Source organism: Mya arenaria, chromosome 7, assembly GCF_026914265.1.
Source record: "Mya arenaria isolate MELC-2E11 chromosome 7, ASM2691426v1".
Lineage (NCBI taxonomy): Eukaryota > Metazoa > Mollusca > Bivalvia > Myida > Myidae > Mya > Mya arenaria.
Genome location: NC_069128.1, coordinates 17,329,255 through 17,473,433, shown reverse-complemented (window position 1 = coordinate 17,473,433; position 144,179 = coordinate 17,329,255). Strand labels below are relative to the sequence as shown.

The 144,179-nt window shown below is 35.4% G+C and overlaps 6 protein-coding genes across 7 annotated transcripts; 3 read left to right on the top strand and 3 right to left on the bottom strand.

The window, feature by feature from the left end:
- The first annotated feature begins 5,968 nt into the window (after positions 1-5,968).
- Positions 5,969-7,728, top strand: LOC128240892 (uncharacterized). Of its 2 annotated transcripts, none has more exons than XR_008262334.1 (3): positions 5,969-6,122; positions 6,550-6,672; positions 7,092-7,728. XR_008262334.1 is itself a non-coding variant. In XM_052957880.1 (3 exons), exons 1-3 carry the CDS (start codon positions 6,067-6,069, stop codon positions 7,442-7,444), a joined length of 519 nt encoding a protein of 172 aa, XP_052813840.1. In that variant the 5' UTR covers positions 5,969-6,066; the 3' UTR covers positions 7,445-7,728. The 2 variants fall into 2 exon arrangements, 1 of the variants encoding a protein (XP_052813840.1); XM_052957880.1 differs by having other exon boundaries at positions 5,969-6,109.
- A 413-nt stretch (positions 7,729-8,141) lies between these two features.
- LOC128240974 (uncharacterized) lies at positions 8,142-12,410 on the top strand. Its single transcript, XM_052957962.1, has 2 exons — positions 8,142-8,177; positions 10,959-12,410. Exons 1-2 carry the CDS (start codon positions 8,142-8,144, stop codon positions 12,408-12,410), a joined length of 1,488 nt encoding a protein of 495 aa, XP_052813922.1.
- Positions 12,411-17,615: 5,205 nt separating this feature from the next.
- On the bottom strand, positions 17,616-18,807 carry LOC128240973 (uncharacterized). The gene has a single exon (XM_052957960.1). It carries the CDS (start codon positions 18,805-18,807, stop codon positions 17,806-17,808), a length of 1,002 nt encoding a protein of 333 aa, XP_052813920.1. The 3' UTR covers positions 17,616-17,805.
- A 13,741-nt stretch (positions 18,808-32,548) lies between these two features.
- Positions 32,549-38,656, top strand: LOC128241744 (uncharacterized). Its single transcript, XM_052958807.1, has 5 exons — positions 32,549-33,555; positions 34,056-34,289; positions 36,035-36,251; positions 37,249-37,364; positions 37,596-38,656. The coding sequence occupies exons 1-5, from the start codon at positions 33,069-33,071 to the stop codon at positions 38,384-38,386; spliced, it is 1,845 nt and encodes a 614-aa protein (XP_052814767.1). The 5' UTR covers positions 32,549-33,068; the 3' UTR covers positions 38,387-38,656.
- A 244-nt stretch (positions 38,657-38,900) lies between these two features.
- LOC128240972 (dnaJ homolog subfamily C member 22-like) lies at positions 38,901-43,132 on the bottom strand. The gene is made up of 6 exons (XM_052957959.1): positions 42,997-43,132; positions 42,125-42,262; positions 41,686-41,796; positions 40,691-40,836; positions 39,829-40,008; positions 38,901-39,350 (listed from the first exon to the last, which is right to left on the bottom strand). The coding sequence occupies exons 1-6, from the start codon at positions 43,130-43,132 to the stop codon at positions 38,901-38,903; spliced, it is 1,161 nt and encodes a 386-aa protein (XP_052813919.1).
- Positions 43,133-45,423: 2,291 nt separating this feature from the next.
- Positions 45,424-140,068, bottom strand: LOC128240971 (uncharacterized). The gene is made up of 54 exons (XM_052957958.1): positions 139,985-140,068; positions 139,642-139,754; positions 138,868-139,028; positions 138,133-138,288; positions 137,629-137,710; positions 136,035-136,091; positions 135,050-135,133; positions 134,355-134,407; positions 133,611-133,671; positions 132,922-132,985; positions 132,041-132,129; positions 130,671-130,781; positions 130,266-130,361; positions 129,705-129,779; positions 129,204-129,270; positions 127,252-127,352; positions 126,511-126,576; positions 124,264-124,494; positions 123,723-123,814; positions 115,687-115,834; positions 114,959-115,027; positions 113,267-113,382; positions 103,525-103,579; positions 101,955-101,984; positions 101,663-101,706; positions 100,659-100,924; positions 96,343-96,399; positions 95,605-95,835; positions 95,081-95,181; positions 94,101-94,175; positions 91,309-91,626; positions 90,656-90,803; positions 89,824-89,883; positions 85,625-85,755; positions 84,739-84,920; positions 83,968-84,139; positions 82,491-82,619; positions 80,612-80,728; positions 80,019-80,106; positions 77,302-78,546; positions 75,800-75,845; positions 74,993-75,076; positions 66,630-66,715; positions 65,309-65,377; positions 62,124-62,188; positions 56,747-56,837; positions 55,672-55,740; positions 54,820-55,013; positions 54,048-54,121; positions 53,241-53,393; positions 51,639-51,665; positions 50,579-50,795; positions 49,895-49,951; positions 45,424-47,479 (listed from the first exon to the last, which is right to left on the bottom strand). Exons 1-54 carry the CDS (start codon positions 140,004-140,006, stop codon positions 47,297-47,299), a joined length of 6,978 nt encoding a protein of 2,325 aa, XP_052813918.1. The 5' UTR covers positions 140,007-140,068; the 3' UTR covers positions 45,424-47,296.
- Between the last annotated feature and the right edge of the window lie 4,111 nt (positions 140,069-144,179).

Sequence of the window (144,179 nt, the reverse complement as noted above, 5' to 3'; positions counted from 1 at the left end):
TCATATTGATAACTTACCAAAGTAGCTCGATCACATCATATTCTATAACTTACCAAAGTAGCTCGATCACATCATATTGATAACTTACCAAAGTAGCTCGATCACATCATATTCTATATCTTACCAAAGTAACTCGATCACAATATATTCTATAACTTACCAAAGTAGCTCGATCACATCATATTGATAACTTACCAAAGTAGCTCGATCACATCATATTCTATAACTTACCAAAGTAGCTCGATCACATCATATTGATAACTTACCAAAGTAGCTCGATCACATCATATTCTATAACTTACCAAAGTAGCTCGATCACATCATATTGATAACTTACCAAAGTAGCTCGATCACATCATATTCTATATCTTACCAAAGTAACTCGATCACAATATATTCTATAACTTACCAAAGTAGCTCGATCACATCATATTGATAACTTACCAAAGTAGCTCGATCACATCATATTCTATGACTTACCAAAGTAGCTCGATCACATCATATTCTATATCTTACCAAAGTAGCTCGATCACAACATATTCTATAACTTACCAAAGTAGCTCGATCACAACATATTCTATAACATACCAAAGTAGCTCGATCACAACATATTATATATCTTACCAAAGTAGCTCGATCACATCATATTCTATAACTTATCAAAGTAGCTCGATCACATCATATTCTATAACTTACCAAATTTACTCGATCACATCGTATTGATAACTTACCAAAGTAGCTCGATCACATCATATTCTATATCTTACCAAAGTAGCTCGATCACAACATATTCTATAACTTACCAAAGTAGCTCGATCACAACATGTTCTAAAACATACCAAAGTAGCTCGATCACAACATATTCTATATCTTACCAAAGTAGCTCGATCACATCATATTCTATAACTTATCAAAGTAGCTCGATCACATCATATTCTATAACTTACCAAAGTAACTCGATCACAACATATTCTATAACTTACCAAAGTAGCTCGATCACATCGTATTGATAACTTACCAAAGTAGCTCGATCACATCATATTCTATGACTTACCAAAGTAGCTCGATCACATCATATTCTATATCTTACCAAAGTAGCTCGATCACAACATATTCTATAACTTACCAAAGTAGCTCGATCACAACATATTCTATAACATACCAAAGTAGCTCGATCACAACATATTATATATCTTACCAAAGTAGCTCGATCACATCATATTCTGTAACTTATCAAAGTAGCTCGATCACATCATATTCTATAACTTACCAAAGTAGCTCGATCACATCGTATTGATAACTTACCAAAGTAGCTCGATCACATCATATTCTATATCTTACCAAAGTAGCTCGATCACAACATATTCTATAACTTACCAAAGTAGCTCGATCACAACATGTTCTATAACATACCAAAGTAGCTCGATCACAACATATTCTATATCTTACCAAAGTAGCTCGATCACATCATATTCTATAACTTACCAAAGTAGCTCGATCACATCATATTCTATAACATACCAAAGTAGCTCGATCACAACATATTCTATATCTTACCAAAGTAGCTCGATCACATCATATTCTATACCTTACCAAAAAAGCTCGATCACATCATATTCTATAACTTACCAAAGAAGCTCGATCACATCATATTGATAACTTACCAAAGTAGCTCGATCACATCATATTCTATAACTTACCAAATTTACTCGATCACATCATATTGATAACTTACCAAAGTAGCTCGACATCATATTCTATAACTTACCAAAGTAGCTCGATCACATCATATTGATAACTTACCAAAGTAACTCGATCACATCATATTCTATAACTTACCAAAGTAGCTCGATCACAACATGTTCTAAAACATACCAAAGTAGCTCGATCACAGCGTATTGATACCTTACCAAAAAAGCTCGATCACATCATATTCTATAACTTACCAAAGTAACTCGATCACAGCGTATTGATACCTTACCAAAAAAGCTCGATCACATCATATTCTATAACTTACCAAAGTAACTCGATCACAGCGTATTGATACCTTACCAAAGAAGCTCGATCACATCATATTGATAACTTACCAAAGTAGCTCGATCACATCATATTCTATAACTTACCAAAGTAGCTCGATCACATCGTATTGATAACTTACCAAATTTACTCGATCACATCATATTGACAACTTACCAAAGTAGCTCGATCACATCGTATTGATAACTTAACAAAGTAGCTCGATCACATCATATTCTATAACTTACCAAACTTACTCGATCACATCATATTTTATAACTTACCAAAGTAACTCGATCACAACATATTCTATAACTTACCAAAGTAGCTCGATCACATCATATTTTATAACTTACCAAAGTAGCTCGACCACATCATATTCTATATCTTACCAAAGTAGCTCGATCACAACATATTCTATAACTTACCAAAGTAACTCGATCACATCATATTCTATAACTTACCAAAGTAGCTCGATCACATCATATTCTATAAGTTACCAAACTTACTCGATCACATCATATGTTATAACTCACCAAAGTAACTCGATCACAACATATTCTATAACTTACCAAAGTAGCTCGATCACATCATATTCTATATCTTACCAAAGTAGCTCGATCACAACATATTCTATAACTTACCAAAGTAGCTCGATCACAACATATTCTATAACATACCAAAGTAGCTCGATCACAACATATTCTATATCTTACCAAAGTAGCTCGATCACATCATATTCTATAACTTATCAAAGTAGCTCGATCACATCATATTCTATAACTTACCAAAGTAGCTCGATCACATCATATTCTATAAGTTACCAAACTTACTCGATCACATCATATTCTATAACTTACCAAAGTAGCTCGATCACATCATATTCTATAACTTACCAAAGTAGCTCGATCACATCATATTCTATAACTTATCAAAGTAGCTCGATCACATCATATTCTATAACTTACCAAAGTAGCTCGATCACATCATATTCTATATCTTACCAAAGTAGCTCGATCACAACATATTCTATAACATACCAAAGTAGCTCGATCACAATATATTCTATATCTTACCAAAGTAGCTCGATCACAACATATTCTATAACTTACCAAAGTAGCTCGATCACAACATATTCTATAACATACCAAAGTAGCTCGATCACAATATATTCTATATCTTACCAAAGTAGCTCGATCACATCATATTCTATAACTTATCAAAGTAACTCGATCACATCATATTCTATAACTTACCAAAGTAGCTCGATCACATCATATTGATAACTTACCAAAGTAGCTCGATCACATCATATTCTATAACTTATCAAAGTAGCTTGTTTAGCAGGCGTTCATTCCAATGAAATTACCGTGTAATTAGCATGTCCATAATTGTATCGTGTTCCTGTGTAAAAATTCAAAACAAAAACAAAATGCGAAAAAGCATTATTTTCAATGCGGTCTCACAATCGGGTGACCGGGTTTTATTTATTTTATGGCTTCGTGTTTTTTTTCGGAATAAACTATCAAACTATATTGGAAGCAATTTAAAATACAGTTGAATGCCATTTTTACTTAAGCTTTCAATATATATTTAATGCATTAACTATTCCTAAAAACGATGGCCTTCAACCGAAATGATAATTCAATTCATCAAAACACGACAATCGCTAATATTCGCGATCCAAAATAGTTAATACTCGATCCCTCGGGAGACCTCACATACCCTCAAGTCGTAATAAGGCTTCGTTTTTATTTTACACAAATGCCAATCAATTTAATAGATTTCCTTAAAGCAACTTATCCTGTAATAGATGTATGACTTTCGGGACTTCTGTGTTTGGCTATACGTCCACAATGTTTGCCTCTGCGACGTTTTATTCCCTTTATATCACTGTCACATTTAATTTGTGATGAATTGGGTTGGTCTCGAAGGTTCACTTTCATTGCATATATAATATATGATACGTATTTAATGTATTATGTGTCATGTCTTGACATCGTAAACAAAAATGCCTGGAGACAATGGAACCGTTATAGTGTGTTCCATTTAATCATTCAATGATATCGTGACTAATCAACGTCATGCATTTCAGTGCATGGTTGCATAAAACACTTAAAGGACTAGGTTAATCCTTCTATAGGTGACCCCCCTCCCTAAAAAACAAACAAACAAACAAACAAACAAACAAACAAACGTGTATTGTACACAGCCCCTGTGTATGGATCTTTATCGAATTGCCTAATTGACTTATCAGATATATGATCTGAGAATCATGCTGTGTAGCTTTGGAGGTTTTATTATTGAATTGGCCCTGAGCCAATAAACAAATAAACAGGAAAATGGCCCAAACTGTGACATCAGTGCAATTGGCAGGAGATGCACGGCAGGGGATGGTCATGCCAAACATTCCTTAAACTAGGCCTTTAAATTGTCCTTAATGCTACATGTAAAACAACAGACATTTATGTTGAAAAAAGAAAGCAGCGAAAAACAAGTATGTCAATTTATTCATTCTTTTGCATGAAGTGTGCCCATTTTGAAAATTAAATTCTACGAAATTACAAATTATATTAAGACGCATAATAGATATAAACAAAATATATTAAGGACAAGTTTTGCCTTTTTTATTTTTATTAATGGATGGTCTTTCTTGTGAGAACAGAGAAGAGCTAGGAGCTAAAAGAGTACTATATACGGTTAAGCAGCGTCATCAAACCCCAAATAAGTTATTGTATTCATAATAACAGTTTATACAGCAAACACGACCATCGTTAACCTTCACAATCCACAATAGTTAGCTCTCTATCTCACATGAGACCTTGTTTTACCCTTTGGTGATAATAAATGCTCATTTTAGTATAAAAACAATGCCAATCATTGGAAATGCTTTCTCTAAAGCAACTTTTTTTGTAATAGGTATATGGCTTTCGGGTCTTCTGTGTCTTGCCATCTGTCAACAATTTAGGCCTCTTTGACATTGTTTTGCCTAAATATCACTGTCACATTGAACGTGTGTTGAATCCGGATGGTCTCGAAGGTACGCTTACTTTGAATACATTATATATGATACGTATTTGATATATTATATGTCATGTCTTGATATCGTAGGCAAAGCAGCCTCGGGGCCATGGAACCGTCATATCGTGTCCCGTTTAATCGCGTTCAATTATATATCTCTACCAGGCAAGCTCATTTATTCAGTGGATGTTTGCATTAACACTCTTGTTGAGCACTATACTTGATGATCAGCATAAATGCTTGATAAACAAAAAAAGAATATATAAGTATGTCAATTGATCTATTCTGTTACAATAAATGTGCCCATTTTGAAAATCAAATTGATTGGAATGCATCTGGGACCAATACTAATCTTACTCCCAGAATGCATGACCAATTTTACGTAAAATTATACATGTACAATATGTATATTTTTTATAAGCAATATATGAATGATCAAATTTGCCTTTGTCCTATTTACATTTATGATTGTTTTATCTTATGAGAAGAAAGAAAAGCTAAGACCAAAAAGGTAACATAACTGTTAGCAGCGTCACAAAATCCCAACGTAGTATAATTATATACATTATAACAAATATCCTAGTATATTGGACACGGCCTTCATTAACATTCACAATCCGAAATATTTAGTTCATGATCTATCATGAAACCTTACTTATTATTTGGTGACAATAGATGTTCATTTTTGTTTTACACTGATGCCAATTAATGACTTTCTCCAGTCGACGGCGTGGTAGAGCGCGTTAGTTGTCTGGTACCCAGCGCACTCTGCACAACAACGATAATAAAATGGTAAGGGCAGGTAACCCAGGCTAATGAAATGGCAAGGACAGGTAACCCAGGCTAAGCGCGTTAGTAGAATGCAATCGACATTTACTGCTCTCTGACCTATAGACTGTACCGCGTTTTACGAGTTAAAAGTTCATCAAAACACCGGCTACAAACAAGTTTGCTTCCTGGTTTTTGAAAGGAAGTGAAAAGCTGATATTTTACAACCATTTAAAGGTTAATTGTTTGTATTTACCATAAATGACAGCGCAAGCGATGATCCAGCCCCTACAATACTCTCCAGGTAGAAACTCGCAGTATGTAGATTTTAACATTGTTGTTTTAATTTTGCTGCCTAAACGGCAAAGTTGTATTTTTTGTATTTATGATAGATTTGTTTTAATACTTCAAGATCTAAGTAATGGTCGTCTACGATCAGTTAAGTTAATACAAAGCAGCACGTAGCTAGAGCCAATTTGGGATTACGCAGCTCGATTGACAGACAGCATATTAACCCCTTTACCCCCTACTCCCCTTCCATTTTTATTTCAAATTCAAGGTTATGAGTATGACAAAAACCTCGAACTATCAAAATATCACTACGCAACTGTGATTTGTGTACAGTCACCTACGCTGCTGCAAAGAACAAAGACCCATTGCATTGTTTATTTAATGTAGAGTTTCCTTCAATATATTTCCCTGTACTGAATTACACTTCTAAACTTATTATTATATTTATTTCAGATTCCCGTTTAAGTATAATTCTTCGGAAAAGGCCGAATGCAGGCATCATCAAGTTCAAACCCAACATCACAATTATAACATTCGGGGTTGACGACATCACAGCCCAGGAAGATCGCGAAATAGGTAAAAAAACATCAGTTACTAACTGAGACGCATGGATGTGAAAAGGTGTCTTGCACTTAAATAACGGAAAGTGGAAGACAAACTTATAAGCAAAAAAAGCTTAAACAGAGGTTAGACAGAGTGGGAAATGTATTTAAATGAATGACATTGGATTCAATAAGGACTACCACAGTAACAGCACTATAACAACATGACAAATTAAATATGTTCTCACCATCAGGAAACATATACATGTAGTGTAATTGCATATAATTAGCTGAAAACATTTATAGCATTTTATTGTTGGAGAAATATTAATTTATGATTGTAAATGTGCTGCTAAATATACATAAATATTATAGACCAAGGGTATCTAAGTGTGAAAAATCCTGTGATTGCAAATGTGATTAAATGTGAAGGTTACATTCTTTATTGTAAAGGTGCGAGAGAGAAGATATCTCAAAAGAGTTCAGAGAAAAGGTCTTTGATGGGCGACTGGATGGATACGAAAAGAAGATCAGATGACAAGGACGCCCATCTGTTGAAGAGCCATATCGGCTATCAGAAAAGGAAAAGCATTTTATTGGACAGTATGAGGACCCGAAGTACAAACCTGACTGTATCATCTGTAGTTCTAAGACGTCTCATTGGTGGAAAAGAAAGCAAACAAACTACGATTGTAAGCAATGTAACATCTCAATGTGCTTCATGCCATGCCATGAGCTCTTTGACTCACATAATAACTTACACCAAGCAGCAGCAAGAATTGTGTACAACTTGTAAATATAAGTAGAAAAACAAACATAATTATGTCGAACTATCAAATTGGGAAAAAACATGTATCATACTTTGTGTTGTCAATATTGAAACTGTTGTAAATTAATTTTGTAGTATTTTTAAATGATCATGTCTACATCTAAACTGTATATTGATTAAGATGTTATATATATTGAGCTGACTGATTTTTTTCTATGGGAGAAGTACTGAATTTTTTATTTTCTTGATTGATTTTTTGCCATATTTGAAGGTTGACTTAAATGGTATTAGCAAAAGTTAAGAAATAAAAGTATTGTTTTCCTCCACATTGTTATGCTTTCTATCACTTTTCAAAATTTGAATTAGATATCTAGAAAAATGATAAGGAAAACATGCCAGTCTAAACTAGGTAACCTTTAAATTTTGAGAAAGCATGTAACAAACATGGCACTAGCTGGAATTTTCTGTGACATATTTGGCACCGAATAGGTAAAAGAAACTTTTCTTGTAATACAAGTAGATATACGACTATTGGGATGTCTGCATTTGGCCATCTATCAACAATTTGGCCCCTGTGATGTTTAATTGCCTTCATATCAATGTCCTGTTGAAAATGTGTGGGGTTTGTTTGATCTCTCGAAGGAACACCTACTTTCAATACAATACATGAGAAAGATATATGATGTATTATATGCCAAGCCTAGTGGCATTGTAAACTAAGCAGACTGGAGACCATGGAACTGTTCCATCCCATCAGTTTAATTGCGTTGGTTTGTAGAGCGATAAAACAATGTCATGTACCTATACCCTGTGGGCACGTTTCAATAAAGACCTTAGTGGAATTTTTTTGTGCAATTTATAATCATACAGTCATGATTAATTTCGATATATCGCTATATATGTCAGACAAATATAATATTGAGTATGTATTGTAATTAAACACAATGTTCAGGCAATGAAATAAATAAAGGTGTTGCTATTTAGGACATTTATATAGGTATAAGATTATTCTATATACGATTAAGATCTTGAAATGAAGCGAGCACTTGATTTTTAAGGCTAGACAACACGAATTTATATTTTTCAAGATTTCCCACTATTATGAAAATTTTGTTCTAACATCTACATGACATTGTATGCTTGGTATTTCTTGAGAAACGAAATGCGTTAAAGAATGCAGGGATGATAAAATTCCGGATTAATCCGGAATTCCGGATTTAAGGCCTCACGGATTGATTTTGAAATTAATGTAAATCCGTTGAGTTTTTTCTAGGGGGAAGGGGTACAGGGAGCGAATCGAGCTCATTTCGAACAATATGGGTACGAAAAGTGAGTTTTCCGGAAGTGTAAAGCCGGAAATTACCGAACCTATTTACGTCTTGGCAATCGAGCTATATGATTGGTTAAGGTAGCATCCGGTGATTACGGAAATTACCGATGGGACTAGAAGACAGTATCCGGATGGTCGTATCCGGATATGACAGACGACGAAGACAAGTAAACGGGTATTGGAAAATTGGAAAAAACGACCACCACCAACTTCTAAAAACATCGATTCGTCGATTTAAAGGGTATATTTGCCATTTATTTTTAAGAGAAATTCCCGAAACGTTTCTTTTTAAATTAATGGAAAGTGATCAAACTTGTTGTTGTTGTTTGTCGAATTATGGCGTCGTCGTCGCCTATGGTCTCGATGTACTTTATCGAATATTTTTGCCGATATCAACTTTGTGCTTTATTCTATGTATTCCATTGGATAGTTGCTTAATACACCAGTAATTGGTACATCCAGGATACTTGTACTCTTGTTACAAACTAATAATGAATTTTGCGCATTTAGCATTATTTCGGACATCCCGATTCGGATTGTGTCATAATAATCGTTTTTATTTTACAAATTTTATTTGGCCGATTGAAGTTTACGCTGTAAACCATTTCTTTTTTATTCTCATAATGTTTGAAGCATTGTTCTCAATAAGAAGTGGCTGTTGACCATAAAGGGAGGTTCAAATGAAAATTGGTTTGGTTCAAATTTAAAACAAAAATGAATAAATATTTTGTAGTAGTAATACATACTACATAGAGGCAGTCATTTTATTTTCTATTTGAAACAGTTCAACAAAACCTCTTGAAGACCCAGTTTGAGTGAGATTTAAATTCAATAGTTGTAATTTCCAGGTATGTTGATGGTTACAAAAGTCAGGGATGAACAGACACCTCAGCCAGTGCATCCAGTTGTTCCTGTCAATGACTGACAATTCAATCCAGAGGCCATGATACTTGGATTTATGACTGAACATGCTCCCTGGCACCACAGTAGTATGTCTTACTTGAAGACACTTGCCAAAGATACAAAAGCTCTCAGCGAATTAAGACTTCAAAGGTGTACAGCATCATACAAGATGACTTACGGAGTGGCTAGCCATTTCAATGATGAACATGTGGAGGAGTTAATGGATCTCGGTTTTGTTTCAACTAAGACAAGTCAACAAACACAATGAGAAAACTGTTGCAGCTATTTTTCTGCTATAGAGAAAGAAATAGTGTTGAAACATTTGGCCTCCTTAAAAATCACAAGGGCTGATTCTGAATCAATTTTCATAGAATTTGAAAGCCAGTTTGAGAGACTTGAACTGCCGTGGGACAATCTAGTTTGTGTGCTTCTGGACTCATGTAACACCATGAGGGGAAAGAATCTGGCTTAGGGACCAGAATACATCAAAGTCCACCAAGTCCACAACGGCTACACTGCCAAAGCATTTAAGTCCCGTTTGGATATTACTTGGAATAATATATATATAATAATTAATAACATTATATTCTCATCAAATGTGTAGAAAATGGAATAAATACAGTACTCTTTATATGATACATAAAAATTGAATAATTAACACTTTTACAATAAACATTTGCAAGCATGATTATCGATATGTTGTTCATTATTATAAATCAAACATCCCACAGTGTAGACTGTTCATACACAGGCATTTGATCATAGCCAGTTGAGTTTTATGGGAAGTGGACAACTGAACCAAAATGTCAGGTACACATACAAACACCCCATCTACACGTACACACATCACATCTACACGTACAAACATCACATCTACACATACACACACCACATCTACACGTACAAACACCCCATCTACATATACAAACATCACTTATATACGTACAAGCATCACATCTACACGTACAAACATCACATATACACGTACAAACATCCCATCTACACGTACAAACATCACATATACACGTACAAACATCCCATCTACACGTACACACATCACATATACACGTACAAACATCCCATCTACACGTACAAACACCCCATCTACACGTACAAACATCAAATCTACACGTACAAACATCACATCTACACATACACACACCACATATACACGTACAAACACCCCATCTACATATACAAACCTCACTTATATACGTACAAACATCACATCTACACGTAAACACACCACACCTACACGTACAAACACTCCATCTACATATACAAACATCACTTATATACGTACAAACATCACATCTAGAGGTACAAACACCCCATCTACACGTACACACATCACATCTACACGTACATACACCACATATACACGTACAAACATCAAATCTACACGTACAAACACCCCATCTACACGTACACACATCACATCTACACGAACAAACACCCCGTCTACACGTACAAACATCACATATACACGTACAAACATCACATCTACACGTACACACATCATATCTACACGTACAAACACCACATCTACCCGTACAAACATCACATCTACACGTACACACATCACATCTACACGTACCAACACCCCATCTACACGTACACACATCACATCTACACGTACATACACCACATCTACACGTACACACACCACATCTACACATACTTACACCACATCTACACGTACAAACACCCCATCTACACGTACACACATCACATCTACACGTACAAACACCCCATCTACACGTACAAACATCACATATACACGTACAAACATCACATCTACACGTACAAACATCACATATACACGTACAAACATCACATCTACACGTACAAACATCACATATACACGTACAAACACCCCATCTACACGTACAAACCTCACATCTACACGTACAAACACCCCATCTACACGTACACACATCACATCTACACGTACAAACATCACATCTTCATATACAAACACCCCATCTACACGTACAAACATCACATATACACGTACAAACATCACATCTACACGTACAAACATCACATCTACACGTACAAACACCCCATCTACACGTACACACATCACATCTACACGTACATACACCCCGTCTACACGTACAAACATCACATTTACACGTACAAACATCACATCTACACGTACAAACACCCCATCTACACGTACATACACCACATCTACACGTACAAACACCCCATCTACACGTACAAACATCACATCTACACGTACAAACATCACATCTACACGTACAAACATCACATCTACACGTACAAACACCACATCTACACGTACAAACATCACATCTACACGTACAAACATCACATCTACACGTACATACACCACATCTACACGTACAAACATCACATATACACGTACAAACATCACATCTACACGTACAAACATCACATCTACACGTACAAACACCCCATCTACACGTACACACATCACATATACACGTACATACACCCCGTCTACACGTACAAACATCACATTTACACGTACAAACATCACATCTACACGTACAAACACCCCATCTACACGTACATACACCACATCTACACGTACAAACACCACATCTACACGTACAAACATCACATCTACACGTACAAACATCACATCTACACGTACAGACATCACTTCTATACGTACAAACATCACATCTACACGTACAAACATCACATCTACACGTACAAACACCACAAAGAGACCAAACACGTATCAAAATATCTTCACCGAGAAATGATTGAATGAACGCCTTAGGAAGTCATTGAAACTCGAGTACACACATACAAACACCTCAGACAGACCAAACACGTATCAAAATAGTTTTACCGATACATGATGAGGTAGCTTTTTTGAAAGTTGATAGTATTGTAGCAATGACGAGGCATTTTCCTTCAGTAAACATACTTAACTGTAATGGGTTAAGAATGGGAACAGTATGACACATGCTATATGAGGAATCAGAGTTGTATTAAAGCTGCACTCTCACGGACTTACCGTTTCGACAACTTTTTTTGTCTTGGAATTAGCCAATTTTTGCGTAAATATAAAAAAAAATCAGTGATATAAGACTGCTGACAAAAGATCAGATCGCAGATTTTCAAATTCATATTTACGTTCAAAAATTAGTGATTTAAGGCTAAAAGCGTTACTAAAAGACAAAAAATGCATAAAACATCAGTTTTTATCATTAATATGAAAACCTGCGATCTGATCTTTTGTCAGCAGTCTTAAATCACTGATTTCCATGATTTTTTTTTTGCAAAATTGGCTCGTTCCAAGACAAAATAAAAAAAAAGTTGTCAAAACGTTCAATCTGTGAGAGTGCAGCTTTAAGTGGCATTGTAAAAGGGATAATAACGCAATCACAATGAAGATTTTGCAATGTTTATCAGTCTTCTTAATTGATTTCTGCATAGTATAAATTGTTGGGTTTTTTCAGAACTTCCCTTTTCATACAGTAAGCTTCGCTGCTCGCCAACGGAGATTGCGGTGTAGGAGATTATAAGTATCTTCCAAGGCCGATAGTGTAAGATAGGTTCATTCCGACCCGAGCGTAGGGTGGTTTGCGGAAACGAGGTTTACCGATTTTCCGCAAAACACACTGCGCGAGGGTCGGGATGAACCTTTCTTACACGAGCGGCTATGGTAGATGCTTTTTCACCCACCTCAGTTAAACAAAAATAAGTAAAAACGTATTTTTTTTTGCTGGAACTCTTTTGTGCTTAGTGAAAATAATTGCGTATGGATATGTGATACTTCGTGGTTGTCATAGATATGCGCGCAGTGATTCAGATTATGTTAATAGTCAAATCGGTTTTTAAAGAGTTCTAAGGAGAGTGAAGCATTATTTCTTGAAAGGTGCGTGAAAACTGTTTTATGGTGACATTTGATTGCCACAAGACAAGGTTTCCATGATGCTACAGACGACAGTCTTCAACAAGGGAGATAATTACAATGTGGCGACCATTAAAAAGGAGTTCCATACGGGCATTTTATCTTCACCCGTAGGCAAGATAAGAAATTCTAGCATGGTTAAATTATTGGATCTACTTATCTGAGGTGGTAGAAATATATAGGGAATTTGAATGGCAGCGGAAATAATAGTTTTTAAAGACAAGTTGGTTTGCTTTAAAATATTTTCTTATCAGAAAACAATGCACGGGCCGTTATAATATTGGCCTTGATTATCTTTCAAATTATACTTAAAAAACACTGGGAACTATCAACAACATTCTTCTACAATTGATATACTGTCCATGAAATAAGTCATATGTTTTACATATCAAATAAAGTCGGCGCTGACAATAAACAACAATAAATATCGCTGTTATCAAGGGTTGGTTGGTTTTAATCACAGCAGTTGTCTCGGCTGACTGTCAATGTTTTCACACTGTCACTTATAATGAGTTAACCATGGAAACTACAGGGACAATTTTGGGTAGCCGCCAAGGCATGGAAAATGAGCATTCGGAACTCCTCGGACATTTCCTACGGAAACAACCTCGGATGTATGCCGGTACATCAGTAAAAGTAGTTCGTAAAATTTGTGAATTTTATTATTATTTAAATGTAGTGTTTTGACTTGTATTTGTAGATCTTGATAGGTTATATTGATTGCCAATGAAGAGTATTATTGCAAACATAATTACGATTCCCAAGAGTTAAGTCATTAAGTTTAACTGCTAAATTGAAATAACTACGCGATCTGCTTGCAGCGTAGTTTAAGGTGTACCGATTTCTGACAATGTAAACCGTCCATATATAAAAAGAAGAAATTTATTAACTACAAGCTTACAGCCCATGAGATGCATATAACATAAACATGTACATAATATAAACATGTATAAACATGTACATAATATAAACATTTCAGATAGAACAACTTTCAACATCAATCATAATGTAGAAACAAAATAAAGTTATATAACACATTTGCTTGTAATACTGAAAGAGTTAGTGGAGAAAAGTGTCCACTATCTATACTGGTGCATTCAAAGCCCTTTAATATAGACAAAACAACATAGTTTTCTAATAATAGTTTCATTGTCGCTCGAAATAAGTTCGATGAATTTTTGAATGTTTGGATTGCGCCATAATATCGTCTTAATTCATGGTATAATGGACATGCTTAGAGAAAATGGAATTCATCTTCAAGTGTATTACAAAGTTGGCATTTTCATTTCTTGGTATTATTTGGGGCTTATGCCATCTACCCATTTCTATTTCTAATCTATGTGAAGCTACTCTTAGTCGTGTTAAAGCTGTTCTGAATTTATTGTTTTGTATGGTGTCTAAATATGACTGATAATCACAATTTGCAAATAGTACATATGTTGATGCCCTTGATGATTCTCGTAATTCTTCATTCCATTTTTGCATGAAACAATCTCGAGCCCTTATCTTAAAGGTGTGTATAAACTATTTTGTATTTCCAACCCCTTGGTTAATCCAAAATGCAGTGAATACCATAGATTCTAACATTTTTTTTTTAACTTTAATTGCTCAATTTATTTCCGCTGCGTTGTTTTATATATCAGTAAACATCGAGTTATATGTAAGTTTGATCATTTTTCTTTCACCCGTCATTGATATTTTCAACCCAAAGCGGATGATTGCTGTCAATCTATGGACAAATAAAGGAACTCTACCTAATTCTCCTTATATAAAGTTGTTAGCGTTGAAAGTTTAACGCCTTATAGTGTTTTTAAAAAATGAAGGTGTTTTGTTTTTTTTCAAGTCAATCTGTTTTCGGGAATCCCCATACTTCTGAACCATAATTTAGTATTGGAGTTATTAATTGATTGAATAATGATAAGACGTGGCTTACTTTCAAATTTGTAAATTTTGATTAGCATTTAAAAGCAAGTTTAAATATAGCTTTAAGCGCTTGACCTCCAAGGGTTTCAAAAGTTTTATTAAATGAACCTCCAGTTGAAAAAGTTATTCCAAACTATTTTAACTGATTTACTATTTCTATTTCTTCATTATCATAATAAAATTTCAAATTATTTCGTAATATCCCCCATTTTCGAACCACCATAATCTTTATGGTTTATTTTCAATATTACCAACTAATTTCTATTTCTGACAATAATTTTGTAAAATATTCAAGCCATTTTGTAGGTCTTCCTCTGAACTAGAAAATATCACAATATCATCGGCATACAATAATAGATCGAGTGTGTTAATACTAATTCCTTAAAACCCTTTTAGTAAGAATTCTTCTTCTAAGTCATTTATATATATAGAAAAAAAAAATGGAGACAAACAGTCCCCCTGACGTGTCCCTATTGAGCACCTAAATGTCTCACTTTATTTCATTTTGAAATTGTATGCCTGGTTTTACATTGCAATATAAATACTGTATGATATTTATCATCTTGCCACGTATACCGTATTTAATTTGTTTGTACAATATATTACCTGTTAGTAATCAATCAAATGCTTTGGTAAAGTCAACAAAACATACATACAATGTTTTTGGGGGGGGTTTTAGAATACATTCAATAATATTACTAAAAACACAAGCCGATTTCAGAAAAAAACATGGAATCAATTGTACCCATGTTTTTTTTTGAAATCGACTTGTGACTCTGTGTAAACATAGTAATTTTCTGCCAATGTATTCAATATATTATTAATTATACGGGTAAATAGTTTGCCTAATGTACATTTTTTTTTAATTTAATAATATTTTATTGCATGGGAACACATTTCACAATGACAATATCAATACAAATTTCAACACAATGTTTAGACCGACATTATAAAATCAAACATGCAAAGGGATTGGGCCACGAGTTATGCCAACATCAGTTACGGCCCTCTCCCGTAATGTACTTATAAGAGTTGAGCCCCTATAATTTGCAGGCAGATTTAGATCCCACTTTTAAATAATGGTACAAGATAGCCCTCTGTCCATTGCGAAGGGAAATAACCAAGCTTTAGGACAATGTTAAATAAAGAGTTAGAATATCCAGATAAAAAAGGTTATCCATGTTTAAGAATTTCGTTCAAGACAAGATCAAGTTCACCTGAGCGCCCGCTGGTTAATTGGGAACATGTAGTCTTTATTTTGTAGAAAATGGCCGAACTAAGCATGCCCAATCAGAATACAGGGATTGATATTAAACCGAACAACTCTCTTCACTGGCGCATAATAAGTCTTCATCGGAAACAAAATATCCAAGATGTGACAGAATGGTGGCCGCAAGTTTTTTCCTAAACTCTCTCCGCAGCAGTTTGCTCTCCCTCCGTTGGCACATCCGTTTCAATATTTGCGGCATGGCGCACACAATGATGGCCGTGCCTACGTGCATGATTGTGTGTAAATCCTTAAATTTATCTGTCTTTATTAATAAATCGATTGCCACTGACATCAGGAATAGAATGACCGCTACTTTGAGACAAGTACTTGTTACCTGTATTCTACGAGGCTTGTGCTCTTCTACGATTATTTCAAAAACGCTTTGCCTGATTCCACGCCGCCCTCTCACCTTGCACAGCAAGCCATCCTCCCTGAATCTCCGTGTGCTTTGAACGTGCATTGCGGCTTTTATGGAGTCGTGAAAAAGGCGGTCGTAGCAGAGGGAGAAGTCGTTTATGGCATCCCAGAGGTAATAAAAAATAGTGAAATAGAAAATAAGGTATCCATAGGCAATCTTAGGTACAAGAATCATTGCCGTGTAGGAGAATATGCAAATTCTTGTAAGAAATAAAGTGGTTTCAAGGAAGACCGCGCACAACATATACAGAAAGAAGAGTACTGCTATGAATGTAAAAAGTTTAAGACATAGGGCAAAACTCCGGTATAGCGAGTTTCTTTTAGGCTGAGGTAAAGCAGAACAATAGCTTGTTATAACAAGACGTCCGAAAGATATTATTGGTAGACCGTAAACAATATATGTCAAAGCCAATTCTGCAATACAAATGACTAAGTACAGGGGAAAGAGAATTAGAATGCAACAATTACCATTTCTATTGTAAATTCTTTGCCAGCGATCATGTTGTATAGCAATGGATGTTTTCCAGAAATCGAGATTCAACACCATGAGAACTTGTGAAACTATAAAACGAAACAAAAGCAAGTATCCCATTGATTTTTCTGTGAACCTAAGTGATCCAAAACGTTTGAGGGTTTTCAAATGTTCGCATATGGGAGATAAAGAACCATTGCTGTTGGCCTCAAACCTTTAGCGAGAAACGTCGGTAAAGACTCTGGAATCATAAGCAAGACTGAGGTGACTACAACATAACACGACAGGGCTACAAAAGGACCACCAAGGAAGGGTAGGAAGTTTGTTCTACTCATTTCGTAGCCCGTGATTATTGACCGCAGCCCATATGGAACGCCTAATTTCACGCTCGTCCTAATGAAACTTTGCAAATTTGAGGAATCAATATATGCCTGAAGACCAATTATACTAAGGGTTACAAATGGAAAAGCTACTCTTGTCAATCTACCTAACAGCAGGCATATGAAACGTGTTTTTACCGTTACTGTTGCTCTCTTAAGAAAAGCAAGGGGCATGAATATTGTTTTGAAAAAACTGACATGCTTATACCCCTCTAGTAAATAGATCTCGGTAGTGTGACAGAGTCCGTCCATTCCTAAATCCAGGCACCCGTCGTCGGATTCTTTTAAATTTTGTTCTGTACGGCTTGGTGTTACATATGTCGCACAAGGATCGTCAAATAGTTTGTACGCGACAAACAATAGAAGTATAGGGAAGTAAATAAAAAGAATGATGGCCAACATTATGGGCACAATCCAAGATATAGTGTCATACATGAATTCATTTTCTGGACAGATGACTTTGCGTCTGAGCGTTGTTTTGTTGAATCTGTAGTCGCAGCAAACTTGCTCAATGCCTTCGAATGGACAAACAATGTTCTCACATATAATTTGCATGTACGCTGTAATGTCTCGTTTTCTTGTGTAACAATAGTAGCTTGGTCCGAACTTTAACCCATCCGAAAAATTGCTTATCAGCGCAACAGTTAGCGCATTAATCGCCTTACTAATCGCCAGGTCATCATTTTTATTTCCAACCGTGAGGTTGGAGCAATCGCCGCTGATTCGTTTCAAACCCACCGGTAGCACTTTAGGCTGTCGTAAAACGGATTGATACAGGATACCCATTGACCATATTCCAAACTCGATTGGCCATCTCAGGAACTCCTGGGCTCCGTCCTTACCCCAGAAAGTCCAGATCCAAATTTCCCCGTTTATCACATCCGGGTTGCTCCTAATCTTAATACCAGAACTGTTCGGCTGTCGGAGTCCCATAAACACGTAATTTGCTTCATATTTCCATACACGATAAACAAAATTATTCACAGAATAGTGATCGACTTCCATTACGCATTCCTTATTGTCTGTCAAGTTGTTAAAAGCCAATGCGTTTCGTCTGAACACGCTTTTTTCGTTTTCATCAAAATTAGTATTTGGTTTTATTACTGCAATGTCAGTTGTATTTCTTTTCAATGGCAGCACGTTCTTTGACCAGTCAAAATAGGGTTCATATCCTTTTGTCGAAAATGGCACTAAGGCTAACGTTCTTTCTTGAAATGCTGCCGTTTTATTTCGTCTCTCATCACTTAACTGATGCAGCGTTTGTCCCGTAAACCTCACTAATCCACTGAGAGAATACAAACATATAAGAAACTGTGTTTGCATCTTGTCACACACTCTGACACGATCTGAAAACAGGGAGCAACAGTTTATGATTCATTTGGAACACCTCGGCCATTTTCCATCAAAAACAACCACGGGTGTAAGCAGGTACATCAGTATTAGTTCTTAAAATTTTGAATAATAGTTTTTATTAATTGTAGTGTTTTAACTTAGTATAACTAAGTTTAAATTGTTTGCCAGCAGAGTGTATAATTGCAAAAATAATTGAGATTCCCAAGAATAAAGTCATTATTTTTTAATTTTAACTTGAAATTACTGTGCGATCTACTTGCAGCGTAGAAAAATGTAACGATTGATGATATTCACCAGAGCACTTTTACAAACATTCAAAAATCCATTAAATTGTTTAAGAATATTTCACATAATTTCTCGTAATTATTTTCCATTGCGTCTAAAGTTTATTTAAATATAACCATATGGGCATATTTATATTATAAATCCTAATCTGCACCAATTATCTTCTTCTTTCACTTCCTTATTGGCTTTTCTCATTGTGGAATCGGTAGCTAGGCTAATATATCATACCAACGTATTTGTGTCCTCTTGAACAAATCTTCCTTGTAAATATTATAACACGGGCGATTTTTGTTGGTAGTAAACTAGTTTTGAAGTTATATTGGTTTCATGAAATGTGTATTTGTTGTAAAGGAAACGAAAACCGAAACTGGTTTTTGAAACTATCGAAGCCACTGGCGGACACTGATCCAACACGTGCGTTGAAACATCATTTAGTTTAAACAGGCAACAGCCAATCATCGTTTTAAAGAACTTCATAACTAGTGGCTAAATGCAGTAGCAAAACAAAAGAACCACGAAGCAAAACATTCTAAACAGGTTTCCGAACCACCGAAAAACTTGAAACAAAACCTCAAACTAGTTTGGTATCAACAAAATCGCCCTACTTTGTACAGTATCATAGCAAATTATTTCGATATTGTCGTTAGTCATATGACGGAAAGGATTACATTTCTCTACAACTACTATGAACTATTTGAGTGGTTCAACTTTAACTTATTGAGAATCCTGGCCAACTGTTAACGGCCCCTTCTGTTAAAGGCAAGGTATGTCAGCTTTGTTGAATATTGCACGCAAAACCTTAACCTAGGGGTGACGCCGACGCCGACGCCGACGCTTGGGTAAGTAGTATAGCTCTCCTTATTCTTCGAATAGTCGAGCTAAAAACTGTCATAGCTGTATATGTAATGCATTTTCGATCATTTTTTTTTAAATATACAAAATTAGTAAGCCACATTTTTAAACGATATAGGTGACTTACTGAACAGCATGCAACTCTTAAATACATGTTTATAATTTAAAAGCAATGTTATGCCCTAGCGATAAAAGATTTTAACCCATTTCTTTACAAGGAAAGTTATGTGAATATATGTAGTAATACAGTTAAAGGAAGGATATGCATTGTTTTATCAGTTAATCGTTTTGAATGATATGTTAGGGTATGTGTAAACAACAAATATTTCAACATTAAAACATGTTACTAGTATGTTACCCGAGAAGGAGTACATATTGCATTTTGTTTAATTTCATTCGTCAGATAATTCAATCTGAAGAAACCTAAGCATCAGGTGATATCGAAAGGTAGAGGATCCGGTCCATTTACCGACTACGATGCCTCTTCGCAGCTGATTTTATTTTCAACAAACAGGCGACGGCTGAGAACGGTGCAGACACTTTTGTTCATATTTGCAATGATGATCATTCAACGACACGTGCCAGTGATTCAGTGTATCGAAATGGCAGCTGTTCTTTGCAGATACATGGCTGGAACTGCTTGTTGATACCGATTGATAATTAGTCAACGAATCTTCTTTGATTTGTGTGATGTGTTTCGGCCGAAAGGGAAGTGGTTTATGACTAGCTGTCAATCGATCACCGTTTAAAACAAAATAGTTATTCAAATGTGTTTTTCAGAATCAAACCACTTGCTTGTGAATGATGTCAACAGCTGAAATTGCTGCTCACGCAAAGACTAATTGAAAACAGTGCAGTTGCTGCCGTGATTGAGATCAGACTTAATTTATTTTATTTTTGCCTTAACGCACCATAATGATGAGTGGACACATTTAATATAAACTCAAATATTGGTGTGAACTATGTAAATACTTGAGACTTAACGATACTGTAATGCACAAATATTTTTTTTATATAAATGGTGACTTATTGCAAACTTAACGGTGAATGAACGGAACTCTCTTCGAAACCACTTTACACCCGATCGGCAACCAGTCAAAGATGAAGAGCAGTTCGGTCACCGTCTCAACAGTGATCAGCCATAAACAGAGCGCCATAAGGTTGGCACAAAGACGAAAACGATCGGTGCACGGCGGAGACCAATCTGCAATTAAAATAAGACCGTTTGGATATCTCGGGGAGACCATAACATTATCTGTGTGACCAAATCGGTCGTAAGCAGTCGTTAAAACATGCTCGAAAGACTGGTTGCAACCGATATGGGTGTCCGACCAAATACAACCTTGTTACGATCATGGCGAAACCTGTCAATGACCCTTGAAACCACTTTGCGACTGTCAATTCATGTTTTCTTGTAAAGCGGTCGCAGGGCTGTTGAGAACGGGGATCTTTCACAGTATTCCCATTTTAAAGGTCGCAATATTTCGTAAGATAGTTGCAATCCGAGTACGTGTGTCGTTGTTGCGTTTACAAGTACCTTCAGGCAAACTATCGAAACAGGGCTTGTTTGTTGATAAGTCGGGTCTTACAAATTTCGTATTAATTGCATATGTAAACACTATTTTTGTTTATTCAAACCCTAAATAGTTCTTAAAGTAAATCAAAACCCGTTTTGATAAATGAGCTGAACTTTCTTGCAAAACGACTATTCTTAAATGTTGAATCATATCTATCTTATTTCTGATTAGACAACAAATGTATTACATTCGTGAGGCGGTTTCGTAACACTTATTTTGTCAACAAAAGCTTAAAGCGTCCCAGACAGACAAATTAATGATATAGCTGTCTTTATAATAATAATAATAATAATAATAATAATAATAATAATAATAATAATATGTAATAATAATATGTAATAATAATAATAATAATAGTATGTAATATTAATAATAAAAAAAAATATTAAAAATAATAATAATGGTAATTAAAATAATAGTAGTAACAGTTTTTTTGTTATGATACTGATAGATGTCGTTGCATATATAATGAGTAAATAGTCGATTTTATCAATGATAACACTGTAATTTCTGTTATCTCCTGTTATCTCTTTAGTATCCATTATATATTTTGATCGCTTGTGTATCAGATTATTGAAGTCATATGAATATTATATGTGTTAAAATCGTTTTAAATACAACTAACATGGCTTCCAATTTCGCATCGTCAACAATTCTGAAGGGATCGGATTTGATCCACGATTTTTCTTGCACGTCCTGCAAGGCAGACGACTTCAACAACGAAGCCCAACATTTCTGTGAGGTCTGTAAGAAACACTTTTGTGATAACTGTTTGACCTATCATGCTAAGATTCTACGTGACCACACTGTGTACGGCCGGCAGGATATCGCTAAATGGGACGGAAACTCTGAGACATGCGAGACCCATGCTAAAGATGTGGAAGCGTTTTGTGAAGACCACGAAGAACTGTGCTGTAGCGTCTGTTTGGCCATAAATCACAGGTAAAATGATTCTACAAAATTAGACATGTAAAAATTATCAACAACATGAATCATCATGTCAGAAGTTGTTCTTGAGAATAGAAAATATTAATACTAGTACACTTCAACAGAGGTATTTGAATGTCTAAACAGAATTTTTTTAATAAGTCGAGTTTCAAAACGGACACACACTTTATTTTCAGACCTTGTAAAAAGATTCGTCATATACTTGAAGTTGCACGAGACATTCACGATACACCCGAATACAAACAACTGCCTGACGTCCTTAAAAATGTACATGAAAAGCTTGACTTTCTGAAAAACGATAAAGAAAAAAGCAAAATGAGTGTTCAAAATGACGGCTATAAAATCCGCAAAGAGATCAAGTTACTTCGGGAGGAAATCAACACGTTGCTGGATGACATCGAGAAATCAACGCTTGAAAAATTGGATGCTAAAGTACATGATATAATTACCGAAGTTGATAATGACATTGAAACGTGCATACAAGCTCATAATATGCTTACTGTATTCTATGAGATGATGCAGTCTGAGAAACGGGAGAAATCGTCTTTCATTCAGTACCACCAATGTCAACATAAGATTAAGATAATTGAAGGTACTATTGATGAGATGTGTTATTTAAAGGCAGACAAATATTTAAAATTCGAACCCGACAAAAATTTGAGGAAATTGATTTGCGAGGTGAAAATGTTCGGACAAATAAAAGAAAACAATTACGATATGGTCTATCCATACTTTCCAGATATTATGTACATCAAAGATAAGTCAAAAGAAATACAAGATCCTGCAGGGAAAATGTGACGAAAGTGAATTAACGAATGTCGAATAGCTGATCATTGCCTAACACAACGATAAAATCAAACTTCTGGATACCCAATACCGAAGAACGGCACAACTGACTAATTCAGAAATTCCTTCCAGTGTATGCAACATAACAGACAATATATTAGCCGTTGTCGTAGCTAATCTCGAAGAGGGCAATTGTGACGTACATTTCTATACAGTTACAAATAAGGGAAATATAACTTAAAAGTAAGTTTCCAGTGAGACAAAGTTGCGACTCTATAGTCCACCACCAGGGTCAGCTGAACATAAAATTCAATGGGGGCAGTTTACCTCTGCGCAATAAATGGAGATCTTGTGAAAAATATCACTGTAGACACGTCGTGTTGTTAAAGCTCATGACCAGAATGGCTATAGCAATTGTGAAAACATGTTATATCATACAAACAATAACGCTAACGAGCTTTTATCAATATATTACGGTATATCGGAAACAAGATATCAACGTTCAGTTATCCACAGTTTTCAGTTCATGGAGGTGTGTATGTCAGTGAGTGTGGTCGAGTGTTTGTGTGTGAGCATGACTCTCATACAAGTATGCATGTGGCCAAAGAAGAAGGCGAAAGCCGGCCTTACTTGCCGCGAGGGTAGATGGCGTGTTATACCCTATAGCATAGTTTCAGTTCTCGTACCTCCCCTCTCATTGTAGGACAGTTAGACAAAACTATAATGAAAAGTGATTAATTTATTATATGTGGACATTGTAAAGCATGGAATTCAACAGTTGCGATCATTGTCTTTGAAAACTTCTTGCAAAAGGAATGTAGTTGAAGGTAAAAAGATCGTCAACCGAAGATACAAAAGCTTTTCAATGCAAAACTGCACACCTTACCATCGTATTGTTTTAATTTATTTGGAATTTCGTTAGTTTTCAGTATGACTTGTATTTGTATGGACTATTTCGAGATTACGATATGATTTGGTTCAGGCAATATTATTTATTTATACTGTTACACTTTTGCTGTACCATATGTTTGAATGTCCATACCTGCTACACTAGTTGTAGGATAATGTGTGATATCTTTGACATCATATCCAACATATACAAACAGATGATGAGCATAATGGAACATGTCAATTTGGTTCAAAGTTATTTAAGTAATACCTTTTTCATTAATAAACCATGATAAGGCTTATAATTTTAATTTGTAAAGATTGATAAACAATTAGACAAGTGTGAGGTTACCCACACAAACCTGTTTAGATCCAAGACAACTCGCGTTCCAGTGAACTGGCCATTCACAGGAAGACTCTTTGATGCGTAGGAAGTCTGGTTTTTGTGCGTGTGTGTTTGTGCATTACACATAAGCCTCTTATCTGGTGCATTTTAACAGGTTTATTAAAGTATTGAATTCTAGGCTTGACATTATATATTTCATTCTATAGGTTTCAATTACAAGTTTGTGTGTATGTGTATCATAGCGCAACTAATGTTTTAATTGTATACATATTATATAAATGTACCTCATATCAGATAAACTTCGTGTAGAAAATATAACAAACTGTCGAAACTCTCCTTTCTAAAACACTTCATTTTACGTCATCATGTATTCCATAAATAAAAAAGTAAGCTTATATGAATGATATAACACAATATCCTTTCGGCAACGGCTCTATGCCTAAAACGGATGTTTTCTCCTTTTAAACCTGTAATAAGTAATGTAATTATTGCCTACAACGTCCTAAAACGTATCCTCAAGCCGGGCAATCTTAGCCGCTAACGAATACATATACATTTTAAACGAGCGTCTTTTTGATTTTTTCAAACCCGGAAGCGGAAGTTTGCGTGATTTTCGTAGTTTGCTTTGTATGTTTTACTTTGCTCTTTTAATCGGAATGTAATTTTCACGCTTTGAGTTTAAATAAATAACATAAAAGAGTACTACAGGTTGGTAAACAATTGATCTTTGTCGTAAATATTTTACGTATCTAATGTCAGAAAATACGTTTGTTTCGCTATAAATATCCAAACCTGCGCCGACACAGTACCTGGATTTGAGGTCATCATTAAGTTGGTATAAAATTCACGTAAATATCATAAAAATTCTATAAAAATAATTAAGTACAACTTAGTTATACGATATTATTGCGACCGACAAACTTAAAATGTGTGCATGCAGCAATATGAACGGGAAATAGTGCCGAAACGTTTGATAAAAAGTGCCATGATTCTGAAGACACTTCAAAAATATACAACATTGTACATGTTTATACTCTTTTATGTTAAAAATTGTAAATTAATCGTTCGGATCAAACGTTTGGTACACCGCACTTTTCATTGAATTTCGGGCGGGGCGAAATTTGACCGGGAAATTAGGTTGTGAAGTTTGGTAAAAAGTGCTTTATGAATACGGCCCCCGGCTATTTGATACGTAAAATTGATTTCTATAACTTAATCCATATGAGTTTAAATTATTGTTTTTTTAAATAATCACAAAATCCTCAAACTTCAAATTCTCAAGCGAATATCACAACACTACATTCCCGGGGTGTTTTTTTGTTTTAACAGCTCCAGTCCAACCAAGATAAAATCCTAAGCGTCAAGTAAGACGTCCAGACACGAAGAATTAAACTCCAATAATTAAAGCGACTGATTTCTTGTCGCTATTATGATGGGAGAAGCTTCGCATAAAGGGCTTCTTTGTCTCTTGATAACACCTGACCAAACGGGAGGGACAGACTAGAGTAGAAGGCTTTCAGTAAATAATTTCAATAGTTACAGTGACTGGTCCCTTGTCTTTATTGAAAGAAGGACCTTCCCTTACCTGAGCGTTCCAAAACAAATAGTCTTACTCCTTCCGAGTTATCTTTTACCGCTTAAAAGCCAAAGTACAGAGCACCCAGTGTTCTGAAACTCCAAAGTTAAACGCGCTGACAGGGGCACAAACAACCCTTGTGTTTAAGAAATTAAAAGTCTTCATGGACTGACTTCCAACGCTAACACACAGGATATGCTAGAAAGCCATAACGTGAAAACTAAGCATTATCACTTTATAAGTGAGTGTCACCCTAACGTATCCTTCCAAACTCTTCATTTAAACGCCAACGCAAAGAAGTAACCAGAAAGTCACAAGGTGCTTCTTATCATTACACAGTAAATGGATACTAATAACTAAAGGAGGCAACCTTGACGTGGTTACTTAACACTTATTTTATGAAAGCTAAACTCGTCATAGTGAGTGAAATATATGATATCTGTGTATACATTTTCTGAAAACCACCAAGAGCACATGTTTTGTTTTTTTCAAATATCACTTTTGTGAAACACATAAAACTATTTCTATAAATAATAAACTACTGCTGCTGCTACTAATGTTACGACTGTGACTACTACCACAACCACTACTTCTGGACAATTCTCAATTCTTGGATACATTTCCACTGCAAAATGAGTTCAAATAAGACTTGAAACTTATGTGTGTTGATCATGAGAATCACACAGAATGCATCATGTTCTGATATGAAAAGCCAAAGATGCTAGTACAAAGTATGAAGCATGTTGTATACACATGTGTTCTGTAGTCGGAATTGCAGTAAAAAGACATGACAAATATTCGTCAAGATTGATGGTTATATACAATGTATTTGTTTTTATCGCGAAGGCCAAAACCTATCCGTCGGCGGACACTTAACATAGAAACGATTATGTGTGGTCTTACCTCCTGTTATATCTCTTGTTAAACCTGTATCATACACACTGACCTCATTTGAGTGTTATCAGGTTTAAATGTTTCAGTAGGCAAATCTCAAAACCTAACCATCTTGAAAGTATAACAGATATAACATGCGTTCAAAAAGTCTTTCTGCTTATAAGATTATTGAAGTCAAATGAATATTACACGTGTAAAACTAGTTAACAGACCGTGGTTTTAAATACAATTGACATGGCTTCTAATTTTGCATCGTCAACAATTCTAAAGGGATCGGATTTGATCAACGATTTTTCTTGCACATCCTGCAAGGCAGACGACTGCAACAACGAAGCCCAACATTTCTGTGAGGACTGTAAGAAATACTTTTGTGATAACTGTTTGACCTATCATGCAAAGATTATGCGTGACCACACGGTGTATGGCCGGCAGGATATATCTAAATGGGGCGGAAACTCTGAGACATGCGGGGCCCACGGTAGAGAGGTGGAAGCATTTTGTGAAGACCACCAAGAGCTCTGTTGTAGTAATTGTGTGGATTTCAATCACAGGTAAAAATGGTTCTACAAATTCAGATATGTACAATTTATCAACAACCTGAATCATCATGTCAGAATTTGTTCTTAAGAATAGGACACATCAGTACTAATGCACTTCAAAATGAGTATTTAAATGTCTAAACAGAACTTTTTTTAATTAGTCGAGTTTCAAAACGGACACACACTATATTTTCAGACCTTGTAAGAAGATTCGTCATATACTTGAAGTTGCACGAGACATTCACGATACACCCGAATACAAACAATTGTCTGACGTCCTTAGAAGTGTACAAGAAAAGCTGGACACCCTGAAATACCATAAGGAGAATAGCAAACAAAGTGTTCAAAAAGACGGCTATGAAATCCGAGAAGAGATCAAGTCAATTCGGGGAGAAATCAACACGTTGCTGGATGACATCGAGAGAACAACGATTAAACAATTGGATGCTATAATACATGACATAATTACTGAGCTTGATGCTGATATTAAAACGTGCGGACAAACTCATGATATGCTAACTTTATTCTCTGAGACGATGCAGTCTGAGAAACGGGAGAAATCGTCTTTCATTCAGTACCACAAATGTCAGCATGAGGTTAAAAGAGCGGAAGGTACTATTCATGAGATGTGTTATTCAAAGGCAGACAAACATTTAATATTCGAATCCGACAACAATTTGAGGAAAATGATTAGCGAGGTGAAAATGTTCGGACAAATAAAAGAAAACGAGTACAATATTATCTACCCACACTTTCCAGCTAGTATACACATCAAAGATAAATCAAAAGAAAATACAAGATCCTGCAGGGAAAATGTGACGAAAGTGAATTAACGAATGTCGAATAACTGATCATTACCTTACAAAACGATAACATCAAACTTCTGGATACCCAATACCGGCGAACATGTACAACTGAGTATTTCAGAAATTCCTTTCAGTGTATGCAACATAACAGACAATATATTAGCCGTTGTCGTAGCTAATCTCGAAGAGGGCAATTGTGACGTACATTTCTATACAGTTACAAATAAGGGAAATATAACTTAAAAGTAAGTTTCCAGTGAGACAAAGTTGCGACTCTATAGTCCACCACCAGGGTCAGCTGAACATAAAATTCAATGGGGGCAGTTTACCTCTGCGCAATAAATGGAGATCTTGTTGTGGAGTTTTGTGCTGTTCTTCTATGGGTTTTTTTTTTTTGTGATTTTATGTTTTATATCTCTGGCGTTTACCCAGTGCCATTTAACCGGGTTTTTTGTTTAAAACTTTTGCTACTGAGCTTGTTTCTGTAGCTTTTTGCATAAATCTTGTGAAAAAGATCACTGTACACACGACGTGTTGTTTTAGCTCATGACCCGACTGGCAATAGCAATTGTGAAAACATGCTATATCAAACAAACAATAACGCTAATGAGCATTTATCAATATATTACGATATATCGGAAACAAGATATCAACGTTCAGTTATCCACAGCTATCAGTTCATGGAGGTGTGTATATCAGTGTATGTGTGTGGGCGTGACTCTCATACATGTATGCATGTGGCCAAAGAAGAAGGCGAAAGCTGGCCTTACTTGCCGCGAGGGTAGTTGGCGTGTTATACCCTATAGCATTGTTTAAGCTCTCGTACCTTCCCTCTCATTGTAGGACAGTTAGACAAACGGCCGGAAGGATATCGCTAACTGGGAAGGAAACTCTGAGACATGCGAGACCCATGTTAAAGAAGTGGAAGCGTTTTGTGAAGACCACCAAGAGCTGTGTTGTAGAGACTGTGTGGATATAAATCACAGGTAAAATGTTTCTATAAAATAAGACAAGTACAATTTATCAACCATATAAATCATCATGTCCTAATTTGTTCATGCGATTTGGAAACAGGAGTACTAATGCACTTCAAAAGAAAAAAATGAGTGTCTGGATAGAAAAGTTTGAGTACGTCGAGTTTCAAAACGGACACACACTATATTGTCAGACCTTGTAAGAAGATTCGTTATATACTGGAAGTTGCACGAGGAATTCACGATACACCCGCATACAAACAACTGCCTGATGTCCTTAAAAATGTACACGAAACACTTGACCGCGTGAAACACTATAAGAAGAAACACCAACAGGATGTTCAAGGTGCCGGGAAGGAGATCCGAGAAGAGATCAAGTCACTTCGGGAGGATATCAACACGTTGCTGGATGACATCGAGAAAACAACACTTGAACATTTGGATGCTAACGTAGATGAAATAGTTACCAAGGATGGTGATGACATTAGAAAATGCGAACAAGCTGGTGATACGCTAACTGTTCTTTACGATTTGATGCAGTCTGAGAAAAGGGAAAAATCCTCTTTCATTCAGTACCACAAATTTCAGCATGAGGTTAAAAGAGCGGAGGGTACCATTCATGATATGTGTTTTCTAAAGGTAAATAAACATTTAGCATTTGAACCCGACAACAATCTGAGGAAATTAATTTGCGAAGTAAAAATGTTCGGACAATTTAAAGACAAAGGTGCAATAAAACCAGACCATACTTTCAAACTGATATGTACAGCTAACGTTAGCGTTAAATCAAAAGAAGATACAAGATCCTGCAGGGTAATAGGTATATGTGAATTACCGAGTGGTGAATTACTGATCGCTGACCAACTCAACGAAAAGGTCAAGCTATTGAACACCCAATACCGGCTTATAGCACAATTGAGTATTCTAGCAATGCCTTTTGGTGTATGCAACATAGTAAACAACGAAGTGGCGGTTGTTGTGAATAAGTTCAGAGGGCACAAAAGTGAAGTACATTTCTACACGGTTACAAATGGGAGAATAAAGTTGAAAAGGAAGTTCCCCGTAAGACATGAGTGCGTCTCTATTGCCACAATCAGCGTCAGCTGTATGTAGAATCCAATCGGGCAATTTACCTCTACAAAATGAATGGAAACCTTGTGAAAAAGATATATGAGGACACGTCGGGTCATGTTAACTTTCTAGTATGCAACCAAATGGCTCTAAGCAATGATGGAAGCACGCTTTATCATACGAACTATAACACTAACGAGCTTATGTCAATAGATTTTTTAGGATACAAGATATCAATTTTCAGTGATCCACAATTATCAGTTCCTGAAGGTGTGCATGTAAGTGAGGGTGGTCACGTGTTTGTATGTGGGCGTGACTCCCACACAATTATGCAGGTGGACAAGGAGTGTAGGCAAAAGCTGGCCTTATTGGCCGGGAGGGAGGATGGTGTGTTTCGTCCTCTGTCATTATGTTTCAGCTCTCGTACCTCCTCTCTCCTTGTAGGACAGCTGGGCAACAACTTCATAGTGGTTCTAAAACTCGATTGATTAATTTATTATGTGGACATTGTACCGTCTGGAATTCAATTCAACAATTGTGATGATTGTCCGTGAAACTTTTTGTTAAAGGATAAAAAGATCGTCAATCGGAGATTTGTGTTTTATTACTATTGCTGCACCTTATCGTCACCTTAGTGCAAGAACGCAATATTTGCTTCTATTTCTTTATGCAGTTATTGAGTTATTGCACTAAGGTGACGATATGTTTTTGAATGAACATTCTTAATTAAGGAAGAAAATGTTAATACCTGCTACACTAGATTTTGACCGGGAAATAAAGTCGTTGAATTTGGTTAGATTAGGCCGTGTTTCGGATGATACTAAAAAATATACAATATACTACTTGTATAGATCCTTATGATTATAAAAAAGTAGAAATTATCATTAGGAACGAATTAGTGGTAAACAATTATTAAGTTCGTGCATGCCACGATAAGACTGGGAAATATGGTGTCTTAAAGTTGGGTTAGAACTGCCGTGTTTTTGATTAAGGCCCCAAAAAAGTCTTCGTTTCCACCAACATCTCCAAAAATATGGTAGATAGGTAGGCCCAACCTTTTTTCTATTTTAATTTTAATAACGCGGAATTCTGTACCAAACCGACCTATAGGTGTATATCATTATCATAGAAAATTTTCAATAAAAAATGTCAAATTTTAACATGTTCACTCAAAAAGCGCACCGAATTTTGTAGAGCAATGCTACGCTGTGTGCGCCGTGATTCTTTTTTGTACGCATATCTTAGTAATAAGTAATATTTAAGAAGTCGTCTTTAAATAAACCTGAAGCGAGACCGGTTGTTTACAATTTGAGCCGTGCACGTGACCAATAAATCACGTGGGTTCTCCGCCGTAACCATGGTAAAAATGATGAAATAAAAGCTGTCAGTCAATTTTATTTGTTTAATCAATTCGCTTGATTACTTAAACCGTCGACCTCGTAAGGACAATTATTAAGAACATGCTCTAAATACGTTGCCAAATTAGATCAAATGATATCAGCGAAATCACCTTCATTGTTCCATTCCTTTGGTGAATTGTCACTATAATTGCGCGCATTGATCGTTAATCAATGAAGACATTGTCTATGAATGTTAATGAAATCTGAACATTTCTTAAGGCTTTAAAAATGATCTATCAAATACTTGAAAGAAACTGTCTTTTTTTTAATGAATTAAACTGTTTAAGGTTTTAATTGTTTCATTACATAAAATACATCGGTGGAGAACGGTTCTTAAATGATGTATCAAATACCTGAAAGAAACCGTCTTTTTGTGTATGAATTAAATTGTCTAAGGATATATCGGGACATAACAAGGTATCGTTCAACTTTGGTTACAGTTGGAGATGTAAAATTGAATTAACAATTTCTTTGATGAAACAAACATTATTTACATCTGTGATAAAACAAGCATGTTCTTTGGCTGTGATGAAACAAGCGTATAATCTAACTCTGTGATAAAACAAGCATATTCTTTTACTACTTAATAAAACAAACATTTTTGAGCTATTTGATGAAACAAACATATTCTTTAACTATGTGATGAAACAAACATTTTTGAGCTTTGTGATAAAACAAACATATTCTTTAACTATGTGATGAAACAAACATTTTTTAGCTGGATAAACATCTTATAAGGAATTTAAACGAAAATGACAACCAAACTAATGCGACTCGCATTAAATCGGGTCGAGAAACTAAACACTATAAAACCGCCTGAAAGAATCGCCGACGACGTCGCTAAGTACCTGTCAAAGTACCCGACGAGATGCGTTGAGCACGAGGAAACCGTAAAACGATTCTGCGCCGACCACGACGTCTTAATTTGTGACGTCTGCGGGCTGTCCAATCACAAATCATGCCAAAACGTCATGGGGTTCGACGACGCTTCTAAGGGCATTAGATCCAGCCGTGATGTGACCCTGATTGACAGCTCGCTCAAAACGATGATTAGTCAGTATGAAAAGATGTTTAAGGAGCAAACGGACATTTTAACGAACCTCACTGACCAAGATCGCGAGTTTGTGAAAGCGGTGAAAGCCTTCCGAAGCGAGATAAATGCCATACTGGACCGGCTAGAAAACGCCATATTAGTCAAGAAAGAAAATTATACAACCCAGAGGAGAGATATTGTCAAAGGTAAGATAGATGAGAATACAGTTATTAATACAGAAAATATGCAATAACACATATTAAGCGCTTTGTGCTAGGCCGCGAACAACAGGCGAACCCCGTTGGATCGAACTTGCTTGGCTCGGTTTCTTCGTTGGCTTATACTTGGTGTAAAGGACCGGTTTCCTTCTGCTGAAGGTAAGCATTCCCGCTTGGCTCGAATATTTCTCGAGGCTCAAGATATTTTTGACGGTCCGTTTGATTTCGAGACAAAGGGGTTCGAGTGGAACTTAGACTATACATGTATATTAATAAGCATATACATATACAATGCTGGTAAGACGTTGTTTGACTGTAAGCAGAGATCTTCCACCAGGGATCGAACTCAAAATTGTTTATAGCACAGAGGCAGACATCAAACCAACATACATGTATCCATTATTCTTCATATATGCCAAACGTCGAGTAAAACCAAAAAAAGTATATTATTTTATTTGTGACCTCATTTTAAGTCTATTGATTTACAGAACACAAGCAAAGCTGCAAAACGGCCATGACCTTGCTGGATAACTACAGCAAAGACCTTGACCGCTGTTACCTTGGCAACGATAATGGAGCGCTGTTCGTTGTCATGAAGAAAACACGCTTTGTCATGGATAAGTACGAAGAACAGCGCAAAAAGATATCCAAAGTTCCGAAGAAGGTTCAGTTAACGTTTATTCCAAATACAAGCATTGCGAAGTTCTTCCTTACTCTAAAAGGTAAGTACATATTACTTCACTTAGGCCATAATTAAAATAATGATTGATGTGGCCTGATCGACTCGCTAAAAATGTCCCCTGACTCGATAAGATTTGTCTGGAATAAGCACTATTAGTATGTTGGTACCAAAATAATTGGTTTGATTCGATGCAGTTGAATAACCATTTTATTTTGTACATGCATACTTATAACCCTTTAATAAACTTAGTGTCTGATTTTGTATACTGGCCCAGCCTCTGTTTAAATCTAACGATTCACCTGATTAAAATAAATGACCATTAAAACCCAGGATGTTCCGGTATCATAGCATGGACTGTTTTGCATTATCAACAACATTGTGACAAAGGATGAGAACGTTTATCAAAACGTTCCAAACATTCCTGGTTCAATTCAGAGATAATTCAATTATATTTTATATGTGTACGTGTAGCTCGCAGTTCATAGAAATGAAAAATCTTACCGACATACATGTATACTGTACTAAATAATATGTAAACGAAATCTTCTGTGTTAGAAAGAGGTTAACGGTTAAACTTTAAGCTTTATTTGCATTCAACTGGGACAAATAACATAATCATACGTCCAGCATTCACTAAGCTGACTAACATTAAATATGAAAAGAAACAGGAACAGCGGAAATGATTTTCCTGTTACAAAGAATTACTGATGCCTTGAAAAACACAGATCTCTTACCTCACGAGTAAAAATGGCCCTGAATTAATTCATTATTTCTACAAAGTCGAGTGTTTGCACCATGTACATTGCTTTGTTTTTCAAATAATATGTATTATTAATTCATTATTTCAAGTAAATACACCAAACAAGTAAAATACGACTTACCTTCTGCACGAGGATTGTATGCAAACTTTTTCCGACCGCTTAGGTCAACACTGACTTCTGCTTACTGCCATGTATGCCTTCATTCTGGGATCAGGATTTGTTATTGGTCCAAGTCTAAAAGTTGCACTCTTATTCCCCCATTAAGATTAACCGCGATTAATACAATTGTTTTAATAAAGCAAAACAGATGAATAAATATCGAAAACAATGGTTCTTATGAAGGAAACTGAGTTTTATTTCAAAGAAAGGTGCAGAAATCTAAGTATTTTTACCTTATGAGACGATAGTAGATCACAGTAAATCGTTTAGCATTCAGCAATCATTTAATATATTATTTTGTTTTCAGCTATTAAATACACGGTTACAATTGTGTTATCAGTTATTAATATTTTCCTTAAATGCATTATTAAATAAGTAGTTAAAGATTTATCACTTAATCTTTATGTTTGTTGTACAAGTGCATATATTGATTTTGAATAATAGTGTCACTTTAATTCATTCCGTGTGACCTTTTAATCTTACGCGCGAATATTTCGTGCTTATCAACGCCACCTTGTAAAATGCGTTTAATTTATTTTACTTAAACGTAGAAAATTATACTTCACATCTTTTAATTTGATTATAAACATGTAAAAAAAATAATTAGGATAGGAAATGCCTCAAAATGTTTAATAAACACGGCCCAAGATATTATTGTCCAGTAAATGTAAACAGCCAATACACTTCCATACGATGGTAGTCTTAATATGAGAGAGGAAGGTTTATTTCACATCCAAAAAGTCAAAATAATTGTTTCGATTTGAGAAAAGAAGGCCCGAAAATGAAAACAATTTGGTTAATCAAGACACTGCCCCATTTAAGAAAATAAATCGATATCTTTCATTTTACACCAAACTTTCTTTAGACTTCGGAGATATGAAGGCCGACAACTCTGTAAAGGACATGGTACAGAACATTGAATCTCAGGCCAAACCCCTGGAACGACGGTCCTCCCGGGCGAGCCTACACAGCGGCGGGCTCCCCAACATAGACCGGAAGATGAGCGTCACCAGCCTCCCCACCGACCGCCGCCTCAGTATAACGAATGTGGGAGGAGGTGAAAGAATCAACATTCATTCAAGGTAAGGATATCATAATACTATAGGCGATGTTTAAATTTGGAGCGTTAAAGGGACTGGACACCGGACGGTCCCAAAAGCGGCAAATACAGTATTTCCTTTTTCCTATTTCCGTCACTTTACATGATTGAAATAATGAACGCAACAATCATGTTGACGTCTCGTCTGTGTTTCGCCGTTGAAAAGCGCATAATAGTTTCCCAGTTTAAATTTCGAATTGGAAAAATGCACAAAAACAGCAAAAGATGGATGTGTCGTACGCGATGTGATTCATCAGTAAGTAGGATTCAATGCGTTCTACACAACGATGTCAATTTAAGTTTTGGCAATTGTCTTTTTTTCTTGCAATTGTATCATCTGGTGTCTGGCCCCTTTAACTACTGTTGGTAAATAAACTTGAATCAGTCTCAAAAAGCAGAATTGCAATGTCATTTTGCAACGAAGAGACGTTTAATATGAGCCGCCAAACAGCGGCTTCGAAAACCAGTCTCGTCACTTCAAAGAGTTTCGCTCTTGTGGCTACGGTTTAATTGGTTGAAGTGAGAATAATCCCAACAGTACATGTATCGATGTTCGCGGTGTATAAGCTTGCTTCTTAAGTAGTTAGTTCCATGAAATACGTACAAGTAAATGTCAAATCGCTGATGGCAGCAGTCGGTGTGATGTGTCTAGTCGATACATAGGTTATATATGTTGCACATGTTTTGAAATTTAATTTATGGATTAGAGGCGAAGTCACGATAATTCAAAGTTTAAGCTACTTGAAACGCTGATTCAATTTACAAACATCAGTATGATAGATTACTGTGTAAAAGGTGTAGAGAGAGGCTCGGTTTAATATATGACAAAATGACGTAGCCACCACCGCCTCCCACACAGACCATTTTCACAAACCTATCGGCTCCTCTAACCAAGGGCATAAAATACGCGTTATAAATAAGGTATATAAGTTGAATATAAATCTGATGGAAATTTTACTCTGTGTAATTACTGATTTCAGCACGGGGAGTCGTTCAGAGCGCGGGAAGAGCAGTCTCAACCTCCCCCGTATCGAGTCCTCAATCCAGGCCCTAAACAACGACAACCTGGTCAAGGCCCGTAAGCCAGTCCATGTTGGTAGGTAACAAATTATTTGCATTCTGTGCTCGAGATTTGGTGTTCTTTAGCCCGTCTGCTGTTGTTGTCTTTCTAAGCAAAAAATAAGGTATGGTCATAGCCATGGTTGACCTCGTCGTGCAAATTCGTGCAAATCCTTGGCAGTACTTCGTTTGTTTTGTTTCAATCACTGTAACATAATTTATGTTGTGATTATTTATATACATGTACTTCTTGTTTTCATTGCTTCAGGGGACATATCCGTGTTTCTAGACACCGATACCGACACACCATTTATAACAGGCGTGACGTTTATGCCAGACGATAGTGTAGTTGCAGCAGATGACGCCAATAGAAGCATCAAGGTGTTCACGCATGCGTTTTTCCCTGTTGCCATGACAGCGCTGACGTCACCACCACGTGATGTTGCACCAATTAAACCACAGCTAGTTGCTACAACGATTCCTTCCGAGAAAGCGATACAATTTATCGAACTTGGCGGGAAAGAACTGATACTACGAAAGAAACTGACTCTAGACTTTGAATGTTTTGGAATAACGTGCTATAACCAAGAGTTATACGTCACTTCCGGATTTTCGAACGAACGAGAAATCAGAATAATGTCGCAAAATGGAGAAGTTCGGAAACGCTTTCGACCAGGAATAGTAGACCTAAGATACCCATTGTACATTGAGGTTGATCCTAGATTTAAGACGATTTTCGTGACGGATTACAACCATGGAGTTATCGGACTTGATTTAACCGCGGGGGAATTAAAGTTCAAGTGCAAAGATACGGATGTGCACGGGTATTATAAAGGAGTGACCATGGGCCACAAGGGTGATGTTTTCGTGTGCACGTGGAATTTGCACGGAGTCAGTAAAGTCCATTTAGATGGTCGTGGTCTAGAAACGATTATCCCGATGCCGGGCAAAGAAGGGAGGAAACCTCATTCGATAGCGTTTAGCAAGAAATCAGCACGTCTTATTATCTCCATGTGTGGTGGAAAACGGGCGTGTCTATCTGTGTATAGATATCAGTAAAGAATTAGAACATGAGCCCGGGGAAATTGTATATCATTTATATTCTATTTTGAAATAGTGCTTTCTGAACTATGTATCTGTTTCTTGAAATGATTGATATAACCACATATTTACAGGATAAATAGTATATACTTTACGTATTTGAACTCAGGTATTGCAGGAAATTGATCGTATGTGCATCAGCATAACCTACTTATCATTCAGCTTTATAAACGGTCTTGAATATTATTTACAAATATATAGAAATAAATCAAACACACCATCATGGCAATTCATTCCTTACCCATGTATCAACGACCAATATAAAAGAATGATTATATGATACTCGTATTAGACTTTTCATTGAAATTTATTTAGACTCGACATTTCAATGTGGCCAGACAACAGCACTCAGTTCAATAAATTACTATACATTAATTACAAATTCATTTATAAATAAATATTGAAAGTTAAAACATACAAAATGTTACACATGTCACTATACGCTCTTTATAAAAAGAAGTCATTTAAAACACTAACATGAGTCATTCTCTTTGTCACAATAGCTTTGTTCTTCTAAATTATCAGTTTCCTCCTCTTCTTCATCATTCTCATCATTATGTGTATCATCGTCATCATTATCGGCGTAGTCTCCATGGTAATCATCACCATCGTCATCAAATTCTTCATTATCACCATGGTTATTTCCATCTTCGTCACTAGTTTGTGTGTCTACGTCATCAGAACCTGTGTAAACAGTCCCATCAGCTGGTTCAGACGACGTCCAAGTATTGATACGCTCTCTTTGCTGTTTAGCTTTGTTTAGCATACCACAAGCCTTTTGAATATCAAGAAACTTTTGTTCTGCTTCTTTTTGTACGGTTTCATTTTTCTTAGCAAATCTGTCGGGATGCCATTTGCTTGCCATTTTACGGCAATGCGAGTTTATCTGTTTCTGTGATGGGTATTTGTCGAAGCCTAGCACCTGTAAAACAGAAGGCAATAGTTCATGTTTTAACGTTCGGATCAAAATCAAGGTGTGTGCGTGCGTGCGTTCGTTCGTGCGTGTGTGCGTGTGTGCGTGCGTGCGTGTGTGTGTCTCTTATATAAGAATTGTATTGGTGTAAATACTGAGATATAAAAAAGCTACAATCAATAAAAAAGAATCTGTTGTAGGTCTGCGGTGTCTAAGGCCACAAAGTGCGTCCAAAACGTTATTTTTCAGCGGTTTCTGCCATATCTTATATTGAATATGACATCATTACGATATATGACCCCGGCTCTTTTCTTAACATTGGAATATGCAATAAATACATTCCGGCACTTGTTCAGTTAGCATTATCTTAAAAGAATCGATTTCTAATGTTATGATTCCCCGAATAAAGTCTGAGTCGGGCTGCTGCCAACCAACATATTTTTTAAGAAAAACCATATATCAAATAAGACAATGAATGTCGCCTAACCATGAACGCCCATGCGTCCCTCCCGGGGTCTGATATCTCCGCCAATGTACTCAGCAGCCGGTTTTGACAAGCGTCTAGGCCGTATAGGCGCAAACATGGGATCATGTCTTCCGCAGCTGTACGAGCGTCGTCCCACGGCTGCGTGCGCAGGAAGTTGGACAAGGCTTCCGGTAGCGTTATCTGTTATAATAAGGATATATACATGTACATGTATGTCAGTATATAGTTTGAATGTGAGTTTATTAGTCAATATAGAGTGTGTTGCCGGACAAGATAAACGTATTAAGATTTTGAAACAAGTGTGGTCAGGACTGCATTGTGGGGAACTAGAGTTCCCTGAGGAAAGTTCCTTCTCCGGCTTGGATACTACTAACCAAACTCAAATACGCCAACGAATGAGCTGCATGTACTTTGCTGACATGAAATCCGTTTAGATCATTCTTTATATGCTGGTGTTTATTAGTTTTTGATATTATGTCCTATTTTGATCATCATTTTTTACTTAATGCAAAACACAACATACTACCCAAGGTCCCTCAAAGCAAACCATGGCCTACATATTCGCCTTGACTGCTTTTCTTTTTACAAAGCAATTTTCATGATCGTAAGTGTTACGTTTGCTTTAAAATAAATCAACGAATTTGTCAAATTATTATACGAGCTATGTTAAATTACAGCTAATTGCAACACAACTTACCACAGTTCCGTTAAGTGTCTGCACTTTTGTATTAAAGTACAGGTTGGATCCCCATACTCCGCCATATGCCGTTATTCCGAGTAAAAGGCATCCGAATACTTTAAAATGTCCAATCAGATTGTTTGGCCTCGTTTTGGTGACCCAATGGGAATACAGCGAACTCACAAACGAGGCAACAATGACGCAGACGATAATGTAGATATTCCGACGGTTGAGAAGCAAATACTGTGTCGGCACGGTTGCTGCCGACGCAAGAAACGGAATGAAGAACGGAGCCTTCTGTGGCCCAATGTTAGAAGCCAAATACACACCTGAAATACATATTTACAAGATATTATACTGATGATACGGAACTGTGTAAACAGGTTTGATCCTGAATAAGAGCACTAGAAGCGCGTTTCTATTGGCCTTTCAAACCCGACGGAGTACCGGTTTCAACCAAAGACTAAGATTTATAACTTAAAGAGTTATGTCTTCGAAACAGTGCTAAAAATATCAATGAACTTAAGATATTTTCGTTCTTGCGGTAATATTATGTTTTTTTTATGTTTCTGGCTTCGTACATAAGAAATATACCAATACAAAAGCACTAATATTATCTGGTTGTCTTTCGAAAGAACTCAAAGGTGCAAAATAGTCACCAACAGAAGCCCTGGGCAGCTAGCAGGTATGTCATTATGAATCTATACCTGACATACCGTTAAGTACTATAGGGAGGAACATTGGTCAATAGTTGTTTTTAGGTGGTACTCTTAACCAATATAGTATGTCTAAGTAGTTGATACCCTTACGGCAACTGCCAGATATGCAAGGATAGATCCGTATCAGGCTTCTGTTGAGTAAATCTAACTAAAGCTTTTAGTTCAAACTTTATTTATTTTACAACGATTGTGAAGAAACTTATAATACAGGTAAGTCACTGTCGTTGGCAAAATGTTAGGCGAGACGGTGGTCTTGTGTTGAGGGGAACCGGAGAACCCAGAGAAAACGCACTTGGTGACCACCAACAAAACTCAACTGCGTCCAGGCCGGGGATCGAGCCTGTGTCGCTTTGTTAAGAAGCGAGAGCGCTAACCACTTCGCTAACCGGACAACTACAAGGATTTTTCTCTCAAGTTGTTACTCTACACTAAAATGATATCTCAGTACTCAGTTCTTACCGATTGAGGCCCCAAGGGCGGCTAACAGGTGTGACAGGATGGGCCCATACCAGGCTTCTACCGTGTAGTACTCAGGAGGGGCGTTGATGAGAAGTTTACCAAGTTGGTGGCCTGCAACGAATGCAACGTTGAAGATAAATGCTTTAGGGTGACGAACTGTACCATCCGCTTATGGCGTTTGCGCAATAACCTCAAGTATTGAGACCATATTCTTTTATTTCAAAATTAAAGTTTCAGATCATTATTAAATCTTAACTTTGTGTTGCAAAACACTCTTACAAAATTACAGTTTGTTAAAAAAAAGAATAGAAACAGAAAAAAGTTTTGAAATGAAAAACGTTAGGACTAAATAGTATGGTACATATGTAATATTAATGAATAGCTTCATGAAGAAAACATGAAGAATAGTTTGTGCTGCCGACACTAAAACCAACCATACCAATCATAAGCTGACTCCCCAGCAGTACAGGGCTGAATCCAGGACGGGGAGAATGTGTCTTCACCACGCGCATGTACTCCCGGAACTTCCGGTTATTGTTAGCCTCGTCAACGTAATCCTTGATTCTCGTTACTTCTGCTAAAAAATGAAATTTCAGGAACATTCAGTAAATGCTGATCAGGTTTATCAAAATGTGAATACGGTTAAAAATATGCTTTGAATCACGATGGAGTCAAAACTAGAGTTTCTTTAAAGGGGACAAGACATTCGGAACTCCTCGGCCATTTTTATTGAAAACAACCTCGTTTGTATGTGGACGGATTGCAATGTCATGAATCTTAACATTTAACTCCGCTACAAGTAGATCGTGTAGTAATTCAAGTTCAATTAAGCAGTAACATTGAATGACCAATTTTTAAAATCTTAATAATGTATGCAATAATACACTTTACTGGTAATCTGTTTAAACTTAGGTGTACAAAACACACGTTATAACACTACCATGCCCAAACAGTGATACATTGAATGATACATGTGTTTACCATGGTTTATTATTCATTAATACTTCCTATGATTGTTTATATCCTTTTTTTCTACTTGAATGATAGTATACATGTGTGAATTGTGTAAAGCTGTAAAGCTGTATGTCATTATGTTTTGGTTTAGACTATTTGAAAATATGATGTTTTATAGTTGACACTGTATCTATGTTATTATGTGTTACCGTCTTAAAATAAAGATGTGTTTATTATTATTATTATTAATATTATTATTATTATTATTATGATTATGATATTATCATTATTATTATGATATTATTATTATTATTATTATTATTATTATTATTATTATTATTTTATCACTCTACTTACACAACCAGCCGATGCCCATCCCGCCCCACGTGACCAGCCAGATAAAAGCCTGCCGGGGTCGGCCTAGGTATAGATGGTGCAGCCCCAGCAGTCCGCCAAACCCCCAAAGTATATACGTCAACGTAAGATTGACCATTGTTCTTTAAACAGTTGCTGTTTCTCACTGGTGATATATAATGTATTTTTGAAACAAACGTATGTTTGGATAGCAACGTCCAACAGCGATTTTCCCGTCTGTGGTGCACACAAATATATTTCTGCTTTTTCTTCTATACTTTAAATCTTGAAAAAAAATGTCATTACTACACCATGTATGCGTTCATGTGTATTTCCTTATTTTATCACCGAACTATTAACCTACACGCGCGAATTAAAACAATACGATGCAGCACAAGTTAGTTTTTCCGCTTAAAATCCGCAAACAAATTCCTATGCCAGAATATTTGAATAATTAAATTTAGAAAATTCTCAAAATTGTCCCAGTTATCGCAACTCACTTTTCTTTTAAGATATTTTAAATCCACGTGTTACTAATATTGATAGATTGAAATAATTTGCGGAAGTAAAGTGAATAAAACAAACTGCCCGAGGGATATTTGTATTTTTCAAAACTTGTCAGTTAAAACAGCGCGGTAAATACAAATGGTGTACAGCTTCAATAGATGGTAATTAATAATAGCATTTTAGCTGTCAAACAGTAATTTAAATGATGAATGAGAAAAAAAAGGTTTTGTAAAAAAAGCTTCGATTCTACGGTTCTTCCTGTACGGTTTTACAACCAATAGCTTTCGCTCTGAAATGCTGAAACTGATTTACATCATTGTTGTATTGTTTAATAAGTAAAATTAATATAAATTACAAAAAAAATCTTATTGTTAATGTGTTCAACAAAATCATGAAGAAATAAACGCCATTTTACTAGTATCGTTTGATATCCTGTGAGCCGGACATCGCGTGTACCTTTACGCTGTGATTGCTCACGCACCACATGTAAATTCAGTCGAAAGTTAGGTTGCCAAATTTCTTTCAGGTATACTGGAATAGGTTCTTGCATGAAACTATTTTTGGTGCATTTGTATTTGTCTTTTTAGAAAAAGCTTTTTGACGCCAAAGCTATGACAATACAGAAGAGACCAACTTTGTCGACGCCGAAGGTATGATAATACAGAGGAGATCGACGTCATTGACCCCAAAGCTATGAAAATACAGCGGAGACCGCCGTCGATGACGCCAAAGTTTTGACAAACAGAGGAGGCCGACGTCGTCGAAGCCAAAGCTATGAAAAAATAGAGGAGACCGCCGTCGATGACGCCAAAGCTTTGACAATACAGAGGAGGCCGACGTCGTCGACGCCAAAGCTATGTCAATACAGAGAAGATCGACGTCAATGACGACAAAGCTATGACAATAAAGAAGAGGCCGATGTCGTCGACGCCAAAGTTATGGCAATACAGAGGATGCCGACGCCAAAGCTACCAAAATAAAGAAGAGGCCGACGTCGTCGACGCCAAAGTTATGGCAATACAGAGGATGCCGACGTCAATGACGCCAAAGCTTTGATAATACAGAGGAGGTCGACGTCGTCGACGCCAAAGTTATGTCAATACAGAGGAGGTCGAAGCCAATGACGACAAAGTTATGGCAATTACGAAGAGGCCGACGTCGTCGATGCCAAAGCTATGGCAATACAGATGATGCCGACGTCAATGACGCCAAAGCTATGGCAATACAGAGGAGGCCGACGTCGTCGACGCCAAAGCTATTAAAACATAGAGGAGACCGACGTTGATGACGCCAAAGTTTTGACAATACAGAGGCCGACGTCGTCGACGCCAAAGCTATGTCAATACAGAGGAGGTCGACGTCAATGACGACAAAGCTAAGACAATAAGAAGAGGCCGACGTCGTCGACGCCAAAGTTATGGCAATACAGAGGATGCCGACGTCAATGACGCCAAAGCTATGACAATAAAGAAGAGGCCGACGTCGTCCACACCAAAAGCATGACAATACAGACGAGGCTGACGTCAATGACGCCAAAGCTATGACAATACAGAGGAGATTGCCATCGTCAACACCAAAGCTTTGACAATATAGAGGAGACCGACGTCGTTGAAGACAAAATATTGTAAATACAGAGGAGGCAATCGATGAGCTAAAGGTAGGACAATAAAGAAAAGGCTGACGTCGTTGCTGCCAAATGTATGACAATACAGAGGAGGTTGACATAGTCAATGTCAATGAAATGACAATACAGAAAATGCTGATGTCAGCAGCACAACATCAACAACGCCAAAGTAATGATGATACAGAGGAGCTAATAAAACAAGTGTATAAAATAACACACAAATTGTCATTGTATTAATTTATTTGAGTCAACAACATGTTCACAAGTAACAATGCTTAACAAAAATATAGTTGCAGAATTATAAATTAATGAAAAATAAAATATATCACAATACTTCCAAAAATACACCTTGATCAAGGGTTTATTTTCAACAGACAACTAAAATGTAAAATGGTATCACAATAACCAAAAATACATAGGATATTTTTATCATAATTAAATATCAGAACATATAATTACTTTTTTATATAAAGTAAAATGTTTATGTGTAACTTAACTTACTTATTGGTGTCCATTTTATTTTATTTAATATTATAACAAAAACTACAGGGACAAACCCAGAAGTCAAACATTTAACAAAGACCCTGTTTAGAGACAAATGACGTAGGCCTAATAGGCACCGAACAAGAGACACAGATATTTATAGCTATATGCCATAATGGAATATACAATTTTCATTTTTATAAAAAAAACTCAGTTTGTATCATCTTATATCCATATAAGGCAGTCAGAAGTTGCATTCAAAATGAGATTTCTAAATGTACATACAGTCGAACCTCAATAGCTCGATATCCTAGGGACCGGCCAAAATACTTTGAGCTTTGAAAAATTCGAGCCAACCTGGAATGCTTACATATAGTATAAAGATATCGGTACTTTACATCCAGTACTAGCCAAGCTGATTCGAGCAAACAGGGCTCGACTGAATTTTTGTACATACCCAGTTAAATTGTTTATCAATAAATGAAATGAGAAATGCAGGAAGAGTTTATAAGGTCTACACATGCCTATTGGCTACATTATAACTTGACCTCACAGTATCCCAATGCAGTTTAAAGAGGAATTTAGAAACCTAAAGGGGAAATTTACCCTCATCCTTGAATTAGGTATACCCAAATGTGAATAATATAGTACCAACGAAGTTGGTGTGTAACAACAATAAATGATATCTAAAGCATTACACATTCAAAAGAAGATGGTCAGCCGCAGTTAAATGGAGGCTGACCAGGTTATGAGCGTGTCAGCTACATTTGTTTACAACAAATCATCCCTTAATTACAAAGGGGGCTCGGATCCTTGACTTAGACTATCATCCTATTTAGTGATAATTTACGCCATGATCTGTTGAGAAATTTATATCTTAACAACTTATTCTATCAAATTGGTGAGCAAGGGAGACAATTCTGTAATATATATAATATATGTATAAATAACACCTTTAAAGCATAATTTTATCACTGGCCTCATAAGGTAAATAGTTAACTATATATATATATATTTTTATATACATATCAATATTGCTACGCTTTTATATATATCTCATTGGGAAAAACTAAACAGATAATTTTGTTCATACCACAATTGATCACTTACATTTTATAATTGATTATATTTATAGTTAATAATATTGTTCTTTTTTTGCAAACTACACAAGGTTACTATACATAAAAGGATGATTTTGGAACTATATCAAATAACATTTTTCGTCTTTACTCCAGTTTTGTTGCCTTGTGTTTTTATGTTCATTTGCTTAAAAATGCAAAATTTTACAGAAATAAACCAAGAAACTATATTTAAGGATAGCTAAAATTATTTTAACATCCAATCCCTAATTATTAATTCACAACAGGAAATAATCCCTTCATGACCAAGTCTGATATAAAGAGTAAACATGAAATATCAAACAGTGGTAAATGGTGACCAATTTATCAAGTTCGACACCGAAGAAATCAGTACATTTCAGAGGTAAAAATCAGCAAGTGTTTACTGATAGACCTATTTTGTCATAAATGGTCAATAAATTTCACAGGTAAAAAAAATCCACAAATTTTGTAAGGACACATATCTAAAGAAAGTAGCAACTTAGGCACCAAATTTTATTGAAATAACAGAAATCAGAAGAAAAATAGTTATATAATAAAATTAAGAGAAATTCTTTCTTAATTTAAAACATCAGTAAATGTTCACTATTTGACCAAGTTTGATGGGAGGAAAGAGTGTTGAACCAAGGTCAGTTTTTGTGAGGGACTTCTGTTTCCCTGGCGACCGTGTCCTTGACCCCTGTTGACCCTGATCTCCTTCACGAAGACGCTTGACAAACACTTCTGGGAGGTGTTTGGTTTTTTCCTTTCCTTGCTGAAAAAATAACAACAAAATTCTGAATTTCTTTAGATTAAACATGGTACCTGAATATTTTTATGTACTTTAATCTTCCCTTCGACATGTTGGAGCGCTTAGAATTACATTGAGAATTAAGCCAATTTAATGAAAACATTTGTATCTTTTTTTGTATTTGTAATTCATAAGATAAAGGTACAATCTTACTCCCAAATAAGATGGAGTGCATCATCAAAAGACCACTTAAAAGTAAAATTAACCAAAGTCAAGTACAGTCGAATCCTGTTGACTTGATATCGCAGCGACTGGAAAAATACTTTGAGTCTGGGGAATATGGAGCCAATGCTTACAAAGAGAAAAACAAAATTGGTCCTTTGAATAAATCAAGTTGGAGCCAACAAGGAAATCGAGCCAAGCAATATCAAACCAACAGGTTTCGACTGTGTATAGTTCATACAACTGTCAAATCCAAGTGTGTGTATTTCACATGCAATAAAATACAAGCACATGCAAGTTAATAGCAGTGTTTTGACTTATGATCTATACTACATATTTTTACAATATCCATGCTTGTTTAGGAATTATTCTAATAAAAATGCATTATAATGAACCTATGATGTTCTGTATAAGTTTGAATGATAAATGATACCTTTCAAAGTATAGATATTCTTTCAAAAGTAGAAGATTTTAATAGAATATATTCTAATGAATATTATAATTAAAATTTAGGATTAAAAAAATACATTTCAAATCATAAATATACTTTCTAAAATAAAAGCCTTTTATTAAAATTTATATCATCATTAAGATTAAAGTTTTCCATAAAATTGCTCAGCCATAAAAAAAAATATACACAGTAAAAATTTTATATTTCTTATTTTTCATCTTTTATACAACAAATTTTATGCATACTATATATATTAGGAAGTGAATGAGTTTTACAAAGAAGCCTTTAACTTAAATAAATATTATCATTAAGATCAAAGTTTTTCAAAAAAAGTGCTTAGCCATTAAAGAATAAATACACCTTACATTATGATTTTGACAATCTTTTTCATCTTATGTAACAACAAATATTTTGTGCAAACTATTATAGGAGGTGATTATGTGTTTACGAAGAAGCCTTTTATTCTAATAAATATTATCATTTATTTCAGATTCACGTTTAGAAAAAAACAGACTCAGCCATAAAAAAATACACATAAAAAATTTAACATTTCTTATTTCTCATCTCATATAACAACAAATATTTTGTGCATACTATATTTGGTGGTGATCATCTTTTACAATACCTATGTACCTCTGTCTTTCACTTCACGGTATATTTTATTGGTGGTCTGAATATTTTTCATGTACTTTGACACCTTCAAACAAGAACAGCCCATTCATTTGTGTGTTTATAGTGATCATTTAAAATGTATGTAGTATGAAAATGTTATTCTTTCATTTTACAACAAATGTTCTATTTTTGGGGTAGAAATAAGAATGAGTGCCCTTATGTCCTGGTGGGGCTAAAACCCATGAAATCTAGGGTGAGTGGTGGACGCCATACCACTAGACCACTCTTAGCCTTGTAGGGCTCAAACCCACGACCTTTTGTGACAGAGGCAGACACCTTACCCTGGTAAGACTCAAACACACAACCTCTTGGGTATTTCACCCTAAACCACTCTCAACCTAAGACAACTCTCACCCTGGTGGAGCTCAAACCCATTACCTCTTGGGTGAGAGCAGGACACTGACTACCACTTGACCAGTTGTGTCCTTGTGGGGATCAAACCCATGGTCTCTTAGGTGAGCGACGGACACTCATACCAGAAGACCACCTTCCACCCTGGTGGGGATAAAATACACAACTTCTTTGGTGAGAGGCAGACACCTTTACCTCTTTATCACTCTCATCCAATACCATAAGACAACTTTTACCCTGGTGAGGCTCAAACCTATTACCTCTTGGCTGAGAGGTGGACACCACTACCATAAGACAACTCTCACCCAGGTGGAGCTCAAACCTATTACCTCTTGGCTGAGAGGTGGACACCAATACCATAAAACAACTCTTACCCTGGTGGAGCTCAAACCCATTACCTCTTGGCAGAGAGGTGGACACCAATACCACTAGACCACTCTCACCCTAGTCAGACTGGTGGGGAGCTAACAAACAATCTCATAGTGTGTAGTGGCCTGTTGGGGCTTATATATATATATTATATATGACATCTTAGTAAAGAATTGGACACCAATACAACTAGACCACTCTCACTCTAGTCAGACTTTTGTTAATGAATTTTAAAGAACTTTTTCATGTTCTAAAACCATGCTGTTAATGTTCATCACTTCATAAGGTAATGTATTAAATTCAATTGAAATATCATCATGACTTGACAAGATATCAATTGCTTTGTTCATGCTGTTACATTTATCCTCAAATACCTTGGAACCAGGTCTCGCTTTTTCAGCAGATATTAAAGCAGGAATAAACCCTAGTTTCTAGAGTAACAAACGAAAAGGCATTGAATAAACAACAAATTTTCAAAGATTAAAATAGAGAGACAGTTTGTATTAAACATATGATAAATGATCATGAATCAAACTATAGCAAGATATGTTAAGAAAAATACTCAGATAAGAGGTAAAAAAATTCTAAACTATGAAAACTGGTCATGAGGTCTATTAAAACATATTCACCTTAAACCTCATGTGATTTGATTATATCATCACTTTAGTGCTAAAACAAGAGAATGGAAATAAATGCAAAAATGCTTATCTTTAAGCGAATAAAGGGGCATAACTGGACAATAATTTTAGCCAGAGTGATTGGACTTGATACATATGTGAATTCTTAAAGCTGAACATATGTACCAGGTTTAATTTTAATAATCTTCAACATCTTTTTTTAATTTATTTTAGTATAGCTAAAAACTAGACGAATCCATAAAGATAATGTCATATTTATCAGTGGTCGAAAATAACACTAGCCCACAAGCCCTGCACTGGTAAAATGACCCGGGCTTGCTCAAATTGATGCCAAGCAAAATAATTCAGGCTCGTACATCTATAAGTCTAATTTCGATGACTGATGTAATGTATGTTGATATATCAGTTGATAATACTTACTGATGTGTACAAATGCATCTTTTTCTTCACTAAATGGTAGTATTTACAATAGCTCTCATGGTCTTTCTTTACTGATGGGTTATTTGTGCGGGAATCCTTGGCAGGAGGTGGTGGGAGGGGGAATTCCCACTCATACTGGTTTCCTGCAATCTGATTGGTCAATGAAGGTGAGGCTCCTTTTAAATGTGGAAAATGGAGTTCCTGCTCACTGTCAGGTCTGAAAATCAAAAAAAATATAATTTAAGTACATTAACATATATTAATCCACAAATAAACTTCTTTTTGTATCATGTAATTGATGATAATTGATGATAATGTAAAACAAGAGGGCCCTGAAGGCCATGTATCGCTCACCTGATCCAATGAAGATCATCAAGAATAACATTCTGATCAAGTTCCATTAACATATGGTCATAAATGTGGCCTCTAAAGTGTTAACATGCTTTTCCTGTTTTTTGACCTGGTGACCTAGTTTTTGACCGCACATGACACAGATTCAAACTTGGCCTAGAGCTAATCAATATATACATTCTGACTAAGTTTCATGAACATACAGTCATAATTGTGACCTCTAGAGTGTTAACAAGCTTTTCCTATGATTTGACCTAATGACCTAGTTTTTGACCACACATGACCCTGATTCAAACTTGACTTAGAGATTATTAATATATACATTCTGACCAACTTTTATGAAGACACAGTTTTAAATGTGACCTCTAGAGTGTTAACTAACTTTTCCTTAAATTTAACCTGGTGACCTAGTTTTTGACCGCACATGACCCAGATTCAAACTTGGCCTAGAGCTTATCAATATAAACATTCTGACTAAGTTTCATGAACATACAGTCATAAATGTCACCTCTAGAGTGCTAACAAGCTTTTCCTATGATTTGACCGAATGACTAGTTTTTGACCACAATTGACCTAGATTTAAACTTGACTTAGAGATTACTAATATAAACATTCTGACCAACTGTCATTAAGATACAGTTATAAATGTGACCTCTAGAGTGTTAACCATTTTTTTTCTTAAATTTGACCTGGTGACCTAGTTTTTGACTGCACATGACCCCGATTCGAACTTGGCCTAGAGGTAATCAATATAAACATTCTGACCAAGATTCCCGATGATACAGGCATAAATGTGACCTCTAGAGTGCTAACAAGCTTTTCCTATGATTTGACCTGATGACCTAGTTTTTGACCGCACATGACCCAGTTTTAAACTTGACTTAGAGATAATAAATGTAAACATTCTGACCAACTTTCATGATGAGTCATAAATGAGACCTCTAGAGTGTTAACAAGATTTTCCTTCAATTTGACCTGGTGACCTAGTTTTTGACCCCAGATGACCAAGATTCGAACTTGGCCTAGAGCTAATCAATATATACATTCTGACTAAGTTTTATGAACATACAGTCATAAATGTGACCTCTAGAGTGCTAACAAGCTTTTCCTATGATTTTACCTGGTGACCTAGTTTTTGACCGCTCATGAACCAGATTTATACTTGGCTGAAAGATTATTAATATAAATTTTCCGACCAACTTTTATGAAGATACAGTCATAAATGAGACCTCTAGAGTGCTAACAAGCTTTTCCTTCAATTTGACCTGGTGACCTAGTTTTTGACCGCCCATGACCAGATTCGATCTTGACCTAGAGATTATTAATATTAACATTCTGACCAAATTTCCTGAAGATACAGTCATAAATGTGACCTCTATAGTGTTAACAAGCTTTTCCTTTAATTTCACATGGTGACCTAGTTTTTAACCCCAGATGACCCAATATCGATCTCGTCCAAGATTTTATTGAGGGTAACATTCTGACCAAGTTTCATTAAGATGGTGCCCAAATTGTGACCTCTATCGTGTTAACCGTCAAATTGTTGACGACGGACGACTATGACGGACGACTATGATGGACGACAGACACAGGGCGATCGCAATAGCTCATCTTGAGCACTTCGTGCTCAGGTGAGCTAAAAATTAAATGTTGTGCATTACTCCATAAAATTTGCCATCGTCGGCAACCACGATACTTTCTTCCGTTCACTTCATACATACCGTGGGACAAATGACTGACAAAATCTCATTTTAATGAATATGCATGAGGCAGGAGAGACAACTCTTCTTCCAATGAATTGGCCAGAATATTTTTCAACAGTTAAGCATCTGGTACTTTGCGGATTAAATGAAACTGCCTCATTAATTATTCATGATTATGATATTTACCTTGCCAAATTGCCCATGGTACACAACAAAGCACAGCGTAGTATTAATCGGCGGTATAGGACAATAATAATTTGCTTGCTGAATGACATAAAATACATAAAAGTTATTGCAGTTTTGACATTTCTTCTTAAATTTTAATGGTAAGCAAAATGCCCTGGTTGCCATGTAGAGTGATGTGTGGCAAACAAAAGAAGCAATACCAGTCAGCCCAAGTCTGTTCTTTCAAAGGGTCTATCATGCCCTGGTTGTGATATTTGGGGATGCAGGGTGTGGGAGTAGACCGATATGTTGCAAACAATAGAAACAATATCTGTCAGCCCAAGTCTGTTCTTGTAAAGGGTGTAACATGCTCTAGTTGCGGAGTTTAGGAATGCAGGGTATGGGAGTAGGGCAATATAATGCAAAACAAAAAGAGACAATACCTGTCAGCTCGAGTCTGTTCATGTAAGGCATGTATCATGCCCTGGTTACGGTGTTTAGGTATCCTCTGCGGAGGTTGGGTGTGGTCTTTTAGTGTCGGCACACCCGTTGTCCACTGCATCTGAAGAATGCCATAGTTAGACAGGCCTGCATCCCTGTATGACAGAAAAATATGCATTTGTTTAACAGGGAAATATATACAATGTAGCATAATCAGGAGAATCTGAACTCGAATCACATCATCATTGGTAAAATTTTCTGAGCCATGAAAATGAAAGGCCGCAGCCACTCTTCTGTATATATTTTGAATATGCAATACAAAACTTTTTGTTTTAGTTAATTAAAATACTTCTGGATTAAGCTCTACTTTCAAAGCCCTTGAAGTAGATATGAATCCATCTCCAAGTCAATTTCCTGTTTAGAAATCAGCACTGGTGTCGATTTTGAGTGGTCAAGAAAATATGCCCCTTGTGGGGATTGAACCAAATAACTCTTCATTGAAATTAGGAACTTCTTCGAGGTTTGAATACCATAATGATTTTTTGTTTTCAATTAATATCTATTTACAGTCTAATCATGTTGGCTGAATATTACTTGGCTTGATTTCCTTGTTGACTAAAACTTGATGTGAAGCAATTAGGACCAATTTATTATTTTTTCTCTATGAAAGCATTCCCGATGACTCAATTTTTCGCGAGGCTTGAAGTGTTTTGGCCAGTCTCTGGTATATGAAGCCAACGAATTTCGACTGTATATAAATTTCTAATCACAGTATTTCACTGAGCTTTTAATAAATTAAATTAACATACTCATTCTGCGTATGTACAGCCAGTTTTCCAGGAACTGACTCAATCCTGTGTCTTCCATCGCCTGGGGCCGCAACCTAATAATAAAACATGATTTTTTCAAGGCTATCACAGGTGATGCTGACAGGCCCCATTTTCTCAAAACATTTTACGTACCTCATAATAGGATCAAGCTCTGCAAACATTTTTTTATTGGGTATATATTCGTTTTTTACAGAGTTTTAAATGCTTGTCAAGTAAATAATATTTGAGATAAATAAGATAAACTACTTTTTGTTTTAAAAATCATATTAAAGAAGTAATTTTGCTAAATCAAATAAGGTACTTATTTGAGTTATGTTTAGGATTTTTTGAGAAATTAGGGCCATGCAAGGATCTTCTGATATTCACATTGAAATGAAATCCTATATGGTTGCTGTTTTCATTCCACCTTGTTTTCTCACAAATCACTCAGGTTGCTATTCAAAACATTGCAAAATATTCAATCTACCATCTCTCATTTTGAATCTTATGAATTTGCTAAAAACCAAGAAGAACTGAAAAAATGACCATGCAAAATTAAACCATTTTCCAATGTACAGTATTATTGGGGAAAAACTTCATGTCACTCATAATATTTATATGCATCTTAAGAAATGGACAAAACACATGCAATTTCAACACAGTTTTACATATACACATATCTCAAATGGAGATCTCTTATATTCTATTTTGTTTATTTCAAGCTTGTATAAAGGGAATATGGCTTATCATAGTCCAAAAACACTTTTTATACCTTCTCTCCGACCCTGACTGTCTGCAGAAGGCGCGTTCCTGCTTCACCTGGCAACATTGGCAAGTTCTCTGCAAAGTATGAAATGGGGGGCAGCGTCGATGGTTTCAGCTTTCCTTGTATCATTTCTCGTCGGATTTGCTCCATCTGACGTCGCTCAGCTGCATAAGGGACCATCTCAAAGAACTTTCGCCAGTCTGTAATAAATGGATAAAATGCACCATTAGTTAGCTAACCTAGCTAGGGGTGATCTCAAAATGAATAAAAACAAAAGGCTATATCAAAACATCTATTATTGGACCAATTAGCAAATTTTGAGGGGTGATCTCAAAAAACGACAGCAAGTTGGAAAAAGAAGGTAAAACAAGAGCACCGCGGAGTGGGTGCCAACGCTCGTCTGTAATTCCAAGTCGAAAAGGGGGGATAACTCAATATTAATTAAAGGCAAAATTATATGACCTGCTATAAACATGCATAGTGTTAATAGGAACACGTGTAGCAAGTTTAATGTGAAAATGTTGAACGGTTTTTGAGTTATGAGGTAAGGTTAAAGTTTTTGGACGACGACGCAGACGCAGACGCAGACGACGCCGACGACGCCAAGGCTATCACAATAACTCGACTTTTTTTCTTCGAAAAACAGACGAGCTAAAAATAACAAAATTATTTCCTACACAAATATTATACCAGTAGACAATATTGATTTTGTTTTGTTTTTGTGAAAACCATCTGAGTGTAAACATTGTGAATTTCAACAATGTGATGTAATTCAAGGCAAACATAATTATACATGATGATGTCATTGTGCATAATTTGTTCTGTTGAATTTCAGATAACAGTTTTGATTTCCATTACCTTGTGGTGTACGAGGCCGCGACATGGGTCTAGGACTGCCAGACTCAGATTTCACAGGAGAGAGAGGTGCTCCGGGGTGTCCTGTAAATGCAATCAACATGGGATAATTACCGTATTATAAATTTGAGTTCATTTCTTACAATAGTCTTTAGCTTGATATTGTAAATACAACTATCAGTTGATAAATATAATGCTCAAAGGAATTTCCTGGTTAGGAAGCATTACTGGTGTCCTTTTGACAGGCTAAAAGGGCGTGCACCATGAATGACCTCTAAAAAGAGAAGTGGACACCTATACTGCTCTCACATGTATTTATAAATAAATAATTAATTAATCTGCTATTAATCTTCAGTTAGAGTGAAGATTCAAAGTTTAAGGATGAACAGTTATCAAACAATCGTTGTCCAAAAAGAAAATCACCAAGCCGGCTGCATGTATTCTCAATTTATGAATTTAGCACATCAATAAATGCGTGGATTAAATGCCTGAAAGTACCAAAACCTGTCGCTTGGTTCCAGTTTTATTTTCTTGTAATAACACCACATATTGTTGTTCAAAATTTAACATCCTAAAACTTATCTAAGACACTGGCATATTTATAACTCCATGCCCGGACCAGCACATAATATCTGAAATGGTATTTCCAGCTTCCATACATCTAAAATGATTTTAAAAAAATCAAATTGGAGTTATGCCCAAGATCCCCAAGCAAGCTGAGCCTTCCCTACGCCCCTTACAGACTTGATGGCCATGGTGAGATCGGCAAGGGTTGTCTGTGGTTTTAACAAGGGGCATTTCATGATGATGAGTATTAAAGCTAAAGACTTTCCTATACATATTGTTTTTGGCAATATGTGTACCAAGTCTTCATGGATGGTTTTTGAGTTATAACCTAAGTTGAAGATTTGCACAAAGATGACATCATGCTAAAGTAAAGGCTTGTTGAGAAATAGAAAAGCTTAAAAATTGAGGGGGAGAGGGGGGAGCCCAAGGTGGTGACTGAGGGAGTAAGTCAACTAGATAGGTCAGCCTTCAAATAATTTGGACTAGCTATGCTCCTGAAAGACAATAAAACCTATCATACCTTGTCTTACGGCACGACCTTGACTGAATTCTGACATGTCCTTCGAAATCCCAGAATCGTATCCACTCAATCGGTCTGTGATCTGAAAATGAGACATCAGTATTAGCTACTATCCTTCATCACCCTTTCTGTAGCCAATCAGCATCCAGCATAATATAAGAAGATGGATGAAATAAAAAATGTTCCATCTGTTTTGATATTTAATGTCACTTAGAATCTTTTTACTCCAGTCCCTTATCAGATGCAAATTGATCATCTCCTGCACTCACTTTCCTGTGGTGCTCTGGCCCCAATTCCTCAAAACTTCTTTATTCCCTCAATATAACAGGATTAAGCTAAGCTCACTATTTTTCTTTTGATTTGCATAATAGTAACTTCTTTAAGAGTGTGTATACTTTATATTGGAACTATCTTTATGATAAATCACAATAAACCATTTTTCTTTTATCAAAATTCAATTTATTACAAAAAAATGTTTGTTTTTTTGGCTAATTCAAATAAGTTGTTTAAGCCAGTTAAGATTTAGAGGTTTTGATAAATGTTAAAACTCTTTCTATAAAATGTTATTGTGCTTATTAAGCATTTACTTTCATCACCAATAAGACAATATTTTGCATTTTTAGCTGAAAAAAAACAACAAATTTTCGTAAAAGCAAATCCATGGTCGAATCCAATATCGACATATTGATCTGACATTTTTCCACAGTGAAATGAAAACATATTGTTTCCTGCCTATTTACCTTGACAAAATACTTTTTCAACTTGCAATTTTGTACAATTTTATTTTTTGATAAATACTAATTTTTTAGTTTTACCAAGTTCAACTGTCATATATTGAGAAATGTTCTTTTGTTTAAGTCGGTCAAGGGGCAGATACCTGAACCATCTTGAGCTAAATGTTTTTTTCATGACACATTCAACAGCCTGGTGACCAACAACACCATGGCTATATCAGTATTTTTTACTTTATCTCTTTAAAATATCAAACAAACAGCTTACGAATACCTGTTTGTAAAAGTGATCGTAAAACGCAAGCTGATCACTGCAGTTATAAAAGGATATCTTTTCAATTCCTGTTTGCCAAATCTATCAAGTACTTGGGAACAGATAGCTTATGAATTCCTGTTCGCCAAATCTATTAATGTAATTAGAAACAGACAGCTTAAAAAATACCTGTTTGCCGAATTTATCATAAAACACAAGCTGGTCACTGCTGTTATACAAAGGATCGCGTTCCAATCTTTTGTTCTCCTTCATTTTGTTATATACTCGGATACGCGGCAAAACCCCCATTATTGTCTCACGTTCCCGACTTTCAGCTGTTTTCCCACTGATTCCCGTGTTAACCGTATTACATGTGCCCCGACTTTGCAAACTCCCGCGGGATAGGTAAGACGTAATACTCTCCCCTGAATATTGACTTTTCAGGGATTTCGGGATATTCCTAGTTCTAACGCTGTCTGCTTTTGATAAATGAGATTTAGACGTTTTGAACGTCTTTGCAGAAAGTCTCATTAAACTAATCCCAGAGTCCTTGTTTGACTGAGTTGAATACACAGTCTTCACATCAGCCATTTTGCAATTTGGTTCTGTTTTGATGTCAATATCAGTCTCTCTTTTATATTAAGAGTTCCCAGGACTTTTCTTCACACCAAGAATTAATCCAAAATTGTTCTATTATAAACAACTCATCCATTTTGCATTTTTTTTTTTTGAATTTGCATTTAATTTTGTAGTCCTAAAACTTAATGAAAGTCCATTCTGTTATGTTGTGTGGCATTTTTAAAAATATGATTTTGAATTAATTTAGCAATTGAGTTATTTTTCCACAATTTTTGACGACAATTTTGACACACTCTTAATTAAAAAACTTCTTTTTTATTTTGCATAATCATTCAAAAAAGGGAAAAGCCCCCGTTTAAAAGGTTCAAGGCTTAAATTACAAGTGAAATCATTCAGTACAAGAACAGTTTACCATAACTCAACCAAACAATTCAGATATCGCATTCATAATCTGGACATTGATATTTTCAATGAACACAATTAAATTCAATTAATAACTAAAACAGTACCTATCTCTTACCTAAACAATTATCACAGACAGTGACTCTATACAATGGCAATGAAAACAATATGCCTTTAATGAATAATTTACAACCAAAGGTCTATTTAATGCACTGTGAGTTTAAATGGATATTTGCTCTTGTTTTCATGCACCGTTTCATAACTAGAAAAAATAAACTTAATTTCAGGTTAACAAGAGCAATATCTATTACAAACGTTTTTTGTATTTTAAAATTTAAATACCAGTACATGCATATTAGATATCAGTTTAAACATTAAAGGGACTAAACACCAGATGGTTTTAAAATCGGCAAATACAGTACAGTAAAACTGCGATTGCTCGAGGACGCCGGGGTCCGAGCTGAAATCTCAAGGGAACCGATGTTTAAAGCGACTAAACAGCGGAAGGTTCCAAAATCGACAAATACAGTATTTCCTCAAAAGAAGACTAGAATTGTCAATATGAGCTAGGTATGAAGCCGATAATACATCATTTTACATGTTTAAAATTTTGTTGCTGTCTCAGCTGAGTTTACCCATTTAAAAATAGCGTAAAATGGTTTATAGTGTGTATTATTATTAAGCATGTGAAAGTCACATGATTAGTACAGATACATAATATACCAACACTATTTTTCAATTAACTGGGTATTACATGGTAGACAAATCCAGTAAATTCTCTAAAAATATGCAAAATTTCTTACATGCCATATTTTCTGGAGACCATTCAAGGGGATTTGTTCAAAAGGCTGAAAATTCAGGGGGATTTTGGTAGTATTCAGGGGGGATATTTAGCAGATCTAATGTGGCAAAATTTCGAAGTATTTTAAGACGCAAGTACGAAAAAAACAAATTGCCATAATTTTGAAAGGCTCCCGGGTTTATGTCCAGAATTTAAGGGGATTTGGGTCACATACCAGGGGATTTTCATCATCACAATGTAGCACTACAGACATGGCGCACATGCCAATTCACCTTGTCTACCCCTTTTTCCAGCACTTCATCTATATTTTTATGAGACACAGCCATATTGCATAATAAAAGCACTCACTTGCAAAATAGAATACTTCATAGAAAAATATGTTTCAGAGACAATTTAATGGGCTTACCTTCCTCTAAAATTGGATACAAAATCTGCTGCCTATGATCATAAATGATGACTTTCAGACTAATAGAGAGAATGGAATGAATTATCAATATTTTTCATTTCAATTCCCAAATAGTCAAATTTGTTTGCTTTTGATTAAAAGCAAATGCATAATTTATTGTTTAAGTTCATAAACATATCTTCTTTTGGCATTCATCAAAAAATAAAAAAAACATCACCACCATAATAAATAAATAAAAGTCATTTCATCTGAATTGTCTACTTTCAGTTTCTCTTCTGAAGTTCTGTTATTTTCCGATATTTGCGATGAAGGTCAATGTCATGTATGTAAACATTTAAGTGAGGCATAACAAAGAACAGCATTGTCTATTAGTTATTTTAATCCTTTTCTTTACCGAATAATTTACTGTCACCTTTAAATTATTAATCCTTTTGATGACTTTTGATGACAATGACACATGTTTTGAAGAACTCTTTAATTTTTTAAATCCTCTCTGATTGGATAAAAATTATAGTACAACTTTCTTTTTAATTCCTGGGGATTATCATCCCCCTCCGGGAGACCGGGGGATGGGTCGAAATTCCGGGGGATTTTTTCTCCCTCCGGGGGATATGACATGTATGAAATTTTAAAACATACATGTGTCATAAGCCATGTGATTCATCAGTAATTTAAAAGATTCAATGCAATTCACTCAACAATATCAATTTTATGTAAGTTTTTGACAATTTTCTTTTTTTCTTGCAGTTGTTTTATCTGGTGTCTAGTCCCTTTAATGCATTACAGTTCATGCTTATATAATCATGTGGCATGTTCCTTAAATGTATTGAGCCTCTCAACTGCTGGATGTTGTTTTAGAGTTAATAAGGTCTGCCTCGCCCATTGGCTGCATTATGGCTTGACCCCATCGCATCCCAAATGCCTTGATAAAAAAATTGACTTAAACCAGAAATGAACCCTCAACAGGATGTGCTGCATATAGAGCCAAAAGACCAACACTGGTTTGTGGTTTTCAGTCGAAAAGGACAAACAACTCAATGCCTATTAAAGCCAAAATTATAGGAATTTTTAAACATGATTGTGTGCATTGTTTTATTTGATCATCTTAAACATTGTTTTGAGTTATGGTCTTGGCTTAAGATTTTAGAACGACCACAGCGCCATGGGTGGCAACACCAAGGTAATCAGGAGTGTTATTCAATATGCAACTTAAGTCAATCTTAAGGTCATACATCTTTGATTCCATATTAACTGTAGATGTCTGTTATTTATATCGCCCGATCGGATTAGCTACATCGATCGTAGATCTCATTTAGACCAGTATTGAATAGTATACAATTTTTAGTCCAAAAAACAACAGATCAGCTAAATAATCTTAAGAAGCACAGATAAGCAAATAAATCACAAAAAAATCAGTGAGAATATGATAGATGATTCTTATTATCATTTTTTGCAGAATTGCAAGAGGGTCAACCCTATGCATGAGACCTTAACCTTCAATAAAGCAGTCTCACTCTGGCCCATGAACCTTGAGCCTTGCTTCTCAAATTTAGGTAACACTGGTAAAAAGGATTTAAAAATCACCTTTAGAATTTGATAATTAAAGAATTGGGATGCATAATATTTAAGTAAATCTGCATTTGCTTTTCCTCCTGAACATGACCTTTATTGACCTTTACCAATGATAAAACTAGAGCTTTAAGACACTTGGCTACTATTCCCTGCCAATCAAGGGAAAGAACTGGACAAATAGTTCAGCAAGAGTTAAGGAGCATGCTTCACTTCATTTATCTTAATAAACATGATTGCTTTTTTTTGTGTCATGCTGAAATTAACTTACATGGACAACAGCTAAGCTATGACAGTACTGTACATCAACTTTCCTTGAAATTAAAAACAGAGGAGGTTAAGCCACAATTAGAAAATGCTTTGTTTGACCTTCCTGGACCTACATATTTAGGGGTTGGTACAATGAACGTTACATGTACGTAAGAAGTTAAGATTTTAATGTTATAATCTTGGATTTCTTTATTTACTTCATAACCCCTCAACTCCATATTGATAAGTAAAAGAAAATAATAACTTATAACAACCAGAGAGGCTTCCAGGTCACCCGTTTATTGTTGAGTCGGCCGTGTAAGGCTAAACAAACTTTTTATTAATTGTGGCATAAGAAAATTAATCAAGCTTCGTACCCGACTGCTGGTGACGTTGGACAACGTGTGGAAATCTGAGTCTCTCTGTTCAATCTCCTCTTCTTCTGCAATAGAAAAACACACATGTAAGTTAATAAGAGAGAAAGTGGAAAAAAGATGAGAAGTACAAAATTATGATTGTATCTTGTCAATTCCTTGCAGTAATGAATTATTGACATATATAATGATTGTGCAAAAGTGATTTTTCCTCCTTAATCTCAGCTTCCTATAAAAATTGGGCTTAAAATTGTGTATTGCAATAAATGTATTGAAAAATCATCTTACAAATCAAGGGTTTTGTATCTTTTGCATCTAGATAAATGGAACTTTTTTTCTTATTATAAAATAAACATTAAAAACAAAAATACCTGGCTCAAACTCAGTTTTGTAGAAGATTCCAACTTACATGACATTAAGCCAAAATTCCATTATGATCATCTGATAATTCCTGATATTGAACTGATTGACTTTTCCTAATCAGAGGGAATGATTGATTTCTGATAATCTATTGAGATATAAGGAAAACATGGAGAATATGGTGATTGCTAGGCGTGGTGAATTATTTATTCTACAGAATTGTACACACAGCTACTGGAAAATACAGGATTGTGTTCTAAAATCACTCAAACAGAAGGTCAAACATGATTATTGGCGTAATCAAATATTGATTGAATAGAGTGAAAACATAATAAGAATGAGGAAAAATAAATGCAAACCATGAAATAAAAGAAAGCTGATCAGCCTTATTCAGATATACAATGTGTTTTTCCCCTTGAAAGGGAATGGGGACCAGGCCCATTGATAGAGGAAATATAGCGTCATTTTGACAAAAAGGAGAAAAATACTAACATAATTCATATAATATTCAAGCTGTTGTCAAACCATATATTCAACAAACCTATCGACATATTCATGAATTGCACTAAATTGTTTCATTTACCAAATGTTAAGAGGTCAATAAAAGGGATTTTTTTCCTCTTGGTAAGGGCAAATATATATGCTTTTTCCGGAGGGGAATGTGGTCAAAACAACACTGATTTAATTTTAAATAAGTGACTGATATTTTAAAAGAAATAACTTAATATTCAAGAAACAGGAAAGGGCTGCTGTAGTAGCAATGGTGTCAAGCATTTACCTGTTATTGCCATGCCATGTGTTCATGTTATTGTAACAACGATAGAGTGTATATGTTCAAGTTTACAATAAATGTTCTGTTCTGATTTTAAAAGAGCACCACAGAGACATCAAAGACTTGTCTGCTTTTTTTATTGTCAAACAAGGGGTATAATTCAATAATTGCCAGAGTTATGTACCTTGCTACACATGTGTGTATTGTCTTTAGCAACACATGTACCAAGTTTCGTTTGAATATTTTTTAATTAAATAGTTATTCCTATGTTTTTTTTAAATTTCAAGTTACGACACAATGCCGCCGACAACACTATTTGACACTAAGTGTCGCTGACACTACTTCCGCTGCCAACACTAAGACTATGATAATACCTCAACTTTGCTTTTCAAAAAGCAGACAAGCTCAAAATGTTTTATTGTTCCGAGTGCACAATTTTTGTATTTTTTCGTACTTTAGTTTTAAATCTCAATAATCACAATAAAATCGCACAAACACATGATAATGACATAAGTTGTTTTTTTATGTTGTTTTTTTTTAAATTTGAAATCATAGAATTTAACACATGGACATAATAATTATCATAATGAAATTATTTAGTACTCACATCAGTTTTAACCTACACACTTAAATAAATATCCTTCTGTACTAAATATAAAATTGTGTATCAAAAATAACTTACTATATTTGCGCATGTGCCAAACAGAAATCATAATCTGAATAATCTTATTATCAATACATTTATTGATGTTAAATCAGACCTCTGGGGAATTTAGGTTTTCTTCGGTCAATAAACTTGTGCAGTGTTGTGAAAGTTATAAGAAACAGTCATAGGGGAATTTTAATAAAAAAAATATCATAATTTACACAAAAAAAGCATTTCACATCACCCAGCACAGCAAAATATTTTCTAAAAACTAAATAAAGATATCAATATTACTGTAAATCACTGTGTTCAGGACGGTAGAATATATATGACACAGGCAAAAATACACTAAAGTGATTTACTGAAACTAAGTTGTAAAAAAAAATCATCATCTTTAATGCCAAAAAAGTTTATCAGTGAACATATACTGTCCTCTAAACTTAAAAGTCAGCCAACGCCTGCATGCTTGAAAGTGATTTTTCAGTCCAAAAAGGGGCATAACTCAACAATTATATTAAAGTCAGAGTTATGGACCTTGCTGTACAAGCGTGAATTCTCTCTGGTACCAAGTTTCATTTGAATATGGCTCAAAACCACAGTTATCTGGCCACCGTTGACAAAGATCCGGATGTGAATACAGAAAAGAGTGCTTGTGTTTAAGTATCAATATTTTATTAAAGTTGAATGAAAGAGAAGAAACAGGACTGGTGGCCTTTTTGCATAGAGCTTAACATAATTTGACACTGTATTGCAAAAACTGATAGTTTTCAGTGGAAAAATCATTGCCTGTGGAACTATGTAAATTGGTTGTTTGTAGCCTTATTCCATCTTGACCTCAGGGTCATGTATCAATACTCAATTTTGTGAGACAAGGCATTGGTCAACCCTATATTTTCTTGTAATTAAATTTTGTGTCTTGGATTGTTCTACAGCAGCCAGTTACTTGGGTTTTTTTTTTTAAAATAACTGTGGTAGGCCTTATCTTGCATATTTTTTTCAGTTATAATGGTCACGGTTAAACTTATTACACGCTGCCATCACCTGGCCCTGGCTTCTCGAAACTTCTTAAGCTTAATATTGAGTAGCGTATTTTATTCAACAAAATTTCTTACTTTAACCTGTTTTTAGGTAAATAAAACATAGTTTTTCATGATGATCAGACAGATAACTTCAATTGTGTTATAACAGGTTTAAGCACTTTTGAGAAATCAGCCCCTGCCAATGACATAGATGCCAAGGCTCAGCATTTTTGTTGAACATTGAAAAACAGATGGGCTAAACAAACGAAAACCAAGCAAATCAGTCTACAACAAAGTGAAAATAAATGATACATAATTTTTCACAAATTTTATGAAAAAAATAATATGGATGTGGACCTAATTGCCCTCATCTACGGGATTCTAAATTTACCTATAATTACAAACAACGGGATAAACATCAGGGAAATTGGGGTCTTTTTGCAAATTGCAAATGTGTAGCCTGTAAGGAGAGAACAGAGATTTACAAATTTTCAGTAATGAGAGCTGCTGTATCGCTTTCACGTACTTTAATGCAAACTTATTTTGATTTCAAGGGACTAGACACTAAATGATACAAATGCAAATAAAAAAGAAACTTGTCAAAAACTTACATGAAATTGATATCGTTGTGTACAGCCCATTGATTCTTACTTACTCATGTTTAATGTATCACATTGCTTACGACACATGTAACTCCTGCGTATTTTTCTTAAACTTGAACTTTACTGGTTTTGTCTACCATGTAAATTTAATAACAGCATCAGTATATGTATCTGTACTAATCACATGACTTTCATATGCTAAATATACACACTATTAACTAGGAAAACATTATGCTAGCTGATACAACAATATCATATTATTTTACCATGTAAAGTGGCATATTATAGGCCTCAGTACAAGCTAGTATTGACAATAATAGGTTTGTATTGAGGAAATACTATGTTTGCTGATTTTGGGACCATCTGGGCTCTAGTCCCTTTAAATCTTAAGATATGGATGTATTTAAGGTAAAACAAAATGATATCTGCCATTGCATACTAAACATTAGGCAGATAAAACAGAAATTTGTTAATGTTAACAATGTCATTAATGACATGGTTGTGTACCTTTAAACATGAACTTGTTGCTCATATATTCAGATAAAGTACAGCTAATACATTGTCTCAAATTTTAGTACAAACAATGCAGATTAATAAGTGTTTCCATTAAACAACTAGTATCATTAGTAGAGATTTAAAAGTAACAATGATAATATAAAAAGCTTCATTACTTAACAAAGACCTAAACAATCAATACACATGATATGCTATTTTATCACATTTTTTTTTAAGTTAATGACAATATATTTTTTAGTAGAATAAGCACAAATCTGTTTAAATCCTTGATAAGTTCTCAACAGGTTATTATAAGAGATATGATAGTAACTATTGGATAAATATTGACCAATCAATTAACATTTGGCCAACTTTGACAAAACCAAAGAATTAACCAGTTTTATAAAACTGGCTGCTGCTGCTAATATCTTAGTACAACATTTTCAGATTCTGTAGATGCAATTAAAATGCTCTTGACTATTTTTCTATAACAATTAAAGTCATTAGAAGAGATGAAAATGACAATCATCCATCAAAGGGAAGTAATCACTTATGAACAACTTGGAATTGGGTTAAAATTATTAGCTATCTAAGGGAAGTAACCTTTACACAGACCTTGACGTGGTTTACTGTATTGCGCCCCTTGAGCAGCCTGTCTGTTGTCATAGTAATGGTACATCAATGGGTCTTTTGGGGTGAACCTTAAATCAGGAAAAGATAAAAAAATGGATTGCTATACTTTTGTTCAAAATTTATTTAATGCCCTGATGTCTATTCTTGCTGAATATAGTAACAAATTGCCTGGAAGAAATCATGTGTCAAAACTTTATAAACTACATTATCATTATACAGTAATATATGATAATATATAACACATTGCATGCAAATTAAATACTAATTATTTACTAGGGTTTATATAAAAACAAGTTCTAGTATAATCTTAAGGTGAAATGGTTTGCATATACACTTTATTGAACTTTTAGCCCTGAAAAAAGAATCCAAACATACAATATTATATACAATGTACATACATTATATATTAAATATAGTGTGACATAATATTATGGTTAACAGTATGGGACAGTCACGAGAAAGGACTGCATATGAACTCATTCTATTCCATTTAGTGTTATATGACCTATAAGATTAAGTGACATGTGACCTCAAGTTAAACTTTATAACCTGCTATTCCTGATGATTAGTGTGTGTATACCACATGATAAATGACGTCACATGGAAAGGAAATACTTTGCTTCGAATGATTTTTTAATTCTAGGGGATATTCGTTCCCCGCCGGGGGACTTAGCGGGTATGGATGGAAATTCCGGGGGATTTCACCCCCGCTGGGGATATGGCATGTATGTGATGACTTTAAAGAAAGATAACTTTTCTTTTTCTTCACCACTTTAAATGAACCAAGTCTATGCAGCTTAAAGACTCTTTGTTTTATTTCCGGAGTTAAATTAGGTGATTACTTTTCTCAAAGACCTCGACAAACCTGTGTCCAAAATAATGTTTTGAGAGTGCTCCATCAGGCGACAGTTATGTGAAAAGGTTTGTGTTTAAAGAAAAAAGACCAAAGGAGGGGCTCCGTAAGCAGCTTTGACTATGCTATGTTTCATTTAAAATAGTAAAGTTATCTTTGTTAAAAGCCTTCATTTGAAACAAAATATTGCCTTCCAATAAAGCATTTTTTTTTCACAAGGTATAGAGACACACTGAGAATTATGGGCCTTGCTTCACATATGAGTATTGTAGCTAGGCAACAAGTGTTCTAAGTTTCATTTGAATATCTTCAACATTTTAGTCAAAAGTTTATTTGCATGAATACCACGAAGACAAATTAGACACCCATACTAAATGCTTTACCTTGACCAGCTAAAACTTTATTACATGCAAGTATCATAAAATTAAACACCTTCTTAATAAATTGTTCTTACCATAGCTTAATGGTGAAGGGTGCATCGTCACTGGATGCAAACGACATTTTGTTTCTGCTGACAAATCAAGCTTGTGCTTCTGATACAATAAAACACTACACCAGTTCCACTGAACCAATTTTACCTTAGCTCAAATAGCAAAACTATCTGTAGCACCATTAATATTTGCTCATGCTCGTAATAATTGATTAACACACATATTATATGTAATTATTTCCACACAATTTTGCACATGTGCAATCTTTTATACACAATTTTACTGAAGTGTAATTATTTTCAAATAATTTAGCACATGTGTAATTATTTCCACACAATGAAACACTTGTGTAATCATTTATACACAGTTTTGCACACATTAATTTTGTACACAGTTTGGAATAATTGGAAAACACTTTACACAATATTAATTAATTGCAAATAAGAAGTTTTTTAAGAATGCACAACATTTCTATCCAATTTCCAAGCAAGTACTATAGCATTTGTGTTTTAAAAACAAAGTACAACAAAAAAGAGGACTTCAAAAATGGGTCAACATTTCAAACAGGATACACATTTAAGACCTGCTTTCAGTTCATAATCTTATCTTAATCTTTATCAAACAATTAAACATTTCAGTAAGTTAAACAAATAGGAGATATAAAAAGACAAAGAGCGATTGAACAAAGTACTGTGTCAATTAACTGCCAATACTTCGGCTGTTAGGATTACATCTTGAATACAAGTGTTGAAACAAATCCTGTATCTTTATTATTGTTATCTATACAACAGTCTCAGATATGTCTTATCTATGCAATGGAGATTTACAGATTTAAAAAATTGAAAAACAAATAATCAGTGTTGAGATTAAAAGAATAATTCCCTCTTGTTAAACATTGCATCACAAAAGAATACGTTTATGTCATTCATTAAGTCAGTGGCAGAAACTGTCCTTACAATCAAAGGTCACATGATAAAATCTGTTGCAGAAATTGTTCTTGCATTATTAAAGCCACATACATAAGTCGTGATGGCAAAAAATGTCCTTGCACAGGCCACATGATTGAGTCAGTGGCAGATATTGCCATCATATTCAAAGGCCACATGATTGAGTCAGTGGCAGAAATTGCCATCATATTGAAATGAGTCAGTGGAAGAAATTGCCATCATATTGAAAGACCACATGATTGAGTCCGTGGAAGAAATTGCCATCATATTGAAAAGCCACATGACTGAGTCAGTGGCAGATATTGCCATCATATTCAAAGGCCACATGATTGAGTCAGTGGCAGAAATTGCCATCATATTGAAATGAGTCAGTGGAAGAAATTGCCATCATATTGAAAGACCACATGATTGAGTCGGTGGAAGAAATTGCCATCATATTGAAAGACCATATGATTGAGTCGGTGGAAGAAATTGCCATCATATTGAAAGACCACATGATTGAGTCGGTGGAAGAAATTGCCATCATATTGAAAGACCACATGATTGAGTCGGTGGAAAAAATTGCCATCATATTGAAAGACCACATGATTAAGGCAGTGGAAGAAATTGCCATCATATTGAAAGCCCACATAATTAAACCAGTGGCAGTGATTGCCATCACATTAAAAGGCCACATGATTGAGTCAGTGGCAGAAATTGCCATCACATTGAAAGGCCACATTATTTAGTCAGTGGAAGAAATTGCCATCATATTGAAAGGTCACTTAATTTAGTCAGTGGAAGAAATTGTCATCATATTCAAAGGCCGCATGATTGAGTCAGTGGCAGAAATTGCCATCATATTGAAAGGCCACATGATTGTGTCAGTGGAAGAAATTGCCATCATATTGATAGGCCACATTATTAAGTCAGTGGCAGAAATTGCCATCACATTGAAAGGCCACATTATTAAGTCAGTGGAAGAAATTGCCATCTTATTGAAAGGCCACATGATTGAGTCAGTGGAAGAAATTGCCATCTTATTGAAAGGCCACATGATTGAGTCAGTGGTAGAAATTGCCATCTTATTGAAAGGCCACATGATTGAGTCAGTGGAAGAAATTGCCATCTTATTGAAAGGCCACATGATTGAGTCAGTGGCAGAAATTGCCTTCATTGAATGGCCACAATATTAAGTCAGTGGCAGAAATTGCCGTCATACTGAAAGGCCCCAGCATTAAGTCAGTGGCAGCAAATTGCCATCATATTGGAAGTCCCCATTATTAAGTCAGTGGTAGAAATTGCCATCACATTGAAAGACCCCATTATAATTCAGTGGCAGCAAATTGCCATCATATTGGAAGGCCACATCATTAAGTCAGTGGCAGAAATTGTCATTACATTGAAAGGTCTCATTATTAAGTGGGTATGATTAAGTCAATGGCAGAAATTGTCCTTAAATTGAAAGGACATAATTATGTTTAAGTGAGTGGTAGAAATTGTCCTTTCATTGAAAGGCCAAAAACATATAGATGGCAATTTGAACAAGATTAAAAGACAATCTGACATTAAAAGGACAAAGTGAAAAAAATGCTCTCACAATCTTGTGACCATATACTATAATTGTATTGACCAAGACATTAACAAATGCAAAAATTAGGACATACAAGGTAGAGAGTTGGAAAAATATTTTGGTTGACATCAGCATTTGATGAAATTAACAACACAGATTAGTACAACAGTGGAGCTTATTCATACAAACAGTGACACTGCATGTCAAAATGTTTGAAAGGATCTGGAAGTTTTTGATTTTCATGTAAACAATTTTTTTTATAAAAGTGTGCAGTTTATAAACATTGAGAGATATCTGTGTTTAACAAGAAAAAACAAAATACATTCTAGAAAAGAGATCATACATTACAAGGGCACATAATATAAGTATGGGGGCAGCAGTCATGGTTTGATCAAGATTGTACTCTTACGTCATTAAGGCTTAAGTTGCAACCCAAAACAAGGCCTGTATATGTTTGAGTTCTTGATAAATTTACAACAATATGGCATATGATTTTACTCTTTCTAGACCAGAAGGTTTCCCCCCCCCCCTCCCCCCACCCCCACTGGACAACATAAAACAAGCCAGGAGTTGTGCTATCAGGACAATAAATTAACTTTAAAACAATGGTGAATTTACTCTTTAGCCTTCCTAGGCTTATCAGTTCCAGCAATGGTCAACTCGCTCTTGTGTTCATGTGTTGAATCAAATGCCTCCCCCTCTTCCTCTCTATATTATACACAAAATTTGTGCAACATGGCATGTTTCAAGATTTGATGATATATCAGATGAAATATTAATGATATATCACATAAAATATGTTGAAATAACACATAAAACTATGTAGATATTATAATGACATAAAATATGACGAAATACCACATAAAACTATTGAGATATATATGAGATAAAATAGGATGAAATACCACATAAAACTATGTAGATATATCACATAAAATATGATGAAATACCACATAAAAATAGGTAGATATAACACACAAAGCATGATGAAATACCACATCATAAATTAAATCGACTAAGATGAAATATCACACGAACTATGATTCTTATGACTCCAGAACGGAGAACTTTCCACCTGTGTCTCTTTTTAGCCAAAATATGAAGCATTTTTTTAAGCTGATTCAAATACGAACAACAAACTGTCTTAAATCCACTGCAAAGTCATTACCTTTTTCATCATCAAACTTGCAAGAATCCCTTTTTAAAACAATATTTGAAATAACTTCAAACGAAAAAACAAAGGCAATATCGAGTTTCCCTTAGCTCCCTTACCAAAGCTTTGAAGCCAAAATTCAAGCAAAAGCTAACATGTCCGCATGTGTACCTTATTTCCATAGCACTGAGATCATTTAAAACTGCAAATCTGAAACATTTGTTGTATGAATGACTTCTATTTCATTCTTATTTCACAAGGTTAATGTCCCTATGAAACATGGCCGACATTTTATTTCATTATAAAACCGATAATAGTCTGATAAATATAAAATAAAATCACCATTAATTTTTGGATGTCAACACTGTTTTGGCCTCAGGTGTATAATCCATGACTTTAATTACATGTTAACTTAATACCTAAAAAGCAGCTTAATAAGTCAAATAACTTAATAACTACTGATCTTTAGAATAATTATGCAATACAAGACTCAATGAGGTCAGGAGTAATACAATGTAAGTGCATGTACAAAATAGAGTATCTGTGTTTACAACACATTTTACAACACAGACAATAGTTACTGAATACCTCGGAGAATTGATTTCAGCCTCCAGTGTGTTTACATTGTCCTCAGTAATCTTAACAAAGTCTTCATTGACGTGAACAGGTTCCTCATCTTCAAGAGATGCAATTGCAGGCCCAGTAACATTTAGATTTTCAAGAGTAGGGCTATTTTCAGCAACCTTGGTGTCTTTCGCAGAATCAGTTGGAGTTCCAAATTGTATTTCTGCCCTTGACATTTTATCTTCAGTATCCATAGAGCCATTACTCTCCTTAGCAACAAGCGTTTTCTTGGATACCATCATTTCCTCCGGTGTTTCCATGACAACACCAAAATATAACCTTTTTGTTGTTGCAACAGACATTTTTGAAGCGGCGGTTTTTCTTGTCATAGCAGACATTCTGTCTTCCATCTGAGCTCGAACCATATGGCCTGGGGTGAGTGTCTTCCAGTGTTTAGGGGTTTCCAAGGGGTGGGGTTTGAATGGGTTGGATGGGGTGGAGGATCCAGGGGCGGATCCAATACGGGGGAGTGTGTATGGTAGATTGAACTCGACACTCTCAAAACTGCCGGGGGTGTTGTGATTAGACCTGGGTTACATTGAGATGTTGGTTTGAAAACAACTTCAATTAAGCATGCCAATTTATTAACAAGATCCACAATAGATCTACCCCAGAACAAATGCAAATTTTGCTTTTTCTCTTTTTTAAGACAAACAAGGGGAATAATTCAACAATTATTAAAGCTAGAGTCACAGGTCTTGGTATACATGTGAATATTGTCTCTTGCAACATGTATACCAAGAATCATACAACTATCTTGAACGCTTTTCGAGTTATGGTCAAGGTTAATGGTTTATAACAACAACACATATGCCAGTAACGCTGAAAATGATGTTCTGGACATGGACATTGTTTAAAACTAGCCCTAAGTTTCGTAAACTAGGTATTTTAAATATATTACTTAAGATTGTAAAAACCTATCTTCAATTCTTTCAGTCATCCACAGTTTACAACACAATACCAATGTACCTAATAAAAGTAAGGGAGCTAGGCCTGGGTTTTCTTGAAACTTTAGCACTTACTGGAGTTCTGAAACACATTGTCCATGATAAATCATAATCAATGTACTTTGGAGTAAAAAAAACAGCACCATAAGCGTTATCATCCAAGTATGAACAAAAAGGAATCTTGTAGGTATTAATATAATAAAATTTGGTAATTTATCTGATTGAGACATTAGTGAATTTTAGTACATTAAGTAAATCTACCTATTACACATATATAGTAATTAAGTGATTTCTGTGAATGAATACAATGTTGAAGTGAATGTCAATAGGAAGACATGTTCCAAACCCTTACATTCATAATCTCATACAAATATATATTTCTATAGCCAAACATTGTATCAAATGTGTACATATTATTAAATGTACAAGGTGCGTTACGATATGAACACTGCGACATGTACCGTATGTGAAATAACCGATGGTGCCGAAGGCTATAGGACTCATCTGTACTCAACTCAGTTTCCAAGTCATTCATTTGACTTATGCTGCAACATGCAAGCAACGCTGACAATCAAGCACCAGTTACAAAACTGATCAATCCATCATCGGAAAAATCAATTAAGCGATGAAGTAATTTCGAACAATTTTCAATATTTTATCCAAATCAGAAGTTCATTCAAATATTTAAACTAAAGTTGAAGCAAAAGAAAAACATTCTGTAATAAATTGTTATAAAAGCAAATGTGTTCAACAATAAATGAACATGCATGCTTATTTCATGATTATTTTTCAATAATATGAAGCGTTAACTTTTTAGCCTTTAAATATCTTATATAAATTATGATATTGATCTTCCATAATTTAATGGAAAATAGAAACAAGTAGCGGTATTCGAGTCCAAAATTATGCAATCTATTACTGGTGACTTCAATCGATTGACCACACTTGGTCAAAGTTTTACTCCTTTAGCACCAGTTTCAAATTTTGCAACTTTTTTTTATGCAACAATGGATAAATTTACTGAAATTTCTCCTACGAAAAAGATTGAGGTCACACTGAGAAAGACGTATAAAAGAAAATCTTAGAGGTCCAGCTGCTCAGCTGCCACAATTGCTGGTACAATAACAAGCCAAATCATGGTACCAAGCCCTGAAAACTATATAAACAGTCTGGGGTAGTTTTGTGGTACATCAGCAATCCCATGCCACCACCATCACAATGGCCAGCAGTTGCAGGTCAAAGCTAGCAAAATTGACCTAAAATTTTGTCATGACTTTTCAGTCATTGGAAGTCTTGCATATTACCATGATAACCTTGCATATATGGTCAAATCTTAGTTTTGCAAAGATTTTGGCAGCTATGTCTGAACAATTTAAGAACAGGAGCAATTACATACATAAAAAAAAATCATAAAAATAAAATTCAGCTGAAATCAGAAATCTACAACCAAAGAAATATCACCATTATCTTACGAAAACACAGATACATGCACAAATATTTCAGCACATAATTATTTAGTCTATGATTATAATGTTAATAAGATTTTTATGGAAGAATATGTTCTCTAGAATTTAGAACTCTAGAATACAACCTTCATTTTCAGCCAATGGAATTGCAGGTAGGCAGTCAGTTAATACTACATATATGCTTAATCATTAAGAATTTCAACTTTCGCGGGCATTTAAAGGTCCCTCTTCTGCCTATCATCTAATACAAACTCCTTGCGTCAGATTTTGCATTGACAATGTGTAAGCCAATGAGGTTGAATTCTAAGTCAGTAAGTAATATCTATTGTATAATATCTCTCAAAGGAACAAGAATGCCGCCTCAATTCTTACCTTCCACTGCGTCTACTTGATGAAGATCTGTCGGAAATGGTGGAGAATCCATCCATATCCTGTAGACGCTTGCGAAGTGTCGACCTGTAATGATAACATTGCAAAATTATTTTAAATGTAAAAAAATAGTATTTTAATATAATTCTCAAAGCTCTGTGATTTTATTTTTTTTTAAATTTCCACTGTCTTGGCCTAATAAGTTCAGTCTTTTGACCGTATAGAAATATAATGTTGTTTTAACAAAACCAAAGAGTTTATGATTTAAAGATATTTTTACAAAGCCTATAGGCTTAAAAGCCCCAGCTTATCAATAAACATTAATTTATATCTCACAATCGCTTTATTAAATGAATATATCTGAGTGGTAATAATTAACTTCTAAAAATTTTGTTTGCTTCATTAGTTCAGACAGTGCCTAAGTTTATATTATTTTTGCAATTAAAACGTTTAATTTTATTTTTAAATCATAATTCAACTTAAGGTTTTGGTCCTTTAATTTATATTAAGTGCTGGATGATATAACAGAGAACAAGAGCATCACAAATGTAAGCTGATGCTTGTCTTTTTTGTAGAAGATCAAGGCAATAACTTGACATATATTTTACCCAGAGTTATGGAACTTGCTACATATATACATACAGTCATACTTTAAACATATGTATCATGTTTCATATTCATCAAACTAACTGCTTTTCAGTAAAGTCCAACAAAATAGTTTTTGTAAGACAACAATGTTGATGACACCAAAATATTTGACTCTTATTCTTCAAACAACTGATGGTGAAGCTTATAAAAAAAAAAATGTACCCTGTGTCTCCTCTTTTTGATCTCGGAGTTTTTGCATCCTTTTTACCTAAAATGGAAAATAATATGATTATAATAACTTACATGTCCACAAACAATTAATATATAAACTATGATCATCTATAATAATACAATCATTAAATTATAATAAAATCATTAAATTATCAAGTTTTACCAACTCTTTTTGTGTGAATATTACAACATTCTATCTTTTTTTTTACTAAAATTAAAGTCTACAGCTAATATTGTTCTTCAAATGTATAACTGATTTTTAAAGGTGTGACCACATTTCATATTTATAGATAATTAGTTTTTGGAAAATTACAAACAGAACAAGCAAAACTGGAAAAAAAAATGAGTTATCAGCAATTTTCTATGTTTATTATCTACATAATTATGCAAAAAGATAACACTGTTATCTAATCAACAAAAAACGTAAATATGTTAAAACAGTATGTGATTATAAAGCAACATGCTAAATACAGCTGAAATAAAAGCATCAAATCAAAAATTGAATGTTAAACTTCTTCATAGCATGTTATAAAGTTAGTTTTGTAAGGTTTCAACAACAACACAAATTATTCTTAACACTGCAGACAAAAATATCAGTAGCTAAAAACATCAGTTCAACACATACCATCACAACCAAGACCAAAGTCTATAAACAACTTAAGGATATTCTTGCATTTCTTGAATCAGATGTTACCTATTGGGAGCTCCAATCCATTTTCTAGATATGGTCATCATGTCTTTGACCTACTGACCCCAGAATCAATAGGGGTCATCTACTGATCCTCTGATCCAATGTGCATTACAAGTCTGAAGTCTCTACATCAAGTAATTCAGAAGAAAAATTGGAAACAAGAGTATGACACTGAAGATGAAGAAGATCTAACCAAAGACAACACCAGTCAAATTCTACGCTATCTGTCTGCCATGGTTTGCAGGTGGAACAAAAAATTAACAATCAACACAGTTAATAAGGAATTGCTGAAACATCCACCAATCATGGTATTGATCAACTCCCATCCACCTGGGAGTCAGGCCCAAAACTCACTCACTCCTAAGAGTCAAGCAAAAAAAAATCCCATCCACCTGTGAGTCAAGCCCAAAATAACACTCCCAACTAAAACTGAGTCAGGCCCAAAATCTCCCATCCACCTGTCATATTAGTAATCAAGCCCCAAATCTCCCATCCACCTGTCATATTAGTAATCAAGCCCCAAATCTCCCATCCACCTGTCATATTAGTAATCAAGCCCCAAATCTCCATCCACCTGTCATATTAGTAATCAAGCCCCAAATCTCCCATCCACCTGTCATATTAGTAATCAAGCCCCAAATCTCCCATCCACCTGTCATATTAGTAATCAAGCCCCAAATCTCCATCCACCTGTCGTATTAGTAATCAAGACCCAAAACAGAAAAGATTCAAGAGTCCCATCCACCAGACATAAGAAAAGAATCCAATCCACATAAAGCCAACACCCATCAATCAAATCTACCCGTAAATTCTGAAATCCCTGGCAGTGCCCTTGGTGTTCCAAGGAAAGCTGCAACAGGAGTGGCTAAATTTGATCCCCTCGATGGTGCCATATTGGATCCCCTAGGTGTAGCCAAGTTGGAGCCGCTTGGTGTAGCCAAATTAGACCCCCTGGGTGTAGCCAAATTAGAGTCCCTGGGTGTAGCGAAAGACAATCCTCCCCTTGGGGTAACAATTACTGATATCTTTCCACTTTCTGGTTCTACTTCTTCGTCATCATCAGTTGATTCACTTCTCTCCTCTGCCATGCTTGTAATAGTGTCAAGACCTAATACATAGTTATTTTCTAAAACCGTGGGTCTCACGCTATTAAGTATTCCTGAGTTGTTGAGGTTATTTTGGTTAGCCTGATAATCAAGTCCATGCATATGTAAATGAGCTATATCTAATTCATGCTTCATGCGGTAAATTTCTTCAAAGTTTTTGTTAGTGTCAGTATCGTAAAAGTCACCTTCGTATTCCAAGTTGGACACTTGGTCTACATCAAACATGTTGTTTTCTTCTGAAACCTGACTCTGTTGAGAGCTCTGTTGCTCAAGATGGGAAAGTGTCATCTTCTCAGAAAAATGCGAAGTGGCATACTCACTAATCGAAATAGCGCTTTCTATAGCACTGTCTGTGGAAACATCATCAAAGTTACGTGCAGTATTGTCCCTAGCCAAAAACTTTGGCAGAGGACCCACCTGAGATAATTCTGTTGCGGTCCTTTCCTTGAGCCGCATCCCTTCAAAAGAATCCCTAGTTCTTGCTGTGTCACGAGATATCAAGTTTTCTCTCGACTTTAAAACATCTCTACCACTAAGATTACTCAAGCCTCTTTCTAATCCTCCAACATCCTCATCATCATCATAATCATCATCATCAAATAATGCAAGCGGATCTTTCATAAAAGGACTTCCATCTTCGTTGTCCTCATCAACTTCCTTAAGAGTATATCCGTCCAACATAAAAGCATCATTATCTATGTCCGACAAGGGAGTCGGCATTTCATATCGGTCAGTCGGCATAACTGACGCACCACCTCTGTCTAACAACTCCATTCTAGCATTGTAACGGCTGTTGTTCGATTTCTGACCAGCGCTTTTGATCGTTATCATACTAACACCCCTAGAGAAGCCCAGTTCGCTGTTTTCTGACGAGTATCCAGGGGTTGCAGGCATTTCAGCGTACATTGTGTTCTGACCACTGGTGTCATACCGGTCAATCACTACAAAAATAGTCCCATTATGGTAAAGGACAGAAACTTACAAAAAGTCAAAGTACATACATGTAACTCAGCTTAAAGCTATTTTTATATAGAAATCTAGAGCGATTTCAAATCAGCTCAAAGCTGTCTTTACAATCCCTCTGAAATAAATTAGTATAAACTAACCCATTATTGGCTTATTTTATATGTCTGGTAATATCATAATATTTTGGTATCTTTTGAAAGCATTTTATGAGCAGAAAAAAAAAGTAAAGTTTGCCTTGGAAACTTGAAAAATTCTCTTAAAAGACTCTTTAATCTAATTTTATTTTGTGCATTTTTTATACAGATTCTTAATCACGAACAAAACCCTTACATTTTAATGATAACAATATTATATAGGGTCACCAGATATAAAAAATTTACATAATGGGCAACAGAGAACATCTGGTAATTAGATCATTATTGGCTTGAATACCTTAATAATGTCAAGTGACCGGCATGACCTACATTATACAACAAAACTTTGCAGAAAATGTTCATATGGTTAAAGCTGCACTCTCACAGATTGAACGTTTTGACAACTTTTTTTATTTTTTGTCATGGAAAGAACCAATTTTTGCAAAAATCCATGGAAACCAGTTATATAAGACTGCTGATAAAAATAGATCGCAGATTTTTATATTTAAATTCAAAAACTGATGTTTTATGCATTTGTCTTAAACCGACTTAGTAACAGTTTAAGCCATAAAACATTAATTTACGAACAGAAATATGAAAATCTACAATCTGATTTTTTGTCAGCATTCCAGTATATCATTTTTTTTGCAGATATTTATGCGAAAAATTGCTCTTTACAAGACAAAAAATAAAATAGTTGTAAAAATGTCATTTTCATACATTTTAATATTTTTGCTATCAGTAAATTCTCTAGTATCATATTTATTGCTCGTCCCGGCACCTATGACACCAAGGTCATGACAAAACCTCAACTTTTATTTCTTTGATAAACATACAAGCTTATAGGCCCACAAAAAGGTTTGTTTCTGGTTATGGGCCCGAACAATTAAGGTAGGTTTATAACTATTTTTTACTCCATTGCTTAACAAACAGTGTAACATTGAAAACCTGTACGAGCCATATACCAAGGACCGGCCAAAATACTTCACCCCATCGAATTTCATATGAACATATAGTAAAATAAAATTAGTCCTTAAATCAGGTTCGAGCCAACGAGGGTATCGAACCAATGCTATATTGAGTCAACGAGTTTTGACTGTACGTACAAATTATATACTAATTCTTCTAATTTCTGGTAGGAATAACATTCATTTTTGGTGTATAGACTGTAAATCCCTTCTAGCTGGACCACAAAATTGAATTATGGTTTTTCGGAGAGCAAAAAAATCTGTCAGCAAAAAAACCCCCATACAATCAGCCGGGTAGCCTAAAACAAACCTATTTTGTTAGGCCGATGATAAAACAGTACATACCTGACTTGCCGCCTTCTGAAAGGAAAGACTTCTCCTTGGACTGCAGTGACAACTTTGATCCATCCTGCCATATGCCGTCCTCCCCCTGCTGATGTAAAGCAATACAATGAACTATTACCGGTAAACTTAATTTTTCACATGATTGTACAGATGTTTGGATTGCAGACCTGATAAGACACTTTTAGTCATTTTAAATTCAACAAAGTTGTGTTTTTTTGTGCCAATTTTAAAGTGAGACCTTTCTGCACCTTTAATCTGGTAATCCCAAAATGATATAAATTCAGGCCATAAACATGAATTTATTTCTACGTTTTACACATCTCTTTTAGTAAATCTTAAATTCACGACACAGATTTGATGTAATAAACCAACATAAAACAATGCAAAATTAATGATATCGGCAGTTTAAACTCTTTCATATCATTTTCGCTTGATGTTTTTTCAATTTTATCATTCTCTTGAAGAAGTCTTTTATAGAACATTCAGAGGATTTCAGAGCAGTGTACTGAATTCTATTGACAGTAGTAGGAAAAATAATAAAGCATTCATATTTGACAGAAGAATAGAACTCTTTATTATCATAAGGATTCTACCTCATCTTCAAATATGCCAGGGGTGGTACCCTTCACCCAGTCCTGGATACGGTCAAAGTACTGTGGGTCTTCTCCCTGGTCCCCAAACCTCTCAGCCAGCACGGACAGGGCATACTCCTGTAACAAAATAAATACCATTTACATCCAAACAACACAACACATGTCAAACAGATAGCCCAGTTGAAGTGTATTCGCTTTGGTTCCAAAAGGTCAGCGGTTCAAGCCCTCGCCTCGTCAAACCAAAAGACTTTTAAATATAGTACCAATAGCTCTCTTGCCTGGTGCTTGTCATTAAAAGAATAGTACTAGGAAAATGGTATACTCATTACTGGCTCAACCGAGGATGGTTGTATCCCGTGCATGGGTGCTTTACCTCAAGCACATTAATGAATCAAGGTCTCTTTGAAAACAGCTAAGGTACTGCACCCAGATCTCTATCTTACACTCTGTTTTTCAAGTCTTTCCAGCTTCAATATTTGATTGCGAATTGCAGCCACTTCGAACTCATGTCACTTTTGAAATTAAAAACACAATTTAAGTTGTGATAGCATCATAGCGGCGTCAAGCCATAATGCAGCCAATAGGCAAGGGTAACCTTGATAAACTCAAATATACAAAACCCGCAAAACAGCCGCATTTCAACTTGGACAACAATTTTGTTGTTGACGATTCATGTATTAGTGTTCTGTAACCTGTTCTAGTCTATATAGGAAGCAGTAAAATAAATCTGCAAAGATTAAATGTCAATAAATGTGCTACACATGTGATGTTGACAATAAAATATGCTGCATTTTTTGTCAAGTCAGGCTAAATTTTAAACAGTACACTCAACGAGTTAGACCCACTTTCCTCGCTCACTCCAAGGGATAAAGTTGATGATCGCGGGTTTCCTCCAAGGGTAAAACTGTTGCCCTCGCTAAAATCCACCCCGAGTTCCTCAGAGTGGCTGGCTTACCGCCGGGTTTAATATGAACGATAGCGTTGAGAATTGTCCGATTTTATGATCCCGCGGCGGAACTCCGAGTCTAATCAGATAAGCAAGAAATCATTCTTATTTAGAAGTTATTTATTTTTATGCTTATGCACATTGTTCAGCGTAAAAGTTTCTTACATGTACCAACGTTTAATTTGTATTTATGTCCGTAAACGCCAATTGAATATTGTCTTGAATAATAAATATTGAGTCATTACAGTATTGCCACTAATTTTATTGCATCATAAAGCAGCCGACTATTTACACGATTCTGAACCATGACCTCTGACGTCAAGCATGTGATGAATACAATGAAGAATATACTATTTATTATTGGTGGTTAAAAATAGCTATGACTTTTAATGGAATTTTCCACAGAAAAAGAGGCAAGAAGGCCTTCAAAACCATGCGCTGTGAACTTTGAACGCGTGTTTGACCTCCTGATTTTCCGAAAATGTGTATCCTAGCCTTCCTCAGATGAAATGTGTTTATCAGTCATTAGCAAAAACACGTTTATAAGATGCATGTCCAACTAGTGAAATACGACTGCATTCTTGTGGTAAGCTAATTATGCAAAATGGGCAGAGGAAAAAGAATAATACATGTACATGTAGCAATTTACTGGAGCCGTCGTAATCGGTTGAAAATTTTAATAAAAAATAACTTTAGCATGGATTCTTATCAAGTGTCCGCAGAGTTTCGCGGAGTTAACCCCTCCGAGGAACGCCGAGTTCATTAATCTTCAGTCAACTGATCACCCTCCGAGGGCCTTAAATTCAAACTCCAAGGAACACGGACAGTTGATAAAATCATTGTGTTGGCCGCGATAGCAAAAATCTGCGGAGGGAAACGGAAAGTGGGTGTAACTCGTTGGGTTTACTGTATTTACATCAAACATCATCGTACCTCATCTTCTTTACTGTTGTACACGCCACTAGTAATCCCCATCTGCTCTAAAATGTTCAGAAGCTGATCCTTGTCTTGTGCCCCTGTCAGCAATGTGATGGCATCTGCTGCTGCTTTTCTGATTGGGTCCTGAGTAAGTTATAAATAGTACAATCAGTTTAAATACTCAATGTTTGAATACTGTGAAATCATTAATGTTCGTGGGGCATTAATGTTCGTGGTTTTCGTGGGTTGGGTGATCCACGAATTCAAGATCCCACGAAATATAAACCCTTTATTCACTTTTTCAATTGCCTTGTTACGTACATACTCTAGTATATTATTTACAGAGGTCGCAGTATACAGTGTTAAAACCTGTCTCACTGTATAACTTACGATCATTATTCTGTTAATATATTATAAAGTTCTGCCTTTAACAAATAATGAACCAAATCAATTAAATGTGTTTTATGCAGCAAATGACAGTTATAAGCACGTGTTTAAACGTGTGCTGTTAATGAAAATCTCCAAGTTTATAAGATGTGCGTGATGAGTGTCTGTACTCGATTTTTTTATTTAATGAAATAATTAATCGATTACTAGTACATTAAAGGTTACTATGCACCGGACGTGACATTATACGCACCTTTTCGGTGTTTTTACAGTTTGCAAAATTCTTAATTGGCATTCAATGGCTCTCCTATCTGTATTTATGATCAGGTTACATCTTCTTTTATTACCTTTATTCCCAATTAAATCGATAAGTGACATGGGTATATGCACTAATTGGCATGTCGTACCACATGAGCGAGTGTCATAAACCGAGTGACGTAGAAGACGGAAATCACGGGCCAGCGCGTGGATATTATGCAGACAATCAAGGACGATCGCATCTTCGATTTTTTTTTTTCAAAAATGAAAATCCACGAATTCAAGTACCCACGAAATTGTTTTTTTTTCGGCAAACCATGAAATTTCATGCCCACGAACATTAATGATTTCACAGTAATATGATATAACAGGATAATCTGTGGCTGATGCTTGACTAAAGTCACCCTGTTCGAAACGTGATATCTCCTGCTGCTGATTTCTGATTGGCTACTGAAGAAAGTATAAATATCAAAGTCATATTAATACTTAACTACATGTATATTGCACATTCTATTACATCAGGATTGACCGTGGAATCTGCTTATTCGAAATTCCCCTTGCATGATAAATTAACCCCTCAAACATGGCTAGATATGCACATATGTGCATTTATGTATGTGCAGCCTTCCAAAATTATTAACCTTTGTGATGTTGTGGAAGGGTTGTGGGTGTCGTATGCGATATGTGGCATTTGTATGACTTACATCTGTGTTCCGTTATTTGAAAATCACACTGTGCATAACAAAGGTACAGCTTGGACACAAAAGAAACAGACAAACAGAAAGACAGTGAGATGTTAAGTAATTGTGAACGTTTTGGTGCCGTGACCAGGACATTTTTCACTCACCTCAGGGTCAGTCAGTTTGGGCAAGATGTAGATTATTACATCATTTCGTCCCTGTCCCAACATCTGCGCTGTTTTGATGGATGTTTGCTTGATGGATGAGTTTATGTGGTTCATGTTTCTACCCAGTTTCCCATGTGTCATGTCCAATATTTCTTCTGGTAGACCAAGGGAACTAGCAAAACAGGAATGAAATATTAGTTACATTTTGAAGGCAATAAAGTGAAAAATTGCATTGAAAATAATTGGAGTATAGTAAACTTTGGTGCTTAAGTTTAGCAAATATTGAAAAGCTGCATGACTAAAAGGATGAAGGTTCTCTCTCTTATCAACTGAAACATACTAAATTGGAAAATCAAAAGTAATTTTCTGTATTCAGAGGCCTCCATGGCAGAGAGGTAAATGACCAGAACTAAAAATCCAGAGAGATGGGTTTAAATCTTTCTACTGCTGGAAAACTTGTATATCTCTTTTCTTCTGTTTTCTTTATTCTCTTTGTATTTACGGAATAAATCTAATTTCTAGCCTTCGTATTTATATTTTCTTTTTCGTTTCAATATTTTCAAAACCAAACCAGTTAAAAATGTTTTCTTTTTGATTACTTTAAAATTGTATAGCTTAATAATTGTGCCTTTAAAAACATATTCGATCGGTATCTGAGAGTCAGATTTTTTATCCAATGGCAGGCGCTGAATTTTGGCATGGGCTTGCAGTCATGAGAATCATAGAATGTTGTTAAAAAAGATTGCCTAAATACTAGGATCGAAGACTTACTCAAAGATGTTAGTGATGTAGTTACACACACGATCATACACGATCGGATTATCATTGTCAAGACCGGAGATAAGTTTTCCCATAAAATCATTGTAGTCACAATTGGGGTCCATTTCAGGCATCCAGCTCTCAGACATCAATAATTTGATGATGTCATTGTTCATGTAACTCTCTGATATTGGCTGCAAGATGAACAAAAGATGTTTAAAGGTATCAGATAAACAAACAAGCTTGTCATTTCATTGATAATACAATGAAAACTACAGGGACAAGTCCAAAAGTAAAAAAAAAATTTAGCTAGATCCTGTCTGGAAGCAAATTCAATGATTTGAATAACTTGTAATTCATTTAAAGCTTTTTTACTTCTGGAATTCACCTTCTATATAATGAAAAAAAAAGATCATTGTGGCCGTCCAAGACAAATTAAAAAGTGTTTTTTGGGGTTTTTGGTGGTCATGGTGATGTGTACCAGGGGGGAAGGGGGTGGGGAAATAACTACATGTATTAGCATCCAGTTTAACACAATGTACACCTAAATGATCTTGTTATTCTGGTAACCTTGATTTCGGCCAAAAATTACCTCTTAAATAAAAATAAGGCATTTTAAACAAAATCATTGGCCCGACAATCTTTGAATTGGCAGATCATTACTTTAAAAGGTTGATCAGATTGGGGGTTTTCATCCTTTATTAAAGAATTTATGAAAATGACTGCAGTTTTTCTGCCCATGTGTATCAGCATCCCATCATTCCAAATAGTATCGTATAATTTAGTATTTTTTCTGCCAAGTCAAATAAGATCTAAAAATATTTATATAAAAAAATTGACATAAACATTTCCCATTTATTGAACCAGCAAAATATTTGTGAAAAAAGAGTCAACCAACCGTCCTTAGTATGGTATCCTCATCCACCACGAAACTCGTCAGTTTTTCACCCCTGCGTACACGGGACTTCCTCCCGCCTGGTGTGTTCATCTCCAGGTCATAACGATTAAACTCATAACGCTTGCTCTTTACTGCAGGGATGGAACAGAAGGTTTTGTTATTGACACATGGTTCATACAGTACCTCATTTACATAATTCAAGGACTTTTCAAGGACTTTACACATACTATAATTATCTGCTTTTAAAAGATAATTTAGCACACTGTCATCGGCTTGCAATAGTGAAGTTATCGTTGTTTAAAGCCTTCATTCTAAGCAAAATATTGCCTTCCGAGGTAGCATTTATGACGCAATTTATCACTTGGTATACACACTGTGTATACCACGTGATGAATTGCGTCATAAAGGCTAGGTCAGAAGGCAATATTTTGCTTCAAATAAAGACTCTAAACAAAGATAACTTTCCTATTTCTTCACCATTTTATATGAAACATAACTCACTCTACGCCGCTTACGGTGCCCTGCCTTTGGTCTTTTACCAGAGTTTGGATTTTTAAAACACTTCGATAAACTTTTTCACAATACGGCCGTCTGACGGAGCACTGTCAAGACATTATTTTGAAAACAGGTTTTTCGAAATGTTTGATGTAACTAATCACCATATCAAACTCCGGTAATAAAACGAAGGCGGAGATCTTTAAGCGGTATAGACTGTCCTTTGTTTCATTTAAAATGGTGTAGTAAAAGAAAAGTTATCTTTGATTTAAGTCTTCATTTTAAGCAAAATGTTGCCTTCCGACGTAGCATAATGACATAATTTATCACGTGGTATACACACACTGAAGTTCTTCATTAAAAAAAATAATAAATTACAAAAGTTCCAAGTACTTTCCAAGGACTTTCAACTTCAAGATAATTTTAAGACCAGAGCAAACTTTGAGACAATTATGTCAATGATGTAAAAAAAATCATGTTGGCAAGCAGTCAAGGCAAATGGGAGAGTCACTCCACCTTGATTTTTGTCAGAGGTGTTTAGATTACCGTAAAGTAATCCAATGGATTATGCTTCCATGTGCTATTTATTACTTTATTAGTTATATTAAATGCTGAATAAAAACAAGCTAAATGCTTGATAGGTTGGATAAATTTTAAAATTTACATTAACTTAACTAGCTGCAATAATATAACTGCACAAACACTGATTCATACTACAGTATAAAGTTCAAGGAAGATTAAGAGAATAAGTACATGTTTCTTTTACATATAGCATCTTTTAATTGTTTTTAAAATCTTTAAAATACTGCTACTGAATGGTTCTGAAATGCAAACTGAGTGAAAATACATTGTTTAGCAACAATAAAGATAGAATAATAACAGCACCGCCAGTTGATGCCAACGCTGGTCTGTTCATTTCTGCTGATCAAGAGGCACCGCTCAACAAGAATGAAATCCAGAGTTATGCACCTTGATAAACATGTGCAGATTGTCACTATTTACATCAAGGGACATATAGGTCAACAATTATTAAATCCAGGGTTATACACCTTGATGAACTTGTACACATTGTCACTAGTAACATAACAGTGTACCAAGTTTGATGCAAACATTTTGAGTGTTTTTTTTTCCATTTATAATGGCCAAGTTTAAAGACTGTTTACAAAGTGCTAATAATGATCATGACATCAAAGCTTTGACAGTGTATCCCGTTGTTTTTTTGGTAAAAACACAAGCACTTCTTAAAATATAATTATACACTGCTTAAAATTGATTAATCTGAAAAGCCTAAAATCAAAATAAAGTGAAACAAACACTATTAAGCAACGACAAAATTTTGACAAGGATAGAATATAGAATAGAAAATGCTGATAATAACAAACATCAGACACGCGACATTAAGAATAAAATTTCAAAAAAATAGATATTTTATTCGTCAGATTTACTGCATCTATATTTGAGAAAAGGCAAACAGATATAATTTTTCAGTTTCAAAAGGTATTTAGCCCAGTCTGCATGCAGTTTTTATTTTACAAGAAATTTAAAAAAAGAGAGAAAAAATGCCATTATTCTTATGGTAATTAGTTGCATTTCTATTTGTTTGTACATTTTAATTACTATTAGATCTATAATATCCTTAATATAAATAAGACATTTCAAGAAAAAGCTAAACAAAAGCAAAAAATAAAGGCAACAGAAGTACACACAATAAAGATTGAAATTAAACTATATTATCTACTAATAATTACACAATAAATGAACTAATCAAAATTTCATCCATGAACACCCAACATCAGCAATAATCGATAATGATAAATTAATCCTTAATCGATTTTTATCAATCTTTATTATTTTACTCAAAAAAGACATGTGTTTATGTGGATTTTTTATAATAACATCACATGTCCAAATTGGTACAATTAATGTTCAAATATTTCATTCATGTTTTGAATTTATTCTCTTCTAAGTCATTCAAACTATAATGTTCCAAAACTTAGTAGGGAAGTGCACTTTGGATTATTTCCGATTTGATTATCGATTATATGGTAGTCCATTTTGCTTATCGATTATGAACTCTGTCTACTGATTATATCATGCATAGGACGCACTTTTTTACCCCCAATTATCGTCTTAAAAAATGCCTGCGTTCTTTCTATGCTATTAGAACTTCATCTGTTTTTTCTCCAAGTCCATTTCAGGTCGAAAATATCGGACCGGGGAAGAACGCGGTAATAGAAAGTATCTGTACTGCGTCACCAAAGCGAACAACTGACATAGGTAAAATCACACAAGTTAACACACGCAGAGATATATTGAATGTTTACTTTAAAATGATTTATTGAGAAATAAATTGAAAACAAACACGAGTGATTACTTTTTTACAAAAGGGACGCTACTCAAAAAAACTCGATGTGAGACAGCACTTTAACTGGATTGCGTTATAACGGCAACGGAAAATCGGGAAAGGAGTTATTTATCAATTAATCAACAACGATTTTAATGTTTCGATATTTTACAAAACATTTTGTTGTATGTTACTGTTTTAAAAAATTAATAAAGGAATGTGCATAACGCAAAGTAGCATTATTGTCACTATCAAATCTTTTCAAATGTGGGAAGGTGTGAAAAACACCCGCTGTCTGTCATTAGAAAAACATCAATAGAACAAACTATTGCGATGGTAATACCGTATTGTTGTTTGTTCGCACTTTACCCGAGGTGCCTTCTGCTGGCAAGGCTAATTACCGACACGCAATAATTATGCTGACATGCTTTAATCCGCGCAGCGACAAGCCTTATCAAAACAATCATTAGTTTTGACAATACAAAGTTTTGCAACGGTTGCCACAGTTGACTGTCATTCAGAAGGCATGTCGGAAGATGCAACGGTTGCAACCGTTGACCGTCAGTCAGAACTAGTCTATTACAGCATTTGTATAAGTCTTATATTATGGTGAATGTTCTCAAAATGTCAAGACATATATCATTGTTGTGTACGTTTAATTACCGAAATACGACGATAATTATCGAAATACACAAGACACTTATCGAAATATGCCTTTTATACAATTTTTGTTTGTTTTTTTACTTCAATATATGTTATATATACTTTACCAACCTCAATTTTTCGGCTTCGATTTTGACATTTTTCCGCTGCAACCTATCTTATATATTAAGGGGTTTTACCCGTTTTCTCAACAATTTTTTTGCCTGCGTCCTATCTATGCTAGCGTCCTATACATGATATAATACGGTAATTATTCAACACTAATATCTGAGTACCATCTATTCTATCCATGCATTTTACCTGAAACCTGACTTTTGGACGAACTAGATCGACTTTTGCTTCCACTGGCTGCATTTTAATGAATATGTAAATGATATCATACAATTTCCATCCTGATGGAAATGCTCAACATCAATGGAATATATATATAGGGCACACCATAAACACATGGGGATTACATGACATCATTTTTTTTCTAAATTAGTTAACAAAAATATGTTCCCGCCTCTATTATTTAAACAGTCAAATCACAACAAATCAGGCAGCCCCTTAAATAGCATGATTGTGGTTAAGGTTTAAATGAATGCTGGCAATGAAACATGAAATGATCACAAAAGAGCTATTAAACATTGCACTAGATTAGAAAAATACCCCGCCACCTTTAACGTAAAAATGTACATTTACAGACATGAATTACCTTCCTTGAATTTTTGAATATTTGGAGTCAAAATTAGGGCAGATGGTGATATCACTTTTGCTGCAAATATTTTTAAATCAGTAATTTGTTTAAAATAGATAGGACCTCATGAAAAATTGTGAAGAAACACCATCTATGATAGCATTCTTTTATCATTAGTGTTGCTTGAATACCGTAAATGTCATATTAGATGCACTGAGAACACTGTCTTTTTGAAAACCCTGCACTTAACTATTTTTTACAAAATTCATATATATATTTTTTAAATCTGTATTATATGATGATCAGTCATATTTTCAGACATAATTATCAAATACCAACTACAGCTGTCATAATTTCTAATCGCCCAGACTGTAGGACTGGTGGAGTTGAAAACTTACGACTGACCAATCGGTGATCTGAGTATCTGCTACAGCATAGCTGTAATCAGTGTAGGTGGTGGGTAATCTAAATTATACGATAGGATATGAGTTTATATGCATGATGTCAGCAGATTGAGAACTGCGTCGATTTCATGCTTTTTATTGAAAACAAATTGCCTTTTTTCAACTTTGGAGATAAGGTAGGCACTGTGAAGTTCTAGAATCCAAATATAAACCCACAAAACTGCATTTCTATCAGGGCATGTGCATCTAATAGGACATTTACGGTAAAATGGCAATAAAAATTAATGTTTCTTTAATACATAATGAAACATTATTACGTTTCGTTCGATAAAATACTGACTATCTAGTTCTAAATGTATCCTTGGCCATTGATAAAATATTTTCATTATATTTTATTTTTTCCTTGCTTCAGCTTAAAATACGAACTATTAGTCTTCAATTCTCACATTTGTAACCTGACGTTGATGTGGTGGGTTTGAGCCTATTCTCTTGCGTAGTTTTTGCTTCGGATTCAGCGGATGAATGTCTCTGTGATCGAGCTGATAGCCCTGGAGTGCGGCGAGTCCCAGAAACCGTGCTGTCCTCCCAACCAGACTGGTGACAAAAATGAGATAAATCGTATAATAATCATACTTGGTTTTATATAGCTTTATAAAAGTAAGGTTGAACATCACTTAATTTCTTAGATTTTCGCAATAATTATAACAACTACCTCAATGTGTAATCAGGTCCTTAAATGTATAATCACAGGGTATAAAAGCTAAAATACAGGCAAAATTACTACAATAATTATATAATATGTCAAAGGCATTTTTGATCAGCCAACTGGCATTATTTAAACTAACTAATTTGTTAAGAAGTATAAATCAGAAAACAGGTTATTTGTTCATGCAAATACACAGGAAGTTTTGTTCTCTGAAAAAAAAACACGAAAAAACCCAAAGAAAACAGCACAAAACTAACTCAAACTAAAACATTTGAATATGAGTAAAATGGTGGAATGGTGAGTTAAAAATTGATAAAGTAAGCATGATAGCATTTTGTTAAATTTGGCATCACTGCAAGTCCGCATTATTGTCTCAGCCGCATCACGCAATACCTTCATATTCTTCCCCATTTTATTTGCTTTCACCATTTTTGGCACATTGTCTTCTGCACTTACATCACTTTTATTTTTAGCCATTACATCACTTCTATTTTTAGCCATAGACTGGTTTGCTTTTCCTTTCAGTAAAGAGTTTGTGCTCTTGCTCTTAGCTATAATGTACTTTTTAACGGGTGATTCCACTTCTACTATTGGAGGTGAAAATGGGGAGATTCCACTTTTCTGTGCGGGGGATACAGGTGAACCTCGTGACGGTCCAAGTGATCGAGGTGTTGGGGAGGGAGAGTCATCCCATTTCATCACCCGGTATCTCTTTAAAGATTTATACATTATTAATTACCCACTACCACTTTAAACAATTTGGATTTTTTTTAATTCAGAGGACTTTATTGATGATAATGTTACCAAACTCACCTGCAACATTCCCTGTTAAAACCATTTACTTCATTGACATTGCTAAGTAAAAAAGTATTTGTCCAATTTTGACTTTAAATAAATATGTTTCATCAACAGTTCAAAAAAGCTAACCATTCAAAGTTACTCCCAATGTGAAAGAAATGATTGAAGGCTTAACTAACAACATGGATTCCAAAACTTCCCTGTTCCTTGCACCACCTAAACCAATTTTTCTGACCATTTATTTCTGTATTCTTTTGGGTATTTCTTTCAGAAGTTCCTTGTACATGAATAGACACATGTTTATGGATTGTTAAGTTAATATTGACGCAGACAAGATAATGGTTCTTAGTAAGAAAAAGACCCTAAGAAACAGCTCAACCTAAAAAAAATACTGACCTTCTAGTAAGTTTTTTTTCTTTGCATTGAAATCATAAACTCAAAAACAAACAATTTATTTCTTTGGACTAAAAAATGACTGGTTGCTTAACTTCTAATAGATATGAAAAGGAAGGGAAAAAAAGGCCACTCAAGAAAAACTACAAGCTAAACACAAAAAGTAAGGGATACAAATAAGGAAGGATTTATAGAGATTCTTAGTGTTAACAAAATCTGGATGTTGGACTCTCATAAACAAGAGACTAAAGGCTTGGGTGTAAGGAAACAAATATGGACAGATCAAAATAAAAGGGATTTTTAGAAATGTGGATGATAGTCGGTCATGTAAATCAGAGAATTAGCTTGGTTGTGAGGGATATAAATATGGATGGATCAAAATAAAAGGGATTTTTAGAAATGTGGATGATAGTCGGTCATGTAAATCAGAGAATTAGCTTGGTTGTGAGGGATATAAATATGGATGGATCAAAATAAAAGGGATTTTTAGAAATGTGGATGATAGTCGGTCATGTAAATCAGAGAATTAGTTTGGTTGTGAGGGATATAAATATGGATGGATCAAAATAAAAGGGATTTTTAGAAATGTGGATGATAGTCGGTCATGTAAATCAGAGAATTAGTTTGGTTGTGAGGGATATAAATATGGATGGATCAAAATAAAAGGGATTTTTAGAAATGTGGATGATAGTCGGTCATGTAAATCAGAGAATTAGTTTGGTTGTGAGGGATATAAATATGGATGGATCAAAATAAAAGGGATTTTTAGAAATGTGGATGATAGTCGGTCATGTAAATCAGAGAATTAGTTTGGTTGTGAGGGATATAAATATGGATGGATCAAAATAAAAAATGCATGGAAAAATGGGTCAATAAATATTACATGTTTACCCTAGCCAACCTGTGTGTAAAACAGGGGGTAACCTGGGAAATGAATAGAGAGGAATGAAATAATAAGAGCAAAAAGAGCGCAAATTTCAACATTCATCTGTTGTTGTTTCGAAGCCAAATAAGGAGCCTAATTCAACAATATTTGAAGCTAGATCTATTGGCCTTGAAATAGATGTGCTTAATTGTTTTCTCTGACCACATGTATACAAAGTTTCATTTTAACATCTTGAATGCATAACAAGTTATAGCCAATGTCTACGTTTTTACACAAGGCCAATATCAATTCTTCCATCAACAACACCAAAACTATCACAATACCTTGACTTAATTTATTTGCAGAACAGACGAGTTTACATTGGATGCGCACGAAAATGTTAAAATGTAGAAATGTATTACCCATGCAAACTGGGTAGTAGATCTCAATTCAGGACTCAATGAGTCCATCAAGGGTACTCAGACAGACAAAAATATAATATCCTTAATTGAAGTTCTGGCCTATCCCATTCTTCTTCCTTGACTATGTCCTCATCTGTTCCCCATCAAGACTGTAGATGGTGGGGATTCACCCTCCCTATCCAACTATTATGCAGAAAACTAAACTAAAATTTGGAAGGTCACTAAACACTGCTGAACCTTCCTCCATGTTCTCAAAGGTGAGCTAAGGGAGCTAACTTACCACCCCTGAACCTTCCTCCATGTTCTCAAAGGTGAGCTAAGGGAGCTAACTTACCACCCCTGAACCTTCCTCCATGTTCTCAAAGGTGAGCTAAGGGAGCTAACTTACCACCCCTGAACCTTCCTCCAAGTTCTCAAAGGTGAGCTAAGGGAGCTAACTTACCACCCCTGAACCTTCCTTCTCCCCACCAGGATGGTAGATGGTGGGATCACTTTCCTACCAACGTATTATACAGTTAACAATGGTAACCATATAACACTTTCCCTACTAAACTGACTGTATACAAAAATCAAATATGAACTAAGGGAGGTAATTAACCATCGCTGAAACTTCCATCTCCCCACCAGGATGGTAGATGGTGGGGATACACCTTTCCCTTCTTACATATAATACAGAAAATAAAGGTTAACTAAGGCAGGTTACTCACCACAGCTGAACCTTCATCCTTGTCCTCAAGTAGTCCCCACCAGGAAGGTAGATGGTGAGGATTTGCTTTCGGGACCTGAAAAAGTCGAAGGATTTATTATCCATTTATCATGCAACTAATGTCACATTTTAACAAAAACAAGGGGCAGATCATGGTTTTATTGTTAACTTGTCTCGACATATGACCTGACCCACAAATTCTTGTTCAGAAAGCCTTCTGCATAGTCATGATGTGATTTCCACAAAAAAAAAGCGACATAAAACTTAAAATTGCTGCTGTCAGAAAAGGAGAATTTGGGGCATATCGGTGATTTTTAAGTTCTTAAAATTTTAGTCAATCATACACATTTTGACAGATCAAACACTGGCCCCAGTTTATTGAAACATCTTAAGACTTTTTACAAGCTCAGCACGGTATTTTTGATTTGGTATAAATTGTGAAATGTTATCTTTATAAAGCGGGCAGCACTCTCACAGATTTACCGTTTTGACAACTTTTTTAGTTTTTGTCTTGGAATGAGCCAATTTTTGTGTAAATATCTGCAAACCAATGATATATGACTGCTGACAAAAGATCAGATCGCAGATTTTCATATTTCTATTCGAAAAGTAATGTATTATGTCTTAAACCGTTACTAACGAAAAAATATCAGATTTTTTGTCAGCAGTACAATATCACTGGTTTCCATGCATTTTCAAATAAATTGGCTTGTTCTAAGACAAAAAATAAAAAAGTTGTCAAAACGGTAAATCTGTGAGAGTGCAGATAAATAAAAAAAGATTTAAGATAAATAAGATTAACTACTGGTTGTTTCATTAAATCATATTTATGTAAGTAATATTGCTAAATGAAACAAGAGCGGTCACAGACAGCTATATCCCCCACCTCATGGGGGCATTTTTTGTAACAAAAGCCAATCAATGGTAAGGGTAGTTTCTCAGGAACATAAGAAATGCATAAAATTAAGAAAGAGCACTTACAGGCTTGAGCTGGAAGGGTTTATCACTCAGTCTTCGCAGGATTGAAGTATCAACCTTTGTCGGCTTCAATCTGGAGCGTATCACTGAATTTGGGATGTACCCTGGATGAAGAAACAAGAATGATAAATACTTATGTGGATAAAGAAACTGACTGAATGTTGACGATGACAAAAAGGTTGCAAAGTAACCATTATGCCTTCCAGCTGTACTCTCACAGATTGACTGTTTTGACAACTTATTTTGCGTAAATGTAGGTGACTGCTGATAAAAAATCTGATCGCAGTTTTTAATATTCATGTTAGAAAAATAATGTTTTATGGCAAAAAGCGATACAAATGCATTAAAAAAAAGTGATTAATGGCGTAATGTAATGGCACAAGACCACACTCTCGCATCAAATCATGCCAACAAGAGTGATTAATATAATGTTGTAATAACTTGTTTCACAAACGTTGTAAAATAAATATGTTTAAACTAAGTAATGTAATTAAAAAAAAAAATATATTGGTTCAAAGTCACTTTACCATCTGGGGCAATGATGGGATCCCTTTTAAGGAGTTCTTTCTCATTCAACAGCTTCATCTCGACTGGCCCCTTTTGGCCTCTTGATTCCAGGGCCCTTAAAGCCGCCCCTACACTGGAGGGGTAGATCTGTAGGAGGTTCTCAGAGTCCAGGAACTGGGGCTCCAGACTCCCTCGGCGAGATTCTTCCTCTGATTTTGTTACTGCTGTAATTTTGTCCTCTGATGAGAGCTCTGGAAATTTTCAATCATTAAAAATTGAATTTAAAATATGAATGCCATTATTGGTTTCTTAGTGCCATTTTAAATTTGTAGTAGTGGTTGCAAATATACAGACTTGTGCTTAACATTGCAGCTGAAGGGCTGAAGCAATTTCAGCCAATGGTTTTGAAACTGTGTAGCCCAAATGGGGGGGGTAAAGCCCCCAGCTACAGAAACAAAACCATAGTATGGGCTCTCCTGGCTTTCAGTTAGAAGCAAACTTATGTGTCAGTACTACTATTAACAACACTTATAATACTAACAACAAATAATGTAAAAAAAAATGTTCAAACAAAAATATAATAATTATATTTCATTCCCATCAAAATGATCAATGGAAATCAGCAAATCCAAGGACAAATTACATCCCTGGATTACTGCTTATTTTGTGCAATAACATGGGATTTTTCCTTATATAAAAATTGAAAATCATTTCTATTCTTTTAAAAACTGACAAACTCCATGTTGATGTATTTTTACCATTTCTTTTTGCTGGTGTCCAAAGTGGTGGAGTATCTTCATCATCTGAAGAACCCTCTGAAAATAAATAACACCAAACTTAACCTCCGTTTTATAAGCAAATAAGACCGTGGTAAACAATTATAAGTAAACCCCCTAAAAAATGCAGCAAAGCCAAGCAGACATAAAGAACATAATAAGACTACAGTATGATAATGGTTGGTCATACCATTTCAATAAAACAGTTGAATAAACACTGAGTTATGTTGCAGACACAGATTGAATATATAGAGGATTATGTTAATTTCAGTGCAAGATCATTATATATTTCACCGAGTGTGCACCAAAAAATATAGTAGCGTAGCCACGAGTGATTTATTCCCTTTTGATGCATGAGGTGAAATATTTTGCTGTCCTACACTGAAACAATCAATATTATTCTTTTTACTATATGCCTAAGCTTGAAGGTCAAAGTCATTTAATTACTCTTTTTTCGAAGAACGAGTCGAGTTGCATACGTTAAGTAACATCATTTTGGAAATGACGACTTTGAAATCAATTGTGCCCCAATTTTATTTCACTGATAGATCTCTATAAACCACCTAAAAGCATATAATAAATTCATTTATTGTATTATATGAATACAGATCTTAGTTAAAAATGATAATCAATTGGATATTAGCCCCACCCCCTCATATACCATTATACATACTGTCTTTCAAGCATAAAAATGACAAAAAAGTGACCTTTTTAACTCTATATTTCAGTAACACACATTTATTACATTATATAATTATACAAAAAAATACATAAGCAAAGAAATTCTTTATAAATGTTTAAACATTATGTCCAGCATTTATTTATAGACACAAATTGTTTATGAAAATATCCCTTGAAGTATATGAATTAAGCATTAAGTACTTTTATGAGAAATACTCTACTGACCACTGCTGTTATATTGATTTCTCAGAACAATGTCTCCAATTTGACCTGACAGTAATTAACAATCCATTATATGGACTTTCAGACAACATTCTAATTATATAGTGAAAGAGTCATTTTTCAGAAATTTGAAAAGGCGACATAAAAAGAATGTTTTGTTAATGGTTACCCCAACTTCCATTTTCTTAGACCAGACCCTGATGATGCATGGTTTTAATGTGTGGTAATATCTGGGCCCCATTTCAATAAGATATCTTAGTCATAAACCTCATGCTCCTTAAGAGTGCTCAGGTACACCCATAAAGAAACAGGCAGAATCTTAATGTCCTTACAAACTTTTACGAAATGTAGTTAATCAAAGTATGCCCAAAATGAGGTTCACCTGAAAATTTACAATCTTAAGACTTTCAATCTACTGTGAAATCATTTATATTCGTTAACATGAAATTTCGTGGTTTGCCGAAAAATTACAATTTCGTGGGTACTTGAATTCGTGGTTTTTCAAATTTGAAAAAAAAAATCGAAACTGCAATCGTTCTTGATCGTCTGCATTATCTCCATGCGCTGGCCCGTGATTTCCCTCTTCTACGCCACTCGGTTTATGACACTCCCTAAAGTGCACTACGACATGCCAATTTGTGCATATACCCATGTCAATTATCGATTTAATTGGAAATTAAGGTCATAAAAGAAGATGTACCCTGATCATAAATACAGATAGGCGAAGCCATTGAATGCCTATTAGGAATTTTGCAAACTGTGAAAACACCGAGAAGGTCCGTAATTTTGAGTAAACAATCCCAAAAGATTGCTGATGTCTAAAATTTCAAGCACTTTTGAATATCATCTCATTTCAATATTTATTCACACGTTTTTGTTTAATAAGTATATTGATTGCGTTGTTTTGTACATTGTCACGTTAGGTGCTCAGTAACCTCCAATGTAATCGATTAATTATTTCATTAAAGAAACAAATCGTGAACCAATACTCCTCACATCTTGTAAACTTTGAGATTTTCATGGACAGCGTAATATGTTTAGGCACATGCATCAGTCATTTGGTTCATAAAAACACATTAAAATGATTTGGTTTATTATTTGTTAAAGGCTTATATATTTACAAAACAATGATAGTAAGATATACAGTGAGACGGATATTTACGCTGTATACTGCGGCCTCTGTAACGAATAAACTAGACTATGTACATAACATGGCAATTGAAAAAGTGAGTAAAGGGTTTATATTTCGTGGGATCTTGAAATCGTTGATCACCCAACCCACGAAAACCACGAAGATAAAAGCCCCACGAACATTAATGATTTCGCAGTATATTGAAACTGGACCCAGGCTTATAGTTTTCTCAGACTTCTTTAACATTTTTGTTGTTTTAACAACATTCACATATAATATAATAAATTGTGAAATGCAGTGTTTTTTTTCCACCTTTTTTGGAGAAGCCGGTGCTCTTGAAATTGTAAAAAGAGCGACAAAATGCCAAAAATATTTTTTTACATCAAACAATATTGTGTGCCTTTAAGAGGGGTTTTCCCTGTTAAAGTCTGGTTGTCTTATAAACACAGGTATCACTTTTTTTTAGACCTTTGGCCAAGTTTCAGCCTCATATTTCAGCCGGCAAACAACAACACTGCTAAATCAGATGAAAAACCTGAATTTCCTTGCAAAACATATTTAATTAATCAAAAAAGATGCTGTGGCACATGAAACAAATCTTTCAATCTCTAATTAGCGTGCAAAACCCCAGATTTTAATGTCTAGAGTTACATGAACTTATCTACTGAAAGTTTCATAGAATGGATTTTCAATACTTGTAGCAATTCTTCAACTGCATCATTTATTCATCATATCATGTTCCATCCCTTCATTTCGACATGCAATTGTGCGAGAAAACCTATGTACAGGAACTGATAAAACTAAATCCCAAGACATAAAATGTAACCAGTTATCAGTCCTTTCTGACTGATCTTGAATCAATCATTAATGAATGAGATGCCATTAATCTATTTGAGAAGAATAATGGTATGTATGTTGCAAAAGCTACACAGGGCATTGCGAATTCCAAGAATCTGAAATTCAAAACTTATGATTCTTATAAAGTAAAACACTCTCTCTTTTCTAAGCTACCTAAAGTCCATTGTATAAATTCTTTGGTTTGGTCAAAGTTTTCCAAAATGTTTATTAAATGAACTGCGTTTCGGCAATTGCATTCATCAATCGATGAACGCAACATCTTCGGATATGTTCGGATCGCAATTCATCGCATAACAATATGCATGAAAACTATTGATCTTGTTACTGTTTGTATCCTGTCAGCAGGTCCAGTAAAATATAAATCAACATTTTAGAAAGTGTTAATTTATTATATTTTAAATATTTTGTTGCCATAAGTGTTTAAATTTTACGTTTAAAGTGATTTCAAGTGGTTGATCTTTTCCCGCGTTATTGTGACGTCATTTGAAAAATATGTTTCCGGGTTACAGTCAGGTCGTTCAATTTACAGAATGGGTAAGAAAGGATTAATGAAAGGTTTTCTTAAATGAAATGAAGTATTTTTTTAACAATTCTTGAATGAAATAAGGAACTATTTGGACTCCATGCGTACTTTGACCAGCCCAATTGCGTTCATATCCCCGATAATGACATCAACCCCGCAATTCATTCATACTAGTCTAGATGTTAACAAAGTTTATCATGTTTATCATTAAAATTCTTTACTGTAAAACATCTCACAACTCATTAAAAAGAAAAAAATCCATTATTTCTATGACTTTCACTCCTGCTAAGATCTTTGATGAAATTGCCGCAAGGGCCATATTCAATAAACACCTTAGATTGAACTTATGTTTAAGATTAGAATCTAAGTATTTTGATTTGCATGTATATTTAGCTGACCAATAGCTAAATGGAATCACTGATGCATATTTTTGGAAAAGGATAAGATTTATATTGAACACTGACCCTAGCAGGTCTTTAAGGTAAAGTACAATTTCTGAAACTTTAGTGTTGGGAATCAGTTACATATTGACTATCGATAATCGGTTCCACTCAAGTAACCATTTATGGATAGAATTATCGGTTTTTGACAACACCTTAATTGTACAGAATTCTAGCTATCCTTAACTATGCTTATGCAATGTGTATGTTTGAAATTATTAAATGTTGTTGTTGCTTATTGTTGACGATAACAACTTAACACTTGAGAATGTATAATTGAACTCAAAGGAACAAATTGGCAGAAATTGACCGATGCAAATTACAACATGAATAAAGAAAAGCAACTTGTCGGTTGAATCGATTATGACCAAAGACAATCGATTGTCACCAATTTCAGGCCCAACAAATCCATTTCATTGGAACATCACTAACTTTTAAGTACCTGTCAGTGCATTGATATCCCACGATCTGTGCCGTTTTTCTCGTGCGCGTAGTTTTGACTTTCCCTTTGCCCAGTTGAGAAGACGATCAGCGAAATCTTTCCGTATTACTTTTGTGACTCCTGCGTCAACAAAAATCACAAATTTTGCCGGAGCCCTGTCATGCTTGATCCCCTTTTTCAATCGATTGATGATGTCTTCTGTGAGTCTCTGTTGTTGGCGAGCGACAATGTCAATAGGGAACTTCTTTATCTTGTCCAAATCGAGCCTTTAAACACAAAAAGTTGGGTTTAGATAAAAAAATAAACATAATACAGTCTCCCTGTCCTTGTGGTTAAGGCATCCGCCCCCAGAGCGGGAGGTTGAAGGTTAGAGTCTTGCATGGGACTTTTTACATGGCCAGTTGCGGACCCAGCAGCTAGTTAAATAGAGGGGTTCCAATTATCTTCCAGCCAGATTTCTGGCATATAGGATAGGAATTGGTTCACTTATGTAGGTGTCTCATAAGCCCAATGGGCTGGACCTCAACTAAGAGGGGTGACACTATAATAAACAAACACTACTTTTTTAATACAAGTTTACATGTGGTTAGGAACATTACAAATACCCCAAATATGGGCTTTGTCTAACAGAAAGCCAGCCTGTTGTATATGATATACATTGTGAATTAATGTTTGATGAATTTCCAAACTATCAAACATGTAGTTGGGATCCATATATCTCAATGAAATCTAAAAGGGGCGACACTGACATTAAACATGATCTTGATTTTAAAGTGCTCAACAATTCTGTTGCAATAAATATACAATGTATTGGTATTAATAGATAATTGCCTTATTTAGTTTTACCATTTTATATACCACAAGGTAGGAAAATAAAACAATATGTTGAAAAGAAGTGTCATGTCTTTGCTATAACATCAGTACATTGTAATTTTTTAATAAAAAAAAAAAATGTTAAACAAAAAAATAATAATTAAATAAAAATAATTTAAAAAATTACCTACCAAGGTTCACTTTTATGATCAAATCTCACAGGGACCTCTCTGATCTCAGCCTATGAAATAAGATAATAACATGCTTTAAGGAAAGTTATAGAGATTTGTTTCAAACAGTAAAATTATAATATTTTTTTCACTGTTATGAAATTTTAGCCCGCTCCCACTTCTTAATCAAATGTCAGCACACACTGGGCTGGGACATGTCACTTCTACCATTTAACTAGTCAAACCTGGTTGAACAGTCACCTGCTTTAAAGGGTCACCTGCCTTATCAGGGCACTCCAAATTTCCCCCATACGTTTTTACTATATAAAGTATGCGCATTAAGCTGCCAACTGTCTAACGCGGCCGCGGCCACTAATATTTGTCCCTGTGAAGCCATAAAAACACTAATTAGCGGCCACTAATCCCTTGTCACTGACACTTCTGCAGGTAAGGTTTAATTGCCAATACACAGCTTTAATTGATACTGAAGTTGACGGAAAAGAACAACAGCCTCGGATATTTCCGTTGTCCAATGAAAATGCCTATAACATCACACGAATACCATGCGTGTTTACTTATCGAGAGATCATGTTAATCACACGTCGGTGAATGATTCGATCATAATTGACACACTTAATGAAGATATTTTAATAATTACGAAGATAATTGTCAAATACCGACAAAGAACGCTGGATATGATAATTATCAATTTACATTTTGCACTGTTACTTGATGGTGTGAAACGAGTTACGATGTGTATTCATTTCTGTATTAATTTTCAAAGTGCTCGGCTTTATACTTCTACGAACGGATACTTACATTGCATTGTTCGTGGTATACTTTTTAATTTTGGTTATGGCTGACAATAAAATAAATCAGAAGTGTTTGACTCTAAAAGAATGTGTCGAGTGTATTAAATTATTAGAAAACGGCCATACTGCAAGAAGAACTGTGGACTGAGTCAAATCAGTTTCTTGCTTATGCTAACAATTGAAATCAAAACACGAAAAGACAGCGGAAAATTACAGGAAACAAGGACTCAATGAACTGGTGTATTCATGGTTTTTGACTCACTGAGTGACATGCTTGACATGATAATGTTGGCTCAATGTAAATGCACTTTAAATTAGAGACAGAAGTTAAGCAAATGAAAATGACTGATTACTTTAAAAATTGAACTTAAAAATGTACATGTAGTTGTGTGGACTAATTTTTTTTTTATGCTATGTAGTATGTATTAGCTTTTATATATTGCATTGTATTTGTAATTTTGCAATAAAGTTTTTTTTTCTACATTTGCATTCAACCTTCTTTAATGGTACTGATGAACTGATTGTGGGGTGAGGTGGTGGTTAAGATACATAATAGACCTCTGTTTGAACAAAGCCAAAGTGTCAGAAAAGTCCAACCTGGACTCAGTGGCCACCTGTAGTAAGCAGCCACTTTTACCTTTTCCCAAAGGTGGCCACTTAATATAGGTTTGACTGTACTACAATTAAATGTCATGTTTTATCTTTAGATATATCATAAACATAAAATTATATATTTCAGTGTAGAATGGTAATATTTTTCACCTCATCACAAGAAGTAAATAATTCAATCATGACTATGCCACTCATGAACGATAGCTTTTGGTGCTCACTTGGTGAAACATATTGCGAACTTACACTTTAACAAACAATTTGCCACTATATCACCATTGAAAACAAATAGCATAAATAGTTTATCTTTCAAAATATCGTGTGTGTTTTTTCAAAGATCATTAAACATTAACTGTAATTAATGGAAGATAATCCTTTAAAATTTGAATTATGAAGTTCATGATGATTGTTGTCAATCAAAGTATTTACCCTAGCTCCTTGTGCTAGTGTCAACTCCACAACACCGAGCAGTGTCTGCAGCTCTTTCAAGGGCAGGTAAGTGGTGGCTGCAACTGAACTGTAATAAAGGGAGGTAATTCATTATTCCATCTAGAAGATTTGAGTTATCTACCCAATAAATTGGATGAGCTAGTTCAGATTCCACAACACTGAGCATATGATTATTATAACATCATAGACTCATGAGTTATGTACCTTTGAACTCTAATCAGTCAATACCAGCTCCATAGCACTAAGGCACATATCAAGTTAAGTAATTTGTACAATTTGTGTCCAACACTAAACATTTATAATTGATAATAGGGAGATAATTATGATTACAACATGGAACATGAGTTATCTTAAATCTACCTACCATTTAGAGGATGAATGGGTCAATATGAACTGCACCACTCTAAACAATATCTTAATATGAGTCAAGGGCAATTAACTTATGGTGAAAACTAACATGCAATAAAGGGAGTTAATTATTACCACACTTGGTCAGTTCTTCAATATCCTATAAGCACTTGGCTTGAATTAGCCAAATCCATGTAAACAGTTACTTCCCTTTGCAGAACATAATTCACTGCCCTCATGCAAATCATAGATTAAGATCATATGTCATGCCAAAAGTAAAAAATATTCTTTCTTTCTAATTTTTAAACATAAAATAAATTTAAAAAAAATAATAATGAAATATTGCTGAAATTCACCTAAACAATGGTAAAAAATATACAGCTGAAATTCAGCCAGTTATGAGCAAAGACCTTCACACCCTGTCAAAGGAGATCACCACGTAGGAGATTGGAACTTAGCAAGATATCTTTTCTCACAACTGCCTATTTTTACCTATATTACCTAATAAACTATCAGCGGTTTTTTCACTTCTAAATGAATGGTGGCAGGACCCTTTGATCGGGGGAAAAAAGCGATGTTTCAGCAAAAAGCATGTTCCATATAATATCAAAATTGCTTTCAAACCTTTTATTCACCAAACCTATCAACTTATATAGATCGCACTATATTGCTACAATTGCTTTATGTTTAGAGATCAATGCTCAAAAAAATAAGGGAATTTTTTACTTGGGAAGGAGAATAATATTTATATTTTTAGGAGAAGAATTGAGCCAAATTTCGTCCCCCAAAAAGGGGCTGAAAAAACATCTTTAAATAATACATTTAAAAATGACCAGGCAGACGACATGTTATCAAAATTGTACTGTAGTGAAGGGAGGTAGTGTAGCGATGAAAAACAACGTTTTTTTTAACTTGGTTAGTTATAATAATTCTATTGTCATCAAAATATTAAGAAGTATCATGATCATTTTTGGAAATTATACCACATTGTATACTTCTTCATACATACAAAAAAGACTTTTCAAAAACTGTTAAAATTGAAGGAATGAAACATTTCAATAAGCTCAAGATGATCATGCAGATGACACAATGAATACATGTAAATTATTTATCTGTCAGGTTGTGAAATAAATTTTAGTTTATTAAAGATCGTACATATTAGTTTAATCCACTATAGAAATAAATGACTTCAATAAATTGTCATCAAAAAGATGTTAAGTTTTGTTAATCATACCTTTTCCCTTTTTCAGACCAAAGTGATCTTTAACACGATATGATTAGGCCAAAAAAGAAATGGTTTGTTTGGGGTTACATCCTTTTAGAAAACAGGTAGGGAACCTTAAAACCGACAATTTGCTGGTCTAGACCAATTTTAGTCACAGAAAATGGGGGTCCATATCACCAGACTCGGACAGACTGATGCCAGGGTTGGAACGATTGAGGTTCCAATCCTTTAAAAGCCCTGGTTGGGAAGGTAAGCTTTTTTTTTAAAAGCTTTATGTAAGATGGTTATTGTCATCATAAGAGAATGGCACTAAAGTTCTCCTCTGTAGAAAACTGTAAAATTACATATTAAAGGACACATTTAAAAAAATATATATATTTATATTACATTAACCAACAGACTATAAAAATGGTAGGGTCTGAGCGACTATTGCAGGTAGGTGCAATGAACCAAAAATATTTTTTTCAGGCCTCAGTTTTATCACATTTATCACTTCATAAACTGTTTTATCTCCTTTATTCAAGATGTGGTCATAAATTATAATATTGAATATATGAAATTTGTTGCATCAAAATATCAAGTACAAGAGAATATTTGAAAGAAAACAAATGTTTCATCTTAAAATTTGCTTTGAACTTTTATTCTATATCAGTTTAACTATAGTGTCATGTATAATGCCTGCATGTCATATATGAGTAAATGTCGCAGTACTTAAACAAAGTACGAGTGAAATGAACTTTATTCCTTTACTTATAAATCTTCTAAAATGTTTACATACAAGGCAATGTGCACATAACATTTGGCATTTTTCAAGGATGTAATAAATGTATCTCAAGTACTGAAGTTTAACAAAAACAGGCACATGCCTCAGTTTTGAGGTAATCAAATATAAAAAGTCCCTGGAAATTTATAAAACATATCAAGGTGACAAGTTATGACATAAAATTAATTTTATCATAAAATAAAGAAATGTAAAATTATATTTTCTGCCGGGAGATGGAATCTGTGTTGTCTAAGTCTGTGGTCGGAAACCATATGTATTACACCATCCGTAACGGTTGCTATGGATATGTTTTGTGTTAGATATGAATCAAAGGTTACTGGAAGGACATACTTGGTCAACATTGAAACAAAGTTTGCCAACATTTGAATGTAATAAGGGTTATATCTATTGAAATCAACAGTTCCGTTGATAGGTTTGTACCATCAGGGAGTGGGTAATGAGAATCTTTCAAGGGGCTTATTTCAATGATGGGTTTTTACTATCAGAGAGTAGGGTAATGATAAGCTTTCAAGGGGCATAATTAAATGATGGGTTTTTACTATCAGGGAGTAGGGTAATGAGAAGCTTTCAAGGGGCATAATTCAATGATGGGTTTGTACCATCAGGGAGTGGGTAATGAGAAGCTTTCAATGGGCTTAATTCAATGATGGGTTTTTACTATCAGGGAGTAGGGTAACGAGAATCTTTCAAGGGGCATAATTCAATGATGGGTTTTTACTATCTGGGAGTAGGGTAATGAGAAGCTTTCAAGGGGCATAATTCAATGATGGGTTTTTACTATCAGGGAGTAGGGTAATGAGAAGCTTTCAAGGCGCATAATTCAATGATAGGTTTGTACCATCAGGGAGTGGGTAATGAGAAGCTTTCAAGGGGCATAATTCAATGATAGGTTTGTACCATCAGGGAGTAGGGTAATGAGAATCTTTCAAGGGGCATAATTCAATGATGGGTTTTTACTATCTGGGAGTAGGGTAATGAGAAGCTTTCAAGGGGCATAATTAAATGATGGGTTTTTACTATCAGGGAGTAGGGTAATGAGAAGCTTTCAAGGGGCATAATTCAATGATAGGTTTGTACCATCAGGGAGTGGGTAATGAGAAGCTTTCAAGGGGCATAATTCAATGATAGGTTTGTACCATCAGGGAGTAGGGAAATGAGAATCTTTCAAGGGGCATAATTCAATGATGGGTTTTTACTATCTGGGAGTAGGGTAATGAGAACCTTTCAAGGGGCATAATTGAATGATGGGTTTTTACTATCAGGGAGTAGGGTAATGAGAAGCTTTCAAGGGGCATAATTCAATGATGGGTTTTTACTATCAGGGAGTAGGGTAATGAGAATCTTTCAAGGGGCATAATTCAATGATGGGTTTGTACCATCAGGGAGTGGGTAATGAGAAGCTTTCAAGGGGCATAATTCAATGATAGGTTTGTACCATTAGGGAGTGGGTAATGAGAAGCTTTCAAGGGGCATAATTCAATGATAGGTTTGTACCATCAGGGAGTGGGTAATGAGAAGCTTTCAAGGGGCATAATTCAATGATAGGTTTGTACCATCAGGGAGTAGGGTAATGAGAATCTTTCAAGGGGCATAATTCAATGATGGGTTTTTACTATCTGGGAGTAGGGTAATGAGAAGCTTTCAAGGGGCATAATTCAATGATGGGTTTTTACTATCAGGGAGTAGGGTAATGAGAAGCTTTCAAGGGGCATAATTAAATGATGGGTTTTTAATATCAGGGAGTAGGGTAATGAGAAGCTTTCAAGGGGCATAATTCAATGATAGGTTTGTACCATCAGGGAGTGGGTAATGAGAAGCTTTCAAGGGGCATAATTCAATGATAGGTTTGTACCATCAGGGAGTAGGGTAATGAGAAGCTTTCAAGGGGCATAATTCAATGATGGGTTTTTACTATCTGGGAGTAGGGTAATGAGAAGCTTTCAAGGGGCATAATTCAATGATGGGTTTTTACTATCAGGGAGTAGTGTAATGAGAAGCTTTCAAGGGGCATAATTCAATGATAGGTTTGTACCATCAGGGAGTGGGTAATGAGAAGCTTTCAAGGGGCATAATTCAATGATAGGTTTGTACCATTAGGGAGTAGGGTAATGAGAATCTTTCAAGGGGCATAATTCAATGATGGGTTTTTACTATCAGGGAGTAGGGTAATGAGAAGCTTTCAAGGGGCATAATTCAATGATAGGTTTGTACCATCAGGGAGTGGGTAATGAGAATCGTTCAAGGGGCATAATTCAATGATAGGTTTGTACCATCAGGGAGTAGGGTAATGAGAAGCTTTCAATGGGCATAATTAAATGATGGGTTTTTACTATCAGGGAGTAGGGTAATGAGAAGCTTTCAAGGGGCATAATTCAATGATAGGTTTTTACTATCAGGGAGTAGGGTAATGAGAAGCTTTCAAGGGGCATAATTCAATGATGGGTTTTTACTATCAGGAAGTGGGGTAATGAGAACCTTTCAAGGGGCATAATTAAATGATGGGTTTTTACTATCAGGGAGTAGGGTAATGAGAAGCTTTCAAAGGGCATAATTAAATGATGGGTTTTTACTATCAGGGAGTAGGGTAATGAGAAGCTTTCAAGGGGCATAATTAAATGATGGGTGTTATCTATCAGGGAGTAGGGTAATGAGAAGCTTTCAAGATGATATTTAACATTAAATCATTTTCAATTATGAAATTGTCTATGTGACATGTTTTTTTCTTATAATTTCTCTTTCATCATAATTATGGCATTTAAAATTGAATGATTAATTCTAAATTATTTTTGCAGGGCTATAAAATCACCAGATAGATTAACTTCACATCCAATGCCATGGGCATATCATTTGACTAAATGCATTTAATGTCACATTATTGAAATACTTGAATATTGAAACAATACAGCTATAAAGTCATGCCATCGAGTAATGACATTTTGATAGTAAATTATTCATCTTGATTACATTTTAATTGTCTCATAGAGTATGGTAATTTGACATTTGATAAAATAGGGCTAATACCTTTTAGTATCATACCTTATAAAAATATTGGCTAGAGAGAAAACGGGTGTTTGAAATAAATATGATTGTGTTATTTATTGTCATATTGTAGTATTTATTTAATTATTTGTTTGTCTGTTCATTCATCTATTTATTTATACTTTTCTTTTATTTTATTGTTATTTATTATTTTATTGATTGATTGATTGATTAATTGATTGCTTGAACGATTGATTCATTTATTTTTATTTATTTATTTATTTATTTATTTATTTATTTATTTATTTATTTATTTATTTGTTTATTTATTTTTTAATTGATTGATAGAATGATTGATTGATTCATTTATTCATTTACATAATCATCTATTTGTATATTTATTTATTTATCTATTTCATGTTATTTACATATTTATTGATTGATTTATTTATTGACTTACTCACTATGTTTTATATTTACATATCCATTAATTTACTTATTTATGAAATTATTAAAGGTGCAAGGTTCATATATCAATACATCAAAAAAATTCATACTTACCAAAATGTCAGAATCCTATTTGTAATTCAATTATTTAATTTCATAATTTAAATAACTGTTCAAACTACAAACACTTTGAAACTGTTTACATATACATGCAAATCACCTAAAACTTCAAGTAGATGAATTGATTAATGGAAATTAATATTCCAAGTTTTGCATTTGCCTAAACAGAGGCACTCAAGTCTAAAAACATTGTTTAAAGTCTGGTAAACTTGTGTCAACATAATTATTGGATTTTCACTTAAACTCTGTATAATTTCCAGCTAACATTCAATATTTAATTTCCTAACATTGGCAAACAAGTTTGAACTAAATGGATTACAGATACAAAGTCATTAGGAAGCTATTTTCAAATTTGCAACATTGTAATTTTGTACAGTTCAGTATAAGCCACATATAATAGTAATAATTTGTGGATATGACATTTTCTTATAAGCAGCCATTGAGGCAGAGGCAGCAGCATCATTGTTGTCGTCAACACCACCACCACCACCACCACCACTTTCATCATCGTCATTGTCGTCGTCATCGTCGATGTCATCAACATCATCATCATCATCATCATCATCATCATCATCATCATCATCATCATCATCATCATCACTGTCATCGTCATTGTCATCATCATCGTTGTTGTCATCGTTGTCATCATTATCATCATCATCATTATTATCATCATCATCATGTAATAGTTGCCATCATCATCATCATCATCATCATCATCATCATCATCATCATCATCATCATCATCATATCATTACAATCATCATCATTATTACCATCACCAAAATTATCACAAAATCAACAAGTAAAATTTAAATATTCCTCTGCAAATAAAAATTCCATTAATTACCACAATTATTCATAACAGTTAAAGCAAAAATACTTTTATTAACCAACTATAACATACAATTTCCTATAACTTACTTAAGAAAGCATGTTTATCCACTAACAACTATCTTCTATCACTTAACTACGCACATTGCAACTTAACGTTAACTTATACCAGGCTGCTGTGAGCTTACATTCGAATCTTCCCCGATATGGAACTCATGAGGTGCTTATCAGAACAATAGAAAACTGGTTTAATTGCGAGATATCAATCAAACGTGGCTTTAACTCATTTCAAATGAACAATACTGTATATTGTCATACAGGTTTAGATATAAAATGATACCGTTTTATTCAGGGTGTATCTTTATAAGACTTTGAACAATAGATCGGGGGCACACTTTGTATGGAATACTGACACGCGCTATTGTAATTTAAGTTTTGTCAATAATAAATTGTTATTTTTGTGGTCCATAAAGCGTGTAAATATTACGTGAATGTGGCCTTTGAACGTATAAAATGAGATTGGCTTTTACTGTATCTCTTGTGACATCTGTTAATTACTTTTTCAAATGGAATTTAAACTAAGAGTGAATGATATTTTTCAACTGAAAACAGCAATTCAGTTTGACAGAAAGAAAAGAAATGAATCAAAAATCTGTCAATATAATTAAAACGCAGTAAACTAACCCTTTATTATTACCAAACATTTCAACAAAAGCATAGGTTAAACATTTGTCTGATATATATATATATATCTGCTCATGATGTTTGATTATCAACTTTCAGCTATCCTGTATTAAGATTTACAATGACATGTAATGCAGTGGAGAATGAGACTGATTTAATTTACATATTTTAGCAAGGGGCATAACTTTCAAAATACTTAAGAGGTGTGACAGCATGTGCGCATAATATGTCATGTATCCATGTGTGAAAAACTATCATGCTTCAACAGTCCTTGCTCAAGATATGTAAATGAATTCAATGAAACATGTGTTGTTGTTGTTGTTTTTAATGCTAAGAGGGGGATAACTCCAAAAATAGTTCAATCATACTGGTGTGACTGCATGCCAGCAATGAACTGTCCATTATGAAGGGTAATAACTCAAAAAAAGTCAGCAACAAACTGTCTGACAAGAAGGGGAACAACTCCAGAAATAGTTCAATCATAGTTATGTGACTGCATGTCAGCTATGAACTATGATTTAAACTGTTCATTAACAGTAATGGTATAAGTAAAACATCTACAATACTGGATGCTGAATGATAAGACTAATAGAGACTAACTATAGTCCATGTCCATTCATTTTATTCGAGAGATCCATAAAAAATTAACGTTGGCTGATTTACAGTGGATTTATTTTCATTTTATCAAGTTTTCAGTATATGTAAGTATTTCTTTAAATATGCATTTATCAAACTAAAGGTTGATGCAAGTAGAGCGTCCCACTGAAATTGATTAATGCCTATAATCAACCATTTACCTCAGCTTAAGTGTTCAAAATTATGCTTTGTCTCCTGGCTAACCTCTGTTTTAATCAAAATTAATAACAGTTGACTGTAGATTTACCAAAAGAGCTGCACAGCAAATTTGAACAGTCAAAGTGCTCATGATATGTAAATGAATTCAATGAATCATGCTTGTTGTTGATTTTTAATGCTAAACGGGGGATAACCCCAGAAATAGTTCAATCATAGTGACATGATAAGCAAGCAAGCAATAAACTGTCCATTATGAAGGGGAGTAACTCCAAAAATAGTCAGCAACAAACTGTCTGACAAGAAATTTGAACAAGAAATGCCGCAATGCGACGAATCCAGGTTTTCAATGATTGACAAAAGAGCTTCAGCCTGTATTTTTAGTAACAGTGACATTGACCATAGGGACCCAAAATGCAATCCCATGAAAGGTCTCCATAAACTCTTCCTTTATACCAAGTTTGGTCAAGATATGTGAACCCTGACTAAAGTCATTCAGTTTCAACTGTTTTTCCGGCCACCCGGCAGAACAACAGCGTTCGTCAATCTTATAACCATATGTGGAAACCTAGTTAAAAATACTGCCATCCCATTGGACAAAATATAATTTTGAACACTTAATCAAGTTAACCATTATCAGCTGGCTGGTATACACATAAAAAAATTCTAAATAGACCCAGACATGTGAACCTTTGGCAATGACAGAGAGGTACATTGAGGTCTTAAAAGCGGTATTTTGGGTTCAAAAGCGGTAGAATTTCTAATTCCTTTAATTTTCAGTCAAAAACAATGATGGAAACAGTGTAAACAAAAACTTGATATTTGTTACTTTTTTTAGATTTTCGGAAGATACGAATAAAAAACGCCAAGGTTAAGAGACTTGTCAAATGTCAGTGTTTGTTTGAGAAACAGAAGGAATATTACCTCTGTTTTGTAAAAACAAGTTTATATATTCAGAAGAGCTGCTAAAAAATCAAATCAGACAGCCAAAACAGGTCAGCGTGTAAGTGCAGACGACTGCAAAATTGTATATGTCAATTTTCCCGCCAAAATGTCGTAAAATTTTATACACTGTAGATAATTAATAACACCTTGGAAATGTTTTTTTTTTTTTTTATTGTTTTATAATGTCTTTGATATTTACTAACATGCTGATTAGTAGGATGCCAATTAACAAAGAATGCTGATTAGTGGTCTTTTGTACCGTACTGATAACTAAGCAACCATCTCGGCCGAAGTGTGAAGTGATTTGACAAGTTGTTTATTGCAACATGATCTTTAAAGTGACAGAATGCTATGGTATTTTAGCATGGTTGATAGAATTTTGAGGTTTTTAAAAGAACATTTAAGGCCAATTTGTAAGAATTTTGAGGTTTTTTAAAAGAGCTTCAATAACGGAATATTTCGACGGGAAAGCGGTAGGGCGTTAGAATGGTCTCAAAATCGGTATATTTTACCTACCGCCAGTAGAGTTCACATGTATGATAGACCAATACACTATATCTTTGAATCCTCTACCAGTTACCTCTACTATTTCTTACCAGACGTTTGTTCCATATCCGACCAGAATGTCCCCTTTGTTATTCGCAAAGCAAGCCGCGTATATTGGCGTGGCAAAGTTCATCTCACGCAGTAGCTCATTATGATGGTTCCAAACCTGGTGACAAAAGCAACAAAAACAGTCAAAGAAAATGGTAAATAACACCATCCATAAAAAATTATGCCAGGCAATGTTGGTGTAAATGATATAGTGGTATAAGCTTCAGCTTTACAAGTTTCTGGTCAATTAAAAAAGCAGCATTAAAAGTCCCAGAGTCACATTAAATACCCACAAAGGGCCCAACACCTGTGCCACTGTATCAGGGCTTGGTCTATTTTAAAACAAATACTGTGCGTTTCATGGGTTCAAAATGATAGATTCATTACTTGGTTTACACTATATATAATAAATAACTTAGAGGAATTACCATTTTACCAAACAATTATGAAACAAGTGTAGAAAACCAAGTCATAAAGGGAGCCCTGGGTGAACATGAAAACTTTTCCGTCACAAGTTTCATAAAAGCTTGTGTTATATGGCAATTTATGTAAGATCCTAAGTATCTAATTTTGTATCAAATGGCAATGATTGTAAGATTCTTTTAATCACATGATACATTTGTCACCATTTACCATGAAAATATTAATCATTTTGTGGTAAAAAGTTGATGCTAAATCAGTAAGGCAAAATGGCGTCAATTCATGTTATATTACATCAGTGTAAAACAAGAAAATACTTTATGGTTGTATTACACTAGTGTTATTGAAGAAAATACTTTATGGTTGTATCACACTAGTGTTATTGAAGAAAATACTTTATGGTTGTATTACACTAGTGTTATTGAAGAAAATACTTATTGGTTGTATTACACTAGTGTAATAGAAGAAAATACTTATTGGTTGTATTACACTAGTGTAATAGAAGAAAATACTTATTGGTTGTATTACACTAGTGTAATAGAAGAAAATACTTATTGGTTGTATTACACAGCTGAGTGTAATAGAATAATATACTAAATGGTTGTATTACACTAGTGTAATAGAATAATATACTAACTGGTTGTATCACACTAGTGTAATAAAAGAAAATACTAAATGGTTGTATTACACTCTTGTAACAGAAGAAAATACTAAATGGTTGTATTACACTCTTGTAACGGAAGAAAATACTAAATGGTTGTTTCACACTAGTGTAATAGAAGAAAATACTAAATGGTTGTATTACACTAGTGTAATAGAAAAAATACTAAATGGTTGTATTACACTCTTGTAACAGAAGAAAATACTAAATGGTTGTATTACACTTTTGTAACAGAAGAAAATACTAAATGGTTGTTTTACACTAGTGTAATAGAAAAAAATACTAAATGGTTGTTTTACACTAGTGTAATAGAAGAAAATACTAAATGGTTGTATTACACTCTTGTAACAGAATAAAATACTAAATGGTTGTATTACACTAGAGTAATAGAAGAAAATACTAAATGGTTGTATTACACTAGTGTAATAGAAAAAAAATATGGTTGTATTACACTAGTGTAATAGAAGAAAATATTTAATGGTTGTATTACACAAGTGTAATAGAAGAAAATACTTAATGGTTGTATTACACAAGTGTAATAGAAAAAAATTAATGGCTATATAACACTCAAAACAAGTAACGTCATGTGATCAATGGCAATAAACCAAAGTACCTTGACATATCCATCCAGCCCGGAAGTGAGGATGAGGTTCAACATGGGACACATATCTAGAGAAAGCAGCTGAAATGTATGACAGGAATGAATAAGTCAACAAGAGCAGTGTGGAGTGATGACCAACACTTGTCTGTTGATGTTTTCTCACTTGACAAAGGGCATAATTAAACCATTCCTAAAGCAAGATATATGGTGGACCTTGCTACAAATATGCGTATTGTCTATGGTAACATGTATACCAAGTTTCATTTGAATCTCTTGCAATCTTTTAGTTTAAGACCAAAGTTAAGGTTTTTGAACATCGATGACAATGACACCAAGACAATGACAATGCCTAAACTACTGTTATTAGAAAAACTGATATTAAGGGGAATAAGACAGGTTAATGAAATAAATAATCAGAAGCCTAATAGTTGAGTTTTATCTGTGGCAGCTCTACAAATAGTCTCAGATTCCCTGGAAATGGATTTAAAGCTGTACCCTCAAAGATTGACCTTTTTGAAAACTATTTTATTTTTTGTCTTTGTATTTTTCAGTGCGTATCTGGAAAACAGTGATATAAAACTGCTGACAAAAGTTCAGATAACAGTTTTTCATATTTATGTTCAAAATTGATGTTTTATGGCTAAAAGCATTAGTACTAGCACTGATGAGATTTTCGGCATAAAAACATCAATTTTCGAAAAAACTGTAATGATTGAATCTGAAATTTATATAATACTGACCTCCTGGGTATGGTCTTCATCCGGAGGGTGGGAGATTTGAAGTGGCATCACAGGGTCTATCTTGGCATTGATACCTTTGGCACACACATTCTTCAGAAAATGCTTAAGAGTCTCCTTGATTGGAACAAGTTTGTACATCAACAGACACCTGCAAATCCAGTCATATTTTTAAAAAATGTAGCGGGTGGGTGGAATAACTAAATTTCAAAGAGTGGAAGACAAAAGTATATATATCTGCGCTTTCATTTAAATGCGCACAATATCAATAGGTTTATGCAAAAAAAAAATACAAAAAAAAAGCATTATCCCATTAACATTTGAAGTTAATGATAAAACCAAACATTTGTTCCGGTAACAAATATTATGCCAAAACTGGCAGCCAGTATTTTTATGAACACTTTACAGATACAAATGTTATACCCCACTTGGCGGTCTGTATTTACAGATAGAAATGTTATACCCCACTTGGTGTCCTGTATTTACAGATACAAATGTTATACCCCACTTGGTGTCCAGTGTTTACAGATACAAATGTTATACCCCACTTGGCGACCTTTATTTACAGATAGAAATGTAATACCCCACTTGGCGACCAGTATTTACAGATAGAAATGTTATACCCCACTTGGCGACCTGTATTTACAGATAGAAATGTTAAACCCCACTTGGCGACCAGTATTTACAGATAGAAATGTTATACCCTACTCGGTGTCCAGTATTTACAGATAGAAATGTTATACCCCACTCGGTGTCCAGTATTTACAGATACAAATGTTATACGCCCACTTGGTGTCCAGTATTTACAGATAGAAATGTTATACCCCACTTGGCGACCTGTATTTACAGATACAAATGTTATACCCCACTCGGTGTCCAGTATTTACAGAAACAAATGTTATACCCCACTTGGGGACCTGTATTTACAGATACCAATGTTATACCCCCACTTGGCGACCAGTATTTACAGATAGAAATGTTATACCCCATTTGGCGACCAGTATTTACAGATAGAAATGTTATACCCCACTCGGTGTCCAGTAATTACAGATACAAATGTTATACGCCCAGTTGGTGTCCAGTATTTACAGATACAAATGTTATACCCCACTCGGTGTCCACTTTTAACAGATACAAATGTTATACCCCACTTGGTGTCCAGTATTTACAGATAGAAATGTTATACCCCACTCAGTGTCCAGTATTTACAGATAGAAATGTTATACCCCACTTGGTGTCCTGTATTTACAGATACAAATGTTATACCCCACTTGGTGTCCAGTATTTACAGATAGAAATGTTATACCCCACTCAGTGTCCAGTATTTACAGATAGAAATGTTATACCCCACTTGGTGTCCTGTATTTACAGATACAAATGTTATACCCCACTTGGCGACCTGTATTTACAGATAGAAATGTAATACCCCACTTGGGGACCTGTATTTACAGATACAAATGTTATACCCCACTCGGTGTCCAGTATTTACAGATACAAATGTTATTCCCCACTTGAGGACCTGAATTTACAGATACCAATGTTATACCCCACTTGGCGACCAGTATTTACAGATAGAAATGTTATACCCCATTTGGCGACCAGTATTTACAGATACAAATGTGATACCCCACTTGGTGTCCAGTATATACAGATAGAAATGTTATACCCCACTCGGTGTCCAGTAATTACAGATACAAATGTTATACGCCCAGTTGGTGTCCAGTATTTACAGATAGAAATGTTATACCCCACTCGGTGTCCACTTTTTACAGATACGAATGTTATACCCCACTTGGTGTCCAGTATTTACAGATAGAAATGTTATACCCCACTCAGTGTCCAGTATTTACAGATAGAAATGTTATACCCCACTTGGTGTCCTGTATTTACAGATACAAATGTTATACGCCCACTTGGTGTCCAGTATTTACAGATACAAATGTTATACATCACTTGGCGACCTGTATTTACAGATACAAATGTTATACCCCACTCGGTGTCCAGTATTTACAGATACAAATGTTATACCCCACTTGGGGACCTGTATTTACAGATAGAAATGTTATACCCCACTCGGTGTCCACTTTTTACAGATACAAATGTTATACCCCCACTTGGTGTCCAGTATTTACAGATAGAAATGTTATACCCCACTCAGTGTCCAGTATTTACAGATAGAAATGTTATACCCCACTTGGGGACCTGTATTTACAGATAGAAATGTTATACCCCACTCGGTGTCCACTTTTTACAGATACAAATGTTATACCCCCACTTGGTGTCCAGTATTTACAGATAGAAATGTTATACCCCACTCAGTGTCCAGTATTTACAGATAGAAATGTTATACCCCACTTGGTGTCCTGTATTTACAGATACAAATGTTATACGCCCACTTGGTGTCCAGTATTTACAGATACAAATGTTATACCCCACTTGGCGACTTGTATTTACAGATACAAATGTTATACCCCACTCGGTGTCCAGTATTTACAGATACAAATGTTATACCCCACTTGGGGACCTGTATTTACAGATACCAATGTTATACCCCACTTGGCGACCAGTATTTACAGATAGAAATGTTATACCCCACTCGGTGTCCACTTTTTACAGATACAAATGTTATACCCCACTTGGTGTCCAGTATTTACAGATAGAAATGTTATACCCCACTCAGTGTCCAGTATTTACAGATAGAAATGTTATACCCCACTTGGTGTCCTGTATTTACAGATACAAATGTTATACGCCCACTTGGTGTCCAGTATTTACAGATACAAATGTTATACCCCACTTGGCGACCTGTATTTACAGATACAAATGTTATACCCCACTCGGTGTCCAGTATTTACAGATACAAATGTTATACCCCACTTGGGGACCTGTATTTACAGATACCAATGTTATACCCCACTTGGCGACCAGTATTTACAGATAGAAATGTTATACCCCATTTGGCGACCAGTATTTACAGATACAAATGTTATACCCCACTTGGCGACCAGTATTTACAGATAGAAATGTTATACCCAACTCGGTGTCCAGTAATTACAGATACAAATGTTATACGCCCAGTTGGTGTCCAGTATTTACAGATAGAAATGTTATACCCCACTCGGTGTCCACTTTTTACAGATACAAATGTTATACCCCACTTGGTGTCCAGTATTTACAGATAGAAATGTTATAGCCCACTCAGTGTCCAGTATCTACAGATAGAAATGTTATACGCCCACTTGGTGTCCTGTATTTACAGAAACAAATGTTATACGCCCACTTGGTGTCCAGTATTTACAGATACAAATGTTATACCCCACTTGGCGACCTGTATTTACAGATACAAATGTTATACCCCACTCGGTGTCCAGTATTTACAGATACAAATGTTATACCCCACTTGGGGACCTGTATTTACAGACACCAATGTTATACCCCACTTGGCGACCAGTATTTACAGATAGAAATGTTATACCCCATTTGGCGACCAGTATTTACAGATACAAATGTTATACCCCACTTGGCGACCAGTATTTACAGATAGAAATGTTATACCCCACTCGGTGTCCAGTAATTACAGATACAAATGTTATACGCCAAGTTGGTGTCCAGGTTTTACAGATACAAATGTTATACCCCACTTGGTGTCCAGTATTTACAGATAGAAATGTTATACCCCACTCGGTGTCCACTTTTTACAGATACAAATGTTATACCCCACTTGGTGTCCAGTATTTACAGATAGAAATGTTATACCCCATTCAGTGTCCAGTATTTACAGATAGAAATGTTATACCCCACTTGGCGACCTGTATTTACAGATAGAAATGTTATACCCCACTTGGCGACCTGTATTTACAGATAGAAATGTTATACCCCACTCGGTGTCCAGTATTTACAGATACAAATGTTATACCCCACTTGGCGACCTGTATTTACAGATAGAAATGTTATACCCCACTTGGCGACCTGTATTTACAGATAGAAATGTGATACCCCACTTGGTGTCCAGTATTTACAGATAGAAATGTTATACCCCACTCGGTGTCCAGTAATTACAGATACAAATGTTATACGCCCAGTTGGTGTCCAGTATTTACAGATAGAAATGTTAAACCCCACTCGGTGTCCAGTATTTACAGATACAAATGTTATACCCCACTTGGGGACCTGTATTTACAGATAGAAATGTTATACCCCACTCGGTGTCCACTTTTTACAGATACAAATGTTATACCCCACTTGGTGTCCAGTATTTACAGATAGAAATGTTATACCCCACTCAGTGTCCAGTATTTACAGATAGAAATGTTATACCCAACTTGGTGTCCTGTATTTACAGATACAAATGTTATACGCCCACTTGGTGTCCAGTATTTACAGATACAAATGTTATACCCACTTGGCGACCTGTATTTACAGATACAAATGTTATACCCCACTCTGTGTCCAGTATTTACAGATACAAATGTTATACCCCACTTGGGGACCTGTATTTACAGATACCAATGTTATACCCCACTTGGCGACCTGTATTTACAGATACCAATGTTATACCCCACTTGGCGACCAGTATTTACAGATAGAAATGTTCTACCCCATTTGGCGACCAGTATTTACAGATACAAATGTTATACCCCACTTGGCGACCAGTATTTACAGATAGAAATGTTATACCCCACTCGGTGTCCAGTAATTACAGATACAAATGTTATACGCCCAGTTGGTGTCCAGTATTTACAGATAGAAATGTTATACCCCACTTGGCCACCAGTATTTACAGATAGAAATGTTATACCCCACTTGGCGACCAGTATTTACAGATAGAAATGTTATACCCCACTTGGCAACCAGTATTTACAGATAGAAATGTTATACCCTACTCGGTGTCCAGTATTTACAGATAGAAATGTTATACCCCACTCGGTGTCCAGTATTTACAGATACAAATGTTATACCCCACTTGGCGACCAGTATTTACAGATACAAATGTTATACCCCACTTGGTGTACTGTATTTACAGATACAAATGTTATACCCCACTTGGCGACCAGTGTTTACAGATAGAAATGTTATACCCCACTTGGCGACCAGTATTTACAGATAGAAATGTTATACCCCACTTGGCGACCTGTATTTACAGATAGAAATGTTATACCCCACTCGGTGTCCAGTATTTACAGATACAAATGTTATACCCCACTTGGCGACCTGTATTTACAGATAGAAATGTTATACCCCACTCGGTGTCCAGTATTTACAGATAGAACTGTTATACCCCACTCGGTGTCCAGTATTTACAGATACAAATGTTATACCCCACTTGGTGTCCAGTATTTACAGATACAAATGTTATACCCCACTTGGCGACCTGTATTTACAGATACAAATGTTATACCCCACTCGGTGTCCAGTATTTACAGATACAAATGTTATTCCCCACTTGGGGACCTGTATTTACAGATATCAATGTTATACCCCACTTGGCGACCAGTATTTACAGATAGAAATTTTATACCCCATTTGGCGACCAGTATTTACAGATACAAATGTGATACCCCACTTGGTGTCCAGTATTTACAGATAGAAATGTTATACCCCACTCGGTGTCCAGTAATTACAGATACAAATGTTATACGCCCAGTTGGTGTCCAGTATTTACAGATAGAAATGTTATACCCCACTTGGTGTCCACTTTTTACAGATACTAATGTTATACCCCACTTGGTGTCCAGTATTTACAGATAGAAATGTTATACCCCACTCAGTGTCCAGTATTTACAGATAGAAATGTTATACCCCACTTGGTGTCCTGTATTTACAGATACAAATGTTATACGCCCACTTGGTGTCCAGTATTTACAGATACAAATGTTATACCCCACTTGGCGACCTGTATTTACAGATACAAATGTTATACCACACTCGGTGTCCAGTATTTACAGATACAAATGTTATACCCCACTTGGGGACCTGTATTTACAGATACCAATGTTATACCCCACTTGGCGACCAGTATTTTCAGATAGAAATGTTATACCCAATTTGGCGACCAGTATTTACAGATACAAATGTTATACCCCACTTGGTGTCCAGTATTTACAGATAGAAATGTTATACCCCACTCAGTGTCTAGTATTTACAGATAGAAATGTTATACCCCACTTGGTGTCCTGTATTTACAGATACAAATGTTATACCCCATTTGGCGACCTGTATTTACAGATAGAAATGTTATACCCCATTTGGCGACCAGTATTTACAGATACAAATGTTATACCCCACTTGGCGACCAGTATTTACAGATAGAAATGTTATACCCCACTCGGTGTCCAGTAATTACAGATACAAATGTTATACGCCCAGTTGGTGTCCAGTATTTACAGATAGAAATGTTATACCCCACTCGGTGTCCACTTTTTACAGATACAAATGTTATACCCCACTTGGTGTCCAGTATTTACAGATAGAAATGTTATACCCCACTCAGTGTCCAGTATTTACAGATAGAAATGTTATACCCCACTTGGTGTCCTGTATTTACAGATACAAATGTTATACGCCCACTTGGTGTCCAGTATTTACAGATACAAATGTTATACCCCACTTGGCGACCTGTATTTACAGATACAAATGTTATACCACACTCGGTGTCCAGTATTTACAGATACAAATGTTATACCCCACTTGGGGACCTGTATTTACAGATACCAATGTTATACCCCACTTGGCGACCAGTATTTACAGATAGAAATATTATACCCCATTTGGCGATCAGTATTTACAGATACAAATGTTATACCCCACTTGGTGTCCAGTATTTACAGATAGAAATGTTATACCCCACTCAGTGTCCAGTATTTACAGATAGAAATGTTATACCCCACTTGGTGTCCTGTATTTACAGATACAAATGTTATACCCCACTTGGCGACCTGTATTTACAGATAGAAATGTTATACCCCACTTGGGGACCTGTATTTACAGATACAAATGTTATACCCCACTCGGTGTCCAGTATTTACAGATACAAATGTTATTCCCCACTTGGGGACCTGTAATTACAGATACCAATGTTATACGCCCAGTTGGTGTCCAGTATTTACAGATAGAAATGTTATACCCCACTTGGTGTCCAGTATTTACAGATAGAAATGTTATACCCCACTCAGTGTCCAGTATTTACAGATAGAAATGTTATACCCCACTTGGTGTCCTGTATTTACAGATACAAATGTTATACGCCCACTTGGTGTCCAGTATTTACAGATACAAATGTTATACCCCACTTGGCGACCTGTATTTACAGATACAAATGTTATACCCCACTCGGTGTCCAGTATTTACAGATACAAATGTTATACCCCACTTGGGGACCTGTATTTACAGATACCAATGTTATACCCCACTTGGCGACCAGTATTTACAGATAGAAATGTTATACCCCATTTGGCGACCAGTATTTACAGATACAAATGTTATACCCCACTTGGCGACCAGTATTTACAGATAGAAATGTTATACCCCACTCGGTGTCCAGTAATTACAGATACAAATGTTATACGCCCAGTTGGTGTCCAGTATTTACAGATAGAAATGTTATACCCCACTCGGTGTCCACTTTTTACAGATACAAATGTTATACCCCACTTGGTGTCCAGTATTTACAGATAGAAATGTTATACCCCACTCAGTGTCCAGTATTTACAGATAGAAATGTTATACCCCACTTGGTGTCCTGTATTTACAGATACAAATGTTATACCCCACTTGGCGACCTGTATTTACAGATACAAATGTTATACCCCACTTGGTGTCCAGTATTTACAGATAGAAATGCTATACCCCACTTGGCGACCTGTATTTACAGATACAAATGTTATACCCAACTTGGCGACCAGCATTTACAGATAGAAATGTTATACCCCACTTGGCGACCTGTATTTACAGATACCAATGTTATACCCCACTTGGTGTCCTGTGGGGAGGTTTTTTTTGGAGTACGTCAGACTCCTGCACTAGTATGATCTAAGGTTTACCATCTAAGCCCTAGCGACGTTTTATCACACAAAGCCACGCTGATGAGATTGGAGTACATGCAGATAAGAAGTGGACAGGAGGTCAGGTAAATCTGAAACAAACCATTTGTTTTTAATAAAGATTTGTGGCATCAAAGCAAGAATTCCTCCCAAATGGCAATTTGTCAGCAAAAAATGGGGTGACATAACATTAAATCAAGATATTCTTGGTGCAAATTAACGAATAATATATTTCTGACTTAAGGCGTAATTTTATTTTCATGAGGTGACACAAATTATAATATTCTAACTAACAAGCCATCAAAGAATTTCAATTAATTCAGTCAACATTTTCATTATTCCTAGAAAGTTACAGAGCAAATATGGTTGGTCATTTCTAATAAATAAATTTAAGATATTTGATATGAAATTGGTGACATCAATATAACTTTTCTATGTAAACAACCAGTTGAAAAAACTATATATATACAAAATTAATACTGTGTTATTGGATCATTGTATATCTTTTACCCTCCTATTATATCCTACACATTCAAAATACCTTGATCACTGGAAAAAAATACAGGACTGGACGCTTTTCTTCCATCTCCACGTCGACAGACCAGATCTTCACAAACATGTCTGTCCCTCCAGAAATGATCATCCTCGTTGTTTCGGCGATGCCCGTTCCAGCCTCGTTAAGGCGAAGACATGCCTCCATACACGTCACCGATCCCTCATGGGCCTGAAGAGGCTCCGGTAGAGAGCAGACGAGGGCTTCAATTAAAACGATCTGTAAGGAACAGGAGAATGGTCAGATAAATAAAACACATTTCAGAGCATGTTACAAATCACTCTTGGCCCTGAAGAGGCCCCGGCCTTCTGTATGGGACAGGAAAAGTGTCAAAAAGATAAGACATGCCTCCATGCATGTCACCACTCTCTTGTGGCCCTGAAAAGGCTCCGGTAGAGAGCAGACGAGGGCTTCAATTAAAACGATCTGTAAGGAACAGGAGAATGGTCAGACAAACAAGACATGCCTCCATACACATCACTGATCTCTCATGGGCCTGGAGAGGCTCCGGTAGAGAGCAGACGAGGGCTTCAATTAAAACGATCTGTAAGGAACAGGAGAATGGTCAGACAAATAAGACATGCCTCAATACACATCACTGGTCCCTCATGGGCCTGAAGAGGCTCCGGTAGAGAGCAGACGAGGGCTTCAATTAAAACGATCTGTAAGGAACAGGAGAATGGTCAGATAAATTAAACACATTTTAGAGCATGTTACAAATCACTCTTGGCCCTGAAGAGGCCCCAGCCTTCTGTATGGGACAGGAAAAGTGTCAAAAAGATAAGACATGCCTCCATGCATGTCACCACTCTCTTGTGGCCCTGAAAAGGCTCCGGTAGAGAGCAGACGAGGGCTTCAATTAAAACGATCTGTAAGGAACAGGAGAATGGTCAGATAAATTAAACACATTTTAGAGCATGTTACAAATCACTCTTGGCCCTGAAGAGGCCCCAGCCTTCTGTATGGGACAGGAAAAGTGTCAAAAAGATAAGACATGCCTCCATGCATGTCACCACTCTCTTGTGGCCCTGAAAAGGCTCCGGTAGAGAGCAGACGAGGGCTTCAATTTATAAGATTTGTAGGGGACAGGAAAAGGGTCATAAATTAGACATACTTTTAATGCGCCTCACTGACCCCACAAGGGCCTGAAAGGACTAAAGAAAGCCCTGGCACATCATAATCCCCTTGATGGCCTGAAATGGCTCAAACAGAGGGCAGACAAGAGCTTCACCTTAGGTGATTGGTATGGGTCAGGATAAGGATGAATTAAACACAACTCCAGATACCTTACCAACTACTCATGGACATGAAGCACATCCTACATTGAGCAGGTGAGAGAAGATCACACAGAATGATCTACAGGGGTAAGGGTCAGATAAAACACACCTCCAAATATGTAACTGACCCAATGTGGGCTATCCTTGCTAACTTTAAAACATGAATTATTTTATGATGTGCTCATATTTTCAAATACAAACAAGTACAGTTGAAACAGTTGTCTTAAATCTTGTCAGAAATACTGCCGTTTACAAAGTTTATTCATTAAACATCTTGAGGAGTAATGATTTTAAAGTTAACAACGATGATGTTAACAACGTTGTTAACTTTAACAATGTTCTGAACAATCTCACCTTATTGCCATTATTTTGAACTTCTAATTTACCGCCAATTTCCTTCCCGAAAGATATTAATTTTTATGCTTGGCAATGAATGATACATGTGATAAAAAGAGTCTTACATTTGTTGCTATTTCTTACAACAATTTATGAGACTCGCTACAAAAAAGTTTTAAAACATGCCGAAGTTTGAATTGTAACATTTCCAAAACTCAAATGAATGTTTGTACTAAATGGCAAATCATGCAATATTCTATACATATTCTTAAATAATAAAAAACTTAATTAATATTAGGCTACAAGATACACAAATCTAAAATTTAAAGTCAGGTATATGTTAACAAGAAACGTTAGCTCAATGAGCTATTTTCCGACATGAATAATACACGGTACTATAAAAAGTAACATTTTACTATAAAAATTTGTTCCCGCAATAATGATTATCGTCCCCGCCCGTGAGATTATCACGGCACGTCAGGGCGATTATGGCATAATTGCCTGATGAAGACGAGAACATGCACACTGACGTCATTTTCACGAAATTTTCCGACATGAATAATAAACATACATATCAGATCAAAACATAACAAATTTGCTGGTAGATTTAAAGGTGACAAACCTGGCCATTGGTAAGCCCTGCGAACACAAGGTTGTCGATGTCTGTTCCATCCTCACATGGAAACTCCTGCAGAATTAAAGTACATGTGTACTGCAACATCCATTAAAGATGCACTCTCACAGATTGACAGATTCTACATTATTTAAGTTTTTCTCTCAAAATGACATGTGTACTGTAACATTCATTAAAGCAGTACTCTCACAGAATGATAGTTTCGACATTATTTTAGTTTTTTATCTCAAAATCAGCTGATTTTGGTATCAATGCATTCAATTCATTCATATTAGATAACTCATAATAAAACAGCTATCAATCATTTGAGAAAATGCCTAAAATTCCATTTCATAGAACATCAATTCTCAAACGTAAATATGAAAAACTGCAATCTGATCTTTGGTCAGCACTGGTGTAAGTGTAGACGTGAAAAGATAGCAGATTTTTTTTTTATTGATTGATTGTCCGGTTAGCGCAGTGGTTAGTGCACTCACTTCTCACCTAAGCAACCCATGTTCGATTCCCGGCCTAGGGGCATGTGAGTTTGGTTTGTGGTCACCAAGTCGGACAAGTGGGTTTCCTCCGGAAACTCTGGTTTCCCCCACAACACAAGACCACACTCTCGCGCAATATCGTGCCAACGAGAGTGATTAACATTAGTTGAAATAGCTTGTTTCACAATTGTTGTAAAATTAAAAATGTTCAAACTAATTTATTGAGAATAGAGGTGAAAAGATATATACATACAACTGTGACAAGCAGAAGAACATTGACGTGTTCATCTTCACTGCTTGGCAACAGGATTTCCTCTGCCTTACATGGATTTGTACCGGTGTTGAATGTCAGGACTATAGAAAGGATAGAGAGAATAGAGAAGAGAAGAAGGGAGACTTTGGCTGAGAGGCATTCATATTTTTCCTCCGCCTTACAGGGGGTTGTGCCAGCGTTTAATGTCAGGACAAGAGAAAGGATAGAGAGAATAGAGAGTAGAGAGGAAGTGAGAGTTTGGCTGAGAGGCAGTCATATTTCTCCTTCACCTTACAGGGGGTTGTGCCAGCATTGAATGTCAGGACTAGAGAAAGGATAGATAGAATAGATAGAAGAGAGGAAGGGAGAGTTTGGCTGAGAGACATTCATATTTCTCCTCCGCCTTACAGGGGGTTGTGCCAGCATTGAATGTCAGGACTAGAGAAAGGATAGATAGAATAGATAGAAGAGAGGAAGGGAGAGTTTGGCTGAGAGACATTCATATTTCTCCTCCGCCTTACAGGGGGTTGTACCAGTGTTGAATGTCAGGACTAGAGAAAGGATAGAGAGAATAGAGAGAAGAGAGGCAGGGAGAGTTTGGCTAAGAGGCATTCATATTTCTCCTCCGCCTTACAGGGGGTTGTGCCAGTGTTTGAATGTCAGGACTAGAGAAAGGATAGAGAGAATAGAGAGAAGAGAGGAAGGGAGAGTTTGGCTGAGAGGCATTCATATTTCTCCTCCGCCTTACAGGGGGTTGTACCAGCATTGAATGTCAGGACTAGAGAAAGGATAGAGAGAATAGAGAGAAGAGAGGAAGGGAGAGTTTGGCTGAGAGGCATTCATATTTCTCCTCCGCCTTACAGGGGGTTGTACCAGCATTGAATGTCAGGACTAGAGAAAGGATAGAGAGAATAGAGAGAAGAGAGGAAGGGAGAGTTTGGCTGAGAGGCATTCATATTTCTCCTCCGCCTTACAGGGGGTTGTACCAGTGTTTGAATGTCAGGACTAGAGAAAGGATAGAGAGAATAGAGAGAAGAGAGGAAGGGAGAGTTTGGCTGAGAGGCATTCATATTTCTCCTCCACCTTACAGGGGGTTGTGCCAGCACTGAATGACAGGACTTGAGAATGGATAGAGAGAATATGGAGAGAGGAAGGGAGAGTTTGGGTGAGAGGCATTCATATTTCTCCTCCACCTTACAGGGGGTTGTGCCAGCACTGAATGACAGGACATGAGAAAGGGTAGAGAGAATATGGAGAAAGAGAGGAAGGGAGAGTTTGGCTGAGAGGCATTTCTATTTCTCCTCCACTTTACAGGGGGTTGTGCAAGCATTGAATGTCAGGAATAGAGAAAGGATAGAGAGAATAGAGAGTAGAGAGGAAGGGAGTGTTTTGCTGAGAGGCATTCATATTTCTCCTCCGACTTACAGGGGGTTGTGCCAGCATTGAATGTCAGGACTTGAGAAAGGATCAAGAAAAGAGAGAGAAAGAGAGAGGAATTGAGTTTAAGGCAGTCATTAGCTGCGAGGTGACCTGATTTCCTCCGCCTTACAGATGTTTGTACCTGTATTGAATGTCAGGACTAAAACAAGGGTTAAAAGAATAGAGAAAGAGAGAGGAATTATGGTTTAAGATAAAGGCAGTGATTGGCATGCAGATTTCTTCCCCCTTACAGGGGTATTTACCTGTATTTAATGTCCAAACTAAGAAAAGAAGGAGAGAAATAGTGAGAAAAAGACAATTACAGAAATATTGAGGGAAAAGATGTGTTTCAGAATTTAACATGTCAGCAATTGCAATTTGTTCGAGTGTAATATGAATATAGAGGAAAGGTTATGGGAGTGACAGATGATGTTAAGATAGACAGTTAACTACCACATCTATTCAGCAAATTTAACTCGAAAACTGCAGAACATTTAATGCCACTCCTCATAATTCTTTAATAAACAATTCACCTTTCCCTCCTGTTAGGACTGTGTGCAGTTTGTCCTGGTACAAGTCGTAGGCAAAGGACATCAATACCTGCAAGTAAATTTATACATGTCAAGCTTACTTTACATTTATATGCTTATTAATCTGCTTTTATAATGTTATAATTGAAACATTAAAGCTCATATTTAGCCTTGACGAACATTAAACGTTAGAAAAAGTTACAATTGGTTTAATGCAACCACTTTGTTTTAAAAAAATGACAATATCCGGTGTAGGAGTACAAACAATGCGGTGAAAATAAAATAAAAACTGATCAAGTAGATCCAGCATGTTCAGCATGTTTGTTAATTTAAACTATTCAGCTTCAAAATATATACAGATGGAAAGAAGCCAATAGTCCGAGGTGCCGTACAACCATTCTTTGATTCACTGCCATGTGTTAAAAAAGAAGAGCAGATGTAACACTGAGTTAAAAGTCATTTTCAAATAGGTGTGATTTGCCTCACTCATATAATCAGTATTACCTGGAAAAATGGCATAGGGTAGATGATGGTCAGGGTTAGACCTGTCACAGGGGAGAACAGTCGGACGCTGCCATCCTGAAAAATACATCAAAATCAGGGCCCTGTTTTGATTAAGATTGTAAGGCTTATGATAGTTAATTTTCAGGCCAAATCTCGTTTTGGGTGTAAACTCATCGAGCACTCTTAAGCAGATTTAGGTTTAAGGCTAAGATATCTTTTTGAAACATGTGCTCTGGCCCCGTTTTAAGTAACTTATAACAAGATCTCAGCACACTATTTATTATTGGAATATTTATTTTTGTGGAGACCATTAAAGGAAATCGTCTTGATCATAATCACAGTAAACTTAGCATTAATATTTAGGATCAAGTTTTGGTAAGTATTTTTGCTAAATGAAATAAGATAATTACGATTTTTACACATCAGATTTGCCAAAAAGTGGGGCAAGGATTATAAATGGAGAATGATCATTATAATGTCATACGACTCCAAACCGGAGGCCTGTTTCAATAAAGATTTTAGTGTACTATTTCATAATGGTAACAGAACTGTAATATATACCTCAGTCGAACCCAGTATTCTAGTTTTGTTGCCTTTACCCCGACAACACATCAGTCTCTTGGTTTCCGACTCCACTGCCGCAAAGAAATTGTAAAACTGAAAATGTCAAACAAAAACGATGCATAAGGCCACAATTAATAATAGTTCTTTTGATCTACACTGAATTACAATTTAAAGGGTGGTAGGTAAGTTGGTTTTTCCCTTTTTCCTAACCCCTTAACTCGTGAAAAAAAGAGGAAACAACGGGACAGTGTGGTTGTGGTGGGAAACAGTACCCTTAGGAAACCAACTTAAGTGGCTTGCTGGCCACCAACCAAACTTACTTGTGCCCAGGCTGGGAATCAAAGCCGGAACGCCCTGATGAGAAACGAGTGCGCTAACGGACACATTTGCTAGCTACAGTACCTGGTTGAGAGTGTAGACAAGAATGTCCTTGTCTGTCTGTAAGAAGAAGAACTGAGAGTCCCCCATCAGTGACATTTGCTGGATCCGCTCTCCAATATCCAACCGCATGAACTGAAGAAAAAACATTCATCACAAGTCATACAAATTGCAGTAAAACTATTTGAACTATTTTTTTACTGTCTGAACCAAATGGTTTCCGTTTTCCTATGTCAATTCAAGCAACAGTTTCAGTAAAGGTTATTGCATGAGTAGAAACAAAGATCTTTAAACTAAAATTGTATTTTTGTAGTCTTTTTGATACAAAGTTTTGTTTTCAAAGCTTGTTATGCTACTGTTGCCATATAACTTTGGTAAGACACTACTAACCATGCCCCAATTTCTCGAAACTTCTTAAGCTTAACAGGCTTAAGTCGCTTATTTCAATTAGCCCAATTACATACTGAAAATGGATTTTGATAAATGAAAAATGGTTTATTCTGATAATCATACAGATTATTTCTACATCATTTTACAAAATTCTTGAAGAAATAAATATAACACATTTTATAGAACAACAACAAAAGTGAGATTAGCTTAATCCTGTTATATGGGACTTAAGAAGTTTCGAGAAATTGGGGCCATACCATTGGTGATACTTTGCATTTTTATACTGTCAGCATTGTCTGGTAAATAAGTCCTGAGGAGGTATTCACAAATGCAACAAAATTTAACCGAGTAATTAAATTACAAAACAAACTTATAACTTGATGGTTATTTTTGGAAACAAGAACAGATATTCCCCATATTTATTCATTATGTTCCACAACATTTGACGTTAACAGATATGGAGAATGTGGGTGTTATGTCCATGACGTGAACATTTTATTCAAGTTTAATGAAATTTTTTCAAGGGATTTAGGAGTACCAAAGTGAACTAGAAATCTATAGCTCAAACCTTTGACCTTGAACTGTGAACGTGACCTTGAGCCAGTCCTCTGGAGAGTGGGTTCTGCATATTGTGTAAATTTGGTTAACATTTAACCCAAGTTTCATGAAAATCCTTTCAGAGGTTTAGGAGTTATGAAGCAAACTGGAAATTTATGGCTCAAATCAGACCTTAAACTGTGACCATTATCTTGAGCCAGCATGCCTGTAATATCACCTGGATACTGCTAGTAACCTTGACATGGTGAACATTTCACCCAAGTTTCATGAGGTTTATATAGCAGATACAGGGTGGACATAGCTTACCCTGCACAGCTCGGGTAGACACAAAATAATGTGTTATATGTTTTTTTTAATGTTATTTTTGTCTAGAGATCTCTGATTGCTTGCTTACTACTTCCACCACCAGACTCTTTTTTGCAAACGGCATCATATTTGTTACTTACAAGCTGAAATGAGTCCATACGCCAGATGCGAAGTGTGCCATCATGTGAGCAGGAAAACAAGAGGGTATCTTGCTTATGGCACTCCAAACCTGAACAGTGAATATAAGGCAATATTAAAACAAGTAATTAAATCTTGATGAAAAAAAATTTAGAACAGTTTTTCAAGGTATTATAAAATGCAAATTTGAAGTCCTTTTTCCATGAATCCTGTCTTTATATGAGCATTTTGAAACCTAAGGTAATATAATTTCTCCCATTAACACAGTTAAAGATTTTCACATAATTAATTAAGTAGCTTTACACCCACTATGAGTCTATAATCTGAGTTATTGAAGGTTTACCTTTTGTGCTAGTTGTTATTGATTTAAATTAAGAGCTTTTTGACCGAAACTTACTGTTTTATACCATGTTGTCAAGGGCAGCGTTCAATAACTAGTGTGCGTATAAGTTAATATAGCAATTTATTTACAAACAAGTAATTGAATGGCTAAGCTCCGCCTATTTGTAAAACATTCAAATATTAATATATTTAAGTACATTTTACCATCAATACTCTGATAGAAGGAAAGTTGCAATGAAATGAAGTTTTGCCATAATGAGTCTTGAGTCGGAACTCAGACTTGAGACTTTTCGTAATCACTGCCCCTGGAGGTGCGGATATTTTGAGCCAAGCACGAATTCTTACCTTCAGTATTAAGAATTGGGTCTTTTAACATCCAGTTCAAGGCAACAAGGAATTTGAGCCAACAGGGTTTGACTGTAGGCTTAAGTTTAAGGAAAATACTTAAAATGTTTTATGAATTATACTAACCAGCCCTATATATTAAAAGTGTATTCTAATTGGATACATTGAAATGTTTATTTGAGCATATGATTCAAACCTGTGACGGGTCCATAGTGGGCGATGAAGGAGTTCATCAGATTGAACACTGACCCGTTGAACACCTAAAACCGAACATAACATTCAATAGCATGAATTTGTAATTTACAATATATACAAGCTGAAAAAATATGTGCTTAAATAGGAATTTGACCAAAAATAATGTTATTTGATGATTAGGTACTGTATAATGTGTCAAACTGTGATACAGGGACGCTTGTGACAATTTTCATACTTATGTCATCTTGTTTTCCAGAGATATCTAAGAACTGATAAATGTTTGCATGAACAGCTTCTACATTCCAATTTATTCCGCTAGCAAAGTATTAAAACCTTAAAAGAAAGGGAAAATATCTGCTTCATTTTCATAAAGGGTGATAAAAAATGAAGATCTGAACTGAAATTTCAATTTTGAGTATTTTTACTCTAAGCTGTTGTGGTTACCAGGTATGAAAATCTTAAAAAATGAAATTATACATGTTTTCATTTGACATAATTTGAAGTAGTCTTCATTTTTTAATCAACCATATAACAGAAACAATTATGGTTCACAATAAATTTTATGCTGTAAGAACTAAACTGTTCATATGTAGATCATAAAAAATATTTGAATGTTTACACTATGCTATACAGCCAAAATATGCCCGATACATTCTAATTATATATATAAATATCTTTCTAATGCTGTACCTTAATTTTTCCATCAGCTCCTCCTGTTATCAGGAAATCATTTTGTGGATAGTAGCAGAAACTGAAACAAAACAGATGTTTAAAGTGACACTTGTATTTAAAATCATTATATACACATGCACGACAAACATAAATTTTGTGTGATAAACCTTTAACTATTAACTGAATAATCCATCTATGGAAAATATTAATAACTGATAACAAGTTTGTAACAATGTATTTAATAGCTGAAAATGCACAAATATTAAATGACTGGTGGGTCCTAAAAGATTTACAATGATCAATTACTATTGTCTCATTAGGCAGAAATAACATCTTTTCTACATCTTTCTTTCTAATTAAACACGGTATCCTTCATAAGAACCATTGTTTTTATTATTTATTCATCCTTTTCAGTAAATTAAAACAATTGTGTTAATTAAGATACATCTTATTAGGAAGTAAGATCTTTAAAGAGACTCATTTATGTTTTAAAGTGTCAGACATTGATTCTTTTTTATTTCATGTGAAATGTAAACTTATAGCAATGATTTAATATCTACTAGAAGCAGACATGTGAACTCTACCAGGGGAAGACAAAATCTACCACTTTTTAGACCCTTCTTAAAATTGAAATTAAAGCTCTATTTTCAATAATTTTTGAAAAATGTAAGAAAAAAGCACTTTAGCCAAAAAGCGTTAGCCTCAGACTCAGAACAGTAGTGAATACGGTATGCGCGCCGTGGTTAATTGTCAGACACCTACCATTTCAAGGGACCGCCATGTCTGTTTGGTAACCTGTGTAAAGCTTTCCTTGTCTGAAAAACAAAACATATAACTGTTCTAAGTCTTTGGCACATTTAAAAATAATTTGAAGCATATTAAGCATTTTAATATGCAAAAAATGTAAAACGGTTTGTTGTGACAAAAGTTGTTATGTCACTTTAAAGGGACCTGCTCATGTTGTGACACCAAAAACTAGTTCTGTCTGTTATACATTAGAAAACATCTATGTTTTAATTATGTTTTTTTTATACCAAAATTGCCGAATGAATACAAATTTAAGTATAAGAAGAACATCTGGTTTTAGTCAGAAGCAAAACCCACACAGGAACAGTCAAGAAAAAAGTCAGATATTTTAACCACTCAGCCACAGGCTTTCATACATAACTTAATGGATACATTAACCTTTATTAAATACCTTGAAAGCATCGCATGAATATGTCAATCAACCAATCATGATATTTGCCAAAAAATTTGTAACAACAACAGTTTTGAAAAATCGTGGACTTTTAAAACAATATTTGAGCATATATCAACATTTGCTGAAAGGTTCCAGCTGCCCTTACCTCAGTTATAACACTCCTGATGATTCGACACACTTTATTTCATACTTAAAAAATAAAATCCTTGAAAGTGCCTTTTGCAAACCATGCGTGTGTCCCTTTAAGACTATATACCTTTAGTTGTAGCACAGAGAGTCCATTGCCATGCTGCAGAACAATTTGGTTGTTTTCTCGGACCAGCTGTATGTCGCGGATCCACTGAAAATTTTGAAACAGTCATTAGGCCTAAAAAATACTTTTGGTTTGGGTGACCTGACCCTTCCTACGCAACAGGCGCCAACTCTACTGTTTTTATAGTCCGCTGTAAAAATTTATATCTTATTTTTTTAAGAGTGTGTTCTAATATTCAGTTTAAAACATTTATAGCTTTATACAGAATATTTCTTTAAAAAAAATGATGACGATAACATTCTTACATAAATCCAAATAAAAAAAGTAAAATTAAAAAAAGCCTACCTACCCTACATGGTTTTAAAAAGAAAGTTACCCTAACCAAACCTCTTTTGTTTTTGCCTAACAAGATTTCCATGAATCCGATGGGTCATTTGTTTGGAGTGCTCATCATTTTTCCAGTCTAAGTCACAATGACCTTGACATTAGACCTCAGATCAATAATGGTCATCTACTGACCATGACCAATGTGCATACCAAGTTTGAAGATGACAATGCCAACACAAAAAGCAAACGTTTAATAATTCCTTGTGTCTTTGGGTGGAATGAAATAAACTCTTTTTAATTCTACTGTAATGGTGATGATCTTCAACTTAAAAAGTAATTAGCAATTGCCAGTGTTGTTTTTTGGTTCGCATCTATCATCATTGCTCACACAACGATGATGATGATGATGATGATGATGATGATGATGATGGTGTGGTGGTGGTGGTGTGATGATGATGATGATGATGATGATGATGATGATGATGATGATGATGATGATGATGATGATGATGATAGTGGTGATGATGATGATGATGATGATGATGATGATGATGATGATGATGGTGATGATGATGATAATGATGACGTTGATGTCAAAGTCAAGGACAACGATGACAATGCTGATGATGATGATGATGATTAGGGTGTTTACAAAACTTACATCATTTCTTGTCAGCTCCGCATAAAACTTTCTTCCCGGCACAATCTTTGCTGCATGCTAAAATTTACAAAATCAAGCTCATTTTATAACAAGGGACCAGATATACCAAGTTTTGTGTAAATGCCTTTAAAGGTTTCAAAGTTGTGGCCAATATGGAAGAAAAATGATAAAGATTTAAAAAAGCATATGATTTTAATAGGTACAACTAAAAAGATTAACCCTTATAAATAGGTAACTGAATTAACAGCTATGTGGCCACAAATTCCCAACAAAATCCCCATGCCAAAATAGCACTATTTTTTATCAGTACCATAATCATTTGCTTTTTTTGTTTCAATCAATAAAATCAAATGTGTAATTAAAAGATAGGCATTAAAATTAAACAAGAGCCATCGTAAGACAGCGCGCTCGACTACGCCGCTTTGACTTAGAATACAATAACGATGTAATAATACCAAGTTTGGTCTCTTTATGTCAAACCTAACCAAAAGTATTTGATACATAAGGTGACTTTGATGCTGCCCTCCCACCAGCCCGCCCAAACAATGACGCAATAACTTGATTTCCCATTATGAAAATGTGGTTAAGAATATATACAAATATGCCTTTCAAAGGAAATTAAAAAAAAAATCAAAAAAATCAAGGGCCATAATTTGTATTTAACTTGCCCTTAACTTTTACTTGCCTAAAACTTTAACCTAAGTCAATCAGGGGCCATAACTTGTATTAAGAATATGGAGTTATGTAACCTCATTGGGTGATGGTCCTGAACAATTGTGTGAAGTATTAAGTCAATTGAATGAAGGGTATAGAAGTTATTAAACAATATCCCAACCTGCCCTAAAACTTTAACCTAAGTTCCATAGTCAATCAGGGGCCATAAGTTGTATAAAAGATAATATGTGATGGCTCTGAACATCTGTGTGATGTATTAAGTCAATTTAATGAATGGTATTGGAGTTTTAAGTGAAAATCCCAACTTGCCCTTAAACTTTAACCTGCCCTAAAACTTTAACCTAAGTCAATCAGGGGCCATAACTTGTATTTAGGATAATATAAAGTTATGTAGCCTCATTGTGTGATGGTCCTGAACAACTGTGTGAAGTATTAAGTCAATTGAACAAAGGATATAGAAGTTATTAATAAATATTCCAACTTGCCCTAAAACTTTAACCTAAGTTCCATAGTCAATCAGGGGCCATAATCTGTGTAAAGAATAATATGGAGTTATCTAACCTCATCATGTGATGGCCCTGAACAACTGCGTGAAGTATTAAGTCAATTGAATGTAGGGTATTGGACTTATAAGTGAAAATCCCAACTTGCCCTAAAACTTTAACCAGACGCCGATGCCGGGGCGAGTAGTATAGCCCTCCATATTCTTCAAATAGTCGAGCTAAAAACAAACAAATTGGCATTAACCTATAGTGTTCCCTTAAAATTGCCAATGCTTCACATATATATGTAATATAGGTTATAATAATATGTAGGTTTTCTGCACAATTCAAACTATGAAGACATCATTGCTATGAAAAAATACCAGGTAAAACGCAATGATTTCTCATGAAAACTGTAACAAGACAAAATCTATAACCTCTGCCCCGTGTATTTTCCATTCCTCCACAAATCCAATGCCGCCAGCGTACACCTCGTCTTCTTCTTTGTTGTACACCAGACTGTGGGAACAGAGCAATAGAAACAGAATTACATGGATAATACATGAACAGTTACATCTGCCAATTGAGTTCAATAAACATGTTTGCAAAGAATATTTGCTGTTTGGTTCCCTGCTTGCAGTGTATGCCCTGTGTTGCAACAGGGATATAAAACAAAACAGTATGCTTACGTTAGGAAACGCTAGCCCTACTGAACGCATTGCTGCTCTTTGTTTTTTCCACTTTTTAGCATATCCAAACTAAGCTTGTATGAATTTACTTCAAAAAACATTGTATATACATGAAGATGACATGGACTAAATGAATGAAAATTACATGGACAGCACAAGTAACAAAACAAAATGGACTGCTGGGGTGGAGTTAACCTGTCTACAAAATTACACATCCGATTTCTTGTGAAATTGTGTATTATCTATTGTTACCAAAGTGTTGTCTGAAGACTTGGAATGCTGTCCACCTCCACAAAGTTGCGGTTGAAGTCTGTAAACACTCGCAGAACGAGGTCGGAGGAAAACGTAAGGTACGCGCGATGCTTTAACACGTAAGTGATTGCAGTGATCTCACACTCTGTCTCAAACCTGCAAAATATTTTGAAAGAATTTATGTTATACTGAGATTTATAAAATTGGAATACATTAATACAAGATACAAGAAAATCCAAATATACAAAATACTGGTACAGGCACAGGACCAAACATTTAACTTTGACCAACTTAAACAGCACAAGGATCAAGGCCAATAAGACACACAACAAGACATACAGCAAGAGCCACAGGGGTTAGGAAGTCATTCAAGCCAATGCTAGATTAATCAGAAGGGCATCTGCATCTGATCTTGAAATGGATTTTCAGTATCTGGTTTTTTATTTTTTCATAAGGCCTTGTGATGATTCCTCACATGCATGCCTAGGCTCTAATATGTGAGTTGCCAGCATTGTTTCTGCTCAGGATTGTTTTTATTTTAAAGTGATTCTTCAGCTTTTCTAATGGGCAATAATAAACATGAACATTTCGCACCACATGTCTTAATTTCTAAGCAAAATTTTACTTGGGAAAATGTAGCCCATCCGACATTTTGAAAATGTGCTGTCATGTTTGATATGCAATGAAGTTAAGTTTTACTAGAAAACAACAACAGACAATTAAAAATTAACCAACCCAAGATACTTGCAGACTCCCATATCGTTGGTTTCCAGAATCCAAGCTCGTACCCCTTGGACAGCTCCCTTGTTATATTGGGCTGTGAAGATGTTACACAATTTAGTGCCTGTATGCACCATGCTTCGCAGTTCGCTGGGGTGTCTGAGGGTGTGCAGCAACTACAAATACATTAAAACAAGTCCAGGAAGATGTTTAACACATCTTGGTACCCATTTTTCACAAGGCTTTGCAGTCTGTGAAATAACCAGATATTGAGACCCCAAGCCCAAATAACCAGATGACAGAAACATTTTTTTTGAAAGGCAAAAAGGAAAACATTGAGTTTTATTTGTCCTTGTCCTGGATCAAAATAGAAAACTAATGGTTTCAAACAAATGACTGAATCTGATTAGTTATGTCTCATAATCTTAGACAACACCTTCCTGAGTCTTGATCTTAGATAACATTTTTGCGAGTCTTGATTTCCAAGACTCTAAAAAAATCATTCAGAATGTTTTTACATGGTAAACTATAAAGTATATAGTTCAGGGTTCTCAATAAGTTTCAGTTGAATAGTTTCAAATAGTGAAGTTACCAACCAGCCACTACTTATTGAATTTAAAAATTCATTAATTTTTCGAAATTTGAACCGGCCCAATTGCCATTTGAACCATACATTCTGGCCGGTAGTCATTCTTATTGACAACACTGATAGCTACTTTATTGCAGAACAGAATCTGCAGCTAAAAATAGTGAAATATATTCGAATCTTCACAAACAATGTTTTCAAACCTGAGGCCCAACATCCAGGGTTAACCCTTCATCTGATTTTTCTGAATTTTCTAGCCGTTTATGGACTTCTTCTGTCAGGGAATGCCAGCTTTTAAGTTTGTCCCAACGAGCAGCTGAAACAGTTACACATTTTCATAGATCACACAATGAAATAAAAAAGATGAAGATGCTTGAAAAGTTAATAAATCTAGCAATAACATTGTTTTCCTAAGAAGAAATAAGAAACTGTTTTTTTTTAAAATACAATAAGCATGTGTATACAAGAGTTTTGAATAAAGGATTCCATGAATCAATATTTCACAGAAATAACACATCTGTAAGAAATGGAAACTCAAGAACTTACCACTATTACGTAGCTTTGTCATTTTTACAGTTATATTTTATATCTGATTTGCCATTTTATTTATTCTTATTTTCAGTCTGAACTCTGCTTCTGAAATATTAAAAATATAGAAAACCATAAACATATATGTTTTTGACTAGTTCGTACTGTTCAGATTATTTTAAAGCACACGATTGTTACAGATTTACATCATTATAAGTCTTCGTAATTTGTCAGTGAGGAAAGTCTTCAGCCAAATCAATTTTCAAATTTTTGGATTACGTGATTCTGGGTTATTGTTGACTGTACACGTTATTTTACAAGACAATTATAAAGGAATAAAGATTTATATGAGAATATAAATAATAATAATAACAATGAAAGGTTATGTCAAATTTCCACCCAATTTACTTGGTTTTGAAGTTTACCGCAACCATTTTCTCAGGGTGACGTCACAATAAAATCACGGTTTCCAGGCGTTTGCAGCTTAAGGCTGCATTCAACCAATTTAAATTTGACATTCAAAAATTATTTAAAGATATTTCTTTTAGAAGTCTTATAAATACTGCATGTTAATATAAACCGGAAATAAACACACATTGTAACCAAATAAACATCACTTAGTCGTGTTAAGTCAATTTGTGCTATCGAATAAACAAACCACGCAGTATGTACTAGCGAATTCCCGGCGCGCGCCCTCCCTAAATTCGCCCAAGTTTGTTATTTTAATATAGGAAAGAAAAGTAATAAATTACGTCTAAACTTCACTGTTTCGACCTAGATATTGTTCAAATTTTCTTCGAGGTGACGGGAATTGAACCAATGGCCATGACAATAGTAAAAGCGACGACGGGGAGGTACATTTATGTATGGTGATTGGATGGGTACGTACGGGACATGGATTTGAAAAAAAAACCGGCGATGGGAGGTGTATTAACGAAACGGGGATTGCTGTGATTGTGATGAAAACGACGGAAAGGACACTTAAGGGGATGGGGTGACATGGATGAAGGGGGTTCAAACAACGCCGCCAGCCCAGGAGTTGTAGCAACGGCATGAGCGGGGGGTGGGGGCAGCAGCGATGCAGGAACTTAAAACAGCGATGTAGGGTTGTAGCAATAGTATTGTAAGGAGTAACAACGTTGATTTACGTTCGAACAAGGATGATGGGAGAAGTAATAACACGAACGAGAGTTAACTAACAACAGCGACGATAGTTACATATACTGTATCGACAGTGACGTGGCTGAGGGAGTAACAACGACGAAATGAGTGTTCGCAAAGACGATGGTCGGCGTAACGATGACGGGAGTTGTGGCTGCGGCGATAAGGTTCGTTACGATGTTGACGTGTGTTGAACCAATGGCGATGGCAGAGATAACAGAGACGGCGGGGATGGGAGAACCAACAACTGCGACGGGAGTTGTTGAAGCAACTGGTAAGGGGGATCACACTCTGCATGTTGACGAGAGAAATATAGCAACGACGATGGGATGAGTAACAACAACGGCAAGAGTGTATGTATAGCAACGGAGATTGAAAGAGTGACAACGGCAGCTCGACTCGAGTTGAATTAGCGGCGATATTAGAAGTAAAAACGGCGACTGGAGTTGAAACAACGTTAGGGATTAAAAATGACGATGAAAACTATAGAAACGGTGATGATAGAGAGTTACAGTTGCAATGAGATTGAAGTTATTTATTAATGTATTAGACTCATGTATATTGATGTATTAAACTAATGTATTATTGTATCAAACTAATGCATAATCTAATGCACACAGACGCATGCACACGCACACACATGAAGTGACAGCACGCACACACACGCACACACGCACACGCACACACGCAGACCATTCATATATACCCTTTGCCTTTCTAAGAGGAATAATTATTGACAAATGATGTTTAAATAATTGCAATTAGACTAGGTCTCATTTAGAATACCATTTATAGAAACAATAGAACAAACTGCACTTACCTGAACTCATAAATATCAAAAGATACTTTTTATGAACAATAATTGTTGTAACTGGTCATCACACTATAGAAAGTAGTGTGTATATGTCAAATGAACAATAATTGTGAAAGGTCATTGGATTTCAGAAAGTATATGACAAAAGCTAAACATAATGTACATGTGTACATGTACTTGACACATGAAAACCAGCCGTGCTGGAAAGTATTAAATCATGGATTAGAATGATCGATTTCATCTCAGGACAGCAGGGGTGGAGCTAGAGCGGGGTAAATAGTATGGATAATAGAATATGAAAGTAATTATGGTAGCTGGCTAACTTGCTATTTAAAATAATGAAGATTAGGAAAAATCCTGATAAAAAAAATCACAATTAAAAGGTTATTTAAGTGTACACACAAAATTACCACTTGGCCAGCACCATTACTACTAGGCCGTTACAATTAACACTAGGCCGACACCATTTCCACTTGGCTAACACCATTACAACTTGGCCAACACCGTTACCACTCGGCTTACACCATTACCACTTGGCCAACACCATTACCACTTGGCCAACACCATTACCACTTGGCCAACACCATTAGCGATAGGCCAACATCGTAACCACTCGGCCAACACTATTAACACTCAGCCAACACCATTACCACTTGGCCAACACCATTTCCACTAGGCCAACACCATTCCACTCGGCCAACACCATTACCACTAGCCCAACACCATTTCAACTCGGCCAACACCATTTAAACTAAGCCAACACCATTACCACTTGGCCAACACCATTACCACAAGGCAAACCTCATAACCACTCGGCCAACACCATTACCACTTGGCCAACACCATCACCACTTGACCAACACCATATTCACTCGGCCAACACCATTACCACTAGGCCATCATCGTAACTATTGGCCAACACCATTACCACTTGACCAACACCATTTCCACTCGGCCAACACCATTCCACTCGGCCAACACCATCACCACTAGCCCAACATCATTTCCACTCGGATAACACTATTTCCACTTGGCCAACACCATTACCACTAGCCCAATACCATTTCCACTCGGCTAACACCGTTTCCACTCGGCCAACACCATTACCACTAGCCCAACACCATTTCCACTCGGGCAACACCATTACCACTAGCCCAACAGCATTTCCTATCGGCCAACACCATTACCACAAGCCCAATACCATTTTCACTCGGCTAACACCATTTCCACTCGGCCAACACCATTACCACTAGGCCAACTCCATTTGGTTACCACTTGGCTGACACCATCACCTTTATGCAGACACCATTACCACTCGTCCAAAACCATTACCACTTGCCAAACATCATTATCACTTGACTGACACCATAATCACTCGGCAAACACCTTTACCACTCGGCTAACACCATTACCACTTGGCAAACACCATTACCACTTGGCAAACACCATTACCACTTGGCAAACACCATTACCACTTGGCAAACACCATTACCACTTGGAAAACACTATTACCACTTGGCAAACACCTTTACCACTAGGCCAACACCTTTACCACTAGGCAAACACCTTTACCACTCGGCCAACACCTGTTCCACTAGGCCAACACCTTTACCACTCGGCCAACACCATTATGACTTGGCAAAAACTATAACCACTCGGCTAACACCATTATGACTTGGCAAACATCTTTACCACTCGGCCAATACCATTATGACTTGGCAAAGACCATAACAACTTGGCCACTCTAGCATCTTACGCCCTGTGCAGTTTTGACATAATATTTATCCTTCATCTGAGGCAAGTTAAACAAAAATGAGTTAATACTAGTTATCTTAGTTCAATAATGGAGACAGTTATAATAATTAGCTGGTATCCTAGAAACATCAAGTGAACTTTTTATGTGCATATAATAGTTTCTTGCCGGAAATTTACCCCCCCCCCATATCATAATCAAAGCGTGAATAGTTCGGTCATTGGGGTCCTGTTTATGAATCAATGTTGATTTATTTTCTTGGGTATAAATAATATTTAGACATTCACCAAAGGAATTATTTTTGCTGTAGCCAATGTCATACAAATTTAGGTAAATAAGGACTAACCTCCACAGTGAATTTCAGCATCTCTTTATAAAAAGGTGTTTTGCTGACAAGGTGCCCATACAAATCACACATCAATTTCTCCTTGCTCATGTTTGGTCTGAAAAATCAAGAAGACAGCTACACCAATGGCCATATAACC

Excerpts from the sequence above, each read along its gene's own strand:
- LOC128240892 (XM_052957880.1), top strand. The coding sequence starts at position 6,067 with ATGACAGCGCAAGCGATGATCCAGCCCCTACAATACTCTCCAG. Across the intron at positions 6,110-6,549 it reads GCCCCTACAATACTCTCCAG|ATTCCCGTTTAAGTATAATT; the intron begins GTAGAAACTCGC and ends TATTTATTTCAG. Across the intron at positions 6,673-7,091 it reads CCAGGAAGATCGCGAAATAG|GTGCGAGAGAGAAGATATCT; the intron begins GTAAAAAAACAT and ends TTTATTGTAAAG.
- LOC128240974 (XM_052957962.1), top strand. The coding sequence starts at position 8,142 with ATGGAACTGTTCCATCCCATCAGTTTAATTGCGTTG. Across the intron at positions 8,178-10,958 it reads CCATCAGTTTAATTGCGTTG|AGGTACAAACACCCCATCTA; the intron begins GTTTGTAGAGCG and ends CATCACATCTAG.
- LOC128240973 (XM_052957960.1), bottom strand. The coding sequence starts at position 18,807 with ATGGGTATCCTGTATCAATCCGTTTTACGACAGCCTAAAGTGCTACCG.
- LOC128241744 (XM_052958807.1), top strand. The coding sequence starts at position 33,069 with ATGACAACCAAACTAATGCGACTCGCATTAAATCGGGTCGAGAAACTA. Across the intron at positions 33,556-34,055 it reads GAGGAGAGATATTGTCAAAG|AACACAAGCAAAGCTGCAAA; the intron begins GTAAGATAGATG and ends ATTGATTTACAG. Across the intron at positions 37,365-37,595 it reads CCGTAAGCCAGTCCATGTTG|GGGACATATCCGTGTTTCTA; the intron begins GTAGGTAACAAA and ends TCATTGCTTCAG.
- LOC128240972 (XM_052957959.1), bottom strand. The coding sequence starts at position 43,132 with ATGGTCAATCTTACGTTGACGTATATACTTTGGGGGTTTGGCGGACTG. Across the intron at positions 40,837-41,685 it reads CGCCCTTGGGGCCTCAATCG|GTGTGTATTTGGCTTCTAAC; the intron begins GTAAGAACTGAG and ends TATGTATTTCAG. Across the intron at positions 40,009-40,690 it reads GCGTCATTGTTGCCTCGTTT|ATAACGCTACCGGAAGCCTT; the intron begins GTGAGTTCGCTG and ends TTATTATAACAG.
- LOC128240971 (XM_052957958.1), bottom strand. The coding sequence starts at position 140,006 with ATGACAAAGCTACGTAATAGTG. Across the intron at positions 132,130-132,921 it reads CCACTATGGACCCGTCACAG|GTTTGGAGTGCCATAAGCAA; the intron begins GTTTGAATCATA and ends TTCACTGTTCAG. Across the intron at positions 55,741-56,746 it reads CGTAAGACAAGGTATGATAG|CACCTCTCTCTCCTGTGAAA; the intron begins GTTTTATTGTCT and ends GACACCCCGGAG.